The sequence below is a fragment of the Betta splendens genome, chromosome 9, assembly GCF_900634795.4.
Source record: "Betta splendens chromosome 9, fBetSpl5.4, whole genome shotgun sequence".
NCBI classification, from domain to species: Eukaryota; Metazoa; Chordata; class Actinopteri; order Anabantiformes; family Osphronemidae; genus Betta; species Betta splendens.
This window is the reverse complement of record NC_040889.2, coordinates 3,241,514-3,376,474: the sequence shown is the minus strand read 5'-3', so window position 1 is coordinate 3,376,474 and position 134,961 is coordinate 3,241,514. Positions and strand designations below refer to the sequence as shown.

General features: G+C 45.5%; 7 protein-coding genes across 36 annotated transcripts in view; 4 read left to right on the top strand and 3 right to left on the bottom strand.

The window, feature by feature from the left end:
* LOC114861305 (NACHT, LRR and PYD domains-containing protein 12-like) overlaps positions 1–364 on the bottom strand; it is a 24,468-nt gene extending 24,104 nt beyond the window's left edge. For 3 of the 5 annotated variants that reach the window (XM_029160372.3, XM_055511361.1, XM_055511363.1), the window contains exon 1: positions 99–363. The gene's annotated coding sequence lies outside the window, so the exon portion shown is untranslated. Of the gene's footprint in view, positions 1–98 lie in introns of all 5 variants that reach the window. The other 2 variants (XM_055511360.1, XM_055511359.1) reach the window with 1 other exon arrangement.
* A 19,564-nt stretch (positions 365–19,928) lies between these two features.
* On the top strand, positions 19,929–81,874 carry LOC114861294 (pleckstrin homology domain-containing family A member 5-like). 23 transcript variants are annotated; one of them, XM_055511344.1, is made up of 32 exons: positions 19,942–20,109; positions 20,232–20,308; positions 20,906–20,963; positions 55,955–56,038; positions 56,938–56,991; positions 59,381–59,555; positions 60,218–60,322; positions 61,258–61,330; positions 61,992–62,092; positions 62,522–62,637; positions 63,527–64,597; positions 67,302–67,588; positions 67,664–67,902; positions 68,992–69,072; positions 69,489–69,608; positions 70,060–70,113; positions 71,238–71,318; positions 72,143–72,205; positions 72,280–72,360; positions 72,450–72,602; positions 72,727–72,828; positions 72,953–73,061; positions 75,366–75,409; positions 75,945–76,127; positions 76,763–76,895; positions 77,065–77,186; positions 77,552–77,743; positions 77,813–77,917; positions 78,001–78,078; positions 78,821–78,966; positions 79,042–79,190; positions 80,005–81,874. In XM_055511344.1, exons 1-32 carry the CDS (start codon positions 20,018–20,020, stop codon positions 80,037–80,039), a joined length of 4,563 nt encoding a protein of 1,520 aa, XP_055367319.1. In that variant the 5' UTR covers positions 19,942–20,017; the 3' UTR covers positions 80,040–81,874. The 23 variants fall into 23 exon arrangements, with proteins under 23 accessions (XP_029016181.1, XP_055367325.1, XP_029016180.1 ...); XM_055511342.1 differs by having other exon boundaries at positions 76,763–76,907; XM_029160335.3 differs by having other exon boundaries at positions 19,943–20,109; positions 76,763–76,907; positions 77,062–77,186.
* Positions 81,875–82,198: 324 nt separating this feature from the next.
* Positions 82,199–86,076, top strand: aebp2 (AE binding protein 2). The gene is made up of 8 exons (XM_029160462.3): positions 82,199–83,263; positions 84,237–84,468; positions 84,556–84,663; positions 84,740–84,926; positions 84,994–85,118; positions 85,208–85,275; positions 85,564–85,677; positions 85,751–86,076. The coding sequence occupies exons 1-8, from the start codon at positions 82,773–82,775 to the stop codon at positions 85,761–85,763; spliced, it is 1,338 nt and encodes a 445-aa protein (XP_029016295.1). The 5' UTR covers positions 82,199–82,772; the 3' UTR covers positions 85,764–86,076.
* Positions 86,077–86,475: 399 nt separating this feature from the next.
* ndufa5 (NADH:ubiquinone oxidoreductase subunit A5) lies at positions 86,476–88,572 on the top strand. The gene is made up of 5 exons (XM_029160553.3): positions 86,476–86,584; positions 87,845–87,889; positions 87,980–88,096; positions 88,248–88,313; positions 88,388–88,572. Exons 1-5 carry the CDS (start codon positions 86,564–86,566, stop codon positions 88,487–88,489), a joined length of 351 nt encoding a protein of 116 aa, XP_029016386.1. The 5' UTR covers positions 86,476–86,563; the 3' UTR covers positions 88,490–88,572.
* On the bottom strand, positions 88,571–116,081 carry cog5 (component of oligomeric golgi complex 5). Its single transcript, XM_029160394.2, has 22 exons — positions 115,931–116,081; positions 115,384–115,523; positions 115,234–115,291; positions 114,748–114,802; positions 111,693–111,762; positions 110,117–110,237; positions 100,152–100,282; positions 96,530–96,689; positions 95,613–95,725; positions 95,445–95,522; positions 94,389–94,470; positions 92,363–92,555; positions 91,936–92,097; positions 91,389–91,488; positions 91,209–91,319; positions 90,627–90,689; positions 90,244–90,347; positions 89,801–90,038; positions 89,651–89,727; positions 89,197–89,323; positions 89,035–89,114; positions 88,571–88,893 (listed from the first exon to the last, which is right to left on the bottom strand). The coding sequence occupies exons 1-22, from the start codon at positions 115,974–115,976 to the stop codon at positions 88,767–88,769; spliced, it is 2,436 nt and encodes an 811-aa protein (XP_029016227.1). The 5' UTR covers positions 115,977–116,081; the 3' UTR covers positions 88,571–88,766.
* Positions 103,180–110,069, top strand: LOC129604556 (G-protein coupled receptor 22-like). 4 transcript variants are annotated; one of them, XM_055511401.1, is made up of 7 exons: positions 103,180–103,451; positions 103,861–103,984; positions 104,689–104,806; positions 104,947–105,405; positions 105,817–105,963; positions 106,032–106,178; positions 106,424–110,069. In XM_055511401.1, the coding sequence occupies exons 5-7, from the start codon at positions 105,838–105,840 to the stop codon at positions 107,471–107,473; spliced, it is 1,323 nt and encodes a 440-aa protein (XP_055367376.1). In that variant the 5' UTR covers positions 103,180–103,451; positions 103,861–103,984; positions 104,689–104,806; positions 104,947–105,405; positions 105,817–105,837; the 3' UTR covers positions 107,474–110,069. The 4 variants fall into 4 exon arrangements, with proteins under 4 accessions (XP_055367376.1, XP_055367375.1, XP_055367373.1 ...); XM_055511400.1 differs by lacking the exon at positions 103,861–103,984; XM_055511398.1 differs by lacking the exon at positions 103,861–103,984 and having other exon boundaries at positions 104,689–105,405.
* Positions 116,082–122,199: 6,118 nt separating the features above from the next.
* LOC114861354 (zinc finger protein 892-like) lies at positions 122,200–131,064 on the bottom strand. Its single transcript, XM_029160464.3, has 2 exons — positions 130,451–131,064; positions 122,200–125,523 (listed from the first exon to the last, which is right to left on the bottom strand). Exons 1-2 carry the CDS (start codon positions 131,015–131,017, stop codon positions 124,861–124,863), a joined length of 1,230 nt encoding a protein of 409 aa, XP_029016297.1. The 5' UTR covers positions 131,018–131,064; the 3' UTR covers positions 122,200–124,860.
* Between the last annotated feature and the right edge of the window lie 3,897 nt (positions 131,065–134,961).

The window sequence follows — 134,961 nt, the reverse complement described above, 5'->3', positions numbered from 1 at the left end:
TCTCATGTTTCTGTATATTAACAAACAGAATCAGTAACAGTATGTTGTTAACCCTCTAATGAATGTAAGAAATTAGGCTTTGGGGTCCATACACTCACCTCTTCAACTTTTCGTCCTATTCTTGGCAATAATTAACTTTTCCTCCTTCTGCTCTGTTCTCTCAAAATGGAGTCTGAACTCACTAAACACTTTCGGTTTTTGCTCCTGTACCTGGATCATGTGATCACTGAGCCCCATCCATCTCTGTTTACAGGAAACCAGGTAAGTTTACAGGAAATAATTCTTAATGTCTGACACAGCACATTAAGAAGGAACAGTTGTTCCTCGTACCCAGTTGCTTCAGTGTGTAGGCTAACAAGGAAACATCATCCTCCACCACCGCCCAAGACACACACAATGACATGGGTCTACAGCTCAGCTGGTGTGTTTGCGCTACAGCCAGTGACGACACAGAGGTGGATGTGAGGGAGCCGAGCCATTCTTCCCTTCAGCTCCTGTCTCTGACACAACAAACCTCATGGACTGTACCAAGCTCATTAGTATTGGGACGCAGTAGCACTGGCTGGAGGCACTTCCACCTAGCATTCATGCTCACACATGACTGTTCCACCTGTTGCTTTACTTCACTTCAGGGAGCCAGAACACATGGAACACATGGAGTAATGACTCACTGTGAAATTCCTCGTTCTGTATAGTGCGCTCTACAGGAAATAAAGCTTTTCTGATTCTGATTCTGATTTTGATTCTGATTCTAATGTGAAAACGTTCTACTACTCTGGGGATTTAAAATGTCGGTGGTTCAGACAGATCTCTGTCCGTCTTTTCAAAAGAAACAGGAGGAGGCTGGTCATTAAAGGGAGACTTTAATAGGTAATAGGTTACGAGTCGGGAGACAGTTTGGTCACAGACAGATTGTTTAAGATGCGTCTTTCCTCTATAAGCCGTGTCTTCGTTGTCATCCTGTTTTGCCACTAAATAGTCTGATGTCATACAGAAATGCTCACAGACACTCCACACTGTGGAGAGTAAGAGAGTGAGCAATCGATCAGCCAGAGCAGGCATATACAGATAAGATAGTTGTTTGACCAAAACCTGAGTGTGACTGGATGATGGAAACTCACATTTAAATAGAAATTTATTTATATTTTCAAATGCCAATAGGGGGAACTGTTTTTTTGTGTAAATATATTTATATATATATATTTTTATATTTTCAAATGCCAATAGGGGGAACTGTTTTTTTGTGTGTTTTCTGCTCTCTGTGTGCAGTTCCTGGGAGGAGTGACATCAGCCACTTGCTACTGTCCATAAAAGAAATCCACATGGATGCAGGAAGGGGAGAGGAGATGGGAGACCCAGAGGTTGAGAGCTGAGAAAACCAGCTGCCAAGCACAGGGAACGAGAGACGCGTCAGTCAAGAGAGTAGTAAATGGGGGGGAAGGTGACTGAAGGCATAGTCGGGGCCCCTTTACATTGCACCAGGTAGCGATACCCAATGTCAGGCACACTACTGTAGTCGTAGCGGCTGTGTCCCCTTTTGTGTTTTGGCTTTGTTTGTAGTGTTACTGTAGGAAGAACTTTACTTTACATTTTGTTGGCACTGTCTTGGTTAGATTTAGAGGTGATAGGCTTTGTTTTGTTGTATTAAGTTCTTTGATTAGGCACCACTGGGAGGTCATCCTTCCCCTGTGTATTTGTATGTGGAAAAGAAGGAGTGAATAAAACACCCTCTTCATCATTTTTCTGATTATTTTCTATCATTTTAACCTTTTGGGAGGAGGAGTATCTGTAAAGCAGTTTGTGCTGCATTTTTATGTATGAAAACTGCTATATGAATAAAGATTGATTGATTGATCGATATGATTCTGACAGAAAATTAATAGCGTGCCTTGAATTTTATTGTGATTTTTTTGTGACTTTTTTGTTTTTTGTTAGGTCACTGCCCTCAAAAATGTCTGTGCACAGCCCTGCGAGCAACCTTCAAACTACGTCCCATTATTCGTGTAAAACAGAAAAGACTTCCATCCATTTGTTTAGATTCCGTGTGCTGTGCGTTAAGATGCTTTCTATGGTACCCTTGTAAAATGTGATTAGGTGATGTGTAGGATAACAGCACCTGTCAACAAGATTAAGATAGGAGGACAACAGTCCTCCTGTTAATAATAAATTATTGGCCTTATTATTATCTTTATGGACAATAATAATGTTTGTGTTTAGACTACCTAAATGTGTGGCCTTAAGCTCTAAAGGTTCTAAGAGGATAAATAAACTCTTATAATCAGTGAAAGTCACATTGTAGGTGCATTCCCACTCTGAGAGACAAAATAAAAAAATTTCAGCAAATCAAATTGTATGATTTTTAAACCTTTTTTGTCTTGCACTGTGGAATATAGTATTTCAACACCTGAGAAATGGCAAGAATTCTGGCACTCAAAGACCTGTCCACCTCTACTCCACTCATTAAGCTAAATTAGTAGCACCTGTCTGAGCTCTTTAAAGACACCTGCCCACCCCACAGTCACTCAGACACCAGCTATTACCATGAGCAAGACCAAAAAGCTGTCAAAAGACACCAGAGACAAAACTGTGGACCTCCAAAAGGCTGAAAAGGGCTACGGGGAAAAAGCCAAGCAGCTTGGTGAAAACAGATCAGCTGTTGGAGCAATTGTTAGAAAATGGAACAGACTAAGGATGACTGTCAATCTCCTTCGAACTGGGGCACCATGTAAGATCTCATCACGTGGGGTATCACTGATAATAAGAATGGTGAAGAATCAGCCTAGCACTACAAGAGAGAGAGGAGCTGGTCAATGATATGAAGAGAGCTGGGACGACAGTTATGCCGTCATGGTTTTTAAATCATGCATGGCACGGAAGGTTCCCCTGCTCAAGTCCTCACATGTCCAGGCGCATCGGAAGTTTGACCATCCAGGTTCTAGATGATCCAGAGGGCGAAAGTCATGTGGTCAGATGAGACCAAAATAGAACTTTTTGGTCTAAAATTCACTCGTCGTGTTTGATGGAAAGAGAGGGATGAGTTGCTTCCCAAAAACACAATGCCTACTGTGAAGCATGGTTGGCTTTCTGCAAAGGGGACAGGATGTCTGTACTGTATTAAGGAGAGGATGAATGGGGCCATTTACTGTGAAATTCTGAACAACAACCTCCAGCCCTCAGTCAGAGCACTGAAGATGGGTTGTGGCTGGGTCTTCCAATGTGACAACAACCTGAAGAACACAGCCAGGATAACCATCGAGTGGCTCCATGAAGCATATTAAGGTTCTGGAATGACCTAGCCAGTGTCCAGACCTCAAACCAATTGAACATCTTTGGGGGGGAGCTTAAACTCTGCATTGCTCAGCGGCAACCCCGGACCCTGACTGATCTAAAGGAGATCTGTGTGGAGGAGTGGGACAAAATCCCTGTTGCAGTGTGTGCAAACCTGGTCAAGAACTATAGTAAACATTTGACCTCTGTAATTGTGTGTGTGTGTGTGTGTGGTGCCCTGCGATGGACTGGTGACCTGTCCAGGGTGTACCCCGCCCCTCCCCCAAAGACAGACATAGCAACAACACCCGCGACTCCGCATGGGAATAAGCGGTAGAAAATGGATGGATGGATGCAACGTTTCATTAGCTCACACATGAATGAACCACTCCTATAAACGCTGACAGATTTTATGCCGAGTAATGAAGACACAGTGGACTTTCCACTCCTACAGCTCACACGCCACTGTTGGGCTTGTTTCCTCTATTAGACAGTTACGTGCTGATTTCCACACAAACCACTAGACGGCGGTGTTTGACCACAGACAAATAATGAGACCATAACAATTAATGAAAGCAATACAATATGCGGAGAAAACAACATAGTAAAATAATATGGTCATTATAAGTAAACACATATGAGATTGGTAGGTACGTAAATATGTAATTCTTCATTACACCTGCAAAAGAATCATTTGTTTGTGACGAGCTCAGAGAAAAAGACGTTGGTGCTAAACCACAAAACAGGAGGATGAGGATGAAGATCAGAGCTGGAGACGAGATAGTAGAAGGGAAAACAGGCCTCAGAGGTCAACCTGAACCAAAGGAGGATTCAGGACACAGAGAAATAGATGGAATAAAAAAAGGGTTTGTGTCAATTAAAGGAGAAGCAATGTGAGGGAACATCCCAGGAATAAATCTCTCCAGCAGATAAATCAACATGGAAAAGCAGCAACACCTTCAGGTGATGGATGACAAAGATCTTCAGCCTGAGAGAGAAGTAGGAGGCCAGCTGGAAGTCACTCATGTCAGACTGATGGACACAAAGCAGGATGACGAGAAAGAGTAGGTGGAAACTGGATCAGAACACGGTTCTGAATTGGTGATTCAACTGGGTCAGAGGAAAGTGAATCATCAGGTGTGTCATCTGTGAACATCTGGAAGCTTCTCACCAATTCAGCTCAGTGATTCTTCTTTGATGTCACAGTTTGTTACATGTTGAACTTAAACATCCTGATATTCAGTGAAAAACAACTTCACAACAAGTCATCAACATTTTATCCTGGAATAATCACAGCTTCTATCTCTAATCACATAAATTAAATGAGATGTTAAATGATTTAAACTCTTTGTTTTACTGATTATTCACCAGGTTTGTCATTATCTGACCCCAGTTTCCAGACTCTCACGTTACTGATGATCAGATCACATCTCAAGCAGGAACCTATTAAAGGACGGAAGAGGAAGAAGTTCACAAGGAATCATTTAAGCTTGTTCAGAAAACAACTGAATTAATGCATGAATCTGAAAACGAGACAGAACTATGTTCAACATTGACAACGTTTCTCTGACAGGATCAAACTCTCACTATGACACATTACACAGAGGAACCTGACTTGGCCAGCAGATACAATCAGGTGCCTGTGGCTGTGAAAAAGCAAAAAACGCATTCTGTACCCCGTTTGGCTTGTTTGAATTCAATCGAATGCCATTTGGCCCATGTAACGCTCCAAGCACCTTTCTGATGGAACAACTCTTTGGATCTCAACATTGTCAGTCATTATTGTTATACTGTATTTGGATGATGTGATTGTCTTTGTTTAGATGAACATCTGAAATTCCTAGGGGCCGTGCTGAGTCAGCTACAGCGAGAGGGCCTTAAAGTGAAGTTGAGTAAGTGTGCCACTTAATTTGTTTCCAGGGATGGGGTTTTTACTGATGCAGAGAAGATTTCTGCGGTGGCTAATTGGCACCAACCAACAGCTACCTCAAAAATACGGTAATTCTTGGGCTTTGCCAGTTATTATAGGAGTTTGTGGAGGGATTAGCAAAGATAGTGGCCCCTCTTCACTGTTTGGTAACAGAAACACAACAAACACAAGAGCAACATAGGCCTGGCCTTGGGGACAGGTTGGACTGACCGGTGTGAACAAAGCTTTGGAGCTTCTGAAAGCAAAGCTGGTGAGTGCTCCTGTTTTGGCATATGCAACGTGGTAAAGTGCTACCTATAGCGTATGCCAGTCGTAGTCTGAGGCCTACAGAAAGAAACATGTCTAACTACAGCTACGTGAAGCTACAGTTTGTGGCATTAAAATGAGCAATGACTATAAAATTCAGGGACTACCTACTGTGTCAAAAATGTGTTGTTTGGGCCAACAACAACCCTCTGCGTCGTTTAACTACAGCTAAGTTAGGAGCCACAGAACAGTGGTGGGCATGCCGGACCAATGTAAATGCTGATGCACTGTCCAGAAGACACCCCATAACTTCTCCAGACATACAGTAAAGTAGTCTGCTATTGGAACACCCATTCCAAAGGCACTACAGGGGACCTTAAGGCAAGAGGCCCACCGTACAGTCACCCAAGTGGCTGTTTCTGCATTCCCTAACCACTAACCACACAGCTAAATTGTCACAATCTGTTCTCGAGTTGTGTCAACAGTGGGGTCTCATTGTGCGACTGAATGGTGTGCTGTATCGTTGCACTAAAAGACTGGATGGAGGAGAGGATGCCTACCACTTGTTGCTGCTGAAGGTACTCAGAGAAGAGGTGTGGCAACAATTGCACCAAGGTCATGGCCATCAAGGCTTAGAGAGGATTATGGAATTTGTAAGGCAGAGGTGCTGGCCGTCTATGACCAAGAGCATTAGAGACTGGTGCCAGGAGTGTCAACATTGCACTGTGGCCAATATGAACTTTCCACAGGCAAAGGTACCTGTGGGTCACTTTTTGGCTTCAAGGCCTAATCAGATACTAGCCATTGACACTGAGGAAAAGATGAAGAAACTCAAATCAACATCATACTTATGGTTAAATGTCTATTGGATTATGTGTTAATTTTGAAAGATGAATTTAACGTTGATCAAACTTTGTTTAAGAGTTACATCTGTATTCCATCAGCATTCAGCGTTCAACATAACTAACATTATTTCAACCATATTGAAGGTCAGTTGAAGGTCGGTGGTGTGCCTGCTGGGCAGCTTTATCCTCGTCACAAGCTGGATATCAACTGATCATCTGCTGACTCCAGAGTTTTACATAAGCAGTTTAGTGTTTGTGTGACAGACGCAGGGAAAGAATCCCACAGAGACAAACAGAGGTTTGACCTTTGATATTTTATTAATAACACATAAGTGTTATGAATTGTGGTTTCCTGTTACTGTTGTTCTCCATTTCCTGTTTTATTTTGTTAATTTCCTGTCTGTTCCTGCCTGTTCCTGATCCTGTTCCCCCTTACCGTTAGTCATGCGATTCACCACCTGTGTTCACTGGGTCATTTACTCTTGCATGTAAGTCTTGTGTTCGTCATTCCATCAGCCAGCATTCTAGCTTTTGTTCTGTAGTCTGGCTGCAAACCGGTGAGATCTCATGCCTGATTTTCTGAACTTGTTCCTGCCTTGTCCCCGTCGTAACTCAGCGTGTGTTTGGATTTCCCAGTTTTGAACTCTGCCTGACTGACTACCCTGCTACCTGTCGTTTCTCAGCTTAACAACGTTCATCCTTTCAAAGCTCAGTCCTGTTTTATTGCTGGGCGCTTGGGTCCATCACCTCGCAAGCCTCACAGAACAATCTGGCCACATTTGAAACCAGCCAGCTCCCAACCCGTCAGGTTTTTTGTTGGACTCCGTCTGGCCAGGCTTGTCCGAGGTCTTCCGGGTATGCTACGTGGAGTTTCTGCGGGACGCTACTGATGCGCCCTCCCTTGAAGCAGTTAGAGGTAATTTCATCCGTCATGCAGGCTTCTCATCCGTCTCCAGCCAAAGACCCCCATTTCAGTTCCTTATCAGACTCCAGTCCAGATCTCAGCTCCTGTTTCTTGTCGGGGCCCAATTCATGGCTCGCGGCCGTCTCTTGCTGTGTCTCGACTCCAGCTCCAGCTTCTCATCCGACTTTACCCGGCCCACCGGTCTGTGCATCTGCCACTGCCCCAATACTTCAGGTTTTATGTCTCACACAGCTGCCACATCAGCTCTAGTCGCTATGTCCTGTTTCTGCACCAACTCCTGGCTCTGCTGCTGTGGATCCTGGTTCCCATCCTGCTGCCATGGCTGCCTTTGACCCAATGCTGCTCACTTTTTCACCTGCATTGCTGGTGGAACTGGTTAACGTTGCCAAGGCAGCTTTCACAGACCGAGCTTCATGTTTATTATTCATGCTCATTGCTGCATGCTTATAATTATTTTGGTATTTCCTGCTTGTTTTCTGCCTGTCATTCTTTCTAGTTTTATTCCGGTCATGTGTTGTGCCAGCAGCAATAACTTAATCATTAGTCTTGTATTTAAGCACCAATATTCTCGCCACCACCTTATGTATTGTGGTGGAAATAAACAAGCAGATGAGAGAGTTGTCTTTTGTGTGATTTATTACAAAAATAAAGGATAATAAAAATAATAGGGAAAGCAAATCAAACACATGGATGTTGATTGCGCACATCAACAAACCAAAAACCAGCCGGGGAGATTAGAGTATACACCACAAAGGTGCGATGCAAAGAGCCCACAATCCTCAAGTTGCTTCTGCCTTTTAAACCCTCTATCCAACTACAGTGGAATGTCTGTCTAACCCAATCAAACTGCATGCACCATCTCATCCCTGTCGCCATGTGTGTGGAGATGTTTACAATCTCACACCTGCATCGCTGGCGTCTGACTGTCAGAGAGGAAGGAGCGCTAAGTCTCAACAGACAGAGAGACACGAGCTGAGGGAACATTTACTTCCTTCTCCAGAGACTGGAACAGGGGCATCTGGAACCTGTAGGCACACTGGAACAGCATGAGACCCATAGAGGCACAGGGTAAGATGTTGCAAATTCCACCCACAGCAGTTTCTAGACACAGCAGTTTCTAGACTCAAGTGGACGGACCTCTGGAGGCTCTCTCTGTCTGCCTCCTGGAGGAGGTGAGCAGCGATGGAACTGAACCTGCAATAAATCTGCAATAAAAGTTAGTGAATCCCAAGAAGTGCTGGACATCCTGTCAGTTCTGCGGAGTTGGCCAGTCCTCCACCGCTTGGGTCTTTGCGGGGTCTATAAGAATCCGTCCCTGGGAGATAATGAAACCGAGAAAAAAGACAGTGTTAACGTGAAACTCACACTTCTCGGCTTTCACAAGTAAAAGTGTATGGCAGGTGCTCAAACGATTCCTTGAGCACCTGGCGTACATAAGACTGGTGCTTACTTACCGCCTGGGGTGGGATCAATGAATCCCCCCCAGTCGGCGATGGTTGAATAAGGCCAGCGCCTAGGTCATTATTTAGGTACTCTTTTATCACCTCCCTCTCCTTAGAAGACAACTGGAATAATCTCCCCTTGGGGGGAACAATGTCAGGCTCCTGGGCTGGCTCTGCCAGCCATCCCGTTGTTTTTACCCTGTACCACACCTTCTCCCTCACCATGCCACGCCTCTGCTTTGGACCATGCCCACTCCCTCTCCTTCCCTCAGTAGACACTTGGCAATCAGCCCAACTTGCCACACTTGTGCTTCCCCTCTGCCTCTCTTTAAAGACTCCTGCAGCCCATTACCTGTGCTGAGTCATTGTCACATCATCTCTCCAAGCTGCTCACGTCAGGTCTGTTACTGCTTTGGACCTTTTGTCGTCATTTCGTCATTTCCACCACACATTCACGGCACTATGGACATGAACCATCGATGGGTACGATTGCCAGTTAGTCGCGTGTTGTGCGGCATGTAAGACATGGACAGGCACCTATAAATTGATTCATGCTTCGTAATAGCCTCTGGTTGTTCATGCCATGCATTAGCCTTGTTGTTTATGCCTTAGCCATGTTTCCTCATGCTGTGCCTTAGCCACATTGGTATCTTTGCCTGACCTCCTTGTGTTAATTTTGGTTTTGGTTATGTTGGTATGTGTTTTGCCTCCTGGTGTATTTTGTTTAGTTTAAAGGAGTGTTTTCCATGGATTCATGGCCCTCACTTGGCTGTGATTCGAATTGACCCCCACAGCCTCGATTAACCGTCTTGTGCGGTGGATCATGACAAACAGAGCCTGGTCGAAGGTTACTCACACAATCGTGTGGGCGAGGAGGCAGTGAAATGGCCTTCCTCTTGCTGAAAACCTCCTGACAGTCCCGGTACCACTCGGGGACTCCCTCCAAATCCACCACCTCTGGTTCTGGAGATCAAACAGTGTCTGCTTGTAAACCAGAATGAGCACATTCCAGACCCCAGTCGTCGATCCCTACACTTCTCCAGTTCAGTCAGGGGTTATGCAAGCGAAGCCAAGCATCCCCCAGCACCACTGGGTGGTGGCAAGCGGCAATGGCGAGGAAAGATATTTCCTCTGTGTGGTCACTTAAAAAGACAAGATAACCTGTTCGGTGTGATGCGAAATCCTCCAGAGCTGAATCCTGTCTAGGGCCGTGGTCTCTATAGCCGGGTCGAGGGGAAGCAAGCCCACCCCGAGTCTCTTGGCCAGTGTGGCATTGATGAAGACTGCCTGCTGGAGAGAGTTCGCCTGGGTCCAGAGGGCAACGATAGGTAAGGGCGGAGCGAAGGCGTTGTTGCAGTGAATTTGGCTGAGCACTAACCTCCGGGTTTGTGTTTTAAAGAGCTTGCGAAGCTTGTGAACATAGACATACACGCTGATTGATTCTGCCATTCGGCGGTCGTTGTGAACCAGTCCTGGAGATTAATTGATTTGCCTGCCCCTTGTCAGTACCGTTGCTTTCATTCAAATTTACTTGTGTACCAACCTCTGCCTGTTGACCGTGGATTTTGCATTTAATCGCCACAACTGAGAACTGTGTGCTATGAGTCTGGGTCCTTCGCCTTGCTGGTCCTGCCTAGCGTGACGTTCTTACCATAACGTGACTAAAAAAATGTAAAATAAACATTTATTTTTGTCTATTGGTCTGTTATACATTTTTTTTCCTAAAATTTCAATTATCTTAACATTTTCCTGAGTAAAAATTGTTAAATCTGCGCATTTCATGATCTAATATGCCGAGAAGTCAGCGAGGGGAGCCTCAGCCCTGATGCTGAAACTGTCAGTAAATGGGCTGATACAAGGCCCAATCTATTTCTGTTTTACGTTTTGTCACCAGTATATTGTTTGCAGCCTTCAGACGGATTGATTCTACACCAAGACTTTCTAAAACCTGCCATATGTTTTAATCAATGTTTTTGTGACACAATGACTTTTCTGATCACGCTAAAACCAACAGAGAAAACTCAAGAGGGGAGGCTGGACAGGTCTGCGCCTCATCCAGAAGGGGATGCTTTTAACGCAGGGTATCCCCAAAAGGGCTTTCAATTTTCTAAAAAGACTTACTGAATGACACTAAGTAAAACAATTCAAGAGCTTGAGGAGTAAATTTTAACCTTAAGTGAAGGTGGTTGGTTGATTTGATGTAGCATGGACAAGCTGATTAAAGATAGAACTTAAGTAAGTAATTTGGTTGAGACTGGGTATAAAAGACAAGTGGATGACGTGGAAGAGTTAATTATTGATGTTAACTGAATCTGAGGTATGGGGGAAAAGCTCTCTAAATAAGACAGAGGACTTGGTAAAATAAATAAAAGTTGTTGGATCTAGACAGTGATTTAGGTCATTTGGAGGAGGTCGCTGATAAATGTCTTCTCTAATAGTGATTTTATTAGTAAAGTAGTTCATAAAGTCATTGCTGCAGAGATTTAAGGGGATAGTAGGCTCGACACAGCTACGACTCTTATTCAGCCTGGCTACAGTGCTGAAAAGAAACCTGGGGTTGTCTTTGTTTTCCTCAATTAAGGAGAAATTATATGTTTTCCTAGCAGCACGGACTGTCCTTCCATGCAATGCAGTTTACTTTTGTTTTGTTGGAACGACACTGCCTTTATAGTTGTCGAGTCCTGTGCTTTACGCTGCAGATCTCTGAATTACACCATGGAGCCAATCTCCTCTGATTCATTGACCTTTTCTTCAAAGGAGCCACTGTGTCTAACATTGTACGTAGAGAAACTGCAGCATCATTTACAAGAGAGTCAACCTGTTCATAAGGATTAAGGTGACTGTTCTCCTCTGTGTAGCTACAAGACAATGAGGCAAATGTTGATGGAATCACCTGCTTGAATCTGGCAACAGCATTGCAGATGTCAAAATCTGATATAGTAAATCATTTATTAACAAGGATTTAGATGAGAGATCTGATATTTAATAAACCACACTTTATTAACTTACTGTTACTTTGTTTTGTAGGAGGAATCGTTTTAATGTTTACTAAGTTCTGGTAAGTCACTCCCCTTTGATTTGTTTGTGACTTGTATAGTTTACAGTAGGTGGTTGGGGAGCAGACACAGTCTCTATGTGATAACTAAGACTAAGAGTGGGTGGTGGCTGTATAGAACATGTAGAGAGGCGTGTAAGACTGCGACTCTGCGTCCTGGGCTCCACACTGAGTTGTCACGGAGTAAGGAGATTAAGCAACATGGCCATGTTACTAGAGAGCAGAGAGGCTCCATCCAACATGGGATGGGCGCCATCTCTTCTAATTAGCCCAGGTTTTCCCCAAAAAGTGCTCCAATTAGCCACAAAGCCCACATTGTTTGCAGGACACCACCTAGACAACCAGCGGTGGAGTGATGTCAGCTGGCTATACATGTCATCGCTGGTCACATTGGGGAGGGGTCCAGAGAAAACTACAGAGACGTTGTTTTGGCAAACGAACACACCGACTCAATGTTAGTTTTAGTGACTTAGTTTGGCGTAACCAGGCGTCATTAGCTCCTGCGTGTATTATGATCTTAGCATACTTACGCTCATCCTTAGACAGGAGCTTAAGAGAAGAGAGAGAGAAGACTCAATGTCGCCCGCTCCGACCCCAGGCAAATATGGGGTGCCGAATGTAAAAGGAGCACCTATAACTAGTTTTCTCACATTTAACTAAATGACACAACATGTTTTCTCACATTTAGTTAAATGTGCAAAAGTCTAAATGTAAATGTTAAATATAAATGTTAAATGATCGAACTGAATATTTAAGTAGACTCCACCCCCTATTATCCTAGATCAGTGACGCGGACTCAAACACGTCGAACAGTACACATAGCTCCGCCCACATCTGACTTTGGATTGGTGCACGAAAATACTGGAGAGAAGCCTGAAGTCGAAGCCATCGTGGCCGCCAGCTCCGACTCCCTCCCGTTGGGGGAGATTGAACGGGCTGTAACGGCAGGTATGCGGTCTGAGGCTCCGCTTCAAACTGCTGTTCTGTCGTAAACACCATTAATGTGGAGTTATGTAGGTTTAAATAGAATATTTCTGTGGCGCCGGTGGAGAATAACTTGGCTAACTATACTACCTAGCCGAAGTTACGTCCAGGCTAAAAGCAAAAGTTTCCAGATCAGATGTGGGCGGGGTTTGCGCACACTGTTTGAGTTTGTGTCTTTGATCCTAGACCAGCGCTGTTTGAGGGTAGGGGTGGAGTCTTGCACAGTCATGAATATTCAGTTTACACTTGCCGAACATTTTACATTTAACAGTTTACATTTAAAATTTACATTTAACATTTACATTTAGACTTTTGCACATTTAACTAAATGTGAGAAAACTAGTTATAGGTGCTCCTTTTACATTCGGCACCCCATAGGCAAACACTTAACTATGACCGCTGGATTCTCTAACTTCACGTTTCGGACTATGGTTTGAAATGTGAAGCGGTTGGTGATGAACCTTGGCTGCCTGTCTAAAGCTAAGTTTCTTACGAGCCATAACCCACTCATGACCCAGCTGCCTGCGGCCTGCTGGGGAACTGCTAGCAGCTAAGCTAGGAGGCTCCGCACTGGCTAAAGGGCCCTGGCTAACTGGCCTTTTTTCTAAAATGCAAAGCCAAGATTCTAAGTCTAACAGCCTCGCCTCCAAACCTGCAACTAGCGTACACTTATAACAGATACCATTACCATCACTAAAGGAGCCAGAGGATAAGCTAAACATAAGACACAAAGAGCACCAAACAGAGCAAGAGGGAGAGGAACGTAAACTAGCTGTTACGCTAGCAGAGAAAACACTTGATAACTGTGAAGATTAGCAGGATGTTTAATGAAAAGAAATGATGCTTAAGTAATACAAGCTTGATTTATGACTCTTAACAGTCAATACCAAACATAAATAATATTTAAAAGAACAGCGGAGAGTAACGCCATACACATGTAGCGGCAGCAAACCTCAGTCACCGGAAGTGATGCGATACGCTTACAGTCAGTCAGCCAATCTTTTGATTGGAAGATACATTGGACCATACACAAGTCAAACATCTGTCTTCTTGAAACTAAAACTAACTTTAACAGTTACAGTGTGTAGTGAAGAAGGTTTATCAGGAATTGATAGAGTTAAAGTAAAGTGCAGAAATGTTGGAGGCTTTGGTTTAAGGGCAGACATACTGTAAGGTAACTCACAGAAAGAGATGTGAAAAGGGAAAGGCTGAAAAAGAAATGGAAACGTGAGGACAGGAGCAGATGTAAAACAACAGACAACCTGGTAGGGTAAAACCTGGGACAAATGGGAAGGAATGATGGTCCTCGATTATCAGAGAATAAAGGAGAAACAGGAAGTCGATGTGAAGATGATAGAGGAGCGAGGCCGAGTGCAACATGAGCGTATGAACCCCTGACAACCATAAACAAGTCTCCTGGTCGGCAGAGAGGGGTGATGCTAAAACATCTGCAAGGCTGCTAGGATGGTAGGCTATTAGGAGTGAGTCTGTGCACAGTGACACACATGGAGTATATGATGCAGTTCTAGCCTCTATCTTCATCGCTGCCTCACAGCAAACATCTCCACATGTGACAACCAGTGTTCAAGGTCACACATGACTGTAGAAGGTTAAAGTGGAATTAAATCAAAGCTTCTGTGCTTTGTGGTCATTGACACCTAATGACTGATTGTGTAAACCACGGCATACTGATTGGACTTCATGCTCCATGTGAGTTCATGTGCTCCCACTGTAGCGATCCTTAGGGATGCAGTGACCCTATTTTCTCACCAGGTGGTGCTGTTGCTGGATAGGAGGATATTTGTGTTTTCTTCTTCAACCCTGTACCCATCGTTTACACGATGCAGGTTTAGTGTCTTGTCATTTCTGCCCCATGATGGAGCCGCTGAGTTTACAATGACTTCATTGTGTAGCACTCAGGTGTTTGTACATGTATTTAATGTCATTTGCTGGTTAGTCACATTCACAAATCCTGTTTCCTGACCTCCAGTCAGTCAGTGTTGTAGAAAACCTTAGTGAGAGTTGAATAGTGGTTGTTACTTTCTGTTTGTGCAGTGATTTTGTTTAGGTTTGGTTTTAAATCCCTGACTCTTTTATCTGTATCTTCAGATGTTTTCTGTTCTTAGCTGTTCAGGTTTTGTTTTGTAACTGTAGCTGTGTTTTTTCCTTCTATCTTCTAAATTGTAGTTTAGCGTTAAACCAACTGATTTTACTGAGCCTTAGCGGCCAGTCTGTGTTGGGTTAAATAAAGTTTGGAGTTTTGAATGGCCAATCCAGTGTTCCTTCCTGCATTAAGGTGCTCTGTAACAACCAGAGGCCTGATCTGATAGTCAGACTTGTTGCATCCTGAAAAAGCTCAGCTGTTTATCACAGTACAGCTTCTAGGCCTGAACATGCTGCAGGTTAAACTGCTGGATAAGACAAAAACCTTTGGAGACAAAGTGGATTCCAGGATGTGTTTGATGTTAACAGACAGAGAGACACACTGTTGATCACACACACTGAAGGACCATATGTGACTAAAGATTAATGGCTCTAACTTTTAAGGGTCTCACACTTTGGCCTTTGGGATTACAGTGGACCCCTGGTGGGGAACTAAGCCGTCTTCCCCACAGACGCATGTTTGTGTGTGGGGAGGGAAACAGATGCGCCTTTAGTCCTTGGGGATCCATCTAATGATATTTTATTCCTCAGACCTGCCTTATACAGTATGTGATGACTCAGACCTGCTGGGATCATGAGGTTGGAGCAGATCTGAGCTCTGAAAACTAGTAACTTAAAATGAACTGAATGAAAATGAGTTATGTTGACCTAGACGCATCATCAGTCATCTTCATCCCAGTCTGTATACCATGGGCCTGGCTTTAGAAATATTATTGAATATAATAACACATTTGATGTGTTTGACCTGAGGATTTCCCACAGAACAAGAACCTTGGTCATAACAGTGTTCAAACTTGCCTTTAAGCATTAAATATAAAAGCATGTTTTTTCCAGATTCTGTCTGTCTGAGCTTTGTATGAATGTAGAGTCACAGTGTAAATATGAAGCTGAACTGAGAACCACAGCAGAGGTCTTGATTAGCAGCTTTAGCTCAATGTGTGCATTTTATTCTAATTAGAAACTACGGGGTTCAGTCTTGACCTTCCTGACCTCTGCACTACTGCTCACTAGTGACTCATCTCAGTGAAGGAATGTAAAACGACTCCATCTCATGAACTCATGGTCGTCATTGAATGGGTTGATGATGCTTCCTGTAGGTTTACTGCATTACAACAATGTGCTCATACTGATCTTAGCCACTGGTATTGAGCCGACTGCAGCTTTGGTTTATTAGAATCCACTGTTTAGTAGACGCCAGGTGTAGAAGGAGGCAAAGAATGAGCATGTTAGTCCTTGACTAACACAAACTCATAACAGGAAGAATCCTTTCAAACCAAATGTATCTAAAATCGCTGACTAGAGCATAGGAAGCTTATACAGTATGAAGCTGTCAATCACTGCTTAAGACAGGAAACAAAGGCACAATCCACAAGAAAGATAGGAGCGCGGCTAACAGGAGCTAACATTTCACACACACAGTGAACACAAGTCACTGCTCAACCAGGAATTAAACATTTTTATGGACCAAATAAACTACGGAGCAGAACATTCAGAGCCACAATCAAAGGAGAGCTCAAACGACGTACAAACCAATTAGATGAGCAGGATGAAACAAGTGGACAATCAGGTACAGGAAGAGAAGGAAAGCAGGAACAGGAGCATCAGAGCAAGAACAGAAGCATCATAAGTAGAGCTGCTGAAGTCCTTTTACAGTTTATGACAAACCTGTTCCTATTTAGCTGTTATCAGTCGACAACATTTACACTGAGATGTCAAAGCTGGAGAATGAGCATCAGGGTTAACGTTGACATTCTGTACGCATCCACATGGTCACATACTTGTTTAAAATCAGTCCTGATGCTGTGCCCACTCTGATCACTGTACTAGAGCAAATGTACAGGACTCATCAGTAGAAAACTTCACATCCAACAGCAGCTCTGGCTTCACTTGTAGGACCCAGTTTTATACTCTCCAAAATACTGTTCTTAGTCAGCATCTCAACCTTTAACCCCTTGTCATCTGAAGATGACACAGGGTTCCCCTCCCCCATCTCAGCTTTGAGGGAGGGCTGTGTGTAGATTTTCCTCCCTGACATTCCACATCTGACACCAAATAAAGAGTTTCCTCTCAGTAATGAGTGAGACAGTCTTTGTAAAGGAGGATAACTACACAAACACTTCCAGGTTGGAGCTCTAGTCTTTTGGCCTAATTTTCATTCCTGATTAAAAAAGGAAGTATGAAATCCTTTTTGTCTTCCTGCCCACTAGCGTTCAACTGTTTGAGTTGTCAGTGAACAGCATTTCCTCTTTTCTCTAGATACAGTAATACCCATTATATGTTGCATGTCCAGTGACTTGTAGATGGGTATCTGCTCACTGGTATACACAGAAAACCACATGTATGATATTAGCACTGGTTTATTGGTTTGATCTATAGCAATAAACTAGTTGAAATTATCAAATATGTTTGTTGAAGAGGCTCAGAACCCATTGAATGACTTACACTACATGTCTTTATTGTCCTGTCTCCACTGTTGTGGACATAAATATTATTTATTTATATTCATTTATTTATGATGATTTAAACTCCATTTACAGTATTATTATGGGACTCAGCTCTTTGGCTTTTTTAGGTCCATGGTTCACACAGTGTTAGTCCTGAGCAGGTCTGTCAGACGGACTGTGTAATCCTCTAATTAGCTGCTTTAACTGCAGACCACATACAGACACTAATCTGCACTGACTGTCTAGTCAGGGGCCTAACGTTGTCTCTCACCACATGTTCCATGGTTTCCTCCCGCTTGATCTTTACATTCTGGTAGTTTGTTTGGTTCTTTGTTTACTTTGTTGTTCTGTTTTCAACATCTTCTTGTAAACTAGGTGTCATGATCAATTGATTAAATAACATGTGTAAAGGTGTTTCTCACCTTCACTATATAAGATGAGAACAACTCTTACATCTGACACACTGTGGTTTCCACTCTATATCCATAGTGGAATAAGACCAGCCTCCATGTCTCATGACCGGTGCAGCTGCCCGTCGTGGACATGTCTCCATGACGACGGACAGTAAACCATGTTTAATGTTAAATGAATGTACACAATGTTTTGTGAGGCCTAAGGTCTGTCTCATCCCTTACTGACTCCTAGAGTCTCCTCCAGCTTGGCCTCAGTAAAATAACTGGATCTCACTGCTTTTTGCTTCTGTGGGGAGACGCTGAGAACTGAATGTACAGTAGGTCAGGGCTGGAGATACATTTACATCTAGGATGTGGGCCTCCTCCCCACTGTGTGGTTAGGGAGTCTGTGTTACATGCAGTGGGCTTGGTACATGGTGGGGTGGGGCTTGTGGGATTTCCCCTCAGCTCAGAGTGAAGTGTGACCTGCAGCGATTGGATAGAAGGAGACACCAGCGGATCGGTTCCTTGTGCTCAGACTGGTTGCTCGGCATTAACTGTCAACAGCCGGAGTTTAAGGTTAAACCATCAGAGCTTATGTAGGTTATTAATTCCCAGTCTAAAGGTGCTTCATGTTGCTGTGCAAACATTCCTGCTGAATTACTTACTAAGCAGGTTCATAATCATTTTGTCATTAACAACTTCAGCTAAGAAACCTGAACATGAGCATTAGCGACTCCAGACAGAAACATGACGTGATAGTGAGACTTGTTGCATCCTAAAAAAGCTCAGCTGTCCATCATAAGAGAGGATGTTTGTGTGTAAAGTCCCCATCCAGCATCTATAGCTGCTACTGTTCACATCATACGTTGGTGGCTACGCCTCTATTGGAAGGCAAAGCCACAGAATCAGTTCCTCCTGCTCACAAAAAAAATGAACCGTTCACATACAGTATAACATGTCAGACTGTAGCTGTTGTTTTCCTCAGGTTATCGGGTAAAAGCTAAAACTAACTCAGTTACTCAGACAGATGTGAAGATGTGACAGCTGACATCATGAGGGACGGAGTAAAACGAAACACACCTAATTAAAATAATCTCATCTTGTTGAAAGTTAATTCAACCTATAATGAAAGTAATTTTCATATGGCTTCAGAACAAGCCTGACATCTTTACTGTTGAGGATTTTGCTGAATGAGAGTTTATTTCACTCTGACTGGTCTGATGTTCCAGATATATATGAGTCTCCTCTCCTATAGTTTTGGTTGATCAGTTTACATTCATGCCCTTTACTTTCTGTCATAAGTAAGTTTATACATTTGTTTGTGTTTCTTAATCAGTTTGTGATGAATTGTAGTTGTTACAACTCGTTGTTGTTCTGTTGTTTCTCCTGTATAAACAGTTTCAATTCAAAATTTGTTTTCAGAATTATTCTCCTGTCTCAGTGATTTTCATGCTTCATTTGTACCTATTGATTAATTTTGGACTTTGCCTTGTATTAATTCAAATAAACTGTTTCCCACTTGGGTGCTTTGGTCTTTGCTTTCGGGTCCAGCCCCCGGTTTGTTAGAAGAGCTCTAGTTAGTTGGTTACTGAATAGTTCAGTTTGTTAGGGACTTTGTAACACAGTCATCAACATATTATACTATACTATTTACACACCTTTGTGCTGTTGGCTGCTAATAATACGTACAGACATGAGCCTGTGTCTGCATGTTGAAACACTGAGGTTTCAGGCTGTGCTTATAGTTATTACTAGTTAATTATCTATCTTTAAATCCCACTTTACACTTAAAACAATTACTAAACAGACTGTGGGCATGTTGTAACATGCAGTATTCTACTGTATTGCTATGAATCATCAGACATTTAATGCCTTGGCTCAGATCACATGTTGGGGTCAACTCCAGCTCTGGAAACTGACTGGTACCATTAGAACCAGTTAAATTTGTTAGAGTTAGGCCATGATTGTCTAAAAGTGTTCATTTCAGTCCTAATGCCGCCTTTGGACCAACTCTGGTACTCAGCGATATCAACAGGTTCTATGCTCAGTTTTTTTATTTGCCTTATTAATGATCATGTTTCTTGTGAGTCAGATCTGATTCGTGGAGGTTTGTCCGTTTTATCATCCCGTCACACGCTCATAAAGTCGTCAGCCACAGAACGACCACACCGCCTCCCTCCGCTCGGCACAAAATCACTGCTTGTGTCTTTATTCCTCGGGCGCGCTCCCGACTCCCGCAAGCGGGCGCGCGCCGTTGGCCCGGCGCCGCGCACTCCAGCCCCCGTGTGTAGTAACCGGAGCAGTGGAGCTTTGAGCTAGACATGGCGGCGAACCCTCAGCCGGACTGGCTCTCCTGTCTTCCCTCTTCGTGGGCTTATGGGGTGACTCGGGATGGACGCACGTTCTTTATCAAGTAAATATGACGCGGATGCGTGGATTTACGGACACGCACCGTTCGTTGCTCCGGCGCATTTTCCCTGTTTGTGTCTCTTCGGCTTCTCTGTTCACCTTTCCCCCGTTTTCTTCCACTAACAGCGAAGAAGCGAAGAGTACAACCTGGCTGCACCCCGTTACCGGAGAAGCCGTGGTGACGGGCCACAGGAAGACTTCAGGTATATAATCGGAGGGCTTTTTTCCTCTTTCGTTGCCTGCGAACACGCGCGCACACGCACGCAGCGCTGGGAAAGGTTGTCCGCGCGCCACCGTGGTGGAGGGAAAAAGGGGGGCGACAAGTTGCGGAGAGCCGAGGAAGACGATGAGGGGAGATTAGTTCTCTGCAGCAGAGCGGCAGCCTCGGCCTCCCGCCTCCCGCCTCGCGCCGTGCTCGCTCCACCTGGACACTTTGCGACGCACTTTTTAAAAGTTCCGTCACGTAGCCGATGTCGGAGCCGATTCCCCGCAGTCACATCTGATCTGTGCGCTCGTGCAGTCCGAGCACGTCGGAGCCCAGCTGCTGCTTGGAGAGCGTTGCGTCAGGCTGAGGCGGTGTTGCTAAAATCATCACATTTTGTAGGGAGATGACGGATGGAGGCGCATCGCCGCATGCAGATTGAGCAACGCTGCAATATCTGCGGCTGAATCAGAGCAGGGGCGCGGACTGCGTAAAGAGGCGCAAACGGGGCGAACGTGCGGTCCAGACGCTGCGTGTGTGCAGGTGTGCGCGTTTCTACACAGCTGCTTATGGCTGTGCCTTGTTCTTCTCCTCGCAGATTTGCCTACAGGATGGGAGGAAGGATACACGTTCGAGGGCGCGCGCTGCTTCATCAAGTGAGTTGGAATGTGTCAGTGTGGGGGGGGGGGGGCAGCCTCCACCTCTGCTGCAGCTGGAGGAGCGAAGCTCACCTCTCACCTCCATCTCCCTGTCGTGAGTGAGTCAGAGGGGAACAGGCTCTACGAGTCGGCGCTGCGTGTGTGCTCACGCTCTCCTCCTTCCGTTTGTGGACGTTGTGCGAACCTGTTTGGCGACTGCTGCTCCTCTTACGCCCACTGTGACAGTAACACACACTCCCTGAGGTGGTGGCAGCGTTAGCGCTTCGCCTCCCTACTGGGCTCCCGTGGTTCTGAGCCAAAGCAGCAGCTGACGCGTATGGGCAGCTCTATATTAGCTGCCACGCTATAAATAGGCCAGAACCGCTGCTTAGTGGAATGTAAGAACACACACACATGTAAACATACAAACACAGGTGCTGGGAACCAATCGGCCAGTACAGCTGGGAGCACTGGTGTCAATGCAGTCAGAACAGCAAGGAGAAGTTTGGGTCAGAACACTGGCCTGCTGCTTCTGGTCTGTTTAATGGTTTCTGACTCCAGGTCAGGACTCGTCTTAACCTTCTCCAACGGTAAATGAGCGTCCAGCTGTGTCTCTGCTCCACCAGGGAACCAGCTGAAGGAAACACTTTGTGTCGGTGGAATCACAGCGGGAACAGAGAAATGACGTCTAGTCCAAGTTTCACTTCTTCTCTTGTTAAGTATGAGTGATTGGGGCTTTACTGAAATGCAGCTATGAAAACACGAGGCTTGCTGAAAGACAGGGACAGATATGCAGAGGTAATGAATGTAACCATGAAGGCTTGTTTATATGTTGCAGTGTGGATGTCTGAGGAACTGGGCCGGGTCTTTTTTTTTTTTTGAGGGGGCTCCCTGAGGTTCAGGAGGTTGAGGTGTTATACCATGATTGAACCTGTTTTCAGTTCATACATGACCATCATCCTGAGCTTCTAGAGGAGATGGAGAGGACGCATGTGGTTTGGGCATCAACCTAAGGCCCTTTGTGAATCCTGTGGGTTGGGTTCTGTTCTGTGTGCCGTCTTGCCTCTTGTGCAGACACCAACTCATAAACAACTGAATACTGTAGAAAAGCATGTATCTGGTGTTAGTTTGCTGAATGTCGATATGCGACTTAAAAAGCTGCGTCACCTCCTCAAATCTTAAACTAAAACCAGTGACGACCAGTAGCTTGTCATCGTGGGCTCAGCGACTTCGTTCTCTCTCCACCAACGTCTGCATCAGTACCAGTTGGTTGTGAGCTTTGTTTTACAGGTTCCGTTCTACATAGTGAGGTTTGTTTTAGTTGGAGGAGCCCGACAGACGACCCGAGGCCCAAACTCACGGCCACTGACTCAGGATTCACAGTGCCTCATTCAATGAGCTGCATTTGAATGGGAACAATCAGGCCCAGTCTCACATTCACTGAGTCATCAGCACTTCTTCACATTCCTCCAAAATTCCTGCTGGGTCACTTCTTTATCAGCCTGTTTTGGAGTGTGGCCCCTCTGAGTGCCTGCTTCAGGGTCGACCCTGCCTATAGCCTGGTATTCACGGCCTGCTGCTTCATGCCTGAGCAGACATGGAGGTCAGATGTCTCCTGCCATCACCTGGAAGGAGCTTAAACCAGACACATTTATTTACCGCTGTGGAAACAGTTACTGTAGGGTTTTACTTTTTCTGGTGGAAGCATTTAGAGCTTGCTTGTTTAGATTCAGGTCAGAGGTCAGAGCAGCTGCAGTGTCTTCCAGATAACTTTCAAACTGGCTGGGTGATGAATTCTGCAGGTGTTTACCTCTGCAGGTCCAAACCAGCAGCTCCTGATGGCGGCACATGTTTAGCTGGGAGGATGTGGGACTAACCTGATGGTGGAGACGCCAGCGTGTTGTTATTTATCGTGGATCAGCTGAGCAAACGGTTGGTTGGGGACTGAACGTATGCTGGAACCACGTGTTCACAGAGGTTAGACTAGAACCAGCTCAGATCAGCTGATGTTCTGAATATGCTGCTCCCACAACGGGTGTCTCCCATGTGTTTAACCGGTGACAAAACAGCTTTTGTTGCTGTTGCGTCTATGTGGCATCCGCAGCAGCCTGTCAGGTGACCTCAGGCGTGTGTGACATGGGTCAGATCAGTCTGAGCTGTGTGAATCGTGCTGATTCAGATGAGGATGTGAGTCCTGACTGTGGAACATGTGGACGGGTGGCCTCATACACATACAAATGCAAGCATGCTGACAGTGTTGTGTTAAAGTGCATTGTGATGGTTTGCTCTGAGATCAAATGATGGCGCTTGGCTTGGTCAATGTCCAGAGGTTGGTCCAGATGTGTGACCATGTGACCCAGAAGAAAATTTATAAAGTAGCTCTGCTCCATCAGTCATTCGTTGACTGCTTGGATACAAACAAGCTGTCCCTCCATTGTTCTGACCACAGGCTTGTCTTTCAGTTGTTCACAGTGGTTTTGCTTGTTGTTTTTAATCAGGTCTTTTGTTTTGTTTATCATGTTCCAGTTTGGTGGTGATTTGTTGGAGTGGGATGAGGTGGTGGAGACTCACCTGTTGACCGTGGTAGCTGGAGCTGTGTTCAGGGTTTAAATGCTCCCGGTTTGATGTGTGATGTGTGACCTGAGGCTGTTGTTTAACAGAGGTAATTACCTCATCCAGTGTACGTCAAACACCATGGCTTTTCCTCCACTGCACAGGAGTCTCAGCCATTCACATTTGTCCTTAGAACCTAAGCCCAAAAATCGATTTATGGAGTTTCAGGACAATATATTGTTGTTTATTCATACTGATTAAGCACAATATAACTCGTGTTTGCATGAATGCATGAGTGTTTGGACGCTGACGTTCCTGGTCACTGGCGGTAGGGAGGAGTTTTCTGCTAATAGTGGTATAAAGGTTCTAATTGTGGCTCACAGGACTAGTTCTACCACTAACTGCAGTTTGAATTAAACTTTGCATAAGCTGTGATGTCCTATCTGACCTATGTATCTCCAATGGTCAAGTCTCAGGCCTCTCTCATCGCATGAAGGATGTTAGATGGATGACGTTTGATTCCAATTGATCCTTTGTTGTCTCTCAGGCTTTTCCCTCTTTTGACACTATATGTTTCACCTCCTTGTCATCTCTGTAATAAGCTGCTGCTCTTTGGGTTTAGTCCGTGTTGAATCTGTGACTCTGTGATCTGTTAAACGACACCAGGTTGACTTCTCTTTGCTTGGCAAACGCGCAGCACAATAAAGCAGGATGAGTTTAGAACAGGTCAAACCAGGATGTTTCGCTGATCCTGGAGATCTTAACTTTGCTTTTGTGCCTCTGTCGTAATCTGGTATCTGCACATTTGATATGAGTTTTTACCAGAATGCGTAAACACGGGGCATGCCGTAGGTCCTGGTGCAGTAGGTTCTGGTGTGTCTGTGGGAGTAGAATGTATCAAACCCAAACAGACATTGGACATATCTGTTATTCATGCCTATTTATCACCTGTGCTCAGCACACAGCTTATGGCTGTTTGAAGCCGCTTGCAGGGCTCATCTCAGCACACAACTGGTTCTGTTTCATGTCAGTGAGTAGAACAATGTACCTGTAAAGACCTGTCTCCAGCTGAAGCGTGGCACAAATCAAATCCTAAAATTCACTGAGTAATGATCAAATGCACCAAACGTTTGAAAACATGCCTGAAATCATTTGTTGACTTCTATTGTTGTTCAGAGGTTTGAAGGTGCGGGTGTGTGTGTGTGTGTGTGTGTGTGTGTGTGTGTGTGTGTGTGTGTGTGTGTGTGTGTGTGTGTGTGTGTGTGTGTGTGTGTGTGTGTGTGTGTGTGTGTGTGTGTGTGTGTGTGTGTGTGTGTGTGTGTGTGTGTGTGATTTGTAGGACAGCTCTAACTCTGCAGCATCTTCGTGGGACATGTGTCCTAACTGGGTCGCTGGCCGGGTGACAACTGCTCATGAATAGTTTCCTGCTTAAAGCCACACAAATGTGAGCGGGCTGTTGTACAACACAGCCTAGATCTTTCTGCCATGAGTGATGCCAGTCCTGTGACCTATGACCCCTGCCATTAATCCATTCAGATGTTTTTCTGGACTAGGGTTCGATGGCCTGGTTTTAACATAGGCTTGTCTACATCTTTGATTTGACAAAGAAAACTATTTTTACTGTAGCTCCTGCTTCTGAAGGGCTCTTTATAATTATCACTTCATTTTATTATAACACTTGATTTACTGAATAATATTCATCATCAGTTAAGTGGACCAGATGCTGTTCTGGCTCTGTGGAGCCTCTGGAGTTATGTGTTCCTTTGGTCAGTAAGTGTATTCACTTGTTCATTGTTTGCCTGTTATTTTTCTGCTGCTTTGACCAACAGGGCTCCTGAACAAAACAAGTTTGTACGTTGACCAACTCAAGCTCTTCTGTCTCAACCACTATTAACTGTTGAGTATCGCAAACCACAGGCTGTTCCTCTACTTGCCTTTTTCTGTTCTGCGAGTAGAATGTGTCAGATGGAATGAGGAATCAATCTGGATCTGTGACTTCCACCGGTAAACAGCCATTGATCTGAGGCCTGGCTGTGAAACTGATGCAGCTGGAGGTTTGGCTTCCTGAGGGAATCTGTTCATCTTTTAGACTCTGGACTTTCTAAATTTGAGGACCTGCGCCTCTACTTTCTATCCTGACAGCTTGACCCCTGAAACAGAAACCACATCTACTCAGAGACCCACAGAAGTTGACCCTTTTTAACCCAGTGCTCTCCAGTTCCAGTTTGGGCTGGGCTTTTTGTTTGCTCCCCTGGAGTACCATCTCATGTAACGTGAACACAACCAATTCTGTTTGGTGGAACCCTCAGCAGGATCCATGTGGCTGATGTTCTGTTCCAGAGCTCATGGTGAGCTGAGGGTCTGGCTGCTGGTCAGCTCCTGTCATAAAGCAGCTTAGTGCTATTATTCCAAAATGCAGTTGGTTTATTAGCTCTGAAACCGAATAACAAAACGGTGCAGCTCCTGCATCAGAGTTATGGCAATGTTCAGACAGAGCCCATTAGTTGGTTGGTGTTAGGACTGCGTGGAGCCGTTGAGACGCTCTCATGCCTACAGTATAGTTTGTCTGCTGTGTGTTATGGTGCTAGTGTCAGGTTTTAGCTGCTGACATGCAGCACCAGGCTCAGGCCCTGTATGTTTAGCATGTATGGACACACGTGTGTGATTGAGTGTGATGCTTCAGCATTATGGCTCTGGTCACTGGTGGGTCAGCTTGTGTTTTTGTTCCGTGTACAAATGCGGATAAAAGCTCCTGCTTTCAAACAATCTGGCCTTGAAGGCATCACGGTGCTGCGCTTTGATGTGCACATGAAAGGTGATGAACAGGCATGTGGAGAATGAAAATCAGAGAGACGTTAACTCGAGCCGTGTCAGGACTCAGTGTTCTCCCCAAAGCCGCTGCTGTTGACCTGGACGCGTGTGTCATATATGTGATTTCAGTCTTGGGTCTCCTCTCTCTGCTGTTGTAGCATGAAGTCATTATAATGCTTGGTCCTGGTGCAGTCAGACATGATCATGTCATGGGTCCAGACCTGCGAGCATCACGTCAGACCTACAGGCTGCATGAATTAGTGCAGATGACGAGGTCCAACAGGATCTTCATCTGAGGGAAAGTTAGCACTGCCCAAGACTAATGATAAGGGCTTGTCTTAATGGGCCAGAGGGTTGCATCAAACACAGAACCACGTTTTAGCATGAAGCTATATCTCCTCTCATGTCAGGTGAACCACAAAACAATAATGTACTCATATCTGAGTAATTTTGAGAGTCATGATGCAGAAAATTAATCACATCAGTAACTAAAGAGCTGAGTTTCTTTTTTAACTGGATTAGCTCAAGAATCTGTGGTTTTCATGCAACCACATTTGTCCTCAGCAGCTGTGACGCTGAGAAGCGTGGTGCTGTGGTATGTTTGTAGGCTGATCCCCTGTTGGGACAAGTACGTGAATAGACATAGCGCAAATAAAATAGTTCCACTTACAGGTGCCTGTGTATGTGTGAGGGATCCCAGAGCAGACGTCAGACACATACCTGCTCTGGGTTAGGAACAGGCAGACAGCTAGACTGGACTGCTGATGTCCTTCACTGATGCATTCACTGATGAGCTGAGGAAATGCTGCAGGAGAGTGAGCTGTATCAGGTCGGTGCTGCCTGTCGCCGTTCTACTTGCGTGAGCCATGAAACAAAGCCACTGACATAATTTTAGGTTCATTTGGGCCATTTTATAGTAATAATAGAACATTTAAATGAGAACACAACCTCCAGATGTGATCTGCTTGTGTTGGTCAAGTTCCAACTACACACACAGCAAATGACCTTTACTTGAAGATTTTAATTAATGAAGGGAATACATGTACATGTACCTGACCTCCTACTTGACCAGTGCTTTAGCTAAACATTCATTCTACTGCGGTTCTTATTTAGGAGAACGTCTTTCCACCAATAGAACTAGTACCTGCTGCAATAGGTTTGACCCAGTCCAGACCCATCTGTTTCTGAACAAAGGAGCTAGTGGTCTCTCTACAGGTGGGATGTCACAGAATCCTCCGGTGTAAGAAGTGTGTCCTGAATGTAGAATCATGCTCCTCCTCCTCCTTCAGAAGAGCATGGAGGCATCCTTTGATGGATTCAGTCTGGGGACTAAAGGTGCAGCATCAGTGAAAGTGAATGTGCTGCAGCATCCTACCTTTGTGTCACGCATGGAGGAAGTTAACGTTAGGATGAACTGTAACAGCAGAGACATGTGATGGATACTGGATCATTGATCAGAGGGCTCTGCTCAACGTTTACCTGTGGTTCAGATTCTGACTCTATTAATGATTGTGGTGATGAAGGCTTTTATCTGATTTTTCACATATTGCCATTACAGAAATGTAATCTAAATGATCTACAATTATTTTTATTATATGAACTAAGGTTTATGGCCCGTTAACTCCCATTTGTAAAGATTTGACGTTGGTCATTTTTTTACCTAGTAGTACGCAAAGCTCTTTATTCACATTCACTTATTCACTCAGGCATTCAAACACCAGAGGCAACATAGGGTTCCCCACATGGACCAGGAATTGAACCAGCGATTCTATGATTGGTGGATCACAGCTCTACTGTACCTCCTAAACCACTGCCACCCCGTGGGACACGTTCACCTGTCCTATTTCTATATTTCTGTGTAGTGGTGCTTGTTGTAGCTGCACTGCGCTGTTCTGCTCCACATTTGGAGGCTCCATGCTGGTGATGGACACACTGGAAGGGAATTTTCACTTTTCTGCCTACTTTCCAGTTCTGTTGCTGTGTGGTGATCATGAAGGGAGCAGTGACGCCCTCAGACAGAGATTGGCTCCTGTTTCACCGTATCCCCACACGCTTCCTGGCTGTAGCAGCTCAAACCAGTCTTCTCCAGACAAAGGTATCAGAAAATCTGTAAAGCAAACTGAGATTGAAATCTCAAATATATAGGACAAAACTTGGAGAATAACGAGAGGACACGTGTAAGAGTGTTAACAGGAAAACTGACATTAGAGAAAATGTGTAGCAGTTGTAAAATTCTGCAGTGGTCTCACTATTTCTTGTGCAGTGTATTACATAGTTTCCAGCCAAACTACTGTAGTGGTGGACTGTTCTAACAAGCAATTCCCCCGTGTCCACCGCGTCCTCTCTGTTCTGTGTCCTCTGCATCTCAGGCTAGTAGGTAATCTATTACTGAGCTAACCATGGAATCTGAGCCTCTGCCAGCTTATGAAACTCCCTCACTGGCAGCGCTTGGCCCTCTCTGACCGCGCTAATGTTCCCAATCTGGGTTTGAAGAGCTCAGCTCAAAGCCACCAATCCCTCTTCATTGTGTGCCACTTTGTGGGACGTGTGCTGAACAGAAAGGGTTGAGATGAATAGGATTCTGGAGGTGAGCCTGCTGCTCTGGAGTCAACGGGAGGATTACGCTTGGTTTATGATTAGAAATTTAAAAGCAGGAGATAAATGTGTGTGTTCCCCCGGATGAAGCTTCACCCCCCCCCACCACCCGAGTAGGAAACGCAAGGTAAGCTGCCTGCAGTGGCCCAGGAAGCTGAGTGTGGCTGTTTGATGGGTAAATGCTGTGATTGGCAGGTTTGACAACCTGCTTCAGCTGCAGCTTAGAACTAACCGCTCGCAAGGGCAAATATTTATCCGTGTGTACAGTCAGTGGTGAAGGAGGGATGCTCTTCAGACATGGATGGTAGTCTTCTCTGTGTCCTGGTATAAATAGCTTTGTCCTTGTTAAAGGTCCTCATGTATACGGTGACACAATGTAACAGCTGTAGGTTCTGAAGCACAGTGAAGCGTTATCAGGCCCACCGAGACCCCAGAGAGCGAGGAAGGCACTATGGCTTCTCGAATCTCTGGTGAGGGGTTATATAGAAGGTAAAAATCTAAAAAAGGGTCCAAGAGGCTTAAAATGAAAAAAAAAACCTTCTGTCATCAATTTCATCAATTAATTTCAAACCCACTATACAAAGACAACATTCCAACACATCACCCCTTATAGCACAATGTGCCATAACACACTAGTGTCTCATCCTCCGTCACATAAAGGGGGCTCGTCTCTTCACAGCCTACCACTAGATGCCCCTGGGCTAACTTTCAGCTGTCTGCCTGTGTTGCAGTCCACAGGGAAACAGATCCGCCGCTAGCAGGTGGAACACTCGTACCCAGAACTGAGCAAACACAGCGTTAATAAGCAAAAAGCTCTGTGCGGTCCTCATGTCTTCCGTGTTCACCAGTGTGAAGCTGGCTCTAAGTCAGAGCTTGAACATGCGTGTGTGTCAGGCTTCATGTAGGAAGCAGCTCAGCCTACGCTCAGCAGCAGCGCTGGCTTATTGTTTGCATCCAGGATGCTGATTCGCATTCTGTAGAATAAAACAAAGATCTGAGGATGGAACTCGACTCAAACCGTCACCGGGATTTACACTGTTTGTTCGACTGTGTGTGTGTGTGTGTGTGGGTGGAGGTTTGTAAAGCCTGCGATAGAAGATTCATCAAATATCCATGTGTGTGGATTCAGCTGAAACCTCACTGTCCTCTGGGAGAAATGGAAAGCACATTATCAAACGGGCTCATTCATCCAACACACACACACACACACACACACACACACACACACACACACACACACACACACACACACACACACACACACACACACACACACACACAATGTTTAAGGTGCATGGGGGCTGATACTCATGTGTGGCTACATGGAGTCAACATATAACTAGGTTAGTGGTTAAGCACAATGTTTTACCAGTAGACAACTAACTCCAGGACATCTGAAGGTTCCAGTAGCAGTGAGCCTTTGTGGATTCAACTCAAAAGACAGTCATAAATCTGTCCACATGATTAACGATGGGCCAAATTGTTCTCACTCTGCTGTTTTAATTACATTTGACCTCTAAGACCTTAAAGTCTTATTAAAGTGAAGTTAGAGAAGTGTTGCTTGTTTTATTGTTCCTCCAGATAGGTTGAAACGAGGGGGGAGCAGAGGAAGATGATGTGATTCCTCCACAGATTGGGGTCGACGCCCTTCCTCTTCTATCACATTTCCCTATCTCTCTAATGCTAATCTGTGACTTCCCTCCTCTCGGCTGTAAATGTTGTGATTGGCCCCTCCCCGTAAATGAGACCATCGGAACGTATGCGTCCTGACCCATTTCATCTGTAATGCAAATTCATGTTAATTAATGTTTTCTAATTAGTTACTCATGCACATAAAGGAGTCATTTGTCATCCCCAGTGATTTAATGTGTGCACATCAATGAGCGTGTGCATCAGCTCATGCCGCACCAGGATCAGTGGTTAATGGTGAACCTCATGATCTCAGCAGGGGGTGGTCTTCAAGGAGCAGCTGATCATGATATTTATTATGTGAGTGAAACACTTCCATTCACATGCATGATCTGCATCTCCATCCTCCTCAGACTGTTGTCACACAAACGTTCCCTTATTCAGCCACAAGGGAAATGTTTGGCTCCGCGTTAACGAGCAGTCCCTTAAAATGGAGACGGACTAGAACACACGCTGTTACAAACCACAGAGAAAAGCGTTTGGTTCATTGGAGGCAGAGTTTGTGCTTCGTGGTGTCGTATAATTAGTAGTCCAACACATTTTATAGTGCGCTTTCTTTTACTCTGTTGTGAATTAGCAAACTAGCAGGCGAGGATACAAAGGCCAACGAGTGAACAAGGGGGAGTTTATCAACACAGAAAATAGTCATGTAGACCGGAACCAGGCAGGCAGGAGAAGATGACTCCAACAAGCCATGAACCTAGAGAGAAGTATCCTTGTGTAAAGGTGTATGACTGTAAAAATGTGTGGTCAAAGTGGGCGTGGTCATTGTGTGTGGGCGTGGCCAGTCCTTTGCAAACAAACAGGTTCGTAGATTCTGTTGATTCTGGAGGTTTCTTGGTTTCCCCTCACTCCTGAGTTCTGTGAGATGAATCAAAGTATGGAGGGAGGACTGGAAGAGGGCAGAGCGTCTGTGAGGAGAGAAGTGGAGGCTAGGACAGCAGACGTGCTTCTGAGCCTCTGAATAAGAAAAGCTGCCTGTGCTCTGCTCACTGCGTGCCTTAGCACACACACTGCTGCTGCACTTTGTGTATCATCCTGCTTCATTGTTTACAGTGGAGAAAATCAATCTTGGCTCAGCTGAAGCTCATCTCTGCCAAGCATCTCCTCTGAAGTACACAGTTGATGGACACTTCCCAGACTTGCAGCGAAGGTGCTGAGGATTTACTCTGCGTAGCAGGCAGCAGCACATTAGCTGCCATCGAGTCAGGAATTCAAGGGACAGTAGCTGCTGCTGTGGTGCTAAAAGTCTAAATGAAGCCAGCGACATGTGTGGGCGTCGATATGGCAGCATTCCAGTTGAACCTATATGCCAAGACGGGCAGTGGAGCAACCAGCTGTCTGACTGGGTCAAGTGTTAAACACAGGCCTTCCAGGAGATAGTTGAGCTGCTTGGTGGACTCATCCAGTAATGGTCCTTCTCTCTCTTGCCCCGTGCATCAGCTGTGATGTGATGTCTTCCACTGGCCGGTTGTCTGCTGCTTCTATGTGATGGTTGTCTGTGTGAGCAGGCCAGGCACGCTGGGGGAGAAACTGTGGCTTTGTTTGTAGTTGAGCTGTTGCTTGAAAGTCGAGTCACATCTGTGTAACAATCTACAGCAGGGTGGGCGGGATGCTCCCAGGGGATGGTGTGGGTCTATGTGTGCACTTTTATTTTGTTGTTGTTGATGTTGATTTTTAAAGGCCTGTTTTAGGGTTAAGATGTGATTTTTAGGGCTAAGGTTAGAAGGTTGGTTTGGTTTGAAGCAACGGTTAGACGTCTGCCTTTAGTTGTGATGGTTAGGGTTAGGGTAAGGGGCTAGGAAAGTCATCATATCAATGAAGGTCCTCACTTCCATGTAAGTACAAGGATGCCTGCGTGTGTGTAGCCTGCAACTATAGCCCCAATCTGAATGAGCTGAGCTGATGTGTTCTCACTATAACATTGGACACTTGGTTTTTCTGCTACAATCCAGTGAGGGCTTGCAGATGTGTTCCGCTCTAACATCTGGGTCCCCACGTGTGCGGCTGAGCAGCTACTGGCTGAACATGTGCAGAGTCTACAATGTCCCATTCAAAGACTCTGAGAGTGGTTGTTGTGCTGACTATGGGTGGAGGTGGGACCGAGCTTGATGGGTTCTCAGATGTGTAGTGAAAGGCATTTAGTAACCTGGACCCTGGAGGGAGGCAGGGTCCAGATGTGTCACAGTCGTTACACTGGATAAAACTTTCACCCAGCACACACTTTCACACACACAGCTATTAAACATTGGTTTTCTGTAGGTGAGGTCAAACAAGACAAAAAACAGGCTGAGCTAAAGAGAGAGAAACCTGCTGCTGAGCTACCCAACAAAGAAATTATATCTCTTATATGTCGATTATATCAGGACCAGAATAGAATGACCAATAAAAGAGATTAGATAGAGCAAACTATCTGTACTCAGTTCAAAGTAAACAGATGAATAGCTGATGTCATGACCAGAGACTGATGTGGACGCTACTAGATGAGGGGCTGCTAGAGTCAGGAAACACATTCAGACACTTAGGAAAACACACGGGAGGTAGAAAAGACGTCAGGAAACAGGAGGCTAAGATCTACATGAAGCAACAAACCCCAGAACATGGTCCTCAGAGAACAAACCTCCTCCACCTACAGCTGCATCGTTGTCAGGGTCAGATGAGTTATAAAATAATATGGAGCAAGATTAGCGGCGACTCCTGCGACTCCTCCTCCTAAGAGGGTTAAGGTGGGCTTTAACTGGTGGGCTTTAACTGGCAGGTGGGCTGGCAGGTGGGCTTTAACTGGCAGGTGGGCTGGTTTGGAGCCTGTTTCAGGAAACCCACTCATCTCCTCCAGTAGCTGGCAGAATGTCTTTGTTTGGACTAGAATCCTAAGCGATGACAAGCAGAGCAGCTTGTAAAATGCCACACGTGTCCAGCTGTTCCAGTGAAAACGTCTGTGTTGGGCTCGCTGGGGCGCAGAGAGGAGTGAACGCAGGCTGTCAGCGGGCGGCCATGATGAGGCTGCTAATTAGCTCGTTTCTGCTTCTCTCTCACTGGCGCTTCCTGCCTGGGGGACAAGTGGAGCAAAACTATGATTAGGGCTGTTTGTAAAGAAGAGTGGCCTCATGGGCAGAAGGTGAACCACGACACACCTGGCCTCCTGTGAAACCTGCGTCACCGCCTCTGACATGGAGACAGAAGTATCAGTCGGCAAAACAATCCTCATTTGACTCTGTTACTGGAAGCTTATACTAAGGTTGCATAGTTTGTGTTCACTGAAGCCTTGTCCTTCTTGGTGTAAGCGTGAACCAGCTCTACCTCGAGTCCAACAGGCAGAGCAGTCACCTACCAGTCATGTGTCCTGCGCTGGCATGTCAGGTTCTGATGCATGAGGTAGAACAGCAACATGATGGCTGAGGCATTGGGTGAAGGACCTCTGACCTGATGTGTGACCCGCTGGATCCATCATCCAGCACTTAGCCTGAACATGTACACGCCAACAGGAGCCGAAAGGAAGAAAAATTTTATTCCATGTTTGTCTTCTCTCTAAAACCGTCCTTAACCGGCCTTTGAGGTAAATGTCAGTCTCGATCCAGAGTGACATCTTTAACCATCCAGTAGCACAAAGAAGTCTGGAATTCACTGTAACTAGAGATCAGGAGTCAGGTTTGAAGAGATCAGAATGACAAAGGTTTAATGTCCCTTAAAGACGTCACATGAACAAACTGGGCTTAACCAACTGACTATGTTAAAGAGGATGGATCTCTCTACAAAGCATTCTTGGAAAAAACAAGACAGCGTGGCAGGTACAGATCCCTCAACTATCTGAAACTTCCCCATCCCTGCTGTCAATCAAGCGAGAGGTGGGTCAAACCCTTGTTTTTGAGTGTGACCACAGTATCATGTCTTTTTATTCTGTAATCAGCTGCAGAGATCCATAAGGCATGAGTATTTGTAGGAAGCAGCAGAGCGGCATTCCTCCTTGAGTCTGAATTCCTCAGTGTGTCTGTCCCTGCTGACGCAGGTCTCTGTTTAAACAGAGCTTGTGTTGTTGGTGACAGCTTCATCCTGGGTCAGAACGGCCTAAAGGTAAACGCACAATCACAGTGGTTCTGCTTCAGGCGTCCTGTGACGGTAGAGCAGCAGGTTTCCTCATTCTGCCAGTATTCATATTTGATAATACGATGAAACTAACAGCTGGTTTACACATACAGTACATGGTGCTAAGACGTACAGACATGCAGCTACGGCTGATTCTGATGTACTGGACCGTGGACTGTGCCTGGCGTCTGCATCAGGCTGCGACTGAAGCCTCAAAGTTTTACCTGAACATGCAGGAGTTAACATAACTAAACATCAGGATATGAACCTTACTGGACCAAACCCCAGCGTCCAGAGGACAAGAAAAGAAGTGTCCAGACACCATGGGTTGAAGGTCAGACCTCAGTGTGAAGGAATGTCAACAGTTTTACCAGCCTGTTGGTTCTGACCTGTTCTAGTACGATGCTTTCACTTACTGTATGATGATGACGAGTCATAGGAGTCTTCCTCCCACTACACAGCAATTCTGTCTGGTTCTAACTGAACATCAACTGTACGTCTGATGTTTTGAGACTAAACACAGACAGGATGAAGACATGGCCACATGTGTCTTGAGCCTTAATGAACACGCATCAGAACATGGGATATTCATCCAGGCCAATTCCAACTTTAATTGAATGACGTGATGACAAGTGAAAACATGATGCTGTATTTTGACTTTTAGATGATGCTGGGGCTCCACTTTCATCAGAACGTGCAGCTGCAGCAGTGTTTATCCTGCATGAACCTGCAAGCAGCCACTGGCTACTTCTGTAACGTTTGCCTGTAGAAAGTCATCGAGGCTGCTGCCTGACAGACAGAGAACGGGTTCCGATCAGCTGCTCAGAACTGCTGTCTGTAGTCTGAGGTTTACTCCTTTTATGGGCCTGCAGGCCCAGGATCAGGTCCAGACTCAGGGCGTACCTGTGTTTTCCCACTTAGCAGAGCGTGGCCAGTCCTTCCTGCAGGTGCTTGACTGAGCGGCTCAGGATCTGTGTTCTGTGCCACAGCCTGCAGTAGAAGCATTACTGTACATTCACGTGTGAGCTCGTTATATAGCGTTAAATTATGTATGTGTGATCTGGAGCAGACCTTTGACAATTTGCCTGACGAGCTGTAGACTGGACCAGCGGAACAGCTTCCCAGTCTTGTGTTCTGCAGATGAATTAGGCTTCAGTTTCATGTGGTCACTTCCAGCACATTGGGTGAGTAAAGCCCATGAAGCCTCTGAAGCATCCTGCAGCATGTATCTACTGGAAGCTGATCATTAGCTGCTCTTGGCTTAAAGCTGATGTGGTTCATCTGGTGGATCCATTCTCCTCCCTGGTTCATACTGACACAAACTGTTTGCTTCAGGCCCATCGTGTGTGACTAGTAACATGGGGAAGTTAGTTATAAGCTGCACAGGACTCAACCTCTTCACTGTGTGAGTGATAAATGTATTGGTAAAGTCCTATTTGATGCTGTGAACCTTGTCCTGTTGGTGCAGCAGCGACTGAACAGTGAGACTTTTCTCTCTTTCATTTGTCTATCCCACATCCTTTAAAGATGCAAATGGTCCTGTGGCCCCCTTCTTACCTTACAGGGATGGCACCTTGCCGTAGCATCCTGGGTCATACAGAGACAGCAGACAGTTAAAATGCTTTGTGGAAGCTCACTACACTGACAAGGCAGCCAGGGTTCATGGTCACAGCTTAACGCAGGTCAAAGAGGGTCATAGGTCGTAGGTCAGTTCCAGCGGGCCCTTCAAGGGGACAGGACTATAAACACACACACACACACATTGAGTCGATGTGAAGCAGTAGCTGTGGTTAAATGTTAAAGTGACTGTTCCCGTTTAAAACACTCTCATGACTAAACCAGTGGTTTGCTGAGCTGAGAACCGTGTTTTGTGTCCTAGAATCTCACAGGAGCAAAGTGACATAATTCTCCGAAGTGGTGTCTTTTTCATGTCTTTTCAGGGTATGTAGGCCAACAGGATGTGAGTGTGACCCAGTGACGTTAGACGACTGTCTCTCATCTCCAATTGTTACAGTATGAAACACTTCCCTGTTTTCACCTTGTTTACTGATGCTGAGTGTAGCGTAGGTCCCACCGAGCCACTGCTGAACCAAGCGGTAGCAAACACCAGCTGTTACAGGTCGGCTGAGCTTAAACAGTGTGTAGCCTTTAGCCTTGTCTCCTCCTCATTCTCCTTTCCTGCTGTATCGTGTTGAATCACAGCAACTGCAGCAGAACTTTCAGTCGAACAACATTTGCCAAACTCAGTAAATCAAGTTAATAATCAATTATTCCCGTGCAAACAACAGCTCAGTTGTTTGTTTGTGCATGCATGTGTGTGTGTGTGTGCATGTGCGTGTGTGTGTGCCTGTGTGTGTTTACCACAAACACAGGAGCAGCTCATCTGCTTCCACGTCTCATCAGCATCCCTTGAGAGTCAGCAGCCTGCTGAGGACACACACTCACTGACTTATGGGTAGGAGTATGTTTAGGTTGGGCTGACAGGCTGAGCGCCATAGCCTCAGGCACACTGCTGCCCGTAGGTGTGTGTGTGTGTGTGTGTCTGTGTCTGTGTACAGTGGCTTTGTGTTGATGGGCTCTCACATCCATCCTGTAAACACTCACATTAGACACGTGGCTCGGCTTCAGGAGGATAATTACAGGAAGGAGCCTTTCGACTCTGAATGCTGGTTGATTGCACTGCCTCTTCCTCCGCTGCAAGTCAAGAGAGGATGTTAAGTGTCTGCCTTAATGTGTGCGAGTGTTGCTATGGCAACGCTGGAGGAAGGGTTGTCACAGCGATGCAGATTTGTCTGAATGTTCAGCACTATGTAAACTAATAAATATCCCCAGTGTGGGATGGAGGCTTGGCCATCAAAGACATCTCCCTGCACAGTGGGCGTTGTTCTCTCACTAGAAAGACGTTAAGGACACATCTGTCAGCCTCAGACATCAGAGGTAGTTTAGTTATTTAAACATGTAGCCACTGAGCCAGTAACAGGCTAACCGTAGGCTGAAACAGTAGGTGGAGTCAGGATTTACGGCTTCTCTCTAGTGATGCCAGTCATAACTGATGGCATGCGGTTCACGTTACATCATCATGATGGACATCCGTCAGGCTGAGGGAGAAAATCTGCAGCTAACAATGTTCACAATACGCCTCATGAGACTAAAGCTTATCACCTCCATTGAAACGTGCTGTATCTATGTGTACTATGAATATTATGTGTTTGGGTTGGTACGGTCTTTATCATCATCTGGTCTAAGATAGTTTTGTTCACAGATGATTCTACTTCACCCTTGGGTGAGTAGCTGTGCAGTGTAATACTACGGAAAAGACTGCAATCTGTGTCTGTGTGTGCGTGCGTGCGTCACATGTTGTCATCATTAGGTGCTGTTTATCACTGGCTGACTGGGCTCTGGTGTCTCTCTGCACGAATTAGCAATTAGCTGCAGCTAATGTCAGTTGTAAACAAACATGCTAGTTCCGGCTCCAGCTTTCTCATTCCTCATTACTGTTTAAGAGACTCACTCTAATCACTGACTGGTTCATGTGGAACAGAAGCTGGATGCTGTCTGCAGCCTTGGGCGGCCTCCGCTCTTACAGTGTGTGCAGAAAAAGGCTGTGAAAGCATGGGAAAGGCAGGCGAGTCCATGAGTCCTCATCAGATGAAGCAGTATCGGTCTGGATTCACGGTTCTGAAAACCCATAAATCTCACCTGAGGAACAGAACACATCCTGATCAAGCTGCTCAACCCTTCGCTGCTCCACATCAAATGTTTTTTGTCGTCTCCCATAACCCTCAGCTGGATTTAACATGTGACCATTAACGAGTAACTCAAACATGGATGTGTTCATGAGAACCGGATGCTAGATTACAGTTGGTCCCAGCTGTAAACACTGTTACACTGGTTTGTTTACAGCAGGAAACAGAGGCTTCAGTGTGCTGCAGGTGTGGTCTATGCGTTGTAGAACCAAAGCTAAGTGTTGTTTGACAGCTCATCTCTCCTCCTGCCTTTTTCCTTCCTTGTGTCATCGCTGTGAATCTGCTTGGTCCTTCTAACTCTCCTGCTTGTTTTCTGTCTCTCACCTTAACGTTTAGCTGATCAGTCAGATTTGTTGGCGCCACTGAGGCCCTGTCCTCCCACTCAGCACAGTGTGAAGGTGTGGCCGTGTTGGGGTTGTTGTGTGCTTGTTTAGGATTTGCTCTAGGATGATTACATGTGAAAAGACGTGAGCCTCCTTTCTGTTCCTAATCGATTTGGGTTCACTTCAGTTTTTGCCGGTTGGTGGGATCCAGCTGTGCAGTGTGAAGCTGTATTCCCTCCCTCTTTGTGGCCTCTGCTACGTGTTGATCAGGTTTTTCAGGCCTTGCCTCCGCTGCCATGATGCTGCTTATCACAGCTTTAGGCTAGTAGCTTGTGGCTTTGTTTCCCTGCAAAGCATCTGGTCCACAGCCATAGATCTTAACATCTGGTAACGTGGTTGTGGTCCGTGACCAAATGAGTCCATGACGTCCACCTAGAACTGAACCAACTGAGAGGTGTTTGGTGGTTGTGTGGGTCCAGGGAGTGTGGACCACACATAGCTTCTTAAAGGTAACCCATCCTAGACAACAAGCAGAACCTCTGTAACTATTGGAGAGAAGCTTGTTGCCCACTGACATTCAGCAACATTCCACATTTAACAACCAACAGTCCCAGTCATGTAAATACGGTGTGTACACCCATGGGTGGTTCCCAGGATTGGCTGCCCACGGCCCAGGGCACCGATCTGCTCTAGGCTTACTCTGGGTCCTGCTTTGAGCTCCAGGTTGCAGCTCAGCAACGGTTCAGGCAGGGATCAGTTTCCTGTCACGGCACCCTGCTGTGATCGGAGCTGTTCTTAAATCAGCCCCAGTGGTTGACTGTTGGACATCTGAGCAGCTGCAGCACTAGGCCCATCCTTTATCCCTGTGGGTTTCTCTCATCTTTTCCTCTGTTAAGGATGTTCACCACCCTTTGTCGTGTGGTGGCACCTTCTGTGCCCAGTTGTCTTTGCACACATTTGATCGTTGCAGCCACCATCATTTGTAATACATTAAATAACCTATCTGATGCCGATGTGCAGGAATGTGTGGAAAGCAGCTCCAGTGCTGCATGGTCAGGCTTCTCTGGACTCAGAGGAGTTAGTAAAGTGCTTATTAGTATCACATCATGAGGCCATGGAATGATTGAAGCTTCCAGTAAAACCTGGCTACATCTTGTTATTACGCATTGCAGTCAGACCAGCGTTCTAACTGAGACAGACTGGACCAGAAGCCTCTGAGTCACATCCACACAGCGCAGCCTTCTCCTGCTGTAGGTTCTAAAGCCTGGTCCCAACCTGTGCTGTGTGGTTCTGAGTGTGCCTGAGGACAAGCTGAACACCAGCTGGCTGCTCCCTGAGCTCCGAGGTGAGGACGCTGACCTCACACATATGACTTCATCAGCAGCCAGTCGTCTGCTCCACCAGCGCTCCACGTGACCCCGAGTGTCCTCATGCTCGCTCACATGCTGATCCTCTGGGTCTGCTGCTGGTCAGACATGTAACAGGAGAACTGGCGTCTCCGCCCTCACTGACCTGCTTGTGTTTGTCTTTTGGAGCTCGAGAGGAGCCAGTCAGCAATGCAGGAGGAGTGTGGGGGTGAGGATAGACAAAGGAAGCTAGATCAGAAAGAAGACTAAAGGTGAATGGTGTCAGATGAGGAAGACACCAAATGAGATTTACTGCTCTGCTCCTGTAAAAGCGTTGAGCGGCAGAGTGGATGGAAACTCAATAAATTTATTACTGAAAGCTGAAACTCTTCTCTTCTATGTTTATTGTATTCACACGCTCATGAATTATAAATCTATCCCATTCTTTGTAGTTACAAATCTGTCCTCGACTTGTTCACACACATTTGATGTTGCGTTCAGAAACCTTTAGGAGTAGGAAATGTCATTCATTGACCTCAGTGTTATGTGCTGGAGTAGTATTGGCTTTCCTGTATTTTATTTCAGCTGTATTTTTAGAGAAACATGATTTAAACACTGAGCTTGTAGAATAAATTTGTCTTTGATGCCTCTTTTATTCACAACAACCACATAAGTAGATAGTTAACAATCTGAGAATCATAATTACCCCGGTTCCCACAGCCCCTGAAGGCATCGTGAGCGTAGATCGGTTTGGATGGGCCCCAGTTTGGCTCCATATATGGGCAGCTTCTTGCCTTTTCTGACTAAATGTGTAACCTCCACTGTGTTGCTGTGGCCTTGAACGCATCACTATAATACAATACCATGGGAATGCAAACAGCCACAGCCAGCGCTGATGGAAGCGTTTTCCCAGGACTCCCACCTGCACCGACCTTCCTGCACGCTGACCAGCAGGTGCTGGGGTGTGATGAGCAGGAGGAGCTGATGTGGTGCAAACGTGAGGCTGGAAATGCTGACAGGTCTGGAAGGTGCTACTTGACAGAGAGAGAGAGAGAGAGAGAGAGCAGAGTAGGCCAACACTTTAATTGAAACCTCTGCTAGCGGCTGAGCCACACATTTGTCAGCAGAGCCACCAGTTGAGCCACACATACAGAGAGTGTGTGGTTCCCCAGTGTCTCTCTTCCATTCTAACGAAGGTGCATGAAGATTTAACAGCTCGTCATGTGTGCTCACATAGAGGCAGTGTTGTCTGTAGTAGCAGGCTGCGTTCCACTTAGTGTGTGCACCGTGTGTGTGGGAGGCTCACACAGTTGATCAGCACTGAGAGGGTCCGTGCAGTCCTTCCATCGCTGGTGGAGCTGAAGTGGCCTTGTTAGCGTCCGTCTCTAGTGACTGTGCTTGTTTACATAGTGGAAGGACAAAGCACCAGTGAAGAGGCTAACACGTTTAAGCACAGAGGAGACGTTCAGGTGCATCACGTATGTCCAGCCTTTTGTAGAGGAGCTGGTATATCTGTGGTCTGGCTGTTTGTTTTTATCTACAATGAATAAAGCATGTTAGCTCCTGTCCTGATTGGACCAGCAGCCATCACCTGACTGAGGAGAGCCTGCTCTGCTGCTGCTGTGCCACAGCAGAGGAATGAGTGATTCAGCCTCCAGACTCCAAAGCCTTTCACCGCTACAAAGAGGGAATCTCTTCCCTTCATCTGCGCTGAAATATTGAACTGCTTGTCAAATGCGTGAAGCTTCTCCTTCTGTGGGATGTTCTAGGAGAACCACTGAAGGGCACTGAATGCATCAGCGTGTCTCATTAAGCATTCGAGGCTCCTTCGTGCATTGATGTATCCGCCACAGGCTGCAGCTGGGGCCTGTGCTGTAGAGCCTCTGTGAGCTGGTGAGATGGGTGTGATGCCTTTATGTCTGTAAAGGCCTTCTGCAGAGGGGAGCTGATGGCTGCAGACACAGAGGGACCTGCTACGAGGCAGCGTGCTTATTACCCTAATGATCGTAAGAGGCTGGGCCTCCTGAGATGGACTGGGGCCAGCTCTCATGGTTACTGGACCATAGTGGGGCTTATTAATTGTTTGATCCAACTGTGTCCATCTGGTGGCGTCTCAATCGGTGCATGTGTGTGTCAGACCCTGTAGCAGGGAGCTGGCACCTCGCTCGCTGCTCCGTTCCGCTTTACACAGTCACCTGCACCACGCAGCGTCCTGGACACGTTCCTCGCATTGAGCTGCTTGACTTCACACACACCGCCTGGTTTTCTCTCTTGTCATTCTGCCGCCTGGCCATTGGAGCACAATTTACTGTCTTGCAGCAGGATTCTCCTTGCTCACTCTGAGATTCTTTGTCCTGTCGATATGCAGTAAGATTCATTTAGTGCGCTCCTTCCATGAATATGAAGTGAAGCGCGTTGACCGTCCGTCCGACTCAGGATATAGCGTCTTCAAAGCAGATGTGATGAAACCTGGCGCCACCGGACATGAGCTGCTGCTTTGATGTGAGGAGCTGAATTTTCATCCTCCCTGCGCTGAGCTTAAAGCGTGACCAGTGCTTGGTGGAGAGGGAGGCTCTGGACAGAGGAAGGGCGGCCACCTGCTGTAAGGCTGCAATGAAGAGCGTCCACGGGTGCACAACCCAGCGTTAAGTTACTGGACAGATGAATGGATGAGGCCACCGAGTCAGTCGCTGTTTGTCAGTTATTTTTGTTAATCCGTGTGCGTACATCAGCGATGTTGTCGTTCATTATGGCTGTTCTTATTGGTTGGTCGGCTGTGGTACTGAGACCCTGTTGCGTGCCGAGCAAGCTGCTCCAGAGCACAAAAGATCTCACTGGAGGCCAGCTCCCGCAAAGGTCAGCAGGATGGAGGTACTTGAAGCAGCCCCTGTCCAGGGTTCAGACCGTGGTCCAGGACAGGATGATGTCATCCCTGTACGATGTGCAGGGTCCACGTGGTCAGTCTGCTGAATGAGAGACTCTGTCACAGTCTACAGACTGTGCTTGTTGCTTGCTAGCCTGGAGACATTGGAAGCTTCTGAGGGGGTCATGTCACCTGTGAATCAAAATGAACCTCCACAGGTGTGTTTGTGTCTACCAACCATAGCTAGCAGCTTTACTGTCGCTCACTATGATGTGCTGGGTGTAAACATTAGGTAAACAACTCATATCTGCCCTCTAGACACAAAGGAGAACTTACATTCAATCTGATCTCCATCTAAGCAGTTCATCTGTGATTCCAGTGCCAGGTGTCATAGTAACCCTCCTCACCATGTCATATCACATTCAGGGTGATGGATTTTATTGGTTCAAGGTCTTAGTCGTCTTGACCTTTGACCCTTACCCCAGTCAATAAGACACTGTATCCTTTGATACCTTTGTACTGAGGAGGAATCGCCTGATTTAGAACGTGTTACTTCTTGTGGTTGCTTGTTTGGGTGAAGGTGCAAAGGATCAGCTGATGGATGTGGGAAAGCTGGAGCTGCTCTGCCCTCAGGGAGCCTCACCCATTCACTGTACTTCCAATAAATGAGTGTTTGTTTGGATCAGAGCCACACAGCAGACAGCAAATCAGTGAAAACAGAGAAATGACAGAGCCGGTCTCTGTCATTTCTCTATTTTCACTGATTTCTTCTTGGGATTGACTGGAACGTGGGTCATGCAATGAACATGACATCATCATGAGCATGATGTTGAGTGTTTGATACTGTTCACACTCAAATACTCTACTGACCATACATGTCCATCAGTAGATCAGTAATATCAGCTGAAATGTTTATGTGATGTTTGGTTGGACCAGCATGGCTCAGCATTCATCAGCTGCTGGATGTGTGTCTGTTGGTGAAGGAGGCCATGTTTTGACGCTATCAGACATCACAGAACCAGAGAAGCCTCCAAACCTCAATAGCTGGGTTAAAAGGCATTTTCCACACAGTTGGAGTCAAGCTTTTTCCACCATGTCAGTGACATGTGATCCAGCCGCTGTAATTTATGCTACAGCTTGTGGTAAACTGGAAGCTTCACGTTCACGGCTTCCACTACAAAAACCTTTTCTCCCCCTCCTCTTCTCATTCTTATCCTTCTCCTCATGCTAATCGGGGTGTTAGGCCTTTCAGTCCAAAGGAAGGAAAATTAATACTTTGAGAAATGAGTTCATAAGTAGCGTTTGTGATAAAATCAGCTCAGGTATTGATTGTAAAGTAAGTAAGTGAGAGGTCCATTGAGTGGGGTGTGAAAGTGGTCGGCAGCAGAGTGAGCACTCTCCAAACTCTGCTCAATAGTAAATCTTTGATGAAGCTTGTTTTCATTGTGAACTGAGGTAAAAGCAGTTGTTGTGAATGTGAAGATGCCTGTTTTAGTATGAACATGGTGTCGAGGGGCCAGCTAGTTTGTGAGCATGTGAAGGAACATCTCCTGTTCTGCCAACGTCATGTCATGTGACTCATCCAACCGCCATCCGCCCGTTAAATCAGCTCTAGAGTCAGTGTTCACTGTGCTTCTTTGTTATGAACTGCAGTGGAAACATTGTCTGTCATCGTCTGTTTGCCACAAAGCTCATGTTTCCCTCCATTTCCTGTGTTTCCTATTCTGCAGAGGTTTAATGTCACCAGGCAGGAACCCCCTGACACTCATACTCTCCACCTTCCTCCTAGGAATGTGACACATGATCATAGTGATAGTAAAACAATGAGAACCACTGATGGCATGAAGCACAGTCACAGGGTTTATGTGTGACAGATGAGAGGTCTCAGCCTCATGTCCTGGATCCTACCTTCTAGACATCTGCTGTTCCTGGAATGATTCAAAGGTCTTGTCATCAGAGACCCCTCCATCACAAATCAGCTTCATCGTTCTGGATGGTCCCACATTTATTTTACCTTAACATCACAGGCATTGATTACAGCTTAGTATGGGAATGGATGAGATGATTCCACACACAGGCTAAGGCTTCATTACAAGTCAGTAAGTGCACAGTGAGCGTGTCTGGGTTTACCCTCAGAGCCTGCCTTTTAGTGCTCATGAAGCTATTTCAATAATAGTTTGAACATAAGAGGGTTTTATTGGGATTCTACAGCTAACAAATGGCCCCATCAGTTGGTGTCAGACCTTGGGTCAGGGCTGGGAGCATGTTTCCCTTGTGACTGAGGGAGGTGTCGTGTTATCGTGTGACCAGTAGAGGGGGACAAAGCTCCACAGCTCCACAAAGAGGCCAGTAAGTGTCCTCCAGGACCTTTGACTCATCCTCACACATTCATTACGTTCTTATGAGCCTTGTTCAGTTAATGCGCTTGTCTTGTTCACAGTACATCATCACTGACAGTTAAATAATGTTTGGCTTCAGCTGGAAAAACACTAAACATTTATTGGAATACATTAGCTCTTTGTCATGAGTGTTAAGCTCGTCCCCTCCTGCCTTCAGCAGCAATAGGACCTGATCAACGCTAAGCTGTAGAGAGTTCAAAGGTCAGAACCAGGGAGAACCCAGCTCCCAATAAGAAGGTGTGGGCAGGAACCAGCGACCAGGACTGGAATCTCAAGTAGCCATTGGTGAGAACACAACAGGAAGTTTCTTTTCAGTACCTGCAGCAGGGCAACCAAGACTGGTTAGAGTGGCTGAAAGGCTGCTGGGATGCTGAGTGGGTGTAAGATTGTTTGTCACAAAGCTCATGGGCTCAAAAAAAAAGAAGTTGTTGTGTGTTCAACCTCCCCACTCTTCATTGTGAATGCTGCTCGTGTCCTGCTGTTTATAGCGTCACGTGAATCTAAATCTGGAGCGATTCCACTCCTCGACTCCTCTGGAGGAGCCAAGGTCGCAGCACTGCCTTTGTATTGGAGCTGTCTCGTCTCATGCTCGTCTTGTTACTGTTGAGTGGAGCCAACTACAGCTGACACCTGTAATATTTGTCCAGACCTGCCTGTTGATGAGGGCAGAGAGGCTGCTGTTGTTTCCTTGGATTCACTGGATGCGCTTTGAAGCTGTGACTAACGGGATCTTCTCTCCAGCCTCCTTGCTGCCTCAGTCATGAACTCGAGCTGTCCCCACCTCCACTTGTGCATTGGTCTTGACAGCAGCATGCTGCTGTCATGTCTCAAGGCTCTTATCACTTATTTAAGTCAGCCAGAGCTACGTACGCTCAGATGTGTGTGTGTGTACGTTTGATGGACGATCTGGACATCTCCATCTCTGCCTCTTGCCTTCGTTTGGCTTCGGTGTGTGCATCGTCCTAGTTGTGCTTGTGTGGAGATGGGTAACCATGACAACAGCTGCCTGTGCACAGTGCCCTCTGCGTCTCTGCAGCTCTGTCTATGTAGATGTTGCATCTTGGCATCTGAGATTTGCTCAGTTGTTTAATATTTGATGACTAGCACAGGCGTGTCGACCTTTAACCTCTGTAGCTGTCGGTATAAAGACCAAAAGACATGACACAAGGTCTGCAGAAACTAAAAATCACTGCAAGGGCAAAAAAACTAAAGATCAAAGCCACCGTTAAGAGGAACTGAAACTCCAGGAAGGAACTAAATCACTAAACACGGAACAGTTATTGAACGAACGGCTACCAAGATGCACAGACGCTGAAGTTACTGTGTTACTATGAGACCTGAGGGAAATCAATGAATGCATGTCTCTGTTAATGAACCTACAGCATCATTAGTCACAGTCTAATTACACTCTGCCCATACCCCCCCCCCCCCCCCCCCCCCCCCCCCCCCCCCACACACACACACACACACACACACACACACACACAAAAGCATGAAGCATCCTGCTGTCAGTGAGTCACTGGAAGCAGCATCACATGAGACCAGCAGCTCAGTTTAACCACAGTCGTGACATAAAGCGTACAGGAACCAAACCAGTGGCTCCAGGTGATTAGTGCATGTACCGTCCTGTTTCCATCAGTATGCAGGCACCAGCATCAGCCTCGTCCTGCAGCACACGGTCCTGACACAGTTCAGTGTCCTGCTGCTGGTACAGTGTCTGAGAGGAGCCCATCTGCAACAGGAGTTAACATCCTCTTTTAGATCTGTCTTCATGCAGTCACATCATGGACAGGGCTGGTGGACGACCTTTTCTACGGTGTCTGTCCTGATCCCTGGTTCTGATCATTACATACATAATGAACCTCTGGGGGATTGCTGAATGTTTTCAATGTGTAAGGTTCATTACCTTGTTGCCAACAAGCAGTTTTTACCTGCAGCCTGATGGACCCGTCGTGGACATTCTGGCCTTATCAGCACCCCACCAGCCTGTTTATCAGGGGCTCTGCTGTCCACTCAGCTGCTGCACCCCTGTTTGCGGAGCTCATCTTGCAGTAGGACAGACTGAAACACAGCACAGTGATTCCTAGTGAGCATGAAGAAGCTAGGTTAGTCAGCCTGTCCTGCTGCAGCAGCACGGGCCTGTGTCTAGCGTTGTTTCCTACACAGCGTCCTGCTGCGCTGATGCGAAGTGAATTGCCTCAGCATTCAGACGTGAACACAGCTGCAGCCGTCGTGCTGCATGAGGTGGCTGATGGATGCGATGCTGTACAGGTCCGTCCTGAGGCTGATGTTAGAGCCAGGTTGGACACCAGTCACATGCAGTTCAGACTGTGGGAGCAGAAGCCAGGAGGCATTTCCTCTGACAGCTGACGAGAGCACAGACACGAGTCTAAATGCCTCCAATGAGCTGCTTGTAGATCGTCTGGTTGGTGGGTGCAGAGCCTCAGAATCCCCCATCGCCCTCCTCAGTTAGCCTTGTTCTCCTCTCTCTCCAGCAGAAGATCTGGAGCTCATGATCATTAAATGTGTGATAATCACATGAATAGGTCACATGTCCCACTGTGATCTCCAGGCTTAATTTAAAGGCATGAAACAGCCACCTCATATGGATTCACCTAGTAACACTGATCATCTGTTTAAACATGCTACAGCGCCGTGTTTGGACATTATGGGATGGCGTTAAAGCAGGAGATTAATGGGATTAATGGGTTCTTAACAGCAGCACCAGGCTCCTGCTTTAAGTGGGTGTGGGGTCTGCTTTTAGAGCCTTTGATCTTCTTCTAACATGGATGGTTCTGCAGAGCATTAATATATTATGAGTAGTAAGTACGAGACAAACTTCAGCTGAAGCAGTCCAGGCTGGAACACGTGACCCGCTGCCTTCATGCAGCAGTGTCTGGCAACACCTCGTTTCACTGAAACAACCAGCCAACAACCAGTTCTCTGCTCCAAACAAGTCAACCAGAACAGTCGGCTACATCATCACGTTCCAGCAGACATATATGACTACCCAGCATGCACTAGGACCCTCCCTGGCACTTTGCTGTACTGATTAATCCAAGCGATCCAACCTGCAGGCAACAACTCCTTCCATGTTGGTGATTCTGATCTAGAAGCTTGTCTTGACAATACTGTGCCTGCAGACCATGTCTCATGTTCTCGAAGATGCTACGCGTTGTTGCTAATTGAAGTAACAGTCAATATGTGCTTCTAGCGCTTCTTTACAGTCTTTACTGTTTGAATAACATAATAGATAGATTGAGCTCCTTTCATTCCAGGTACAGTTCTGGTCTGAAGCCGCATTCATTCACAAATACAAAGTGTCTGTCAAGACAAAGCCCGCATTCAATGATTAAGGTGCTCCTTTTATCAGATTAGAGCGGCAGTTCACTGTGGTGTTCCTGAAGTGCTGACCCAGCCCCAACTAGTATGCTGTGAAGCGCCACAGATGTGAGTCATGTCGGGCATTTACCGTTCCACACAGAGCTGCATCCCAGCAAACATCTTAATTTGCCCTCTGCAGAGATGGGAGGTGCTCTGAGTGGCTCCGCGGACCCAAACCAGTCTTGTTCAGACGGATGTGTGGCTCAGATCCTCCCGCTCGGGGAAAGCAGGCGGCGCTAAAAATACTGCTGTTCCAACGCAAACCCCCCAGGATGCCGCTGGAGAGCAGATGCTCAAAGACACACACACACACACACACACACACACACACACACACACACACACACACACACACACACACACACACACACACACACACACACCACAGCGGCAAGAAGAAGAGAAAACAGGGCAGGAGATGAGGAGGAGACGCTAAAAAGCTGCTTTTAAAGTACAAAGGCAGCAAAACGAGCAGGGATTTGATGGGTGAGGGAGATACCTGGAGACAGTCATGGCAAAGTCTATGGTCTGAGCTCAACCACACATTCACCGTGCAACACTAGACTAAGGGAACAGAGTGAGTGATCTGAGTCTTTACATACATGTAAGGTCAGATGTGTTGATGTGTTTAGTCCCTGAGGGCCGTTGCAGGGATGCCTGTATTTGGTATGTGGCCTCTCCTGCTAGAAAAGCACGTGAGCCCAAACACTCTCTTTGGAGTGTCTCATCAGTGACTATATGACATCACAAGTCTTCACAGACTGTGAGGCGTCAGAAGCAGCAGCATCCATGGTTTTCCTGCAGAGCTGCTCCCATGAACGCAGCAAAATGTGCTGGTGAACAGTTTTCTGCAGGAGAACAGATCCTGCCTCTGTTGCCAGGCAACAGGAAGGACGTGTCAGGGGTTGTTGTTGGTTCTGCACGCAGCTGTGAAGGCACGTTGGTATGATGTGAAGTCAACTGTAGGACTGACTGAGCAGCCAGCCAAGGACACGTGGCTGCTCCCATCATGCTTCATATGAACAGCTGACCAGCATTACAGGGAGGAGTTCACACGATCTGCCTGAACAGTTAGTGGGATGAGTAAAGGCAGGTTCCATTAGACCTGATGTTCCCCGGAGCTGCAGACATTAGTGCTGGTCTCTCTTTTTCCTCTGCAGACTTTTCAGCCGTCGATTGTCATTAGCTTTCAGTGCTTTATAAACTTCAGTCTTACAGCAGCACAACGCTTCGCGGTTACCAGGAGCTTTGATGTAGTCCAGGCTAACACTACGAGCTACAGCAGAGTATGAAAGTAGCAGTGATTTAGAGGCCAGTGATGAAGCTGACATGTAAACTGTTTGAATCCTTTGAGCGTCTGTGTCGTCAACCAGTGGCAGTAGCACCACTCACCTGAGGAACAACAGGTGGGACAGAACCGCCGAGTACCATGGGTCCTGATGCTGCAGCCTCAGCACACACATGACTTTCCTTTGCTGTTATACAAACACTTTGAATGTTTTCTGACTTTGTTTAGCAGATTCTCTCTGGGTCCAGCTCCAACAGTCCACAGTGAAGTCAGTGTTCATATGTCAGGATTGAAATCTTTGTGTAATCAGTCTATTCAATACCCTCCACACTCCTTTGGTCCAGCTCTACTGAGTCAGGTCACTCCTTTGGTTTGTAACTGGTGCTGATGACGTTGATGATGTTTTCATGATGCTGTTACATTTTAATAGAGGAGAGGGGAGGAGCATGTGCAGAGCTATGCATGCTGGGACTTTTACTTTGTGAATAGAGTAGACTGAGCTTCTCACTTCAGGTTAAAGGACAGAACATGTAGCATAATGACTAAATTTTTGTTCAACTGCTGACAATGACAGCAGTGCAAACATCTGGTATCCTGTGCTCCTCACCTGCAGGAGGCCGTACCACACTAGCCTGTACATAAAGTAGGATGGAGCCAAGCTTTAAAGATTTCATACAGTACAGTATTTTAATAGAAGGAGCCTCTGAAAGCAAAGCCAGCTAATGGGGCCATTAGCGTCAGCAGCGTCTCACCTCTGGGAAACGGACAGACAAATAAAAGCCTTACATCTAGTGTGTGTGTGTGTGTGTGTGTGTGTGTGTGTGTGTGTGTGTGTGTGTGTGTGTGTGTGTGTGTGTGTGTGTGTGTGTGTGTGTGTGTGTGAGAAACCACACGTTTCCTCTTTGAGCAATCTAACGCCTCAGCTGATGGCTTTTCACTCTGCAGCCCTCCTACCTGTCATTTCCTCTTGTTGGCCTTTTTCCTTAATGCACCGTGTTCTCCTAAGTGCATGGGCCCACACTCATTACGTTAGAGCAACCTCTGCAGATTTCATCGATTTAAAACGCTTCTCAGGAGCTTGGCTTTTACCAGCGACTGGAAGAAAAGGAAGCACTTGTCTATATATGGGCCTATTTTGGTCAGTGGGCGATGCAGAACATGCCTGGTGTTAACCTCAACTCGTCTTCAGTGCATGCATGTCATATGGCAGCGTAGCCTGTTAGTCTTCCAGGATCTTGTGTTGCCAGTTTTGTCTTTTTGGATTGTGTGTTGCCAGGTTTGTCCGTCCTAGAAGACAAACCTGGCAACACATGATTAGAGTGTTGTCTTGATAACGGATGAAGTGCTTTTGAACCTTTTAACTCCACACAGAGACTCTCCAGCCTCTAGTAACACTGTATTTCCTCCACTTGAGTCATCCATCCAGCCATCCATTTTCTACCAGTTAATCCAATGCGGGGTTATGGGGGTGCTGGAGCACATCCCAGGCGAGAGTCTGAGTACACCCTGGACAGGTCGCCATTCCATCACAGGGCCCACTTGAGGGCACATCACATTTCTTACTCATACCTCGAAAGCAAGCTGCCACTAAATCCAAGGCTTTAGAAGTTGTAGAATGAGGTAATACGTTCCCACTCAGATGGGCTGACAGACCGACAGTTGTTCATGTCTAGCTAGTGGGTGTGTGATCTAAAGCTTTATGTAAGGGAGGTGGGTTCCCCCTAACATTGGTGGACCGTACATGTTGAAAGCATTCACGCCCACACTGTCTTGTCCTGGAGAGCGTAGCATAGAGCATCCGCCTGCGAGAGCTGGAGGAAGTAGATGTTCATTTCACAGCTGAAAAGGATTTTCAGCTGCACATTCAGAGCCACACAACGTGTTTATCTCTGCTGGAGAGGTGAGGAGGATGTTTGAGCAAAGGAAAGCACATGCAGAGAGCTTCACAGCAGGCCTTCGTCTTCAGACAGCAGATGCTCTACAGCACCGAACCCTTCACACCTGAGCTGCCATCTCAGTCTTATGTAATGTGATGCTGTTATTCAGGAGATGATGCTGATCAGACCGGCAGCGGTCTGTGCTTTAATGGTAGCTGTGTGGTCGCGGTGTATGGTCCAGGTACAGCAGACCCCCTGCAGAGGAGGTGGTCCTGCTGCCTGCCCTCTGGCACCGTCAGCATCCAAAGCAGTGGGCCCAGGCTGATGTGTCCGGATGTTCACTAGGCAAAACATTCTGCTGCAGTGGGTTTCACTGACCGCTGGCTTAGAGTCACCAACATAGGCATGAGGAAGATTTGACAGCATGTTATGTCCATGTTCTTTACATTAACTCAGTGGTGTCATGAGATTTACTGATTTGCCTAAGTCACGCCCAGAGAGACGCTCCTCCCTGACATTCCTGCCTGGCTCAGCTGCCTCAGCGCACTGGGCTCGTGAGGCTGCTCCACGTTGACACATCTGAGTATGTGAGGCTGGAACAGTGGTGGTGCAGGCCTAGCAGGAGAGAGAGAGAGTGAGCGAGGGAGGGAGGGAGGGAGGCTGAGCAGCACTCACACAGCGGCGCTGAGCCAACGCTGAGCCAGTCGCTGTCCTGCTGCTGCTCTGCTCCACCTGCCTCCTGGACTCCTCACATCCTCCTGGTGAGTCCTTCCAGTGTGTGTGCGTGTGTGTGTGTGTGTGTGTGTGGCTGACGCTATGAGGGACGTGTTACACCGAGGCATATGCTCAACGTGTTGGCAGTGCCACGCTCACACATGCTGTTGCCAAGGCTTTTCTTTCACATAAAACGAGCTGCTCCACTGTTTGCTCCCGTCAAAGCTGATGCTGCTAATGATGGACACTGTACTGCACACACATACATACAGCAGCATTAGAAGCTTAGTTATATAGTAGAAGCACATGTTCAGTGTCTGTTGATTCCTCCTGGCCCAGTCCCTGCTTGGTCGTAGCTATAACAGGCGTCTGTAGGTGTGTTTATGTCTCATCCCGTTTCCACTTCGTTGGTTCAGCTTTGAGCCCCTCTCCTCCATCTCCCACCCACCACCGACTGCTCCTTTCACTCCTTTGGTGATTTTAAATTTCAGGTTTCTTTTTTTGAGTGGAGTGGGCCACATTCTCGCTGTGTTAACATGTTTTGCATCGTCTCCTTTCTTCACACCCATTCTACCTGTCTTCTAACCCTTCTCACACCTCATCCCCAGGTGGAAGTGGAGATCTGAAGGATGACAGATTAATTAGCTCGGTAATGGTGGTAAACCAGCAGCAACCTCAGGTCCTCGGGTCCTCAGGACCAGGTCAGAAACAGGTCAGACATCAGCTTTAGGTGGTTGTGAGTCCAGGAAACCCAGCCCAACCTTGGCTTTGTGTAACATAAACACATGTGGAGCCGAGCATTCATGAGGGTTGTGGGGACCAAAGGTTCATTGTGTTCATACTGCCATCAAGGTTCCTCTTGTGCATAAGGTACCATTACCATGCCATCACTGGTGAAGCTAGCATCACCGGATGCTGTGGGACCAGGCGCATGGTTCGGGATAACCAGACCTCTTTGCTCCCCTCGATGCAAGCACGGCATGAATAATGGATCAGCATCTATCACAGTTCTAGGACCTGCCTGCTCCCTTCATGCTTACAGTGTCACAGTAGCAATAGATGCAGGTTGACTGCTGCCTGTTCCTGTGCCTCTGTCTGGTAAAGCCTCGCCTGACTCAGCGCTCACCTCTAGGGACCTTCATCAAAATCAGCCATCTGTCACAGTTACCAGTAACAACGGAGAAGCCTTTAAGAGTGTGATTGTGAGTCATGTGGCTGTTTTTGTGTTGTTACATAACTCAAGGTTATTGGTGAGCAACACGAGAGGCTCAGCATCACTGCAGTGTTCACTGGTGCCAGTTTAAAGGGAGGCGTTGTTTTCATGAAGCCAACGTCAGTCTTGTTTAACACATAGGGTGATATCAGCTCATCGTTACACAGCTGAGGTGAAGCTTGTGCTGTGCTTCAGACTCTTCTTGGGTTAGTAGAGGTTTATGTGCTGAGACATGTTGTTAGAGATACCTTGCCCCGTAGAGACTGAACTCCACACGTGAATTTCTGCCCAGTTGGATCCAGGTTCTAATGAGACACGATGCTTATGTTCTGCTCTGCTGGACGAAGACACAGCTGCTTTTAATCAGATGTCAAAGTATCAGTGGTTTGTCTCTAATGATTTATTTCTATGAGTTGTAGAAGCATGTCTCCATTTGGTCTTCTTCATATTTTAACCAGACCCAGAGTTTCCCGAACAGCACCATAACAAATGAACAGGTCCACCACCTGTCTGTGGTTTGACCACTGGACTTCATCGTTCTGTGGTATATGTGTCTGGCAGTGCTGTCGGTGCTGGTGGCCTTTCCGAAAGGTCATCGGCCTGGACAGAGGGAGGGACAGTGAATGGCAGCCGATCTGGGAAACAGTGAACAATGCCTCAGCTAATGTTTAATGCCATGCGTGGACAAACAGGCTCTGCTTTAAATGCCATGTGAAAACCCTGAGCTTTGTGTGTGCGCGTGCGTGCGTGCGTGCGTGCGTGCGTGCGTGCGTGCGTGCGTGCGTGTGTGTGTGTGTGTATATGTGTGTGTGCGCGTGCGCGCGTGTTTGTGTCTCTTGTGTGTATGAGTGTGTGTGTATCAGTCCAGCCTCCCTCCTGTTGAGGGCATCTTACGCTCAGAGCTATGTCTCTGGGCTGCAGCAGACAGACTGTGACAAAGCTGTGGCAGCTTTTGATGCTGCTGTGGGTCGTAGCTGTGCTGGAACCTGGTTGGCCCCATTAGATAACCAGCTACGCTGTGATTGGCCAATAGTGTATACGTCCTGTCTTTGTTATTATTAAACCAAGAAACTATAAAAGCATCTCATCCTTTAAAACCCCCATTGGAGAGAAAGGAAATGGGAGCCAGGATCTTAATTTTCTGCTTCTGACTGGGATTTAAACATCATGGTGGCTCAGCCTCTCCTGTCTCACCAATGCTGCATCAGGCAGCAGACATCAGACTGGATGAGACACAGTCCACTCATTTGCTGATTTGTCTGATGCAGAGGATGATGTGGTTTGAAGCAGTTCTTCATGTTGAGCTAGGAGCTCGATGAAAGCATCACAGATGGTTGTGACATGCCGCTGCCTGGATGTGACGGTCTGTCGGCTGCTGCAGCGTGGGAGCAGGATGGGTAAAGTCACATACTTTCATGCCTCCGTCCATGTAGATCTATGTGAACTGTGCGACACGCAGTGGGTCAGAGTAGCCATGGATGATTTCACGTCTGCTGTTTAGTTCAAAAGGAACAAAGCAAAGACTGCATGGTTCGGGGGACAGCTGAAGCAGCCAAGCAGTTCTCTGAGCACGGCGCCGTATACGAGGCAGCGTTCAGCTTTCACCTGGTGATACCTGTTTAACGTCCACATTCTGTAACAGAGATGAGCAGACCGGGCGGTTTGAGTTTATATTTCACGTTCATTTTGTTTGTATTTCATGTGTATGTTCTGACAAACCTCCACAGTTCAGATTTAAATCATTGTCTAAAACCCAGACTCCAATTTGAGATGACCCGCTAACACCCCACTCATCACTGGGTCAACGGACTGCGAGCTCCTGGTGCAGGTCTCTGCTTTAGCATGCTAGCTAATCAACTAGCCTGAGTACCAGTCTTTTCCTGTTTCCGGGGCCCAAATACAATCTGGAGACCTAAAGCTAGTAGTAACAGCAACAACAGTCAGAGCTTGAGGGAGTCCGTTCCACCTTCTGAACAGTGCGGACAGAATGTTCCGTGGACATCGGCAGCTGTGTGGATCTGCTTGGTCCTCTGTTTCACGTGGCTTTGACAGAAATGTGTCTCCTTGTCAGATTTCGTGTTGTCAGCCTCTGATTTAACCCCTTTCTGTCTGTGTCTCCTTGCAGCCACAATGAACGGAAGGTGACGTGTAAGCACCCAGTGTCCGGCATCCCCTCCCAGGACAACTGCATCTTCGTGGTTAATGAACAGTAAGTGTCTCTGCGCTGTGACTCGCACAGCAGACAGTCTGCACCTAAACCCTGCTGGATGAGTGGGATGGTTGATGCCACAGGTGGTGGTGTATGGTGGTGTATTGTGAATGTAGTGCTTCGTACCATGATAAATGTTGGGAAACAGCTGTAACTGTTTGGGTTTGGCGACACAATAAGTCTTTGCTGCTGGAAGATGACGATGCTCTCCACCATCACTGTCCTGTGGGTCACACTAACACATAATGAAGGAGCTACTCTCTGCTCCCCAGGACACAGAATGTGAAGGTTGACCTTTGGGGCCTTGACAAACAAACTGCAGCATTTTCAGCTGCATCTCCAGACGGGTTGACCAAATGTTTGATCCCGTCCTTGTCTCTGTGCTGGCAAGATGCCAAACACCAAACCGCAGACGTAGCAGCATGCTAACAGGTTCACAGAAGCATCACCTTCACCCCCTTTATCTCTGTGGAAGACTGAGGTGTCTGTGTGTCTGTGTGTGAATGACGTGTGCGTGCTGTGTATTTTTAAACTTGTTGAGCAGAAGGTGAGAAAGTGGCAACATCTGCTCACATGCTGCTAATGCGATGTTTCACATCGGTCCGTGAAGATTACAGTTGAAAGCAAGTTTGCTTCCAATGCCATCGTGACTTTGTGGCAGCACAGTGGTGAATATACGATCTGTTAGAAGCTTCATCCAGTTACCATGGTTACACACATGACTTCATAGATGCCTGACCAGTAGATAGGCATACTCCATCCACTCATACTCGTCTGTGCTTCCTTTAACCTGGATTTGTGATGTCACCACCCACACGTCTGCTTTTACTGGACCATGACTGTCTCCTGTTGTTTCTCATTGAATTTTTCTTATGATTTTGTCCTTTGTTTGTTTCTAGTGTGAGTTGTGGAAAACTTGTCCACCCTGACAGGCCCATAGAGGCTCTCATCAGGTAACACCAGCAACATGGACTGCTGCTCTGACTCCAGCTTCTTTTAGTGCTCTAAAGGCCCAATGCATGCAGGTTGTTTCTCCAGCTCAGGCTGCGTTCTGCTGCTTCACTTCTTGGTTGTTGTCCGTCCATGTTAGGTTTAGAAGACAACAACACTGAGTGGGAGAAAGTGGGCTTAGCTTGGCAGGTGTCTGATGTGGTGAGCTTCCTGGCGTGTAGCCACATGGTAATGCAGTATCTCCAGCTCTGACCTGCAGCTTGTGTACAGTTCCACTCACCCCGCCTTCGTCTGCCTCCTGCTGACTGTTAAAACTGATGAGCTGCTGTGTTGCACTGATGTGCACATGCTTCACGTGTATGTCATGGCTTGTGTCTTCAGCAGCAAGTGATTAACCACCGCTTTCACTCACTCACTGACTCACTCACTTACTCACTCACTCACTCACTTACTCACTCACTCACTTGTTGTGGTCTTGCTCGAGCCCATCTCAGCTGACGGGTTCTGGACAGGTCTTCAGTTGTCACAGGCCACATATAGACAACCTGGCTGCAAGTCTTCACGGGGAATGTGCAAACTCCACAGGAAGTCACCCAGCCCACCCTGAAATGGAACCTAGGACCTGTAAATTTTATGACAATAATTTTAAAATGAAAGCAGGTGGTGCCTACCGGTGCACAGTCACTGTGGTGTAGAGCTCTAGTGGTCTCATAGCGACTCAGGGTTCTACTGTACGTGCTGTGATCAGCTTCCACACACAGCTTTAATTTAGAACTTCCTTGCATTGTATCATCTCTTCCTCTATGTGTCCTGGATATGCTGCTGCAGACTTTGTTCAAACACAACACTTGGCACTCAAAGGCAGAAAGATCTGTGTTGAGACAAGATTCCAGTGAAGGCTGATCACAGCCAAGACACTGATTAGTACGTCTCACCACATGAGCAAGCACGACAAACTGCAAACAGATGAGAGTGATGAGCTCTGGTGATTCACACATCCAGGTTTGCACGAAAATGTTCTCTGAGGAAGATGACACAGACTTTGATAGCGTTGTTAGGAGTCTTCTGATTATTTAACAGCAGCAGAGCAGAATCTGTTCCGCAGACAGTACAAACAGATGTTTGCTGTGGAGCTGAGTCATCGGTCAGCTTTAGAGGAACTCCACGGCAGAGCTCTGATGAGAGCTCTGTGATTCAGCTCAGATGAGGGAGGAACAGCCTGTTTGTTCAGCAGAGCAGCGATGGACAGGCTTCACGCAGGAGATGAGCGTGAGACGGCACAGAGGGGGAAACAGGTTGTGAACTGACTGACGGACATCTACAGCACCTGTCCAGGCACCAGCAGCGTCTGTCTGCAACTTACTGAATGCCATCACGCACGTTACTGACAGGGCTCGCCCTGTGTTCCTCCGGTTAGATCAGCTTGGGCAGTGGGCTGACCAGGCGGAGCACCGCATGCAACAGCTTGGATCAAAAGATCTCCATTAGATCATTCAGGAGGTACACACATAAAGCTGTGACCCTCCTCAGTACTGACTGTAACAGCTGCGGTTAGGGAGCCATCAGTTTAGGTCTGCTCCTCACATCACCTCTAATAGGACCTAGCTCCTTTTACGCCATCTCATTACATGTGAGCCACAGTCTGTGTTCCCCTCAGTCCTGGTGGCCTAGCCCATGTCCAGGTGAGCAGCTGTCGGTGTGTGAATGTTGAGGCTTTCAAATAGAGAAGTTAGAAATTTGGATGAGCTCCTGGTGCCTTTGAACATCTGGGCCAGGACGCCTGCACACAGCCTAGAAACATCACATTCAGTTGGTTGACTACATGGCTCTGATGCTCTGCAGCCGCTGAATGTGGCTCTTGTACTGTATTTGTGTGCAGTTAATAAACATCCCTCCCAGGAGTTCTAGGTGCTTTTTGACTGGATAAACTCAGACTCACACAAACGCACTAAATCAGGTCTATAAAGAGATCTGCTGGTTTGAAGAGGATGAGCATCATTGCTGTGTTACACTGACATTCAGTGATAGAATGAGCTGGACCCTGGCAGGGACCTACATGTAGATGTAGTAGAACCAGCTCTGCCTTTGTGCTGCTTCTGCTCCAAAGTTTTAATGCTTGTGGCAGTTTGGTGAATTTAAGTTAGCGTGACAATGCATTGCTACCTGGCGCAGTCAATCAAGTCAGATACAATATCAAATACGTACATACACATTATTGGAGTGAAAGGTACCTATAACGTCTGTGTGTCTTGAACATGCTGTATGTTTCTGTTACTTGCTCACGTGTTGACCTCCCGCTGAGCGCTGGACCTTGACCAGTGAGGGGAGCTCTGGGACATTCTGACGGACTCCCTCTGTTTTTGTGTCTCTATGTGTCTTGTTATGTGGCAGACCGGCTCCTAAGGCTTCGTCAGACCAGGGCAGCAGCGGCGACAAGAAGGAGCGTCCCATGAGCACCATGAGCGAGGCTTCCAACTACACGGGCGGCTCTGACTACAGCACCTTCCCCGGCAGCCCCGCCACCACCGTCACCACAGCTACCACCACCTCCACCTCATCCACGCGGGTCAGTAGCTGCACCCATGGACGAGTGTGTAGGGGTCTAATCTGATACAGGGAGCAGTGATGTGTGCAGGCTTTTTAATCAGATTCTGGATGTTTCTCATTGTATCAGTGCTTCCAATTCTTTCAGGGAACCACCAGAGCTCAAACTTCAGCATTACCTCCTGCACCACAGAGTGACCAGCATTTACAGATCCACCTGAAGCTGCTGTTCCTCATAGCAACCATCATTATTATTAGCTGACATTCAGGCCAGGCGGACGGCGCTGAGCAATGCCAGGCTACTTGTAACACTGACCTGGCACAGTCGCTGCTCCTCACTCTGCCCTTGTTGTGTCATCACCTGATTTCGTGCTAGTAAAGCTGTTAGACTGAAAAAACACTGATTAACAAGCCCAGCATGTCCTGATCGATTCATGAGAGAAGAACGAGGCGTCACAGCAGATAACTGTGTAATCATGGTTCTTAGACTCAACAACGTTGTGTTTAAAAAAAAGTCCTGCTGGCGTACTGTCCCTGACATTAGCTTTGTTAGCTTAATGTCAGGGATGTCCTGTTGACTACTGGGTAGAAACCTGTGCTGTACACCAGTAACCACAACATGCTGCTGCTTTTACTGATGTCTTGGCCCTTTGTGGAGCTAAGTGTCTTTATTTTCATCCACAGCCTTCTAGATCTTCCAAAAAAGTTCACAACTTTGGCAAAAGGTCCAACTCCATCAAGAGGAACCTCAATGCCCCCGTGGTCCGGAGCAACTGGCTTTACAAACAGGTACCACATATGTGCTTCCTATGCTGCTTGCCCCACTAGCTGTTAGGGAACATAGAAGTACAAAGTCTCAGATGTTTGCGGCATTGGTACAGAGTCATGGTCAGTCATAGGACAGGGTAGAGAAGACTTGACTAGACAAAATACATTTTGCCTAACAGTAGTAACTTTGGCTTCTCGGTTGCTATGGCCAAACGTCACACATCAGAGAACATACACATAGAATTCATAACAACTAACTAACTATATGCAAAACTATCCACAATTATTCATAATTACTAACCCCACTGCAAACTAGCTGACCAGTTGCAATACAACATATTAGCCTTCTTTTGCCAAACGCTGACAAGAAACAGGTAGAAAGAGAGCATCAGGTGCCAACGAATAACGGTAAGGAACCAGTGCTCATAAACCATTCTCTAGCTGCTGTACCAAAGGTCAGCTGATTGTGCTCTAACTCAGCTTTCAGACAGCGGACGGAGTCATGGTCTATAAAGTCCTTCCCAGCTGCTGCATCAATGCTCATCGTATTGACACCATGTCTCGTAGCCACAAAAGGCTCAGACATGTCGAAGAAAAGTGCTTGTTCACAGACGACAAGTCGATGTGCACTGAGATGCTTTTAACCTCTGGACCCGTGTCTGAACATAGTGCACAGCAAACAGGCCCAGGAGGACTGAGTGAAGGAACAAAAGAGAAAAGAGCTTCTCAGTAGCTGCCTAAAAACTAAACTCAGGTGGTTGCCTCGAGCATTGCACGGGGAAAATTGTCACCACGTTAAATAGAGATAAAACAGAGCAGACGCTGCTTAATATAAGCTGCCAGAGGCGGAGAAGCAGGGGGAGATCAAAGAGAGAGAGAGAGCTGTGTGGGTGGGCTGCTCCCTGTTATTACTGCACGCTGGCTGACTGACAATGTGTGACCTTTGACCCCTGCAGGACAGCACAGGCATGAAGCTGTGGAAGAAGAGGTGGTTCGTTCTGTCGGATATGTGCCTCTTCTATTACCGTGGTATGAACACACACAAGTTAAGAACACTCATCTCGCAATAGGGAGGACGACAGCATCACTTAGCAGCGTTTCAGATTTAGACAGATGTCAAAGCCCACCAGCAGCCACTGACTTTAGCTCAGTGCCTCCAACCAACAAGGCCTCTCATACTGATGCTGATACTGAAGGTTCACTATACCAAATACTTCATTAAATGCTCACTTTCACCCTTATTCTCAGTTGTGAAATGCCTCTGATCCTCTATGTGTAGATGCATTGATTGCAGTCATGGTCAGGCCCTCATCTAAATGAAGTGTGTGTGCAGCCTGTCTACTGTATTCTGTTTCTCAGTGATTCAGCAGAAGGAGCTGAAGCGCTGTCTGTAGCAGGAGGCTGTGACCGAACTGGGCTGATCTGTGGAGGACAGATGAGATGTGAACTGTCTATATGGGCTATGAAACAGATCTGCAATGATCCACATGATAAACATGTGTAAATAATACCTCACTCTGGTTACCTTGATAGGTGACTATATTAATGTAGTTATTGCATCACACCAGGTGTGGTTAAACCCCAGGACTGTGGCAGCTCATAGTTATAACATGCTGAAGAACAAGTGGAACTTTAAACTCTTTGAAATGGCCCCATATGGAGCTCACGACTGTGTGTTTCCTCTCTGCAGACGAGAAAGAAGACAGCATCCTGGGAAGTATCCTGCTGCCCAGCTTCCACATCTCAATGTTGTCTGTTGATGACCACATCAGCCGGAAGTATGCCTTCAAGGTAAAGGACGGCGCTCAGGACACGTACTGTTATTAAAGGCCCCGAGGCAAACCTTGGAGCGTGTTACCATGACAACCTGTAGGTGAACCGAGAGCAGGTCTGCACACCACGTGGCCACACGCATCAGTCAACAGCAGAGCTTTATACAAAGTGGTGGCAAGCTTGAGTTGTACGTCCAATGTCTCTGTTTGTCTGAGTGACTCTGGGTTTATGATTGTAGCTGTGTGTAAAGCTGCTAGGTCCTCTAGGATGAGCTGGGTCCTACGTGTAGGACAACGGGTTTATCATCTACGAGACTACAGCAATGTTTTTCTAGAACAGCACAGCCCTGGCCTCTCAGGGATTCATCTGACCCTCCTCTGTCTCTTTTTTCACATATCGATCTGCCTCTGACTGTCTGTCTCACTCCTACTCTGCTGACGTTTCCAGGCCACTCACCCCAACATGCGGACGTATTACTTCTGCTCTGACACGGCCAAAGACATGGAGGCCTGGATGAAAGTCATGACGGATGCTGCCCTGGTCCACACTGAGCCAGTCAGGAGGTTGGTGCCGCACACATTCATATTTCTTCCAGATAGAGTACCATAATGTCCCCAGGGCTGCATCCATGAAGTGTTTTACGGCGTCTCTGGAGGCCCCTAAATGCCTGGTTAAGGGCCTTTTGCTATTCATGAGCTCTTAAAATAGCTCCTGAACTAAAATATGTAGCATACTCACAGTTCATCTGTTGCAGTGAGGAACTGAAACAAGTTTTAACTTAATGACGTGAGGCATGAGAGCAGCTCAAGGGGGTTAAACACTAACCCAGCCCCTTTATGGGTCTACTTGAGGTTGACATCTTACTCAAAGACAGCTGGAGGCACGTTTCTCTCGGTCAAGGCTGAGCTGTGCCCTGTGGAAACTGCTGAGCTGCTGAACTACCAAGCAACCAGCTGCACTAAATAAAATGCAGCGACACTTTTGTGGGAAATGAATGGAACGTGACTTTTCTGCACCTTGTCAACTTTTTCAATAACACAGATTAGCTGCATTTTATTTATGGTTGCTTTATTGTGGTTGATGCGTTAAGCTTGCTTATAGTTATACATAATCTTCACAAAACGGGTTCATTTCAAAATGACTGTTCTTAAAATCAAGTTGCCCCAAATTTCCTAAACCTGATGCATATACATCAATTCTGTGCAGCAGGGTATTATAACTATTATGTTATAAGTGGTTAAACATCGGCTGAATATCAGGATGTTAAGTAGAGTGTAGACTTCAAGGAGTGGTCACCTACAGTAGCAACTTAAAACACAGAAGGATGCAGGTGGGCGGGATATCAGCTGTGAGTAAATGTGTCACAGCTAACATCAAGTCAAGTTGTCTTTCTGGCATAAACGACATGAGCCTAAAGGACCACCTTACTCAGAGTCGTTCTTCTCTCTCCAGACTGGACAAGTTGAAAGTGGACCAGCGGACTCCTCAGGAGCTAAACAACCTGCTGAATCACAGAGTCCTGACAAAGCCCGAGATCCAGAATAATGAACGCAACCGCGAGCCCATACGACAGCACTCCCTGTCTCGACTGGATGACAAGCGGAAGACCAACGGACAGAGGGAGCGGGAGTACTACACCCTACAGAGAGAGGGGGAGAGGTACTCTCTGAAGAAGGACGGGGTCAGCTACATGCTGCAGAAGGATGGGGACAAGTACCTGCTTCACAAGGATGGAGAGAAGTACCTGCTGCGAAAGGATGGAGAGAAGTACTCGCTGCAGAAGGATGCAGAGGTGTTGGCCATTCACAGGGACCTGGAGCAGTATGCACTTCAAAAAGCAGAAGAAAAGCACACGCTGACATCCACGGAGGAGAAGTATGCACCGTCCAAGGACGGAGAGAAGTATCTGCTCACCAAGGATGGAGAGAAGTATGCTCTGCAGAAGGTCGGAGACCGGCACCTGCTCCAGAAAGATGGACAGAAGTACGTTCCCCAAAAGGAAGTGAAGAGAGCTCTGTCGCTAAAGGAGACCGAGCGCTACGGCGCCGTGAGGGAGGTGGACCGGTACGGCACCATACAGGTGGTGGACAAGTATGGTGCCGTGAAGGAGGTGAAGAAGTACAGCACGCTGCGGGAAGGCAGCAGATACGCCGACAGATACAGCCTCCACAGAGATCCCAGCGCGGAGCGTACTCTGGGCAGGATCAGCAGCATCAAGCTGCAGCCGGCTCAGGCCGCCGCCATCGCGGCCGCTGTGTCTGCCTCTCGCCAGGGCCAGGCCGGCCTCGCAGTCCAGAAGCCCGCACAGCTCAGTGTCTCCAGCTCAGGGTCTGGGGCGGGGGAGCCCACGGGAGACTGCGGCTCCGTGGAGGTGGACAGCAGCCTGGCCAGAGTCACTGTGAAGTCCCCCGCTCCAGTGCAGGAGCCGGACAAGGGCCTGAGCAGGACTGGCTCCATGCAGCAGCTGGAGCACTGGGTCCGTGCTCAGAACAGGACCAGAGGAGGGGACGACGACAACAGGAGGTGAGAAAGCATCATGAATCAAAGAAGCTAGTCAGTGCAATGTGTTATTAACCAGTCAGTGGCAGGACGTATTGAACAAGTTCCCACATGAATAGAGTCAGGTACTGCCTGTTCTGGCATCAACCTCTTTTCTGTAGCAGGTGCTGCTTGCAGTGACCCAGAGCTTTACACTACTTTACAGAGTTTCACTGTTTGCTGTCTCTGTAGAAACGCTGGTTTGTCAACAAAGCAGCAGCCTTGTGTTTTGCCAAGAGGCTGGAGAAATTCAGATGCAAGTTGGTCACGCTTGGTGAAAGTTAGGCTCTGGATTCTAAGAACAGTGAAGCTTGTGTTGTGTGGATGGCACATATTTCCCCCGCACTCTTAGCGAGACTACAATTAGAGGGAACCTGTCGTAACCTCAACAGATGTGACCCCCTATTGCATTGTTCTTCTTCATCCTTCTTCGTCCTTCTGTGTCCTTCTCTGTCCTTCTTTGACCTTGTGTGAGACATGAATTGTAGCAGCAGCAGAACAGGAGAGCGGTCCCGCTTCACTCGCCCTCAGTGCTTCCTCTCTCTTTCTGCTGCCATAAATAAGTCATGCAAATGAGTCTGTAATGAGAGCAGAGGAATCCGAGCATGGCGGAGCCACATTTGTCATCTCTGTCAGCAGATAAGGGAGTTGGAGAAACTTTGTGGTTAGACTGATTGTTACTGTGACAACAATAGTGGGCTGTGATCCAGTCTGAAGCATCTCCCAGTACGACGCGTACATCACTGCCGTGTCCGGCTTCAGAGTGTGGTCCTTTACACCTGGGCCTGAAGCCCAGATCAGGCTTATTTAGTACTGAAACCTCCAGTTTCTGACTGACTTTACATGTATTACCCACACAAACATGGCTCAGGGTGAGTGACCGGGTCAGCTCAGCAGGGGGTCCGGGCAACATAGGAAGCCTTCACTTCCTCTTCTAGAGATGAGGAGGAACATTTCCATCCAAATGAGCCTTTAATATTTCATCACAGTCTTCTATAATCTCGCTAGCTCAGATACATTTCCACAGTCTTGGATCATTGATTGTTTTGATAGCAGCAGACTGGGAAAGTTATGAAGTCATGTATTTTTCAGTGGACGTTTTCTTCAAAGGTTTGAATTTAAACAACTGAATGTTTCTTAGCTGATAAAGACAACCAGCGATAGAGTCACATTCGGTCATTTAGTGAAACTGAGTAGACGATTGACGTGTAGTTTGTAGTCTGTTAGTAAACTTTAAGATGGTTTATCACATTGATGATCTCCAGTAGATTTCTTTATAAGAAGATTTCCATTAGTTTCAGACCATTAACATCATTAACCTTATGGCTCTCATTGCTGGTCATTTTGAATGTATTGCTAGATGTTGACGAACGACTGGATAAAGAACATCTAAAGTGTGAGAGGTTCACTGACACATGCTTCATTGCCCACAGTGGCTTCACAGCTCACAGTTTGTTACAGGCACAAAGCGATAGTGAACAGGGCTGCAGGTTTTGCTAATATAGAATAGAATAGAATAGAATAGAATAGAATAGAATAGAATAGAATAGAATAGAATAGAATAGAATAGAATAGAATAGAATAGAATAGAATGCTTTTATTAGTCCCACAGCGGGGAAATTCCCATCAGCAGCCAGCTTGACCGACAGTGGAAGCAATTTGCAGTACAAACAAAAAACACACGCACATACAGTGGCACACAGTACAAATGGAAACCTTGCTGGAATTTTTTCTGGGGTACATCAGGACAGATAGATAAGGTCGGAGAGCAGACAGTGAGACTGTAAGGTGGTGGGGGGGTGTATCTGAATCAGTGTAGTGAAGTGTTGTTTATAGAAGTATGACCGAGGCCGACCAAGATGTTTACATCTTGCCAGTCCAACAGTTGTCCTTGAAGAGAGCCACAATAAGGGAAAGAGGATAGATAGAGGCACAGCTGGTGAGCTAGATTGGGGAAGGGAGGGGTGGGAGAGAAGGGACAGATTAATACACAGCCAATTCTAATAAATTTTAACAATCCATGACTAATTTGTCTAGATCAATACTCCAATTGGTCAGAACTCAGGGCTTCATCGCCTCTTGTGGGACCATGGGTCACCCGTGACATCTCCTCAAGCCTGTCAGACAAGGCTGTCACCACATTCACCAAGTGTTCAGTCTGTCTGTAGATGTTATCCCTCAGTCTCTTGTCTTCCTCCGTACGGGCTGAGATCTTATTAGTCAGTCCTGTGATCCGGGCATCCGAAAGGGCTGAGATGTTACTAATCAGTCCCTCCATCCGGGTCATCCTCTGATGTAAATCATCCGAACGAGCTGAGATGTTACTTGTCAGCCCTTCAATCCGGGCCATCCTCTGGTGTAATTCCGTCAGCCGATTAACCATGGCCCCCATCGGCGTTTGCAGCTCCACGGCCGGTGGACACGCCAATGAGCCGGCCGCAGATTTTCCAATCTTTCCAATCTTCCGATAAAGCAGGGCACCACCAAAGCCAATCATGAGTAGCCCTGTTACCAAAGTCCAAAATATGGTCCAGTGTGCTTTAGTATATGAAACATGTATTGAGTCTCTGCTGTTTGTGCTGAGGTCCATTACAACGTGTGACTTTATGTTTTGTTACTGAATACTGTGACAGATTGACACACACATACACACGGCATATGATCTGACCTCTGACCTTTCCTCTCCCAGCGTTACGTCCTACCAGACCCTGCCCAGAAACATGCCCAGCCACCGAGCCCAGATCGTGCCCCGCTACCCGGAGGGTTACCGCACGATGCCCCGCAACAGCATGGTGCGACCAGAGAGCATATGCAGTGTGGCGGGATCCGCTTACGACCGCGCCCTCCGCCCCGCCTCCACCAGCACCATCACCACGGCCGAGAAGAGACGATCCATGAGGGACGACACCATGTGGCAGCTGTACGAGTGGCAGCAGAGGCAGGCGTATTCCAGGCAGAGTCTGGCCCAGCCAACAGGTGCACACTGCTCCAGTCGTAGCTTATGTCCTAATGATGCCAGGCTCCAGTCTGACTCCTCTTCTTATGCTTTAGCTGTGGGTCACTATGGAACCCTGCCCAGCACCAAGACTATGGGCAACATATCGGAACACGCCGTGGCCCACTCCATTCCCACCTCGCCGTCTCATGGCTCCCTGGCCCTCTACAGCTCCTTCTCCCCTCCGTGCCAGCAGATGGCCCACAACTCCAGCACCTCCCACTCAGAGGTGTCCTCTCCAGTCTTCAGGGGTGACGTAACGCTGGATCGGCGGCACAGGACACACCTTGCCAAGGTAGATGCGCTAGAGTCTGACTGATAGCTGATAGGCCGGAATGTTATGATCGGTATATTATCATAATACCTGGAAACATGGAAAACCTAGGACTGGAAAAGACCTAGGGAAACACTAAAAAACCAACAATGTCAGTGTTGCCTATGTTCAGTAGTTAGCAGACCTTTATGGCAGCCTTTCAAAATAATGCTATGTGTAACAAAAGACATCTTTATGTAATTTATGCTCTGCTCACTTCCTGCCTTATCCAACCCATAGGGAACACTCTGCTGGGTGTAGCTCTATAGACATCATTGGTTTGGTTCAGCTTTGATGCAGATCACTTGATCACACAGGAACTAAATCTAATGAAATCAGATTGAGCTAAAGTTAAATTCATTTACATTCATTTTAAAACCATTTACATTCCCTGTTTCTGCTGCAGTCACTGGATGCAGTGACTGCATCCATCATCTTAGGGTTCCTGCTAGATTTGACTCTCTCACTGCAGAGGTGACAAACTAGACACACTACAGCCCTCGCTGATAGAAAGGCCTGCTAATGAGCCAGGCATCCTATCCAGCTGCTTCTAAGGAGACCCAGTCATGATGGAAGCAGGCCTGAATGTGAGCGTCTCCACAGACATGAGCAGATGCTAACCTGAGTGTGCAGGAGACCCAACGGACAGTCATTCTAGGCTCAGGACAACAAAGGATCCAGTGAGAGCAGCACTGGGTAACTGGGTCTGTACTGGTTTAAATTGTCTGATGCTCAGTGTCTCGTTGGGTCACGTGAGCACAGACGACGACGTCGTCACTGAATTTGACCAGTGAACTGGACGCTGCTACCACTGCATTCATCCTTGTTCCATGATGCTCGTGGACTCTAAGCAGTTTATAAACTATAAATGTATTCACTAGGTGACAAACAAACGGTTGCAGGGCTTCCAACCACTCAGATGATTGGTCCCCATGAAGACTGTTCCTTTTATCAATGGTTGATGGTGTTGATACCATGTGGAGCTGTGTTTACTGGAAGCTTGTGTGTCACCTCCTGGTCCCAGAGGAGGAACATCTGACTGACCGTGGTGTTGTTGCCCCTCTGTCACAGTACGGCTACCCGCCCGACCGCCGCTCCATCGCAGCCATCCCTCCTCAGGCCATCACTCCTCAGTCCCTGCAGGGCAAGACGGTGAGTGTCTCCATCCCATAGGACTGAAGTCATATACTCACACGAGAAGCAGCCAGGCTGCCGTGTCCATGTCGGTCAGCCTCTTTGCTGTTGTTCCACTCATGGACAGTTTGTACCAGCGTGTTGGAGGCAGGCTGTGATTATGTTGCGATGCCTGATGGCAGCCCATGGCCTCTGCAGACCTTTACACAGTTTGCAGATTCATCATATTCCAGCTGATTATGTGTGTACTGGAAGGGATCAGAGTTGAATGTGTGACGACACAGTGGCATCAGAAGAAGTGTCCTGAAACTGAGTGTTTAGAGAGAGACTCCAGCTGCGTCCTGTCCTGGTTTAACCCATGAACTCACCGGTGGTGGCATTTGACCGTGTCAGTGTGCCGTCTCTTCTTCTCTCCTGTGTGTTGCTGTGTGCAGCCTGAGGAGCTGACCCTTCTGCTGATCAAGCTCCGCCGTCAGCAGGCGGAGCTCAACAGCCTGCGGGAGCACACAGCAGCGCAGCTAATGGCCCTGGGTATGGAGGGGCCCAACGCCAAGGTCAGCACGCATGTCAGTGCATGCACGTCAGTGTTTCCATGGTGACTGCACATCACGATAGCACAGGCACAAAGCGGTGACTCTGACACCTGCCCAACTTGTCATGATGTTGGTAGACCAAAGGAAGCATAGGTCACACGTTGAGAACAGGACTGATGTGGCGCTGATGCATGTGATGCTCCTCCTCGAGACCTCTGTCATGATGTGTGAGCTTGGGTGCATCACCTGCTGTGTTGGTGTCATTACTAGACGCATGCTTCAGAGTAATGTGGGAGTGTGAGGGATGTTTGATATGGAGGAATGTGTGCTGAGCAGCCACCCCTGACCACCTGCGTATTAAGATCTAGGATATAAACTGTTCTTTGCTTGACTTTTCCTACTTTCCTCCTGTCTGCGCCTCCTCTCTTCTCCTGTCTCCTCCTCTGTTTCTACTCGTCTTCCTCTGCTGCAGACTGATGTTCTCACACATCACCTACAGAGGAACCTTGTTTATCTGGAGGGCCAGGTGAGTGAGTGTGAGCGTGTGCACGTGCGTTCCAGCAGTTTGATATTCACCATCACATGGTTAAATTAACCCCTGCCCTGTTTATGGACTGTGGACATATTTAGGGGCGGTACTTGTGACAGGCTATTGGGCTAACAGGCTATCGGGCTAATGGCCTAACAGGCTAATGGGCTAACAGACTAACGGGCTGCCACGCTGAGAGGGACATCCTTACAAAGCTGTAGCAGAAACCATGCTGCCATTTACCATCACTTGAGCTTGATTCTGATCAACACGTACAAGAACCAGAACATTTACATTCTGCTACATGACAGTAAGAAAGACACGAACAGGCTTCAGGTTCTGAAGCTAACTTCACTCTGATCCCTCTGCATCCTGACAAACACGCTGCCAGGATTACTAGGTTCTTGGCGACAGGCCTCTATGTCTACAGGTCGTTATCAACTTCTAGGTTATTGACTGTTTTGACAAGGCCAAGTGCTTTAGGGAGGGAAAAGCCCTGGAAAAGCCATGGGCCGACACTAGCTAACTGTGTCTGCACCTCTAATACTGACCTTCTCTGGTATTATTAGAGGTGAAACCAATAGAAACAACTTATAAAAAGCTGATTTTGGAAATATTCTGTTGCACATGAAAACCTTCAGGGTCAAGATTGATCTAGACTCTGACTGGTGATTCTCTTTGACTGACTCATGATGGTGCTTGGGTTTCCTGACCCACATGATGTTACTGTGGCCAATATGAACTATTTGTAGCAGCATCAAACCAGACCAACATCCACTGAGGGAGTAAATGATCCGAACTTATATAGCGCATTAGCGGTTTGTTGAGCTCGGACAGTGTTTATCCTCCTCCTCTCTCCTCATCCTCTGTCCTGTGTCTCACTGATGAGACATGAAAACAACGATGAGGGGACCTTATTCAGTTGTCTGACGTCGTTTACAGCTGCAGGTCACTGACCACTGGTCTGTTTAATGGTTTCTGACTCCAGAGCAGGACTCGTCTTAACCTTCTCTGGTAGATGAGCGGCTCCACAGCGGTTAGTGGTGGTGGTTGGTCCACCAGCCAACATATGAAGCTGTGTAGTTAAACCCGTGTGTCCTCTTTCTCCAATGCTCCGCTAGACGAAGGAAAACGAGCCTCTAATCTTCATGATACACACTATGATCGAGAACTCGGCACCAAGGCCGCAGCTCTACCAGCAAGTAAGGTCTTTGGCTCTGAGTCATCATCATCGTCGTCGAGTCTGTGCGTGCTTCCACATTGTGTTTGTTCTATTCACCATCTACTCATCGGTGTATTTACTGGTACTGGCTGCATGTGCGTCATCGCTATGGACGTCTCTCCTAATCACCGTCCTCATACCATACTACATCATGATCTCTGGCAGTGGCATGAAACTGTCAGATTGTGTGACCAGACAAAAACGCTGGACGGAGCAGTTTAGATGGATTTATGCATAAAGATAGAGAGATGTATATTAACTTGGTTGGACATGTATTAACATTGTTAAGGTTATGAAGTCTCAAGACTAACGGACAGAACTCCTCCATGTAGTGTTCATCTACATCTATGCTAAGCTAGGCTAGGCTAAGCTAGGTTAGCCGAGCCGCACCCTGCGCACACATGAGGGAGTGTATTCATAGTCCAGCTGGAGCATGAGCTCAGCTCAGCCTTTGTTTAGTTCGCCTGCTACACAGAGCATCTAGCAAAGACAGACACTGCTCTGATGCATAGACCACATCCATCGCAGCTACTCAGAACAGACAGCTATGACTAAGGAAGTTTTCTGTCTCTGCTACAATGCAACATCTGCCTTAGCTGGATTTGCTGGACCACATTATGATGATACTACATCTTGTCACCACCTCTTCATGCCCTCATGGCCTCAGCAGCAGAAGGGAAGGTTATAAAGCGTTGCTTTGCACAATCTGAAGCATTTGAAATACATCCCTGTGTTGTGTTTGAGGGTAAGACCAGTGTATGAAGTCGAACACCTCATGATTGACACCTTGCCTTGTGTGTGCAGATCAGCCCAGATGACTACAAGGACAGTTCCTTCGCTCAACACACACCAGAGGCCGACACAGACGTAAGCTGGATGCAGCATGGGGCAGAGTATTCCTCAGTGTCGGTGTGTGTTTCATGTGTGTGTTTGTGTGTCAGACCAAGCTGAGCAGACTATGTGAGCAGGACAAGGCAGTGAGGATGCAGGAGGAGAAGCTACAGCAGCTGCACCGGGAGAAGGTATTGTATGGCTGCCTCGAACGACCCCACGTCTCTGACTGGCACACATATGTACAGTGACCTGTCTGTGTGTTTGTGTGTGTATACAGCATACGCTAGAGACCGCCCTGCTGTCGGCCAGTCAGGAGCTGAGTGAACAGAGTGGCTCCAACGCTGCCGCCACACAGAGCCTGGTCCAGCAGAGGGAGGTACTGCAGAACGGGCTGCTGAGCACCTGCAGGGAGCTGTCCAGAGTACACACAGTGAGTCAGCGCGTGCACACACACACACACACACACACACACACACACACACACACATATATATATATATATATACCTACACACACATCCACGCGCCTTGACCCTGCTGCCGTCCTGCTTCCAGGAACTGGAGCGCTCATGGAGAGAGTACGACAAGCTAGAGGCAGATGTGACTCAAGCCAAGTCCAACCTGCTGGAGCAGCTGGAGGCCCTCGGCAGTCCACAGGTGAGTCTCTCTCACACACACACACACACACACACACACACACACACACACACACACACACACACACACACACACACACACTGGGGAGATCCGGCTTCTAACAGCAGGTGTGTTGGGTTTTCAGACAGAGCCTCCCAGTCAGCGGCACATCCAGATCCAGAAAGAACTCTGGAGGATCCAGGATGTGATGGAGGCTCTCTCCAAGAACAAGCCTCAGCGAAGCACCGACAGCAGTGAGAGCCGTTTACAGAGTGACACAGTGTATCTCAGATGCGTGGCTCTATCACCAACAGCTAGTTTTCCTACTGATTAGCTACTTAAGTTTGTCTCACTTACTGTTAAGACCCTGGCTCGTGGGAAGCAACATAAAACAAAATGTCTGGTTTACACAATGAGGCATGAGGCATGGCTGCTGACAACATGGCTGCTCTGAAGGGCTGGGCTGTAGGGAGAGAGAGAGGGAGAAGCTTAGCAGGGCTTTTAAACACTGGTTTCCACATGGCATCAATCATACAAGAGTCCAGGGAGGAGTCAATCCAGGTCTCCTACAAAAACTCAGTAGAGACACTATCACATAACATCCCCCACCCATAAGCACTTTGGTCCAAGGCTAAATGTCCTGGAACAAATGCACAAAACACAAGAATGAGGACATTATAACCTTGAAAGGGTGTCCCCTAACACATTGTCCTTTCCACAAATATGCTGGATGCCCAGGTTGAACCCCTGCAGGAAGTGGCACTATCGCATTAACGGTGATTTGAGTTCTTCATCCTGCCCAGGAAATCTAGTGGATTGTGGTCTGTATAAACCACAATGACCTGCCCTGAAAAAACATAAACCTCAAAATGCTCCAAGGCCAGCTTAAGCGCTAGTGCCTCCTTCTCTATGGTGGAATACTGTTTCTGATGTAAAGTAAACATCTTAGAAAAGTAGCACACAGGATGTTTAATGCCTAATAGACCATCTTGGAGCAGAACAGCGCCAGCACCCACATCACTTGCATCCACAGTTTAAAGGGCTTGTTAAAATCAGAAACAGCAAGCACTGGAGTGTTACTCAACAAGGCCTTAAGATGTAAGAACGCAAGTCGGCACTGCTCTGACCACACGAAAGGAATTAAAGGAGCAGCCACAGTGGCAAAGATCTCACAAAAACTCCTGTAGTACCCTGCCATCCAAAGAACTCACGGCAAGATGTATGAGCACGAAAGTCGACGATTGCTTCCACCTTAGACAACAGACTTGACCCTGACCAACCTCTTTTCCTAAATAAGTTACAGTAGATTGTCCAAACTCGCATTTTTGTAGATTCAACGTCAAATTGGCATCAGCCAATCTAGCAAACACAACCGCCAACTGATTCACATGCTGGTCCCCAGTAGAACTATAAACTATTATGTCATCAAGGTAAGCTTCACAACCCACCAGTCCTTTCGTTACTTTATAAGACGTTGGAAAGTGGCAGGTGCATTCCGCATCCCAAATGCAATAACCATGTACTGACAGAAGTCAGGTATAACAAAGGTAGAGATCTCACGCCCTCTCCTAGTTAGCGGAACCTGCCAGTAGCCCTTGAATAGGTCTAACTTTCTAACAAACTCGGCAGACCCCACTGTGACAATACAATCGTTCCGAAAATCTGTAAAAAAAGGACTGTTTTATCCAACTTTCCCATCAGTAAATAAGGAGAGCTCCAGGGGCTAGCAGTGGGCTCAGCAGTACATATAATGTCAACATATAATCAACCTTGTTACTCATAAGCTGACGTGTATCAGGGCTCACTCTGTAGGGATGCTGCTTAATAGGAGTGGCATCACCAACATCAATGTCATGCTAAAGAACACCAGTACGCCCAGGCACATCTGAAAACAACTTATAATGTTTATGTATAGCTTCAGCTAAGTCGGATCGTTTTGGCAGTTACAAGTGACTTAAATGGGCGTCCAAGTTGCCCAGAATGACCGAGTTTGGTAACCTCCCAACACACATCGTTGCTGTGACCTCTACATCCTACGCCCCAGGGGCTTTTGTCAACATCACAAGTTTTTTTCAACAATTTAATATGACAAGCACATAATCACACTCATTAACCCGCCGCACAACCTAGTAAGGACCACTATAGCGAGCATTCAGGGTTGAACCAGAGAAAGGCAAAGCAAAGGAAGCAAAACCTTGTCGCCTGGTTGAAACACACGATGTCCTGCCTTCTTGTCAACGCTTCAATCGCCCTTGGGACTCCTAGCTCACACACCCTACTAAGCTTACACCAAAAGTCAGACAGTAGAAGTAGTAGAAGAAGGGTGGTCTGCTAACCATTTCTCCTTAAGTAGCTTCAGCGGGCCCCTTACAGTATGGCCAAACACGAGCGCCGCTCGGCTAAAGCCCAGTGACTCTTGGGTAACCTCCCTAGCTGCAAATCCTATCCCAGTCCTTCTCTTTCTCCCCACAGTACGTTCGCAACATGGTCTTAAGTTCGACCAAATGCTTTGACAGCTCAAGTGTCTTCTGTTATGGACCATTTTTCTCTGTTTCCAGGTGTGCCGGGATCCAAACCACTCTCCAGCATCCAGAAGAACGAGGTGAGGCACATTCACTAGTCTCAGTCCCACTGTGGGGTTGCTATGGTAACCATTGGCCGTGAACCAATCTCGGCATCCACCAGCACTGCTCTACAACTGACACTAAACTAGATTTAAACTGAATTTTAGAGCATTTTCTAAAGCACCTGAAGGCGTTTAGCATGGGTTTCTTGTTCAAGGTGACCATGGGAACAGGGGGATGATGTCACAGGAAGCACTGCTTAAACAGAGCGATGCCCATACTCGGTACTCATCATTTATGCTTAACACAGACATACAGATGTGGACAGTTAGATGTGGACAGTCAGTCAGTGGACAGTCAGTCAAAGCTCCGTTCTCCCCCTGCAGCTCAGTTTGGCAGCTGTACGGCACCAGTGTCTGGTCAAACCCATCCAAACCTAGAATGCAGGGTGTTTTGTACGTCTAACCCAGGAGGGAGCCTGACAGTTGAGTTCCTCATTCCTGAGAATCACCAAAAGGGTGGATCTACCTGAAAACAAGGTGCTTTCTCTCCTGACTGTGTTCGTGCCAACAGGCAGTGACGCTGCTCCCCCTCAGTCCTCCGAAGGACGGTGACAGTGTGCCCCCCCGCCCGCCCCTCCCTCAGTACTACGATTCATCAGTGCCCCCCCCCCACTCGCACCCGAGCAGCCGCCTGCCCCCCTACACGCACCGCCCCGAGGACCGCAAGGCTGGCTGCAGGAACGGAGCGCACAGCGTAAGACCCGCTGGTCCACATCCATCCACCCACCGAGCCATTCAGTGTGTCTGCATCCTGTTCAGTCCTCTACATCTTTGGTTCTGACCCGTTGTCCATGCTCCATTCAGACCTGCTGTGGTCCACACACACGCACGTGTGTTGTGTGAGTGATGCTTCATTGTGGGTTGTGTTCCACGGTCCACAGCTGTTACTGTGCTCCTATGAACAAATCCAACATGTCATGTGGTCTCACGAGTCTAATACAGCGTTGAAGGATCTTCTGTTTAGCAGAACACCCAGCTATCTGTGGCTTTACAGTGTTTCCTCCTAGAATGCCTCCATCTTTGTGGGTCTACGATGCCTTTTTATACCTGTGATAAGAAATCACAGGTATAAAATTAGAGCTGACTGTCGCTGAGCAGCGGTTCACAGATGAGTGTTGGCACTGGGGCCTGAACTGGCCTTTTGTGGTCAAAGTTCACATCAACAGCTGTTCATCCTGTCTGATTTGTTCATTTGTACATTTGCAGATGTAACAAGTCGGATTTCATTTAAGCAACTTTTTTTCTATAGTTTCTCTGAACTGAACCATCATGTTACATTTGTATCTTCCATGGTTCGAGTCTAACTTATCCTCCCTTCCCTCACAGCAGGCCCCGGACTATCGGCTGTATAAGAGTGAGCCTGAGCTCACCACGGTCAAGGAGGAAGTGGACGAGACAAGTGGCGAAGACAAGGACAAGACGGACGCGTCAAACGAGAGGAAAGAAATTGCACCACCCAAAGGTAACGTAAGAGGTAAGGTAAAGAGTCTCTGGACGAGTCCTGTGGTCCACACCACGCTGCTCATCTTTGGGTAGCACTCGATCGTAATGAGGCCCGATGAATGATGGGTGATGTGCCTGCGGGTGGCCTCATGTCTCAGTAAGTGGCTCTCCTGTGGTTTCTCCAGCAGCACCTCCTTACCCCGTGGGCATTGTCCCGCCCAGGACCAAATCTCCCATGAGCCCACCTGAGTCTTCCACCATTGCCTCCTACGTGACCCTGAGGAAGACCAAGAAGCCTGAATCCCGATCAGTACGTTTAGCTAAGTCAGAAAGCAGTTCCTGCCGTCGAATGGTCCAGAACTCACTCTGCTGTCACCTCGTCTGACACATCAGTTTAACGGAAAGGAACCTGTTTATCACATCACATCACTGCTTCTCCTTTCATCTCAAGTCTTTGTCTGCTCCTCTGGGTTCACAGGGCACGGTTCTTCAGTCAGGGCGTATAAACTATCTGTATTTGTCACAGTTGTTAAAGTGAAGGATTCTGCTCCTGGCATGAAACCTAAATCAACAGCAGCAGTTAGGATAAATGTGACACACAAAGCTCCACAGTAATACACACAAGAGCCTCCACCTGCAGACACACAACAGACATGCTGTCTCTTCCCTGTGCAGGACCGTCCCAGGAGCGCACTGGATCAGATCGGGTTTGGTGAGCGAGAGGTGGGTCGAACGAGGATGAGCGTGGAGGAGCAACTGGAGAGAATGAGGAGGAACCAGGAGGCGTCGTCGCTGCGAGAGAAGAGGCGGGAGACGCCGTCACGCTCCCCATCCTTCAGCAGAGACGGACCGCTGGCTGTGATGCAGGTGAACCGTCAGACCACACATACACACAGCTAGTGAATACAGACGGACTAACCCCAGCTCTGTGTGCAGACCCGGGCCCCAGCAGAGGGAGCCTGCGCTGACCCCCTGGAGCTGGAGGCAGCTCTGCAGCAGCTGAAGCTGGCTCACATGGAACAGCCACCGGCTGCAGAGCAGGTCCTCACCGTTAGACATCACACAAGCTTCAGTTTCACACACACACATAGCAACAACTCCTGTGGTTCCTTCTTAACCCTCAGGAGGATGTAAGGTGTGACGGGTGTGAGGATGTGCAGCAGGATGGAGCTGGGACCCAGACCACTGGCCCAGACTCAGAGGTACTGGTTCTGACTGGTGTTGGTGGAAGCAGCAGCACGTTGTGTTCCACAGCTCTTACTTTGTAATCCCAGCCCTGTCTGCCACAGGCTGCAATGTCTCTGGGTGTAATCTGGGAAAATAACAGGAGATTTGTGGGGATGCGGAGGAAGCCAGGTTGGCTTTAAGGGCTTTATCTCTGAGACTGGGCTGCTTTCCAGCGGGAGGCCGCCCTCCACGGCGTCTGCAGCACTCTCCGAATCATAAATAATGGTTTCATTGGCTTCATGTTTGTCCTGATTATTGATTGTTCTCACTTTATTGGTGAGTTGATATATTACTGGTTTACTGTAACCAGTTCGACAACACAGCAGGCGTGTTCTAGAGGCAGAGGTTGGTTCTAATAAACTTACAGCTTACGCTGAGGGGGGACATAGGCGCTACACGGGTGACAAAACCAGATACAGAAGAGAGAACAGGTGAAATAATGGAACCCCTGGTTAAAGAGCACAGCACTGAGACTCTCCACAAATCACATGAAAGACCCAAAATAACAAGGCAGAGCAACAACCAGGATGAGAACAAGAACATGGGGGGATATGCAGACTGAGCTGCAGGAGAGACTGGCTTTCAAACACCCAGCAGGGATGAAACCTGCACATACATTATTACCATGCGGAGACATGTTGGTGCTCTTTGCTTGTGGCTGTATATGCTGTAGTGACCGTCGCCCTGCTGCCGTCACTCAGCCAGTATGTGTTTCAGTTTGGTCAGAGCCAGCGGGTGGTGATCATGGACGTGGACCTGCAGACGCAGCACGTGCAGATAGTCAACCTGCAGCCGTTTGAGGACGACGACAGCAGAGAGCACGACCTCACCAGCTCCCCAACCAACACCACCACGGAGAACAGGTACGCACGCTGCAGCAGGAAATACGCATCCATCCACACAAGCCATGAGCTGACACCGGCAGATGCCTACTGCAGCTTCCAGACTCTGGAGCCGGAGACGCCGAGTCCAGAGCCGAAGGAGGACGAGACAGAGGAGACGCAGCAGAGCAGCACCAAGAGACTGGACCCATACCAGCTCACAGCTGACGACAAAAAATACAACAACAACAACAACATGATGGCTTGTAAGTGCTACAACGTATGTATACGTGTGTAGGATTCATATGAAGCACAGAGAATAGCTGTTAGCTGTTAGCCTCCTAGCGTTGGACTGAGGGTCAGACACCAGCTCAGTGTTTTCACATGTACTGCTGCGCCGTGTGAAGGCTGACCCTCCTGTAGGCAGTGTCAGATTAGATTACACTTCAGCCTCATTTCACTGCTACTGAGTCTCTACATGAAAGATGTTGCAGTGCTCTGCTATAGAATAGAGGTAGGCACTGAGTGATATCAATTAATGTGACACACACAAATCAGGTGGATCACAGATCTCATTCACCACATATGGTGGGAGTCTGACTGGGATGCATTTAGAAACAATCACATGTCAAACAGACAACTAGCCTCTAATCACATCATTGGGTGGACGCTGCAGTACGTTACTGTGAAGGTGATTAAACAAAATCACAGGAAAATCACCGCAAGTAAGGCAGAGCTGAAACGTCTCACTCTCAGGTTGTGTTTTAAATATGGCTGACAGTTACGTCACCCAGGCTTGGAAGCTAAGCTAAGCTAAGCTAAGCTCCTCCTTCATTTAGGAGGAACACTGATTGTCATGCATCACACAAACGGTCGAGCCAGAAATCGTTCCAGCATCACACATCTCAGTGTACAGTTGCTGAGCTTTTGGACCTCACACATCCACACGTACATGACTAGACAGCACACTCTAGTGGACAAAGACTCTCGAAGGACGGAGGCCTGTGACTGTGTGTGTGTGTTCCTTTGTCCACAGTTTGTTATAGTATGAACGGATCATGCTCCTTTTCCTCCCTGCAGCGCAGACACTTAGCATGGTGAGCGGCGACACGTGAGCGGCGCCGGGTTCCGGCCCGTAGAGCCCAGATGTAGCCAGCCTGCTCCACTTGGATACTACTGTTACATGAGCAGAGGACGACGGCTGACCAGCACGTGGACAAAGGCACATGTACTGTACTTCTACCATGTGTCCATCAGGTCATCTAGCGCGTGTAATGTATGTAGTTGTATTTGTCCCCAAACATTTCTCCAACTTCCAAGACTGTAAAATGGTTTAAGCTCTAAATAAGTCACTGTTTAATAATAATGTATTGGACTCAGCTGAATTAGGTGAGTAAAGGTGAGAAGCTTCCGTTCTACCCGTAACAGAAGCTGATTCAATACACGTCTTTCTCAGTAACCGGAGAACACCCGTGGCTTCTGTGAAGCAGCAGACTTGTCCAGTACAGATGTCTTACTTTAAAAAGAGACAAGGTCCTGTCTCTTCTGTACAACAACCAATAGCTTCCTTTGGCTACTAGTCCTACAACACAGGTTAGTCAGGCTCCAGACTGCACCGAACCGTTTCCTCAGTCATTCTGCAGCAGATGTAGTCCTGCTTGTTTTACCAGCTGTTGTTTAATGACTTTTTAGCAATGTAGCCTGGTAGATCATGGGTTGCAGCATTTTCCTGGAAAGGAGAACGTGCCAGGTTCAATCCCCACCACTGGCACCAGGTGTGCCCTTGAGCAAGACGCTTCATGCTAGCTCCTGGGCGCCCTCACGTGGCTGCCCACTGCTCCCCCAATGTGTCAAATGCAGAGAACATGCAACTTCCCCACTCTCACTATGGGACTATTGTAGGCATCCTTATTCAGCTAAAGTGCAGCTGGGCTTTAAGGCTCCACTCGCTTTGGAAGTCTAGGTCAAAAACATTTTTGCTTTGCTCTGTGTTCAGGTAAAGAGCAGGGGTCAAAAGGTCACTGCTGTTACTCCAGTAAACAAGGAGACTAGAGACGAGTAGCTTACATCCAGTAGAGTCAATCCCGACCTCAGCCTTTAGTGTTAAACCATTTCACCGTCTTGTTTGTATGTAGATGTGTTTAGTGGCTAATATAACTCCACAGAAACGTATTACCAAATACCTACACACATCAGTATACAGACCTTTTGATATCTTAGTATTAAAGTCATGTTAACGTCATCTTTAAATGACCTGGAGGACGGACGAGCTGTCACTGAGCCGGAGGAGGGTGGTCAGCTGGAGGAGATGAGCGACCGATGGGCTCACCGAGTCTCCACACACATGCAGTGCTTTACTTCCAGCCCAAAGTCACCACCGATGCTCTTCTATCTGAATGAATCCTTTGTGTTGCTTTAAGACAACAGGCTTCCTTTTTATTCTATTTTCACATCTTTACGAGTCAGATCGACATATAAAAATACACTTGTAAAGTATATATATATCTATATATATATATAAGCAAATTTCTACTCCAACAAGGTGCCACTTCATGCTGCTGTTTTTCTCTTCCTGAAGTTGTGATCATTCACGTTGAGCAGGTTTCTGTCTGCTTAGATTTCAGTTGTGTCGTTTTGTTTTACATTACATAAAAGAAAGAGCTCGACGCAGATTAGACACCATGAGTTTTTACCTGTCGTAGGCGGTGGAGAATCAGAAAATAGCACACGTATGAAGCAATAAGTGGGACGTTGGAGCTCCAGGACTCACAAGAAGTGAAAGATGTACAAACTGTAAAAAGAGAACTAAATAGCAGAAGATAGCATAATTTATGTACACACTGAAAAGAAGAGTGAATATTATCAGAGGTTATTATTAATAGGGTCAATATGCAAAAAGTTCATACCCATCTGTTTTATATCATGTGAAATAAATGTGATGTTCTTACGACATGCTTTTCATGTGTTACTTGAATATGACTTTAAACCTATTATTAGCTTCATGGCTTCATTTGTTCATTTTATTAATATTAATGCTGTATGTATGAAATGTAAAATGGCTTTAACAACCTGACTGTAACAAAATGATTATAATTACTACAATATGTGCAGAGTGGAAAACTTCATACTATCTGTACACACCAGCCGTGGTACCGCTGAGCAAGGCCTACCAGTCAGACACTTTCTAATGACTCCAGGAGAAACAAAACATTTGTTCTACTTGAGTACATGGCGCATTAGCGCATAACGGAGTGCGGACTTGAACGCAAGACGTCGGCCACTCCGTGAACACCGCGTGAACGCCCGACACGCGCGGACGTGGCTGGAGTTTAGCTCGTGTTTAATAAGACGGTAACCGTAAGCAATGTTCACTTTATTTAAAGAGGAACGAGCCGTTAACTTGGATAATTGTTCTGTTTGTCGGAACACGTGGAGCTGAGAGGCCACAATGACAAAGATCGTCTCCGTATAACAGCATGACTCGGTTCATAAACACTGAATCCGACGTGTATGCGTTCTGTGACGTTGATATTCATCCGAACAGCGACTAGTTCATTAAGGAAACAATTTCTTATTGGCCACGTGGATTGAGTTATCTTTGAAAGTTTTCCTATTACCCTGGCAAATATCTCTTGTAGATAACAGGCTCTTAATGGCCAGCGTCCCCTGTCCTCCGTCCCCCCTGTAACATAAACTTGTCCAGGCAGCGGAGTGAGAGGCCGTGCGTCTTAGCGAATAGACGAGCTTCGGTCCTACGTCACGCCAACCCCCCGCTGCGGAGGCTCGAAGCCGAGCGTGAGTGGAGGAAGAAGGGCAACATCACGAAAATACTTCTCCGTTCGTCGAAGATGGCGCAAATAACGAGCGAGGGGCCCGAGAAAGACTCTCAGCCGACGTCGAGCGAACACGGGGCCGGCGACGCGGCGGCAGCGGCCGGGAAACAGGGCCAGGCCGAGCTGGACCCCGAACAGGAACCGGGCGACAACAACGAGAGCGGAGCAGGAATGGACGTGAAGAGCTGCAGCGAGGCCGAGGAGCGCGGCTACGACCCGGCGGCGATGCCCGACGCCGACAAAGTAGCGGAGAGAGCCGAGAGCAGCGCGAGAGAGCCCGGCGGGGAGCTTTCCGAGGCGGGGAAGAGTCCGGTGCAGGGCAGCCTGGCGAGCAGCACCGACTCCGCGCAGGAGGGCTCCCGGGTCCTGAAGCAAGAACAAAGAGAGGGGGACGGCGTGTCCTCCGGACCCAGCGACCGCGCCAAGCCCGCCGCCAAGAGACGGGCCAGCGTCGAGGTGGCGTCGTCGGACGGGGAGCCGCTCAGTCGGATGGATTCGGAGGACAGGTGCGTCCACGAAGCGGGCCGAACGGAGAAAGCCGAACCGTCGTGCGGAGCCGGTTCCGGGATGCGGCTACCCGACTGGACCGCGGCTCTGGCTAAAGCAGCTCAGTGTTTAGTAGTGAGGCTCGTAGCGAACCTGGACCGGCACGGCTGACCCACAGGAACCGCTTCTTCCTGCGCCGGTTCCGATCGTTGTGTTTACGGGTCCGTAATGAGCTGTTGGGCTGGAGGTCCCAGGACGCAGCTGAGGCGGTGAATGCTTCCAGCTAACCAGGAAGTTCCGTGTTATTCCTTTTATTTTTGTTTTGGTGAGGCGGGTTAATTAGTCCCTGGGTGCGCTAGCGAGGGCTGCCTTGCTCAAAGGAGTATTACTGGGTTTTTAACAGATTGTAGGCTGTGATGCTAGTTGAGCCCAGGTTCTGTCTGAAGGCTCAGTTCTGTGCTGCAGACGGTTCCACAGGGATCCAGTCCTGAGGTCACTAGTAACTCCTGCTGGTGCTGATCAGCAGAGGGAAAAAGGAGTGAGCGGATCTACCACAGCAAACTGGAACATGCCACTAACCCTGAAGGTGAAGCGTGTGGGACGCTCCCACTTGGAGCAGGAGCTCCAGCATCACTGGAATCCCCTTTTGTTCCACGCTTCCTGTCTGTGAAGTACTCCTCTGCCTCCACCAAAGTAGAACCCCAGTAGAACCCGAACTGACTCACTGTGTTGTACCTGGTGAGAGTACACAGGTTTGTGGTTGGTTGGTTCTGAGGGTTGTTTCTACCATTGGTTGCTTATCGGATGAGGGTGAAGCTGGAAGTGTTAACTTTGTGTCTCCAGGTGCTGCAGCTCCAGTCTTCAGATTCACTTCCCTCAGCTTTAGCAACATGTTAGTGGGCACAGCAGGAGACATCAGTCAAGTGAGGTTTTGCTCTGCTACAGCCCTCACCTCTGATCTCACCCTGTTGAACTGGACCTCTGTGTTTCCAGTATCAGCAGCACCCTGATGGACATGGAGAGCACGGCGTCCAGCGGGCGCTCCACTCCGGCCATGCTCAACGGTCACGGTGGGGGGGCAGCGGCGGGGAGCGGCGCGGCACCGGCGGGGGGCAAATCTCTGAGCTACACCTGCTGCTGGGATCACTGCCAGCTGCAGTTCACCTGCAGCCCGGACCTGGCTGAACACATCCGGGCCACACATGTGGACGCGCAGAGAGGAGGGGTGAGCTTCAACGTCAAGTCTGTCTGAGGCGAGGTGGGGGAACTGACTGTGGACCCCCTAAAGTGTACCTGTTTGTGTGCTTCCTAGGTGTTTGTGTGTCTGTGGAAAGGCTGCAAAGTGTACAACACTCCTTCCACCAGTCAGAGCTGGCTGCAGAGACACATGCTGACCCACAGCGGGGACAAGCCGTTTAAGGTGAGACCCAGCACACGGCCCGCTCCGCACTAACCACCCGTCACACCGACCTCATGAGGCTGTTGTGTTCCTGCAGTGTGTGGTCGGGGGCTGCAACGCCACGTTCGCCTCGCAGGGAGGCCTGGCTCGCCACGTGCCCACCCACTTCAGCTCCCAGGGCTCCTCCAAGATGTCCAGCCAGGGCCGAGTGAAGGAGGAGTCCCCGTCCAAGGCCGGCCTCAACAAGAGGAGGAAGCTGAGGAACAAATACAGGCGCTCGCTGCGTATGTCAGCACACGCGTGCGCGCACACAGACACCTTCACATCACTGACACTGTTCGTCCTTTTTAGCTCGACCTCATGACTTCTTTGACGCTCAGACCATGGACGCCATCCGCCATCGAGCCATCTGCCTCAACCTGGCAACACACATCGAGAGCCTGGGCAACGGACACAGTGTGGTGTTCCATAGCACGGTGGGCGTGTGCGCACACACACACACAGATGCAGGATGTGTCTAATTTTCTACCAGAGCTCACTAGCCAGTTCTGTGTGTGTGTTGCAGGTTATCGCCAGGAGGAAAGAGGACTCTGGCAAAGTGAAGGTGTTGTTGCACTGGACCCCTGAAGATATGTAAGACCTGCTGGAGTACACTAACGCGTTACATGTGTGAGATTAGTAGCTTTGTGTGCTCAGACTGTTGGTGGGTCTAAAACAGATGGTCTCCATCTGTGTCTGCTGGGCCAGTTAGCTTTTCCAGCTGTTGACTGGTTGAACCCACTGATAGAGGTGAACGGTAGAGGCCTGAGTTTGACCCCTCTGGTCCAGACTCCCCTCTTGGTTCTGCTGCTGCTGTGGGATGCTCCCAGTTGTTGCTGATAGAGCTTGTGCATGTTGCTGACTGCTGTCTCCATGTGGCAGACTTCCAGACGTGTGGGTTAACGAGAGTGAGCGACCGCAGCAGAAGACCAAGGTGGTCCACCTGTCCCAGCTGCCCACAGACACAGCTGTGCTGCTGGACCCCACCATTTACAGGTGTGTTGGCTCGTGTGCTTTCATGTGGTCCGGCGTTGGTGCTCACTAACAGCATCCTGATCTTCCTCCACAGGATGTTCTTCTGATGCGTCTGCCTCTCCACTCTGCTTCTGTAGTGACCTTCTAGTGTCTCTCCACTTGGTGCTGCCTTTACAGTGGACTGTAGAGAATATGTTTGTCTTTTTATAGGTTAGACTGAAACTAACTGACGAGGCTGTAACCTCCACTGTAGACAGACGTGCATTGTAAATACCTGAGATTTGTAATATATTTTTATATTTTGAATTTTTTACTGTATTGTAGGTAGATGGCATTTCCACTAGAGGTTTTAAATTCATGTTCATGTTCAGATAGCTGCCATCGATACGGTTTGATGTCATTAAACGTCTCCAACCTCCACTTGTCCTGATGTGTGTAGTGTATAGCATCAACTGTTAGTGGACTCACAGCACAAACTAGCCCATCCTTCCCAGCATGCACTGGTGCGGGAGACAGGTTCAGGCCACCGGTCCAACACACACACACACAGGCTCATCAATGAACCCAGTTTTTCGACTGGGAGGAACCAGGGGGAAAACCTGCAGCCTTCACAAGGTCCATGACTTGCAGTCACACACTGAGCGTCAGTCTTTATCACGTGTTTTGTTTGTATTTTCATTTAGTGTTTCTGGGGGAAATGTGATTTTACCCCACTGTATTAACTTTTTAGCTGGTAGACAGTAAAGGTTGTCCTTCATTATAACACATCTAATTATTCTAGTGCTTTTTAAAAAAATCGGCGTCATCTCAAAGTGTGCGTACACCTGCCGGTCTAGTTGTGGTAGCAGCTCTGACGTCATATCCAGTGGCCGGAAATCGCAGGTCGGAGGTTCCGCTGCAGAGGAGGATGGCCGGGCTGCTGAAAAAGGTACGAGTAGAGGTCATGTTGTTAGTTGGATGCTGGAAAAGAATGATTCCTGCCTAATAGGTGGACATGATTGCACTGCCTTGTACTACTATCACTAGTGGAAGGAAGGAAAGAGCGAGGCGCCGTTATGTGCTAGCTAGCTAGCTGTGTGGCTAACGTAGCTCATGACTGGTTGCGTTGGAAGTTACAACCAAAGCGGTTTAATTCTACGCGCTAACCTGAGGACCGATTTAAAATAAATAGGATTATGTTGCTTGTCGACCAATAAAACGACCGAACCGGATCGTTTTCCGACCCTCCGCAAATACGTACGAGTCTTCGTGAGTGTTTGAGTGAGTGTGTATCACAAGCAGCACAGTAAAAACACTGGAACGAGGCTGAATGTAGCAACTCAAGGCTCTGTTCCCCTGTCGCTTCTCCAGCTATTAGAGAACTTGGATTTGAATAGGTTTAAACCTATAACAGGTGAGAAGGTCGAGCTCTAGTGACTGAGGAGAGACTATAAAGCGTTTAACGACACTACCACTACTCTGATCTCTGAAGCCCTCATTCTGTGTGTTAAAGGTCCGCTTTGCCACAATAAAACAGACCACACAAGGTTCCTCCTTAAACCAGCTCTAGTTTATCAAGAGGTGGTAATAAATAAGTTATAATTTGTGAAACCTTAAACTCTGTAAGGCTGATTAAAACCAGAATGGCCCTTTCATCTACTTTCCACAGCGTGTCTTTTTGGACAGTGTAGTAGAAGCTTTTGCTCTGCGGTGATTATGTGACGGTGTACACCTTTTTAAAACAGAGCATAAATAGAGCCTATTCCAGCATATAGATAATTTTTTTGTAGAGAATAACATTTTTATTCAGGATTTCGGTTCAGGCCAACAAAATCCTCAGTTATTAATTACTTGGTTTAAACTAACTGGAACATTTATTGTATTTAGAGGCCTAAACATCTGTTTTTTTCCAGGTTATCTACCTGTAGCTTGATTTGTTGAAATGCTAAGTTCTCAGCCAGTCACTTTGACAACTCAACAGAACCCATCTTTGTTTTAATTCACTTCAAATACCAATACCACTATAAATTAGAATCATTCGTGATTGCTCGTTTAAATTTGTGAGTGTTAGTCTTTATGACCACTGATCATACATGAGCTCTGTGGAAAGTCACATAAAAATGATCAACTGTACAGTGAATCAGCTTAGTGTCCCTTTTAAGAAGTGAGTAGGAGCTAAAGTGACTTGTCTTCTGCTGTTCTCTCCTAGACGACTGGCCTTGTCGGTTTGGCAGTGTCCCATACGCCACATGAGGTAAGCGGCTGAGGGGGATTTACAGCTCTCTGCTCCCTATGTCAGTCAATGTAAGGTAGCGTGCCGACTCTCTTTGCTTGTTCTTCTCAGCGTCTGAGGATTCTCTACTCCAAGATCCTGGCTTCGCTGCAGACTATGCCACAGGATGCCGCCTACAGGAAGTACACCGAGCAGCTGGTCAATGAGAGGTTAACCCATGTCGAAGAGGTCAGTGAGGCGTCAGCTAGTGGCAACACTTTAACATCTAACAGCTGGTTTACGTTACATGACATTGCTGCCTGTTTAGAGAAGTGGTCGATGCAAGTTCAGATGACGACTGACCCATCAGCTGCTTCACCGATTGCGTTTCTCTTTACAGGAACCTGACATCGAAAAGCTTGAGAAGAAAATCAGCTGTGGTCAGATAGAAGAGGTCATTTTCCAGGTAGGCCAGTGTTTTAGTGAATGGGTTTGTTTTTGTGCTGATGACATTGTTACTATAAATGTGTGTGCATGCAGGCAGAGTGTGAGCTCAATCTCTCGAGGAAGATGTCAGAGTGGAAACCCTGGGAACCACTGATTGAGGAGCCTCCTCCCAACCAGTGGAAATGGCCCGTCTGACTCCATGTTGGAAAGATACTCATGTCGTATTTTGTGTGTTTCGTGTTATGACAAAAGGTGCAAATAAAAGTTATACAAATATTTATTGCTCTACAGTTTATTTCACACAGTCAGATGCAGCAGATGTGAAACTGATCAGTAACAGCCACTCTGTAGTGTTGCATATAGAGGTTTAACATTCAGTTTTGGAATGTTTGCATCAGTAAAAAAAAAACACAAAGCCCCATGTACCTACGCAGTCAAAAACACACACCACCACTTCCAGCTGCAGCAAGCATCAGCCTCTGACCTCCTGAGGGCCACTTGTGGCTCTCTGTAACAGCTGAAGCATGATAGGATAGATGGGGGCAAACTCCTTTCCCTGCCGGGCCCTCACGGACTGCACGTACGCCTCCAGGGCGCCCCTACGAGGAAACATGGTGAATGCTCCAATCAGCAAAAACACTCCACTAGAGGCTGCTCTAGTGTCAGGACAAAGGCATCCACAATCACTGGCCACAGTTTATGTTCTACAGAAGCAGTCAATAGGCGACATGAACACATACCTGATGAGGGTCAGCCTGTCTCTCTCTGAGGGATGATCGTCGAGCCACTGGGAGTAACGGGCAATGGACCACTCTGACCTCTGTGGGGGGAGAGCTCCTTTCATTGGTCCAGAATAAGATCTGTGTGTGTGTGCGTGTGTGTGTGTGTGCGTGCGTGCAGACCTGGTGAGGTGACTTCAGCTCTGGTGGGGCTCTGGTGAAAAGGAAGTGCAGCAGGGTGCTGTAGGGGATCAGGTCTCCCACAATGGAGCTGTTTGCTATGAGCTCACTGGTCTGAAACAGCAGCGGCCTGCAACACAAGGACATACTGTTACAGAGCATCTGACTGGTGCAGGGGTTCAGAGCCCAGGAATAACTGTGGGACCTAGCTGGGCCTAGAACCCTGCACCACAGTTCTTTATAGAACAGACTAAACCACATGACAACTCTACTAACTGTACTGTAAGATCTGAGGTGTATAAACCACCCTAGTGTTTGCTGTTGGTCTTAGCCAGCATCATGTATCAAACTACTTTAAGTAGATCACAGGCTCCAGTGTCCTTGGGTTGAACTGAGTGTTGAGACAACACAGGGACAATTATCACACCTCATGGATGCAGCCCCAGCAATCACGCACCTGAAAGAGCGCAGCATCCTGTAGGCCTTCCCCAGGTCAGACACCCTTCTGCACAGAGGTGCTACTGCCATCTCCATCTGACATCAAACACACAGAGGTTAGAAGCAGCCAGACTGGACGTCAGCCTGAGCGTCAGCGGTATCACCGCACCTGAGCAAAGTCTGCGGCCAGCCTCATCTTGCCTCCCTCTCCCAGTGGGCGCAGCAGGCTGGCGTGGCGGACAAACAACTCCATGGCTCTCTGAGCAATGGCCTCTGTGCTGTCGTAGATGAAGTCAGCGCACTGGAAGTGTCTGAAGTAGTCTGCCATCACTCTGGAGATGAAGCCCTGCAGCTCCTTCATGTAAAGGGAGCAGGGAACGTCGGGTTTATCCGGGCTCGACAGGGGCCTGCGACAGGTGGGAGGAGTCTATGAGATCACCTGATGAAGTATGTAAACTACTCATGATAGCAGTGTAGAAAGAATGTATCCAACTATTTCTAATATGTAATGAGCCATCATGCATAGAAGAAAATAGCGCTCCATAATCCTTTGGAAGCTAAAGCTGTGGTACTAACACGTGATCAGTGCATAGCCTATGATGTGTGACCTACCCTGAGAAGTCTTCCTGGTGCAGCGTGATGATGATGGCCTCTATGGAGTCACCCACCGACTGGAGGAGAGGCTGCACCGCACTGCTCATCAGGGCTCGCACTCCCTGAATGGTCAAATGAGGCCATGCATACATGAACTACTGCTGGTTACCACTGTGGCAGAGGTCTTGATGAATGGCTAACAGGTAAATATGGGCATGGTGTCACCTGTATGGATCCATGTGGCATAACATTGGATCAACATGGATCCATGACAGTCTGCACTGTTGCTTCCTACTATTATTTTAGACATGTTTGTAGGTTTTAGGATTACCCAGCACAGTCCAGACTTTAATCATGATGCTGATGTGAGTCTAAATAATAGATAGATAAAACACTGTTACCTCCAAACACGAAGACAGAGAGTCTGCAGCAGCTGGTGGACCTATTCCTAATCCAGACATGATCTGTAAACACAAAGCCAGAAGTTGAGCAAGGCAGTGACTGGGAGACAGTGCCCCCTGTCCAAAAAGCCATGTAACTACAGTCAGACGTCTGCTCGTGTGTTTGTCTACACGTGTCCTAGCTGAGAGTCAGAACAGTGTTTGTTTTGTCACAGTAGGAATCTAAAGGTTTAATATTTAATGCTGAAGTAATGGGTTCCAGTGGCGCTGCTGCCATGCATGTTTAATGGAGGACACGCCGAATTTTATCCCATTGTTATTTCATACTTTCCGTACAAAGCGTGTGTGTTGTCATGTTGCTACTGTGTTTATGAGACGCTGGAAAGGAGAAACAGTACAAGACTTTTAAAAGGCAGCAGGCAAAGAGTCCTGGGAAATCAAAACCGTTACTATGTCTCTGTCCACATGATGAATGGAACTTCATTAGCAAAGGAATTAAATCGTTCACTCATATCTGACATGTCTGTACATTTCTCCATGTCATTTCTCCAGTCTCGCACTGGTCAGCCATTGTGTTGCTACCTTGGCTACAGCCTGCTGCAGACGGTGGAGGGAGTTGACCACTGCTACGTTCCTCCTCTGGCCCTCCGTTAGTGGACCGATCACCTGGCTGGCATCACCCTGAGTGCACAGCTGCAGACAGATGTTAGTACAATGCATCCCAGTATACGTATACAGACATATGTACAAGGTGACACCCACCAGCTGTTCAGATTTGACACAGAAGAGTTGCACAGTCTTAGCAGCATTTCTGGCTACAGCCAGGGAGAGGTTTGGGTCCACTGATGCTACGTTCAGCTCACTGAAGATCGACACAGGAACAAACAGACACGCTCTCCATTACAACAAGTAATGTATGACTCGGATGCATGTGTGCCTACCAACAGGTTATCAGTATTAACACAGAGCCCTTCTCCCAGGGGGTTTGCCATTTGGCTAATGAGCAGTAGCTTTCCACCATCCTCAGCCACTGGTGACATTTTAGCTGAGTGAACTTTACCACTGTCAGAGAGGAAAAACTAAAGCTAGAGCAGCTGTCACTTTCTCAGACTCAGGTGAATAATAAGCTATACATTAGATTTCATGGTTCATTCCTTCTGTTACTGGACGTCATTAAATCATGCTGCAAACACCATAACCTAACTGGAACAGTAAAGGCTTCAGCACTGTCACATCACAAATCCTACTCTCAACATGTCAGATGAAGCGTGTGCCATGTATCCAGGCTGAGCCTGGACACGGTACGTGCCTGCTGATGGTCTTAATGATGCTGTCCAGCTCGTCGTTGGACGGCGGGTTGCGGCCGCCCATGGGGAACACCAGGTTGATGGGATCAAAGAGGCGGGAGAGGGACTTGGATAGGTAGGCTGCCTCATACGACTGCAGGGAGTCCTTCAGAGCCTTCTCTGGGCTACGCAAGAAAAGACACATACTCTGTTATGGTGGCCCCACTCCATTCCCTTCTAACTGTCTCATGGGGTTTAACCTCCAAGCAGAAGCAATTTGAAGCTGCGTCTCATCAAATTATTATTAAATGTAGGCATGATGCCATTAGCTGCTCTGCTTGTGCCATTGTGAGCTCAGAAAAGGCATCAGCTCTGCTACATACTTATTACTACGAACATGTTCTAGAATATTTATTATTAGTATTCTGTGTCATCTGTGTGAGAACTCACTTGTAGTCTTGCTTGCCGTGCGTAAAGAGATCTTGGCTGTCCGTCTCCGCAGCACTGATGTCGTCCACGTTGCTACTCATCAGCGCCCCCTGCAGGCTGGCGCTGTACTGCTGCAGTCTGCGCCACAATTCGTTGTACAGTCGCAAGAGCTTGGGGTATTCTCCTTCAAATGCTTGCTTCAGGAAAGACGAGGCTGCGGAGAAGTAATGTGTATGTCAGGTCATCAGCAATTACATCTATCTGTGACATGTCACTGATAGATTAATATTATTATTGTAACAATTATAGTTACAGGAACCAAATGAAGACAAACAGTCTGAAACGTAAGTTATGAATGTCAACAATATAAACATCTAAATTAGTAACAACTGAAGGACACTAGCATGGTGAATTCACCCCATGCACCAATAACTGGATCAGTAAACAGTCTAACTACTAGAATTTGTAAGATGGTCACAGAATGTGCGGCTGTGTGAGTGAGAGGGATGAAGGTAGAAGAGATGGCTGATGACCACACGGAGCGAAGGAGTGACCCCCCGCCTGATGTGTGGGATGACTTGTGTTTAAATAGACACTGAGCCAGCATTCATTAACCATACAAGACTGGACTACCATTAAAATCAAACTGTGTTCTGTGTTTGGTTTCAATGGGCCATGAATCGATTGAACTCTGTGTCAACATGGAGTAAAATCCATGAGGAGCATGTGACATATCCAATTGGACTCAGTTATTGTATTTATCTCTTTAGTTCTGCCCTGTTCTGTGGAGTTCACTATGAACAAGCATTTTATTAAAAACAGTAATAATTAATAATCAACACTAAGACTTTTGCTTTCAAACTATATCATGTACATTATGTGTGTTGCAGGTGTTGCTCCAGAGGAAGCTGAAGCTGTCACTGAGCTTCAGCTGTGACTACAGCTCTGGAGCCACTTCCAAACCAAAGGAGCCCTGAGCTTGTACAGTACACCACCCAGTGCAGAGCTGTGGAGGGTGCTTCTATTAGTATCCAGCAGTATATGCAATGTTTGCTGACCACTGTGCTCCTGTGGTTACTCTCAAACACCTCCTAATAATAACTGAAGCCTTTATTTCCACACTTCCATGAGCTGTGGGTCAACTCACACTTCAGGCTGCTGTAGGCAGCACCATCAGTGACCCACAGCCAACCAAGCTGTACATCGGTCCAATACGCCGAGTCAGCGTGGGGCTGGCCGTTGGTTATCACCCATAGCTTTACTGATCTCCTGCTGTTACAGCTCTTGTTACAGACTGATGACCTGGGCTCATTAGATGAAGCCTTGCATGAGCCGGTGGTACAGCAGTGTAATGGGAAAAATTGTGCCTTTCTTATCCTATATGACTATCATGTGGTATATGACTTATGTTTAACACTGAGTGTTCTTATGTGTGCAATTCATCTCATTTTGTTCGTAATACATCAGGTTTAATGTATCTGATTGACTGCTCTCTGCCTGGCACTCCCGGGAACTGACTCCTATCTGACTCCCTGTCCCTTGTCCCCAAGGAGGGGTGTCTCCTGACAGTACTGCTCCTTCTCTCTGATAGCGAGACACTGGTGATACAGGTGGAAGAACGTAAACATCTCCACACACAGAGCCACAGAGATGACAGAGAAGGTGGTAATATGAAATTTGATTAGACCAGAGAGACATTCCACCCTGCCAGGGAAAGGAACAAAAGGCAGAAGCAATTTGAGGATTTTGGGATCTTTGCATCACACCTCCGTGGTGTATGTTCTAGTCTCCCCACCGCTGGTGTAGTTCAGCGTTGGTTGGGTTTTAATTTGGGTTAATGATTGTGCACATCAATATTTTGAATTGCTTTCCCCATTATTTTTACTTTCTTGTTATTACAATAAATTACAAAAATGGCAACTCTCTAATCTGCCTCTTTATGTAGAAAGTTTACAGGACAAGCAGCTACTTACTATGGATGGAGCTTTATGTTTACATCTGCTGTCCTCTATATAGTATAATAAGGGGGTGGGGATGAACAGTTCACCTTCAGTTGCTCTGTGAAACTCCTCACTGAGTGTGTTGGTCACATCTGTCCAGAAGACGTAGAGGATATCAGGCTGGCCATCCTGTCGCCAGGTATACAAAGAACAATGATTAGAGGAAGTCATGGAGAACATAATTCCAGGTTATCGTTCTGCTCAGACACTGCTGTTTACAGTGGTGCTGATGATGCTAAGTATTTGCTCTTCATCCTTGTTGCATTTATTTATGTTTGGTAAATCTTTCTCATTGTGAGAAAGGGCAACCTTTCAAGAATGAGCACTGTTAAATATCTGACGAAAATTAAGTAAAGTAAGTAAGTAAGTTAAGTAAAGGTGAAAAGAGTCCAGTCAATGAAGTGGAAAGGTTCTGTAATTCCTGTTCTGTAAAAAACAGGTGTCAAATCCCTGCCACTGTACTCAGACAGTTTAAACCAATGCATCAGTATAGATAGAACATTTGTCCAGGATTCATTGTGTAATCTTCTGCCATCCCAGCAGGCACAGTCTAGATTTTCAGGAGCTTGATCCCACCAGACAGATAAAAAAAAACAGGAGAAGCTGGAGTATCAACTATAAACCATCATGTGTATCTATGTTCAAATTAGCGGAGGTTGTTTTCTCTGCTCCACTATTAAGGGATGCATATGTGCGCAGGCATCTCTATTCCTGCCACTATGAAAACATCATCAGCATCTCCTGGCAGACACACAACAAAGAGGACCACAGTGCAGCTGCACCGCTGAGGAGCCCTGCATTTAGACATGTCATTAGGTCTCCAGCTCGCACTTCCATCTCTGGGTAATTGGTGAGAGCTTTGTTTCCATAGTAACACTCTCTGATTTGTACAACTGGGTCTTTGTGGAGGTGAGACAGCGAGACAGCAAAGATGATACGTTAATGACTCCCATGATTACTACTGATGGAGTACTATTGGAGTAAGCAGGCCCACGTTGCTGTTTATTGGCATCTGCTGTTACTTCAAGGTGGTGGGCAGGCCCTGCTATGTAAGGAGGGTTAAAGAAGGGTGTGTCACTTTGTCACGTTATGGCCAAACACACCTTAATGATCTCATCTATGAAGCACACATGAGTGACTGGGTCTCTCTTCTTCATGAGGACCTTCTGCAGATGCTGCACCTGTGGAAACACAACAAAGACTACTTCATCCATCCTGCTCGCTTACGTTCAGCCATCTGTGACTCAGGTCTGTGGACAGCAGAGTGGTACCTGTCTGCATGCAGCACATATCTGGTCCATCAGTTTCTCCAGGTTGGTCCAAAGGGCTGCGCGGAACGCGGCCGTGTTACCTGGTGTTGGCAGCACTGCTCTGCCTGGAGCACCTGGACAGTCAGGGATCAGGTCTGTTCACTGCTGGGGAATAGCTAGACATTCTACAGCCTGATTATTGCTAGTAAAAGACCCAAAGCCAATCTTATTTTAAAAAAGTTAGTGTCTGTGTGGCCTCCATTGCCTAGACTATGGTCCTGAAGCTAATATCAACCACTAAGAGATCACTCACTATCAGACACTCCACAAATACTCATTTCATGCATTACTTTTGTTGGTAGTGACTGTTTTTAAATTCACAACTTGTGAATTCAATTTACACTGGATAATTAACTTGATTTGTTATATAAAGTAACATCAAACAGTAGCTTATATTTATGCTACTTTTCAGACTCCTGTCTCTATAATGAGGAATTCATAAACATCTAAAGAACTGGCTCTTATCTGTTTTAACACAAACCACACAGCTGGACACTTACAATAACTACAGAACATCACCAGATTTAAGATATGAACTGCTGCTAATCGTTCATCATACAGAGAGGCTGAAAAACGCCAGTAAAGAAGCTTTGACCTAACAGAGGCTGTGCATTAATTAGACCAGTGATGTGGCAGCTGCATCAGAGCCAGGCCCCTCAGACAGATTTGACTATTCTCTGTGGCCACGTTATAATAATCTACTTTGGATCAATCCAACTTAAGAACTAGGTCAAATCATAAGAGTCCATTGTCTCTCATCTAGAAACGAGGCCAGTGGTGTGTGTGTGTGTGTGTGTGTGTGTGTGTGTGTGTGTGTGTGTGTGTGTGTGTGTGTGTGTGCTACATAGCTGATTAGATCTGGTCTCTCAGGGCTTCACCTTTGGGGTTGGCCGGCTGCGTGAGACCCTTGATGTCCAGAGCGCTGGTGATGCTCTCCTGTATGGTGCTGTGATAACCCCTCACCACGCTGCTTATGGTGTCTGTCAGGCTGCCCAGGTTGTAGAAGACCTGCAGGGCCGTGCCCACCTGGGTGGGGTTCTGAAAGACACAGATGGCTGATGGTCATGGGTGTAGTTTCACATGCAAAACCCCAGTTTATCAGGGAACACACAGAAATACAAATACAGTCTGCACGGATTTAATGAGAGTGAGCTGTGAATGCGCAGTACAAATGGAGGAGACGAAGGAAAAGGCTCTAATGAACCTCACAGGTGTTTTCACTGAAGGTACCAGATATGAAATAACGACTGGATGAGGACGTGTTTACTGCTTGGCGACGAGGCCTGGCCAGTTAGTGAAGTGAGGAGAGTGGTAATAGCGGTCCTCATCATCTGTGATCGTCTGTCTACTTTCTGAAGCCAACCAACAGCCCTGTTAGCAGTTCATTGATCATAAAGGAATAACTCAAAAGGGTAATTAAGTAGTAGTAAATCTGACAACTCACACTTCAAAGCTTTATTCATTTTCCTTCAGCTTCTCCCCTGTGAAGACATGTTGCCTCCTTAAACTGAATGTACCTCCTTGTGTTTATGTTTTTACTACTGTTTATTATTATAATAAACAGAGAGTGACTGACAGATCAGAGCTGCAGTCTTGTTATTCCAGTGGACCTTACCAGGCAGTGTGTGGGACTCCAGCTGAACCTGCCTGAGCCACAGAAGATGCTGGTCAGACATCTGCCTGCTTCAAAGGACAGCATTTTACTGTATGTGGTCAGCTCACAGGCAACAGATGGGCTACAGGGCTAGTGCTGGGCGTTGGAGTGAAACTAGCTCCCACACAACTCCTTACATAATATTCACAATAAACAGCTCCACTGTGTCTGCGTGGTGACACAGTACCTGTGTGTGTCTGGCAGGGGTCCACATGCACAGCACGGTGTCGGAGCTGGAAACGGTGGAAGCCACAAAGAGAGGATTTGTCCAAACCATGAAGACCAGCTCGGTGTCACTGCTACTGTTTTATTAACTGATTAACCGTGTTTTCTTCTTCACTGACTCCACAGTGGGGAACGCGTCATGTCACACCTGGTGGCTGGAAGCATCCCAGTCCAATGTCCTACCAGCCCGTCCCCTCCAGCCCTCGGCCCCTATACTCAGTACGGACTCCAAACTAAATATACACACCATTACCATTAGATAAAGCAGCATTCTACAGCTGAGGTACCACATTATGTAATCCTTTTCATTGGAGGGATGTTCTTTCTTAGACCCTGTCCATCACTTCTTCTATTTCTGTCCTCTCTCCTCAGGGACTCGTGTCATACTCCCAGAGAAGAAACATGCATCTTTTTGATGGTGGATTGAGCCTTGGTGCTCCCTCTGTTAAATGCTACTGTCCCATGTTTTGGGAAATACAAACACTGGTAGAAGCCTACGTTTTTAATTAATTTGTGCAAAATGTTAAAATGAAACACCCCTCCTTTGAGTTGTGCATGAAATATGAAACACACATTTGCCAAAGCGTTGATATGTTGACCTGAATTCTTTTTATGTGGCGTACAGCAGAGAACGAGCATCAGAGCAGAAGCTCTACTGTTTGGATGATGCTGGTTACAGTGAACACACACACACACACACACACACACACACACACACACACACACACACACACACACACACACACACACACACACACACACACACACACACACACACACACACACTTTCTTTAATGGGACGCTGTCCCCCTGAGAACCAAGCTTTCTGGGGCACATGAAGGTTAGCAGAGCTCACGTATTTTACAGCACACATGAATCTTGTACGTGACTTCCTCAGCTGTTAGACGCTTATTGTTTGCTACACATCGTCTTTTATTAAATATTCAAAGGCGATCTATGATTTACCCTGAGACATTCACCACATTCTGATAATATATAAAAAGGAACAAACACACAAACTAAACCCCTCAGACAGGGCCGTCGTATTAATGCCTCTGACCTACTTTGTGGCTTTTAAAAAAGTCATTACGCAATTTAATAAACGAGTAAGAGGAGCATCAGGGTGAAGTAACAGGACTGACGCGGAGATCTACTTGAATAGTGCATTTACCAGCAGCGAGCAGTTTGGAGGTAGAGCCTTAATGATCCATTGGTTTGGAGCTTATTTAAAGCCCTGATAAATGAATCTGGAGCATTTGAACATTGCAGATCACAAATAAAAACTCACTTATACTATAAAATAGGAGTCCCACATAAAAAGACTATAACGGACAGAGCATTATTTGGCTTATTTAGTCACACGCTATGAGAAAAGGATAAAATAATAATAATCTTGGTAGACAACCTAATCCTTTGGATGCACTAAATGCTGCTGTCTTTGATTCATATCGATCTATTTGACGTTTATTTAATTTATTTATGATTAAAAAAATGCTCAAATGGTATTTGTTGTTTTTATTAGTTATATTATATGTAGTTGTATTTTTCTAAAAGGTCTTAACGCTCACTTTGATGACATCTGTTGGTGCCATTTAAATAAACTGGATTCAAGTAAAAATGCTAATTGTCTATTATTGTTTCTAGTTCCTGCAAAGCTCGTTCCCTAGAATGATATGCATGGTCTATTATAACATAAGCATTGGCTGTGACGGGCTGTTGCTCTGATAGATTTAAATGAAATGACAGTAGAAATAAATTGCATCTTCACAGTTGTTTGGGCTGATCGGTGTGGCTGATCACTTTAAATTCACTTAGACTGTATATGATGTGACCTGGAGTTGAAGAGGGACTGACTCTCTCCCAGTCAAATTTGTTTTCAACCAATCAGCTGCACACATAAATCAAATGATAAGATGTGATAATGATGTGCTCTGCTTATGTTTAGATTTAGTTTTATAGCAACTCATAGGTGGGGGCTCATGCTAGTGCTACAGTAGCTCAGGTTTCATATGGTAACATTGGTAGCTACCAGAGAGGCCTGCTGGGATAAGAGAGCAAGAAATAGGACAGCATCAGAGATCATAGGTGGGATTGTGTGCAGAGTGTGGAGATTTAATAAGAGTAGATTATGGAAAAAAACACAAACGATTTACTATTATCAGGATTCAAGAGGTGAAACAAAAAGGAAAATAAACATTTGAACATGTTAAAACTGAAAAGCCTGTCGAGGCTGTGGCATGTCATTTAAAATGACAAATGACACCGACTGACCAGATGGAGCTGCTGCACGGCCCCATGGACGTCTCATTTAGTAACAGTAGCGGACCAATATCTTGACTGGCCCAAGAGGGAACAAAAAAGGCTGATGGATAAGCTTTCCCCCTTTAAAGGTATCATTGATAAATTAAACGTATACAAAGCAGTAACAAGTTTGTTCAAACACTGCATGTGTGAATTAATAACAAAACTGTCTGGAATGCATGTGTGAAAGAGGAAAAGAATTTTAGGCAGTCTTAGGCGTGCGTGTGTGTGTGTGTGTGTGTGTGTGTGTGTGTGTGTGTGTGTGTGTGTGTGTGTGTGTGTGTGTGTGTGTGTGTGTGTGTGTGTGTGTGTGTTTTTACCTGAATCTCCATGCCCTGCTCCAGAAGCCTCTTGGCTTGGTTCTCTACCTCCAGTCTGGCTCTGCTGATGAGGAGCAGGTCATTCTCTATCACCTCTATGCCGCTCAGGTCCACGCCTTGGGACAGGTAGTCTGTGAGAACATCAAAGCAGGAAAGCATTTTATTAAGGTTTGCACTTTTCAGCTTGGAATCCTAATACTTTTGTCTGAAGGACACATTACTTTAAGTCTTGTCGTTTTGGTGGATGTTAAAATGTTATTGATACTTTAAGAAGGTAAATGTTCACATCATCACTGTATTGGCCCTGCACTGCAACACGTTACGACAGTGAATACCCAGCAACACCTCAGCTATTGTTTTATTTCACGTGAAAGCCTGCAGAAGGACAAGACAAGGCAGCAAAAGAAACTCACAACCATGAATAGCAGGCTACTGTTCAATAATGAAAAAAGGTGTGAGAGAAAATACAGAGTGTGTGGAGAAATTAAAAAATGAAAAAAGCAACTCAGACGTTCTGATCAAATGTGATTGCTTTGACTTTACTACTATTAATATGTCTATATAAGGCAAACTGTCCAGGAATTAGAAAAGTTTCCTATTTACAGTGTAAGCTCACCAATAAAAAAAAAGGACCTCAAATGTTTAACCAGGCCCATATAGCCATACTCCAGCTAAAGTCTTAGCTGATGATGAAGGATCCCGACGTGATTCAGTCAGACTCAAACTTCATCAACACGTTGTGCTTGTGATTAAATTATCATCTGATTTACATGTTGTGGACAGAGAAGATGACAGCGGGACGACACAGCTTGACAGATTTCTCAGCAGCACGCGCTTCAAAGAAGCACATAGCACTTGTGACTGTGTGTCAAACATTTCCATTTTGTGTTACTTAGAGCATTGTTTGTCTGCCCATCTGCTTTAAAAAGCCTGGTGTGCACAAGAGGAAGAAGTATTGATTGGCCGTGCAACCAATTCCTGTTGTGGGTTAGTATAACAACTAAATCTGATGTCAGACGAGGATGAGCACCTTGAAGAGACACTGGGCTCTCCCGTGATGTTTGATGGATGCTGCCACAACATAAGTCTGGCCAATCAGTCACTGCTTGGTTCAGAAACTATGTCATATGCACACAGGCCATTCATAAGCACAATGATGCATTTTATTTGTAAAGATGGAACATAAAATTGCATGTCTAAGCATGTTGTGTGGCTTCTTCCATTGTTATCGAGTCTTTGATTCCAGCTCTAATTATTACTTTGCTGTGGATTAGCACCTTTCTATGAGCCATATGTGTTAAACCCAGGCGTGGAGGTATGGGAACTCATAGCATACCATTTTAGATGGTGTGTTTGTCTAGAGCTGCAGTGTGCTCGTCTTCCCAGAGAGACATGGAGAATATTATCAGGCAGGTGGCAAGGCTGAGGCACACAGGACCGGGAAGCCACATTCAATTCCAAAGCAATCTACAGGAAGCCTAAACCCAAGTAGAAGGCCTGCCAGGGACCACGATGGAACAGCTGAGCCCCTCTGTTCAGATACGTGTCTGTGAGAGCTGGGTCTTCACAGTGCGCCTACAGAGCTGTCTGATACGTAATGCCTGAAGTCACACAGCAGCACAGGCCATGGCTTCCCAGGGGAAATGCTCTGCTCTAGCACAGATGTGCCCTGTCGTCTGTGCTTAAAGCTGATTCACTTCTCCCATTAGAACAATTTAAGTTAACCATACGTAAAAATGAGCTTCATCACACACTGAAACGCTTCTATGGCAGCTATGAAAGAGGCAACAGCAGCTTGGGGACTGGAAAAGACAGAGCAGAAACACTACATATCGAAAAGGTTAACATTATATGATTACAATAATGGATATTTTACTGCCTCTCTTTGTCAATAAATGTTATTTAATCAGAAGTTTATGTTCAACCGCACTGTCTTGGCTTCTGGGTCATCTAAAATAAAAATATGAAAACTGTGGCAGATAGGCATCAACATTCACTGGCATGGCACTTATTCTTTAAGAACAAAGTCCATCAGTACTCTACAAATACAAGCAGGTATTTGGTTTGAATCACGCACACCTCAGCTCAGCTGGTGTTTTAAAATTAAAGAACAGCAGGACTGGTTGGACATCAAGTCTCCTTCATTGTATTTATTAAACTAAACCTTATTTTAGCACCTTAGAGCAGTTTCAGGTGTGAAACGAGGCTCACGCACATTTGTTTAGTCCACAGCTGCCTTTTCTTCAGCCTGATGCCTGCCACCATCTTTCTCCCTAACGACTTGTATCTGGACTTGCACGTCAGTAAAACACTGGAAACCATCATCTTTGCTTACACTCTGTGAATAAATAAACAGAGAGATCAAGAGGCAGGATACAATGTCCAGAAAGGAGGGATGTGAAAAAATTAAGAAATAATCTATAAGTGGAAAAAGGTATCCTGCTAGACAACAGATGAGCCCCGATTCAGATTGTGATCCATCAATCTGTGTTTGCTTTGGCCAGCAGCGCTGTTGTTGCCATGCCAATGCCAAGCAGTTGTAATTAGTCCACTCACCAGCTACCTTGCAGAACCGCTCGCCAGGCGATCTGGGTAACACAGCGACTGCTCCGATGCAAGCCAGAGTGGGACAATTAAGCACGTACCATCCGGCAGGTGTTGCAAACACATACAGTTAAGGCGTGGCCTGTGAGAAGGGATGCTATCAATATATGACCGCTGCCACCTCCTACCTGGAAACTACCCACCCCTTCAATGGAGGCAAACAAAGTTAAGGAAAGGCGGCTTATAGGAAAGCAGCAGAAAGCTTTATGATAAAGCATAAGATATATGCAGCACAAATGACAAGAAAGAGATCAAAGACATGACACCATAAGGAATTTGAGTAAAAAAGAAAGAGAGTGTTAAATCTGCTGTGTGAATCCAATTAGTCAAGTGCAGGGGTGTAAAAGCAAAACAAAGAGAAGACAGTTTCAGAGCGGGGAGAAGGCGGGGGAGGGAGCAATGGATGAGTAGGAAGGGCTAGTGAAGGCAGATATAGAGAGAGGTAGGAAGCAGACCGACACAAAACCAGAGGAGAGGAGGAGGAAGAGCACCAGTGTTAGTATTGCTCCCTGTGGCTGCACGCTTTTACCCACTCACATTACAATCCTGATTAAATGATGGAAGACCTAGCTAAGTCTCAGCCCCCCAGCTTTACCACCTGTGGGCACTGAACTACATTTGGGATTACAAAGCCCCACAGGGAAGATCAGCACTCCGGCAGACCAAGGACCACTGAGGACTGGTCTTTACGTGGAGGTACAGTAACACACAGCACAGTCAGACACCAGTGTATGACAACAGTTAGCTGTAGGTAAACATGGCATGCTGACACGCTTACACCACGACTCACGTCTATTTGGAGTGGGAAGGATATTAGCCTAAATGTTACCAAGCTGAGCTGAGTTCAGTGCCTCCAAGAACAAGCTGAGAACAGAGAACTAGATTAAGTGGGGATGGAACTTGGAGTTGAACATACAGCCAAATATAAAGATGAAGGTGCCTTCATTTAATCATGAAATTAATCAATGCTCTAAAACAATAACTGATTCATTTGGAATACACATTTAATCTGAACCATTTTAAAAGCAGTCCAGATGTTTCATGTATTTACTTAACACACAGTATTTAATAACCAATAGTTAGCTAGTTTATTTTCTGCTTTAAGGGAACTGCTCTGCTGCATCAAGCACCTTCCAAGGCAAACGCCAAGCTGTGCATGTCCAACAGCAGCCTCATCCACAGTTTTCCACCTGACCACCCTCCATGGAGCTTGTGCAGTGGTGTCTACAGTATGTGTTTGCCATCTTCCATAAGGCCATTCAAATTTATTCTATGCTTATTTTTTATATACTTAAAAAATCTACAATTGAAGTTTATACAGTTATAAACAAGAGCTACATGGGTAAAGGACAGCCCCCACAGGTTTCCAGTAACATTACTATGGTTACGTACATCTTAATTTAAACAGCACTGACGCGGTTTCATTATAGACACATGGACACAAGAGTGTACTGTCAACAGAAATTGTAATTTATCCCTTATTTATGGAGCATTCCTACCTTGGGCAGGATTTACCCTCAAGCTACACATCACACATGTTGTGTAAAAACACAGCCTTATACAGTATAATCTAGCCAGGATCTGACGATAAGTAAACATACACACACCAACACCCGATGCCAGCCTTAACCTAGCTGCTCTATATGCTGCCCTAACCACAATGACACATTGTGTGCTGATGGTCAGGCAGCGTATCGTTTAGATCTACAGTGTTCATCACTCATTTGATGGGAAGCATCAAAGAAGAAAGGCTAGGCATCAAAAAGTGATTGAACACACACGCAAACACTTAGAGACACAGGCACCCAATTAGCAGAGAAAGAGCATCTATGTGACAGGGGATGATAAACGAGCTGAAAGTGGGGGACATGTCAGAGGGAAGACGCTGGGTTGTTTTATTAAAATGTCCTTTGTTTATCCTTCTCCTCTGCAGGATCAAAGATGGAACGTGATAAGGGACAAACACAAACAAGGGTGGAGGAGAGAAGAACACAACATTGCCCTCTACTCTAATCAATTCCTATCTTGGAGTGTGTGAAGGATGAAAGAAGGTTGTGGGTGTCTGAAAATCAAGGGAGCAGTCTCTGAACTTTAGTGGGATTTAACTGGAAGAGATACAAACATGGTGTCTGTGTCTTTCGAAGGCCTCCATCCAACCTGCCAACTCAACTGTCTGCCTCCATCTTTTCAGCTAGTGAGAAATGATACATCTACATAAGGGTGGACGGACCATGATGAGGGTGAAGAGGGCACCTTAAAGTGAAGCCTTCTGGAGAAAAGAGGATTTTCACTGGCATCACTGAGGATGTCACTGGAGCCAGCATCCCAAGTACAACAGACAATGATGAGACAGAGCTCTGCATGAAAGACAGCATTGATCCTAGCGGGTCGCACTAACAGAGCCAACCACATGCCCCCTACAATGGGTGGGTGCTTTGCATTGTGTCCTTCCTCCACATGGCTGACAACAGTCAGCCACAGGGTCGAGGCTCACGGTTGTCTGTGTAAAATTTAAACATGCTGCGACTCAAACAATGAAGTGATATCTGAAGTCAGGATATGATGGACGGGTTGGACTTGCTCTAGCAACGTATCTGTGGCCACATCGTCTGCTAAGCTCCAGCAGAGAGGTCACCACTGAGAGGGAGCGGTGAGTCTCAGTGCACTGAGCAGTTCAAGGTTGAAAAACCGCACATTCTGGTAGAGCTGCACTGGCTTGTTTACAGCTAGCGAGCAAACCAGGCGACTCACAGCGGGTTCACTGGGAGGAGTAATAGTCATGACACCAGTGTGAACTGATTGGATGCTGGAAGCTGAAGTAGCATCTTTTAGGGTTTCAGTACCTCGAAGCAATGATTAGCATATAGAAGAAGAGTATATCGTAAACAATAACCACTGCAGTGTTGTCCCTCACAGGTGATAATGTTATTAGTCTGTTCTTCAATCTACCCCAATCTAAAATCACAGCTTCTCCACAGTGACTTCCTCACTAAAGCTTCAAGCTCAGATCTGGCACAGTCATCCAGATTCATCCACTGTTTCCTCTCTGTCCAAACTCCAGGCTCTTCCTCCGTCTGGAATAATGCGCATATCCCCATTGGTGATATCTGCAGCCACAATGAGCAACATGACAGTGCTTGACGCTGCTGCCTTTCCCTACGACATGGACATGTCTTCCTCTGAGGCTGTATACCCCATAGGCTTCCAGGTACCGCTGCACTCACATGTTATCTACGTCTAAAGGGATTATTTCTACAGTACTTTTTTTGCTGCTAGGTGTCGCTGACAGGTTTCCTGGTCTTGGAAATCGTTTTGGGCCTGAGCTCCAACCTTACTGTGCTGGTCCTCTACTGTATGAAGCAGAACCTCATCAGCTCTGTTTCCAACATCATCACAATGAACCTGCATGTGGTAGACGTGCTGGTGAGTTGGGACCTACCGTTAAAAAGAATTTGCAGTCAAGAGCCTCTAGCTTCTACTTAACTCATATTATTAGATAAAATAAATATGAAACTTATTCTGTTATATACATTTGGTTTGCTGGTGGCCAGTTCATTCAAACTAAGAAGTGATGTGAGCTGATGTACTTTTATGAATGTACTCTTATTCTTTCATATTTTACTGTAAATCTCTGCATATTTCACTTGTACCCTACATTCTGCTTGCAGGTGTGTGTATGCTGTATTCCACTGACAGCCGTGGTGGTGCTCCTTCCTCTGGAGGCAGAAACAGCTATAATAAGCTGTTTCCACGAGGCCTGTGTGTCCTTCGCGAGTGTAGCTACTGCTGCTAACGTCCTGGCCATTACTGTGGACCGCTACGACATCTCAGTGCGGCCAGCGAACCGTGTGCTCACCATGGGCCGAGCCGTGGCTCTGTTGGGATCTATTTGGGCTACGTCCTTCTTCAGTTTCCTTGTCCCCTTCATGGAAGTTGGCTTTTTCATGAAGCCTGACTCGGACCCTGTGAACAAGACTGTGGTCACCGTTGCTCACACAAAGGAGAACTACACAGAGCGGGGTTTGTACTATCACCTGCTTGCACAGATCCCTATTTTCTTTTTCACTGCTGTGGTAATGCTGGTGACGTACTACAAGATTCTGCAAGCCCTCAACATTCGGATTGGGACACGCTTTCAGCACAACCTGCCTAAGAAAAAGCAGAAGAGTAAGAATGCCATCTCTTTGAGCACTGCAACACACGCAGAATCCACTGAGGCGTCCCAGAGCAGCACAGGGGTCAGGACAGGTGGGAGTGCACCTTTGGGCATGCGGGCTTCTGTCTCTGTAATCATTGCCCTCAGGAGAGCAGTGAAGCGGCATCGTGAACGACGGGAGAGGCAGAAACGAGTCTTCAGGATGTCTCTGCTAATTATTTCCACATTTCTGCTTTGCTGGACTCCAATAACTGTGCTCAATACTATCATCCTCAGCACAGGGCCAAGCGATTTAACGGCACGCCTCCGTCTGGGCTTCCTCGTCATGGCCTACGGAACGACCATCTTTCACCCGCTTCTCTACGCATTCACGCGGCAGAAGTTTCAGAAGGTGCTGAAGAGCAAGATGAAGAAGAGGGTGGTGTCTGTGGTGGAAGCTGACCCCACACCTAACAATGTGGTTATCCACAACTCATGGATTGACCCCAGAAGAAACAAGAAGGTCACCTTTGAGGATGCAGAAGCCAGACAAAAATGCCTGTGCTCACAAGACGCAGAATAATGGGACTGTAAAGCAAATGTAAATATGTAACATATCTAGAGGAACTGTGTAGGAGAACCTGTGAGACTTAACTGTGACAGAAGAAAGAGTGAAAAGACTTGTAAACCTGACAACTGATCAAGGTAAACTCAAACGGAGTACAGCAATTTTGTGCAACTTACAAAATTTATTCTAAACAGCAAAAAGATCATCTGAAGAATTGATGAACAAAATGAAATTCAGCACAAGGGAAACTTTAGCAACTGAATGTTTGTGGGTTCAACACATTATTTACCCATAACACTTGACTAAACCTGCAGCATGTGGTTGTCTGGTTGCCACAGTCATAGAATACCTTTTATTGTCTCTAGTAAAAAAAACACAGCCCCCCTTTTTCCTGCAGACATTAAACACTGAAAGCCAAAACTCCAAACCGAATGCTTCTGCAGGTCCTATCAACAGATGACAAACTAAAACTGATGCGCAACATGATTTTGGTCACTTCAGGAACCAAGAACAGTAAACTGAGTTCAGCATTCCCAGGAAAGTAGAGTAAGATAATTTAACCCAGGTACACATGCAGCCAGACAAAGCATTCCCTTACACACAGCAAAGAAAACAACTTCTTTAGACAGATATTGACATGAGTCTTTTTTCTTTTAGTTCTACTTTATTTCAGTGTGTTGCATTGCACCGTATAGCGTTTCCACTCTTTGACAGTATCTGCAGGCGGGCTGCAGCCTTTGTCCTGTAAGTGCACTCTTATAAAAGGCGATTAGTAACCCAGCTATGCATTCTGAGAACCCAGCATCCTTGAGGACAAAACAACCCAGTGGCAAAAACCTACTTCTCTTTCTTTCCGTGACAATCCGCTTACTTTGGAAAGTCAACTGCAACCTGACTGACACAACATCTGCGTACAGAAATAGAAGGAAGAAAATATAGAAGACAAAAATAAGAGCAGCCATTAGAAACGCTAAACAACAAGATCCACCACATCAGCCAGGAGCTTGTCTCTCTACTGGACCCATATAAAGGCTGGGCAACCCATGCAATCTGTGTGAGCCAGTGTGTGGTATGACAAGTGGTCATGGGCTGCTGAAGAGCCTTGTCCTTGAGAGCCGACCCTATCAAGCCTGAGGCCTTGTGACAGCACGGTGCAGTATGGCACACAGATAACTGGTAGAGCTGATATTATTAACACTTCCCTCCGCTGACAGAGGAAGGTCACACAGATTCAGAAACCAATCCATCTATTGACAAAAACAGGACTAAAACATTGAGATAGTCAAATTGTTACATGGTCACATGTCTTCAGAACCACAGGACTTTAGCCCTGAATGGTTTAATTGATTTCTACATTTCATGTGTGGCAGTTTGACACATAAAACCTACACTCAGACATGCTACAGAGAAACTTTGTACAGATGTCCTCACAACATCTGGAAAAAATCTTGATTCCAGCAGAAAGAGAAAAGCACAAATATACAGGTGCCTATTGCTCAGGTCTGCTAGAAAAGACGTAGAGCTAGAAAAGATCATTTACAGTTCTCTACAACTGACAAGAGGTCTGACAAGTTCCTCAATCAGATTTCACAGCATTGGAAGTTTGCAGTTATGTTCTTTTGCATATCAAATGGGTCTTAATGTGCATAAAATTATTGCGTCCTCTTTTTCGGCGACAACCACAACATCATGTTTTACCACTTTTGAAATGAAGTTGAATTGAGGCCACACGTCCATTGAGTTGAGCCCCACTTATAGCTAACATCCATGGGACTCTTCTCTCTCCTGTAATCTTTTACAGGAGAGAGTTAAGAAGGCAAAATGTCACATGACGTGTGGTCGCTTGCTTTAAATTTCCTGCTCTGACTCCTCTCAGTTCTAATGAAACACAACCTCCCTCTGTTTCTTGTAAGTATTTTCATTTTGTGGTGATATTGCTTTAATCTGTGTTGTGTACACTTGCATACATTTAAGCAGTGACTATATTATTTAATTTAAGGTGCACTTAAAACTACAAAATATCAAGAAAAAGACTCTCTAGTCTGATGATGATACTAATAATAAAAATAATTATAATATTAACAATAATAATAATAAACTATGTTTTTCACTGCACATCAGCAACCCATTGCATAACAATGGGCTAAAGTCCTGCTAAAGCTCTAGATATCATCAGAGTTCCAGCCATCGCTCCGTAAAGATGGCACAACAGGTTAACAATGAAGCTGCAGTATGATCCTCTTGTATGAACCTACAGACCAAAGCAATCTGCAGTGTTGTCTACTCCCTCCTATCTACAGACCTGTTGGAAGTTGTGTAAAGTATATTGGAGCGTTCCACCCGTGAGAACTAAAATAAACCATGTTCTGTATTTTTGACTGTATATTTTTGTGTAAGTATAAAATTAGTTCAATATGTTTCTGGTTTCGCTGGGTTTAATGTGTCTGTGCTTTAAATTAAAACCTAAGCAATAATCCCAGCTCCTCTGTTCACAGTGTTTGTTAAGAGAATCCTTTGGTACACAATCCTGGCAGTATTGAAGGATGTACACCAGCATGAAAGGCATAAACCTGGATCAATAATAAACAGTAGTCATTTCTGCAGAAACAAATGGACGTTTGTTGATTACACATGAGCATAGAAGGGGTTAATTCTTACCCAGTTCATTGAGAGTCTGAGCTGCTTTGGTAATCTCCCTGCTGCCTCCCTGGAGCTGACCCTGAAGCCTCTTGCTCAGGTACAATATACGAATAATCCTTCGCAGAAGATCACAGGCCACCTGGAAGAGGAAAGGATGCTGGGGGTCAGCTGCTAACAAGGACTAAGGATGGTGACAGCCACTGCAGTGATATTAATAGTTTATTTTACTATTCAGTCTCACTCCATCTGACATGAACTGCAGATTAATGTTGAATTCCATCAGAAAAGTTTCAAAGTCCATGTGATCCACAAATTTAGACAGCAAATAAACTGTGTGCTATTCATATAAGAACAATATGAGCTTTCAAGGCAGATCTGAAGGACACATCACTGCGTGGCATCTTCTCCCGGCCTCTAGGCTGCCATTTCAAATCTGGATGACATGACACAGGTGTCAGCAGAACTTTCCCTGTTCTGTTCTCTGCATATAAAGACATCCATGCTTCAGACCAAACACAAATCCCTGCTCATGATATGTAGTAACATCACTGTTTAGGACTTTGATCTCAAAATCATGCAAGACGACATTTTATGCTTCCCGGTTGCTATGCCAACTCTTATGGTAACCATGGAGCTAGTCCTGCTTCTTCAATGTGTGTAACTATGGGCTGTGAGGAAGCATTACACAGTTTAGAAATGACTGAAGTCTTTATTGCAGTAACTTGTGTGTGCATCATTAAATACAGACAGCTTATACGAAGGTCAGTAATTAAGGGCACTAGTTTTAGCTGAAAACTCTGTGTATGGTTCCATGAGATAATTTAATTGAGGACTGCCTGTGCTGAGGCGACTGACCTGTAGACCAGCGCTGATAAATTTGTTGCGCTTTTAATTTGTGGAAGGTCAAGGAAAACCTACTAATATAAAGACTAGTATTAGTAAGTGGGTTAACATGCTTGTTTTTGTTCTGTTTTTGTTTTATTCAAACCAAGGCATTAAATGCATTTATTTAAATCCTCACATTTATTGATTGAATTTGAAACAAGATATTGTGCTGTTTACAAGTGACACATGACAAAGTGGAGATTTTGTTTCTCATGTTACTGGCTGATGCTTGAGTTACTTACAGCTCATACTGCGGGCTCATTGCAGAGACCAAGACTGGTGAAAGCCACACAAAATCTGAGCCATCCTCAGCCATCAGCCCAGGAGAGAGACCCCAGAACCACACTGACCTTTTTACAGCCACTGCTTCATATTTAATCATGATTTCCCTTTGCACAAACACGAGCACAGCAGCCCAGTGTTTCTCACTAAGCATGCGTGGTCACTTGGCCACACACAGTCTCACACACGCACACACAGAAAATATCTTGCCTACATACAGTATAGGCAAATGCTGAATCTCTCTCCTACACACAATCGATTTCACAGTGGGTTTGGGAATATAATAGCAATGTTGGCAAAGCTGTTGAGCAAGGAAATGTGTATTATTCCTGCCATTTAAGATGAGACCCTGTATGATTCACATAGAACCACAGTAATAAAAAAAAATAATAAAATCATTATTATCAAGTGTGAGATGATGACATACCTGCAGCCTGGCAAGCTGAGTAATCCTGGCTACAATCTTGTTGTAGGGATCAACAATCTTTGTCCTTATTCTGGAAAGGACAAATGTCAAAAATCAATGTGCAAAAAATGTGTGGATGAGAAACATTTACACTGACATCGTAGCCCTCTTAGCCATGGAGCAATTAATCTATCCTCAGTGGAAGGAAACCGGGACGACTGATATCTGATTTGGTTTCTTTGTTGGTGACCTTTGGGTTTTGAGATGAGAGTATAAAACACAAATAAGGAACAGCTTGGAGCAACTGAGAATCAGATCCTCGCAGCTTGATGCAGGAAGCTGTTGCCTGCAGGATTAAGCACTGAATAACCAGGAACTCCTGGCAGATGGTTAGAGTGTTAAAAGGCTGTGGCCGAAGTGTGATTAGTCTTCATGAATCATCAATAGTGCTTTAACTACTGAGGAAAAAGAGCAAAAATGTTTTCTTCCGTTTACCGTGCGGTTAATGCTGATCTGCTTTCTTGGCCAGAGCTGTCACACGAGAGCTCTCAGTAAAAGGTTCTTTAAGATTCACCTTTGAGGTACTTATGCTAGTTGCCATCTCTTTGTTCTTTCTTGAAGTTGATAAACACTTCTTTACTTGTGATCAGTGGCACTACGCTGTGTGCCGGTCCATATCTTCTTTATAAGCTATGATCAATTCTGAATGAAAGCTAAAGCTTAAGAATCATCATTTCACATCTACAGTCATGTGAAAAAATTAGGACACCCTTCTGTCACATTTTTTAATATATGTTTGATTTATCTGAATTTTACTAATACAGAGAGATTGAAGTAATATCACTAAACAATTAAAACTGAAGAAAGGTTCTTTCAAGGTCTTCTGTAAATGACATTTTACAAAACTTCATATTCCTACGGAGTAAAAAGTTAGGACACCCTAGTTCCTAATACCTAGTGTTATTCCTTTGGCTGATATAACTGCAGTGAGGTGCTTCTTGTAGCCATCTACCAGTCTCTGACATCGGTCTGTGGAAATTTTACCCCACTCCCCAATGCATTATTTTCTCAGCTGCAAGATAATTGAGGGGTTTCTCACCCCACAACATCTCAATGGGATTCAAAGCTGGACTTTGACTTGGCCATTCCAGGACTCTCCATTTCTTTGTTTTCAGCCAGTCCTTGGTTGCTTTACTGGTATGTTTTGGGTCATTGTCATTTTACATGGTCCAGTTCTATTTTATCCATTTAATTTCCTAACAGATGGTCTCACATTTTCTTCAAGCACATTTTGATAAACAATAGAATTTATGGTGCATTCTATGATGGGCAGCTGACCAGGTCCTGCTGCAGCAAAGCAGCCCCAAACCATGACACTTCCACCCCAATGCTTCACAGTTGGTATCAGGTTCTTTTCCTGGAATGCTGTCTTTGGTTTAGGCCTGCTCTGGTGTCTCTGCTCTGGTGTCCATATAATTCAATTTTTTACTCATCTGCCCAGAACATTATTCCAGAAGTCCTGGGCTTTGTCCACATTCTTTCTAGCAAATGTCAATCTGGTCTTGATGTTTTTCTTGAAGAGCAAGGGTTTCCTCCTTGCACACCTCCCATGCAGGTTAAACTTTTGCAGTCTCTTTCTGATCGTTGAGGAATGCACTTTTACATCAACAGAAGACAGTGCGAGCTGTATTTCCTGAGACGCTGTAGTTCCTGGGACGACATTTTAAGGTTTTTGGAGACCTCTTTCAGCATCTTGCAGTCTGCTCTTGGGGTGAACTTGCTGGGGCGAACAGACCTAGGCATGTTTGCAGTTGTTTTCAAAGCCCACCACTTGTAGACTATCTACCAGATAGTGAAATCTCTTTACCAGACTCATAGGACGCTACAATTCTTTTTTCTGAAGGCCTCTGACGGCTCTTTTGCTCTCACTATGGTGCTCACTCTCACTTCAACAGTCAGGAGCACACCAAACTAAATTTCTAAAAGGGCAAGCCTCATTCAGAATGCTGAGTAACAATGAACTAGTAGCACCTGGCGTGATTTACCTGTGTGTGATTTGAGACACTTTAAGAGGGAATAGATGTGAGGGTGTCCTGACCTTTGCCTCAGTTAGAAGTTATAAAGCAAAAATAAATGTTACAAACATACACAGACTTCTGTGTCCTATTTTTTTCACAAGACTGTATTTCAATAACAGCATAAGTAGTTGATGTTATAGTTGACATAAATCATTTGTAATTAGTTTATATCAGTTATTGAAACATCAACAGAAGTAGCTTGAGCCCGTTGGAGTACTTTGGTGTCCTAGTAATAGATGTGTAGTTGTTTGGCCTACAGCCAATGAGTGAGGATGTCCAGTTGCAGAGGAAGTGTTGACTTGTCTAATTTTCATTATAAGTTGTTAAAGCTGAAAATCTATAAATAGTGTCATGAGTGTTCCTACTTTCCCCTGGTGAGAGAGGGCAGATGTTAGCTTGTCCTTAAGGGAGCAGTGAGCTCACTGAAGGGGTGATGGGAGAGGTGTTCCTAAAACTGACCTGTGCCAAATGTCCATATGTTAATTAGAACTAAACCAGAGAGCTCCAGTCTGAGACGGGAGCAGAGGCCTTCCTAAGATTGAATGCATTAGAGTTAAAGTCTATGTAAGACACTGCAGAGGCAAGATGTACTATAAGGCAATTACATAAATGTGCCACAGTAGAATAGAGTAGTTGTGTATTGTTAGGAATGTGTTCCCAGTTTTGAGAGTCTTAAGGATCTAAAACAAAGTTTCAAAGAGAAATGTACTGAAACATTCTGCAGCTATGTGAGTGACTTCTGCTCAAAACCAATTCAATATCTAAACTATTTTTTGTTGTCTCATTGGGTAGAATCAGGGTATGACCATTTGTTGAACAAAAGTAATGAGTTACTGAGCTGAACTGTATCTCCAAAGTTCAAACTGTTCTGTGTTTAACAATAATTTTCCAACATGAAGGACTCAGCCTGTCACTGTAGATGTACACATGTGAATAAATGTGCAAAGTGTAAGATGTCTGTGGAAATACATATAAACCATACAGGGAAACACATTTACCTGTCGACAGCTGCCTGCAAAGCACTGATCCTAGTCTGCATCATTTGAAGGACCCCTGAAAGTAACATCAACACATATTTCAGTGCATGCTTATGGTTCCAGCAGCTAATTTGTTAGCAGAATTTATTTAAGAAACACTAGTGCTCTCTACTGGCGAAGCGTGAGAAAAATTTTACTCTTTACTTATCACATCTTAGAACCCTGTAGATTAGGCTGATTTATAGGGACTTTTCTTTTATATTTAACGTATAAAAGTTCTAAATATATTTGTCATGTAGTGTAGCTTATGGTGTGTGTATGGGTCGCTGTCACTCCACTATAATGTTAATAGACCATTTTTGGTCCAAATTTGGTCCATCCTAGAATTAATTTAAAAGAGTGGCAGCTTGGAGGAGTAAAGTATACTAAAACCCAAGACCATTAAGCTGCCAGGTTCCAGTTCACTTCTCAAGTTCAAATTAGGAGCATTTGAATAAGCAGTTTTACCTTCAAGAGACTCGATACCTGTCGCCTGTGCCAGCAAGTCCTCATGTCTGGCCACAACCTAAAAACAATAAACACAGCCTTAGATGAGGGTGTTCCTGGTGAGGTGGGAGGCGAACCACGTGGTTATAGACAGCCTGCTGCTGTTTGTACCTGACTGTGCAGCTCCTTGTCCAGCTGACTGATGCCCTGTGCCAGCTTCGCCAGTTGTTCAGCAATGACAGCATGGTGAATAGCCTGAGCGGTGTACGTCTTCACATCAAACTCCTCAGCCAGGAAGTCTGCGTAGCACTCTGCACACACAACAGCACCTCAGATACTGCTACACCTTCACTCATGTTCAGGATCTACAACTAAAAATCCGACAACTACTAAACAAGTGTCCTCTTCCAGTGAAGCCTCCATACTGTCTGCGTGTACACTGCTTTGCTTTCTGAAGTCACTTTCTCCAGTGCAGTTCACAGTAGTTAATTACTGTAGACCAACAACGTCAACCGAAATGCGTCTAATCATGTTTTAATGGATATACCGCCTATAGCGGAATAAACAAGGCATTTTACCAACATAGCCTGCTAGCTAGCTAATAAAGCCGTGTTTGCTGTAGCTAGCTGCTGGATGACTGGGATGCACAGAGAGGTCTGTACTGGACCTTAAAATCATCCATAGATACTTTGCTGCACTTTGTGAAGCTGTTTTTTACCATCTTTCAAAAGTGAATTCGTGGAAGCTTGTTTCGCGTCCTCCATGTTGACACTTCCGTGTGTGACGTTTAAACAGGGTGACGTCACACCAGCCTTAACGGGACACGAACCACAGTCAAGCACGAGCCGCCACCTCAGGGAACTAACTGTTGCAGCGTTATATAGGTTATAATTAGGGATTAGTAGTAATAAGGAAAAGTAAGTTAGTGACATTATGTTGGTCTATTTAGTTAATAAAGTCTTTATATGTATGTATGTATGTATGTATGTGTGTGTGTGTGTGTGTGTGTGTGTGTGTGTGTGTGTGTGTGTGTGTGTGTGTGTTGCACTACCACTACCAGGTAAAATGGTGTTTTTGTGAGTGACCCTTGGATGCAGCAGTATAGTCCAGTGTGTTTAAATATTGGCCATATGTGATTGTGAACCGACCGGGTCGGTCCGTGCATGAAGTGCAATTCATTATTCAATAAATAAGACATAAGGGAAAATGAGACAAAGGGAAACCGTGGGCGGGGCTAGTGGCCGGACTTTCACAATAAAACGCCCAACAGCATTTGAAGCGCAACATCGACAAATATTTGTAACTCTTGAAGGATTGTGGACGCGTTTTGATACACAATGAGACCCACATTGTTAACATTAATCAACGTAACAATTATTTATTTAGCCCGTCTCAGTGCTGACAACTGTCGATTACGTTACGACACATGGCATTTGCTGAAGGAATGACAGGTCAGTCAGCTCACCACCGTCGGGTCACTTACAGAATTACCTGCCAACAAAGCTAAGTTTTAGGGGCATCCCGTTTCATTAGGAGTGCAGCGATATCACGACCTTATCGATACCTGATGAGGGAGAATTTAGCGCATCTGCGGTGTTCCGGTGATTTTTCAGTTTATGATGAGACTGAAATCGCGTCCTCCTGCTTGGCCGGTTGATGCTCTTATGCCCAGGAAGACGCTCTAATGTTGTGGCGGTCTTTGCAAGTATTCTAAACAGTGATTTATTACAATTTGTTCTGGCTATTTAGACATGCTCCATCATTGGACCTCCTGTCTCAGAGCCTGCTTTGTCTGCGGGAGAATAACAGCCACTCATCCTGCCTCACAATAACTGAACTCATTGTGAGCCAGGACTACCCTAATGTGCATCGCATCATCTTTTTGAGGCAGATTCTGTGGCAAAGTGTGTGTGATCAGATGATCCGTCACGCAACATCAAGGTGTTACTGTATGTACAGAGCAGATGAATGCCTGCACAGGATCTTTTTATTTTCCACCACCTACCATCGGTATTGGTTTAGTAGTCATCATACCTGAGAGACTGGTTCTACATCAACTGCGCTGCATGGAGAGCTCAGCAATGGATCTGCTGCAGTTTGCCTACCAGCCTGGCATCGGAGTAGAGGACGCCATCATCTTCCTGATGCATCGTTCCCTGGCCTACTTTGAGAAGTCCAGCAGCACTGTGAGGATTCTGTTTTTTGACTTCTCCAGTGCCTTTAATACCATACAGCCGGCTCTTTTAAGGGAAAAATTTGAGTCAGCTGGTGTGGAAAATTACCTGACAGAGTGGACTACCTCATAAACCGTTCCCTTTTTGTGAGGATCCAGGACTGGTGTCAGCAGAACCACCTTCTAATCAATGCAGGGAAGACCAAGGAGATGGTGGTGGATTTCCACAGATGTCAGTCTACACCCCCTCCTCCAGTGAACATTCAGGGAATGAACATCCAGAGAGTGGACTCTTACAAGTATCTGGGTGTTCACCTTAACAACAAACTAGACTGGACTAACAACACAGACGCACTGTACAGGAAGGGTCAGAGCAGAAGAAGGCTGAGGTCATTTGAAGTGAAGGGGACACTCCTGAGGACTCTCTTTGACTCTCTGGTGTCATCAGCCATCCTGTACAGTGTGGTCTGCTGGAGCAGCAGCATCACAGAGAAGGAGAGGAAGAAGCTGGATAAGGTCATTAAGAAGTCCAGCTCTGTCCTTGGCTGCACACTGGAGTCAGTGAGAGAGGTGGGAGAGAGAAGGGTTCTGGCAAAATTCACATCTATGCTGGACCACGAGTCCCACCCTCTGCAGGACACACTGTCTGCCCTGGAGAGCAGATTCAGTGACAGACTGATCCACCCTCGCTGTGGGAAGGAGAGATTCCGCAGGTCTTTCCTTCCTGCTGCTGTCAGACGTTATAGAGAACAATTATTACATTGTGCACATTTCTACCACACTGCCACACACACACTACATCTCCAGAGCAATTGCACCAGTCACTTCAATATCTCACTCACTTTGTTTGGTGCAGTCACCTTACCTCATTGTTATATGTACATGATGTTGATATTCTGTGGAGTTCTAAATTCTAATTTCTTATAATTATTATTGTGTTATTTCTTCTGTATATATGTCTATATGTCCCTGTGCTGTTGCAACATGGTAATTTCCCCATCGAGGGACAATAAAGGTATTCTATCTATCTATCTACCTTGCATTGAACATCTTACGTGCATGTTCTTATGATATTAAAGCAGCAGTCTTTTTTTTCACAAAACATTTGTAGTCAGAACTGCCAATATGTTTTTTAACCAATGTTTATTTACCAAGTTTAAATCTGCCAACTCACAAAATCTTCAACATCTTCAAGGCTGAACTTTATAGAACATGTAAAATGTAATATTATCTATCAGCATAGAAACATATAAAACAATGGCTTAATTATTTGAAAGCAAGTTGCTAATAGAGCTACAGTTGCTAATGTTTTCCTCAGGTCAGGATGACAGATGAATCAGAATCTTTTACATTTGGCACCCCATAGAAAAGGAACAGTACGTATGTGTTGAATCCCATTTTGTGACATAAAGGCCTCAAACTCTGAACTAGTGAAGCATGTTCTATTATCTGAAACCATCATCCTTGGTATTACAAATATACTGAAACTCTGACGCAACTTCTCTATGGTGATCTGAGAAGTAGCCGACTTAGTAGGATAAATGTCCAACCACTTAGAGTGTGCATCCACCACAACTAGAAACATAGCATAGTCCACATGTACTCTGGACCATGGCGACTCAGGCCACTCCCAGGGATGTAATGGAGCTGTATGTTTTTGACACTCAACTTTCACTCCACATCCTGGTCCATCCCGGGCCACCCCACATATGACTAGCAACCCCTTTATTTGTGACATTTCTGCATGTGCCCGATGCAGCAAGTTTAACACATACTTCCTCCCTCTTTCACGAATCACCACATGTGAACCCCATAAGACGCAGCCATCTTTCACACTCAGTTCCATCCGACGCTGATGGTAGGGAATCAGTGGGGGTTCTGTCTTATGAGGCCAGCCTTGTAGCACATAATCCTGCACCTGCGACAATACAACATCTCGTGCTGTCCAACGTTTGATCCGTTTAGCGTCCACTGGCACGTCATCCATCACATTTATCATCACATCCATTCGTCCTGGTCTTTCACTTCCTCAGGAACAGGCAGTCTGCTTAAGGCGTCTTGATTTGCATGTTGCTTACCAGGTTTATATTCAATGCCATACTCATATGCACTAAAACGCACAGCCCATCTCTGTACTCTAGGAGAACCCATTTGCGAAACAGGCTTCTTTGAGTTAAGTAAGCTTATAAGTGGCTTATAATCTTTTTGGACGTGAACACATGTCCATATAAGTATTTGTGAAACCGCTCAATGCCAAACATGACAGATAGGCCTTCTTTATCAAGTTGTCAGTACCTTTTTTCTGGAGGTGACATTGTCCTTGAAACAAACCACAGCGGTCTCTCACTGCCATCTTCCATTTTGTGTGATAACAAAGCTCCTACCCCATAGTGAAACGCATCACATGACAAAATCAGTTTCTTATCAGCACTGTAGTGAACTAACATCTTCGCTGACTGCAACAGAGTCTTTGATTTTTTAAATGCTTCCTCCTGGCAGTTTCCCCATTTCCACTGAACATTTTGTCTCAAAAGCTCATGCAGGGGGGGCAACAATGTTGAAAGATTCACCAGGAACTTATTGTAGTAGTTCAGCATTCCCAAATATGATTTGAGCTCTGTTACATTTGTAGGACATGGAGCTTCATAAATAGCTTTCACTTTTTTTCAATAGGTCTCAAACCTTCCGCATCGACTTTGTGCCTAAAATACTCCACTTCCCTTTGCATAAAAGAGTACTTTGACCTCTTCAGTCTTAAACCAGCGTCCACCAGTCTTGCAAGCACTTCATAGAGATTTTTTTAAGTGAGACTGCTCATCTGCTCCACTCACAAGAATGTCATCCAAGTATACTGCTACCATGGGTATGTTTTGCAATAAACTCTCCATAGTCCTTTGAAATATAGCCGCTGCTGAAGCCACCCCAAATGGTAAGCGATTGTAAGTAAAGAGTCCTTGTTGGGTGGTAATTGTTAAATATTTCTTCGAGTGGTTATCCACTGAACCTTCAGGTTTAAAATTAGGAACTATTGGAGCTGCCCATTCAGAATCCAACCTCTGCCTAGCAAAGTAGGGCCATTCCCTTGTACAACCATTAGTGGTAACCTCTTTTTCTGCCCTTGGTATTTCACTTTTACCTTAGCTACCCCTACAACTGCAACTGGTTGTCCTGTATACGTCTCAAGTTTAAATTTCACTGTTTCCATTACAGGCCTCTCAGGTCTACCCCACTCTGTCTTTAGGTTCTTAATGGAAAGGCTGCACCCTGTGTCTATTTTCAATCTTTTTTTTCATCTACGTTCACCCCCACAGTATAAGAATCGACACTCCTCAGGTGTGTGTCACTCACCTTCCCCAATCTATATGTCAGACACCCTAACGTCTCACATTCTCTTCTGAGCTGGCACTAGTATCCTCCATTTTTTCCTGAACGTGATACGACCTGTGTCTTGAACCCTTCATCCATTTACGCTTTTTTTCTAGGCTTCTTTTATCTTTTTCTTGTTACAAAAGGCTCTAGCTATGTGGCCTACTTTTCTACATGCATGACACTTCTCATGTTTGAATTTACAGTCAGCCACATACAGCATCTGCTGTAGCATCCCTCCGTAATTGCAGTCCTGTGCAAGACACCTCAGTTCTGCCACAAACTCTGTTACTGTTTCATTTGTCTTCCTGGTGTGAGAATCAAACTGGATCAAAATGATCTTTCAGCAACTGCAGTTTCTGGGCTGAGGAGATTTCTCATTAAACTATAGGTTTGTGCTTCTACCACGCTGATTAAAATGTCTCTCTGCCTGTCTGCATCAGCAATGTCGCTAGCTGCAAAAAACTGCTCAAGAATTTCACAATACTCATCCCACGTTTGCAGCATCAAATGAAGTCACCGTTCCTATAGTTTTTAATTTTGCAGCACTCTCTTTGTCCTCCTTGAGCCTCCTTGATTGAACCTTAACCCGCCAAAATCCAGCAGACTTAATTTCCTTAACCAAAAACTGCATTATATTATTGTAAAATGCTAAAGACTGTAGCATCCGTTTAGATCATTTAGATTCATTTAGATCATGTTTAGGTCAAAGACAAGACATTGACGGGAAAGAAGGAGAAAGTGCAGAAGTTAACGTGATCACTCGTTAATATGGAACAACGGAACTACGCGCGATCACTGGGTCACCAGTTAACATGTGAATACATACATACGGATACTTCAGGCGGAGCTTTGAAATGTGGAAAGTGAGATTTGGAAAGCAGCAGGTCTGTTTTTAATGGACACTTTTAACAATTGTGGATTATATAGACCATGGGTGCTCAATCCGGGAACCCCTGCTGTAGTGCATTGGAGGCTTCTAATCAAAACAGCTCGCTGCAGGATTAAAGAACCTTAGTCAGCAATGCACCCGTTGCATCGTGGTGACGCAATGGTACTGCAGTGAAAATGCTAGTCACTTTGAACTGCTCCCACTGTATGTGTATGTTACAGGCTGGCTTACACAACATTGCTGGACCAGACAACATTCCTGTACGGGTACTCAAAGCATGTGCTGAGCACCTCACTGGGGTATTCACAGACATTTTTAACATGTCTCTTGCCCAAGCGGCTGTCCCAGCGTGCTTTAAATCCACCACCATTGTACCAGTGCCGAAACACTCTAGAGCTAGAGCTCCAGTTCTTGAGGGCCACTGTCCCAGCTGGTTTTTCCAACATCAGCCTTTGATGGCTGGCATCAGTTTGACACCCCTGCTGTAGCCCAACATGCCTGTGTAGCAGCACTAAGATGGTCACTGATGTCCCAAAGACAAAATCAGGCTTCTCTGTTTAACTTTCACAGGTTGTTTATTGCAACGGGAGGATCCATATTACAAAAACTCTCCATGCTCATGTTTACAACTTTCACAAAATAATTAACAAAATTAGAATAACACAAAATCCAGACAGTACAGACAAGCTGGCAGCAACATAGTTATACCACAAAACATTTATTTTATAATTTAAAACGGTGTGCATAGCTTCTACGCCCACTAGCTTACGAAGGGCCGGAGTAGCAGGGCACGTCTTACCTTTAACAGCAACCAGCTTCGAACACTGCCACCCTACGTGTGACAGGTATGTCACCAGGATTGAGGACCCCCAAAAACAAGTAAACTGGGAACTATTATAAAGAAAAACTCAACACCAGCGTTTCACAGGGCTGAGTGCTGAGCCCTTTCCTCTATTCCATCCTCAGCCACGTCTGCAGGCCCATGCACGCATCCAACACCATTATTAAGTTAGCAGGCGATACTACAGTGATTGGTCTCATAAGCAACAATGATGAGACGGTCTACAGGGAGAAGGTTCAGCATCTGGCCACTTGGTGTAAGGACAATAATCTGCTTCTGAACACCAACATGACCAAGGAGCTCATTGTGGACTTCAGGAAGGAGAAGAGAGGCTCACACAATGTGCAGGGAGGCCCAGCTGTAATATATCACCTAAGCATAGGCAGCATCTCGTCTTGGCAGCATGTCCGACAACATTACCATCTGCTTCCTTGCCGCTCACAGCGGGGCATTTAGATACGGGGATGCTAGCACTAGCACTAGCATTAAAGCCACTTGTTGGGGGACCTCATGTGCATAAACTGTTATTAACAGAATCATTGTTAATGTCCCATATTCTCAAACCAAGCAACTACTGTGGCCTGAATGTAAAGCCTTCAACCTGGTTGTAGTGAGTTGAGACAAAGAGATTCAAACTTGAGCGCCAAAACCAGGCGCTGGGCAGGGGAACCATACCTGGCTTCCCCACTGAGACTTTTAAACTCCCTTCTGTCACAAGCAACCAACAGAGGAGGAACTTGGATGTCAACTATTCTGATTGGACCACACAACGTGATGGGTGTTACCAACCAAGATTGTAAATGTAAATTATAAACATAATTGGTACTGTATCTCCACTCAGGAGCTATAATTCCACCTATTATAATTCGTGCTCCTTGCATATCCCCAACACAGTCCTCCAGCTTTGTCCTGGAAAACTCAAGTTCAACTCCCTACCTCGAAGTGTGGGTTATTCAGCAGCTCTCCTGCGACCTACTGGAGAAGCCAACAATTTTCCAGGCTTACCGAAATTAATTAATTAATTAATTAATTTTCTTCTTCTCCTCCCTTGTTCCCTTTTTTCCGGCTGTTTTCTTTCCTGTAGTATATTCAAAACATCATGAAATAATAGGAAATTTGATATATGTGGGGTTCTTTTTGTAAGCAAACAATAAACTCCTCCACATAGAAAAAACTTTTAACACTGCCAATGCATTTTTTTTACTTTTATAACAAAGCCTTGAAACCAATTATTATGGTTACACACAATGAATGCAACATCATGAAAAAAATTACACCCTTGTATATAAAAGAAAACAATATTCTGATAACTGAAGAATCAGATTATTACACTAATGAAACACCAGATTCCAATTTATTCCAACAACAGGAATTTATATTGCAAACACCAAATTAATCTTATGTCACAAATTATTTTATGGCTTAAGGGACCTCTGGCATTTCTTGAAGAATGGTGAACACAGAACCAGAGCGTTTTAACGTTTTATTATTCTACTACTACAGGACATAAGAAAATATGAATATATGCAGATACAAAACACAATAAACATATAGATAATAGATAACGAGCAATAAACCAACAGATTTGTTGTTACTGGAATGTTAATACCAGTGATGAGTTTGGGCAAGAAAAAGAGAGTAGTGGTTGTTAACCTCTAAGTAAAAGGCAAATCACGGCATATTTTTATACTGGATTCTCTTCCCCATCCTTAAAGTAATGTTTAAAATAACAAAAAACAAAAACTGGTGGAAGTCAGGAAGGCTCACTTTTTAGAGCTAGAGTGGACACCAAAATTCTCATTGAATTAATAGATGTTTGGCCTTGCCTGTGGTGTTGCTGCAAGTCAACAGGGTGACATGGGTGGAGTAGATGCATAGATGATTCACTGTGATATTGTAACAATGTGAGATATGATTAATATAGGTTTATTATGATTATTATTAAAACATCATCACACAATTATTAGAAAAATAGAAAATAGAAAAATTAAAATGATCAAGAACATTCTATAATAAGATAAAACCTTATTATAATGGTGTGTAAAAATCTGTATGGTTTTAGTGTAAAACACTAAAATATAGTGTACTACACTCTGTATGTCACTATTATGTTATACACTATATATGTGTACTATAATACATTGTATACAGTATATGTTAATCCATGATAACATGTAAAGATTATTCAGATCTTTTTTGCCTTTTTTCTGTCCTATAGTATGTACTCTATTCTTTTTTGCTATTGCAAAATGGCAATTTCCCAATTTCCCCAAGAAAGATTTTCTAATATAATAATATAATACTAACGACGTCATCATCTTCATATTTTTTGTTTCCTTGATTTCATTGACAGCTTTTCCAAAGTCCATATCAAAATCACTTGTCTTCGGTGTGAACAAATGTGTGCTTCAGTAAACATGTTCTGTGTGTAAATGCTTTCCCACACAGCTCACACAAATAAGGTTTCTCTCCAGTGTGAATGCGTTTGTGTGTCTGTAAAGAACTGCGCTGAGAGAAACCTTTTCCACACTTTTCACAGGAGTGAGGTTTTTCTCCAGTGTGAACGAGTTGATGTGTCAGCAAGTGGCTGACCCGAGAGAACGCTCTTCCACACTGTTCACACCGGTGAGGTTTCTCTCCACTGTGAACACGGTGATGTGTCCGCAAGCCACTCCTCTGAGAGAACACTTTTCCACACTGTTCACATAAGTAAGGTTTCTCTCCAGTGTGAACACGTTGGTGTGTCCGTAAAGTACTGAGCTCAGAGAATGCTTTTCCACACTGTTTACACGAGTAAGGTCTCTCTCCAGTGTGAATACGTTGGTGTGTCCGTAAAGAACTGAGCTGAGTGAATGCTTTTCCACACTGTTGACATGAGTGAGGTTTCTCATGAACATATGGGTGTCTCAGTAAAACATATGTGCTAAAAAATGCTTGTCCACACTGTTCATAAGAATGATGACTCTTTAACTCCGATGATGTGGGGAAGGCTTGGTCATGTTGCTGATAGAGATACAGCCTCCAGCTTCCTCTGTGTTTCTAAAGTGACAGATATAGAAAGGGAGAAAATTAAATCATTATGGCACAAATAACTACAATACCAAAAGACTGCAAGATCTCCCAGAACCTCCGCTGCAACCTGATTATGCTGCGATACGTTTATTATGTTGTGCTGCCCTGTCTTAATGTGACATAATCTCTGATCGGCTGTGACACTCTAGCCAACACAAACGCAAAGAGCAGGACAGGACGAAATATTTCCAAACAGCTAAAAAGCAAATAATTAATCTCATTATTTAAAGTGGGGCTGCTGCAGTCACACATAGCAGTATAAAGTACAGCTGCAGCTAGTGATTACTGTTTTACCAATTCATCTATTGATGACTTTTTGCTAGTTCAATGAACTGAGCACTTTGTTCACAACCACAATTTGTGTACCAAATTAAAAAGTAGCCATTTAATTGAATGTTTTCCTGTGTCTGAACAGCAGGACCAAAATGTGGTCTTTGCATTGTGTGTAACATGGAGGCGACACTAACCTGGCCTGTGTGATAAACTATAAATTCTAAAAGTCTAGAATACTTAATATCTAAACTAATGTGACTGTCATTTGGCAGAGAAGAAATGACACTCCGTAGACTAGATACCTGAAACAACTTGATGTCATAACTGTAAGGTTCATCAAGAATAATTAAAAACATTTATGTTATATAATAGTAGCTTTTAAAATCGACCCAATTGACTCATAATATTGGATATATCAATCATTACTAAAAGCAGTAAAAATACATTAGGTCAATATATAATTTTAACCAATGCTTTGTTTGTTCCCAGGTACATCATGTAGTGATTACTCTGAATATTAAAGAAAATTTCTAAATAAAATTATATTAGAGCAGCCGCACAAACAAGACAAAAACAGTGTAAAAGGTATTTATTTTTTTCAGCTGTGCTCTCAAACGTTTATTTATTTGTATAATGTAGGCTAAAGCAGTTTTCTCTATTAACCCGAGTTTTCCACGCAAATCGTGTTATGAATATTCAAGCTGCACAGGCCATTGAGCATTAGCAAACCGATGGTTGCTTTCCAAATTACATAAATCAAATAAATTGACATGAATGCTATATTACCATTGAAAGACATCTTGCACCACTCGAAGTGTAATTATTAAGTAGTATGAGATTATGTAAACCAACGCATGTGTATGTATATGATATACGTATGTTTGTATGAGTGTGTGCACAGACCTTAATACCACTATTTGGATTAATAAAAAGGTAGGTAGGTTCAAAGGTAAACCACAGTACAGCAGTTGTTTAGTTATGGATGTGTCAGCTTAATGTACATCCTTATTTATTTTGCACCAACTGTTTGCTTAAATGATTTGCTTGGTTTCAGCAGCTGGTTGCACCCCCCCACCAACCCCCTCCCGCACACACACCCCAAAGCAAAAACACAACCTGTCCACCAATACAACAACATCACACATATTTAGGATTGACTAAATAAAACATTAAATAAACAATTAATCAAGAAGAGTATACATATTTCTTATATACTTCTCTTGTAAAAGCAAAGCTGTCCATCACAATACGGCATTTAGCCTTATACATGCTGCTTGTTGAACTGCTGGACAGAACAAAAAAAAAAAAGTGTAATGACTTCAGTAGCCGCCTCCCCAGCTTCAGGGTCAGATTCTGGATGAAATAAATGTGCTTGGACACCACTACAGAAAGAACTGAGTGCTATTACTGCTCTCGAGGTCCATGTTGTGTTGTCTTCTTCTGTGGAGAATTACAGTGGCTTACAGGCTTATTTGCGCTTATTAGTTGCACTGTCGCCACCTATCATATAACCCCATAACAGGTCAAAACAAAATAAAATAAAAAAGGCATTTGCTTTGCACAAAGGTGTGGCCAGCAGCTTCACTTGCGACACGCCCCTAAACAGCTTGTTCACTGAGGGTGACTGAAAACCACACATTGTCAGGGGCTGTGTCTACGATCTACAGGGTTTTATAGAATGACAATTTACAGAAACTTTATGGAGACATTAAGGTCCAATATTTAGCCTCCTTTATTATTATTATTATTATTATTATGCCTCTTTTTTGGTCTCTTTTCACGTCTCAGCGCTTTGTCGTAGAATCATTGTTCAAAAGCAGCAAGCCAATAATTAGCTTTAATAGCAATACTTCTGTTTGACTGTTTAATGATAACTATTTAAAAAAAATAAAAGAACCAATGTAATTTATTAGTTTTAAAAGGAAAAATTCTGATTCTGACTGAATAATTACAAATCGTTGTATTGAGACTTATTTCCAGTTCAGCAAATAACCACACACACTTCCTTTGGTGCTTTTATTTTCAGGGCTTAATTTAAGTCTAATGTTTTAATGGCACTATTTTTGCTTTTGAATGATGAAAAATTGATTTATAGACTATTTTATACTTTACTAATCACCCACACATGCCCTCTAAATCCTTTCAAAATAAAAGTACCAAGGTAATTTATTGCCTTAAATGGCAAGATTTTTGGTTCTGACTGGTTAATTAAGACTCATTATATAACTATTGCTTACAGTTAAGCTATTAACCAAAAATACGCCCTTCAAATCCTTTCAAGTTAAAAGGCTAGTCAGCTTTTTCATGATGGCCAATGATGCACCTTGGTCACCCTTTTTAATCGGTCATCTTTTTATTCTTTGTCAATGTTTCGTTTTTTTCATGGTTTTGTCATAGTCAACGTCTTGACGTCAGCATCTTAATCAGAGGTTGGCATAGAAGAACTCAGTGTGAACAGCTGCAACTGGGAGGAGACGCATAGACTGGAGGTGTAAAGAGGGGGACCCTGTGCATGGAGACTGAGGGCTGGGCAGAATCAAGTCTATTAAAAAAACAGATTTAGTTCATCTGTCCAGACAACCATTTCCAGCCTCACTGTGACCTGAGGTGTGTTTGAGTCCTCTCCATACATCACGGACATTGTTTTTCTCCGGGCAATGCTCCAGCTCCTTCCTATAGCTGTTCGTGCACCTTCTAATTTTATATTTTAAGTCCCACTGCACTCTGGGGACAAGGAGAAGCTGCACAGAGATAAAAGCCGTCTTCTCATTTAGAAGGGCTTTAGCTCAGGGGTCACTCCGGGATTGTTATTGGAAAAACACTGTCTTTGTTGGCCCGATGTTTCCCACACAGAAATTTACGTAGTCCGTGATGCAGTGTGTGAGACTGTCAATGTCCTTCCCATGTGGACTGCAGAGAACGTCATAGTCTGTGGTTTTAAAAAAGTCCTTAAGTTGCTCTGTCGCCTCCTCTGTTCAGATCTTCGTTTTTACATAAATACTGGGTGAAGTTGGAGAGGGTGGCGGAGAGGGGGGTGCAGGCATGATTAAAGTCCCCAGAGATAAGAATCAGTCCACAGACACAGTGATGTGCACGCCCTCACATGTGACGTCGCCCAACGAACAGATGTAAGCGGTGACTATCAGCACCTGGGAGAACTCTCGTAGAAGGTAGTACGACCGAATGCTGACTGCCACCAGTTCAATGTTCCTGCTACAATATTGTTGTTGTTTAACGGTGATGTCGTACGGGTTACACCATCTGTTGTTCACGAACACCACCAGTCCGCCTCCTTTCTTCTTTCCGCTCTGCGCCACACCAGCGTAAATCCATTAAGGGAGACCACAGAGTCTGTGTCCTGATTGGTACATTTGGCTTGTACCACCGTCTTCTCCGGCTCTACAGTCTCGTCGCTTTCTCCGCATCTCTGGCTTCCCAGGGCAGAGAAACTCTCGCCTCGGCTAGGAGCTAACAGCTGGTCCCGAGTGTAAACAATGGGGCCGCATCCTAAAGGGTCCCCCGAGGTAGTTTGTTGTGGAAAAAATTACCATGGGGCTTCTGACTACTCAATGAAAATAAGTATCCCAAAGGTTGTCTTTGTCAATTTTATTGCTGCAGTTACACCTCGGCACCCCGGGGTGGACAGACACAGTCAATGCACATCCTTGATAAACACAAGGTGCACTTAACAGCTGATCCGAAATAATTTCATCAAACAACAAAAGTAATTAAAGATTACAGTTAATAAGATAACATTTGGAAGAAAAGTGACGTCTTGCATAATAGACTATAGAATAATGAAAAGCCCAGACCCTTAAAATATATGAAAGTTATTGTCTACTTAAAGCTTCAATAACAAATCGTTAGCTTTTTTTTTCAGAAGTAAGTGAATATATATATATATATATATATATAATACTAAGTGAATATTGGACTAGAATGTAATTTCAATTTCTTTCATTGTTTCCAGTCTGGCATCAAACTCTCCACATCAAATATAATAATGTTACAGTTATACAGGCGTCTATTCCAAAATCTATTATTTAAATTAGTAGAATCTCATTCCTCCACAATTCTACTGAGTACTTCTTCATAGAGTAACATTTAATTTTAGTGTATAGTTTTGGAGTAATCCTCAACTGTTGTACAGTAAACTAACTTGACATCAAATTTTGAATTTAAATATAAAACCTGTTTCTACAAATAGTAGAATGCCCCAAAGTACAATGTACACAGTTGACAGTCCATAGACAAGCTGTCAGGTTGACTGAAAATAGTAAAATGTGTAGGTGCCAAAATGTGTAATTTTAATATTTATGGGCTGGCGAGCGATCCAGGGTGAATCCTGCCTCTGGCCTGATTGGCAGCTGGAACAGGCTCCAGCAGCGCCAGCACTCACTTCAGAGCTGCTGTCAAGTCACTGTGCGCCACTTTATTTAACCCTCATGCCTCTCAAAAAAACTCACTTTTGAGACCCTCGTGGCTTTTCATGCCAGAATTTTTGTTTAAGAAAAATGCTATAAAATCTTGATACATATATTTTTTAACTATTTTTGGAAATCACTTAGACCACTTCAGACCTGCCCAAAACTAACAAACAAGTAATTACATCTGAACTGACCTGTTTGTCTTCGGGTCCAGGGGGGTCGTAGTTCCGATGGTCCTGTTTCCAGTTCTGCTCATTTATGTTGTGCTCGCTGCTATCCGGATGTTGGGTTTCTTCTTTAAATTCGGCCTTGATGTGGTTCTGGTCGCTGATATCCGGATGTTGAGCTTCTTCTTTAATGACACTATTAATATTATTCTGGTCGTTGATATCCAGATCTTGAGTTTCTTCTTTAATGTCGCTCTTAATATGGTTCTGGTCGCTGATATCCAGACCATGGCTTTCCTCTTTAATCTCGCTCTTGATGTGGTTCTGGTTTACAAAGTTCTGGTCATAGTTCATGACATTGGAGTCCTGATTATCCTGCTTCACACCAGCGCTCCAGTGCTGCTGGTATACGAAGTCCGGGTCCAACTTCTCCTCCTTTACCTCGTGCCTGTATCGATCCTGGTCGTTAAACTCGTGGTCGTGGTCCTGGTCCTCTTTAATCCTGGCATTTAACTGACTCGGGTCCATGAAAAACGAATCTTGTTTTTCTTTTTCTTTTTCTTTCTTGCTCGTGTCTTGGTCTGAAGCCGCCATATTGCGCTTTTATGTTTGTGTGAGTCTCGCGATAACCGGATGCTTGTTTTTTATTAAACTTTATTGAACGTAGCCCGATCGATCAGTGAACAGAGCAGAAAGATGACACGTTTCACTCTATTATTACAACACAGCAGCAGATTACATTACTTGTGTGTTATCTAATGTGTTGTGGATCCCTTGCTCATGAATACGTCTTTTACCCATTTAACCTATTTTGATGGTACTGTTGTTTTGTAGAAGCTACAGATATCTGTTCTACTTCTTCTATTCCTCAGTTAAACCAGACCCAATCAAACCAAACGCCAAACGCTACTGATGCTCTAGTGAAACCATTTCAGTATTTTGATGGGACCTTGTGGTTAGCAGGAGCATCTGCACTAACCATGCGTAACCAGGTGTTGAGCAAACCACGTTCCTAAAAATTACCAGTGATGACTTCCAATTTTCAGTGGCGTGCGGCAAGGGTCATGGTTGGTGAGGCACAAAGTCTTCTGGAGTCAGATTTTACAATCATAATACCTTAAAAGAGTGTACTTTTCATTATTTAAGTGTCAGAATGCATATTATTGCTGGCCACATTTCCCATTTTATCATCATTCCCATCTCACCTAAAGGAACATATTTTTTATAGCAGCAAAACACTTTGACTTATAGATCAAGGTTCAAAGGTCCAGCCTCCACTCGAGTTTTCTCTGTCGGTTTTAGAGCTATCAGAGTCAAGGATGTCACAAAAACATCGATAAACACATTAGGCAAATATATATATAATAACATGTATAACACAGATCAATGGACAGAAATGAATTTTTATTTTACGTTTTTTTAGTCACGTTATGGTACTGTCAGGCGACGTGAGGCCCCGCCCACCCTGCATACCCCGACTGCACTCATTGGCAATTTTACACAATTACACACACAATACACATAATGACACATAGCGCAATTTAGTTTCTGTAATGTAACAGCGTATTACAAACGTGGACCAACGAACGAGATGGACCATGGCACAACACCACAAAAGAAGTAACTTACATTCACAATAAACGAACCAAGAAAGACAGTACACAAACTAAACATAAGATGTGTAACTCCTCCCAATGCATCACTACTTCAGACACTTTTACCTTAACTTTTTCACATCTGATGAAGTAAATCATTGTTCTTTTCATCACATTAAAATGTCTTTTACACCAAAACTATGACTAAATGTTCATCTAAGGTCTGTTATCTCTTAAACCAGCAGGTGGGAGCAGGCAATCAGTTCAATTCAATCAATTGTAGTATCCTACAGTTATTAATGAGGAGCCTTTATTCTGACATCTTACTGTTGACCATGTCCCCTTGCTGTTTTGTACAGTAAAAAAAAATCATAAATCCTGGATAGTCATGGCTCTGACTCCATCAGGACATTACTGACCCTCAGAGCTGCTGCATAATGTTGCCTCTGTTAAATTAAAATATGATTTTAAACTTAAAATGAAAAAGTATTGATAAAATTCAATTCAATTCAAACTTATTTACATAGTGCCAAATCACAAAAAAGTTGTCTCAAGGCACTTTATAAGGTAAGGTTTAAGACCTTACACAACTAAACCCAACAAATCCCACATACATCAAGCCTTTAGTGGTAAAGGCTTTAAAAAATTACAATTTGACAGCATCAGTGGAGAGGAAAAACGTCCTCTCTAATGAGGAAGAATCCTCCAGCAGAACCAGGCTGAATGGGCAGCCATCTGCCTCGACTGATTGGGGTGAGGGGATAGAGAGAGAAAAGCACATCAACAACAAGCAATAACAGAGCACAGGCAGGAGGGTTGAATCCGCTGCCCATTACAGATACAAAGCTCTGAGTCCGATGATACCTGTAGTATCAGAAGATAGAGTGGGGGAGAAAGAGAGAGGGAGAAGCACAACTACTAGAGAGAAAGAGACAAGTGTAAGGTTCATGTGCCGCATCATGTATTGTTGTGTTTTCATTGGTTGTTTAATCAAGTGGGTTTTCCTTTTTTATTTAGCAGCACCTGTTTCCCTGCGTGACATGTGAGTGTTACCTGAGAACACCGGGGCGGGAGCTTTATTTCATTGTCGATGATGCATGGCCGGACAATATTACCTACAAAATGAATAGATAGATTCCTACATGCATTCCGGTATTGTTCACCTGTGCAACAATTTTGGTAAGGAGTATGTGAATAACTGTCAACCTGGTTGAGATGTCCAGACCCAGTATGCCCTGCACTGTCTCTTAAGAGATCTAATTTGGCTTAATCTGGAAAATAATACACCACACTTCTTTCTGTCTTCTGCGTCACAAAGAGAATCATCCTCATGAAGTGGAAAACTAAAAAGAATTACACATTACATAATCATAACACCCACCTCTCCCATAAATATGAAAGAAGAAGAAATAAAATGATGAGGAGAGGCTTCTTTTGTTACTATCGGGTATGAAAAGCTATACTTGTGTTACAACCAAATTTTAGGTAATTATAGCAAATAAAATATAACCCGGTTACACAAACATAGCCAAAACCAGAATCTTGAGATGACAGGACTCTGAGTTGTACCTAAAGTCGGAGGTGTACAGGGTGAAGTGTAAGGGAGACAGAACTGTCCCCTGTGGAGCACCTGTGCTGCAGACCACGGTGTGAGCAGCAGGTGGATGTACTGGGGGCAGTTGGTAAGGTAGTAAATTTTATTGAATAGTTCATATCCTGAATGTACTACACCAGCAAGGGAACTGTTCTTTTGGTTAAAAACTGTTAAGTTAGTTTTTTTTTCAGCTTTAGAAGCCATTTAGTTCATGTTCCTTCTGAGTAGAGATTTAGGAGCTGAGTGAGTTTTTTTTAAACATTTTTAAAATTTTGTGTAATGAAAAAGTCAAAAATGAGTAAAATAACTTTGTTTTAATTAATGTAAAAAATTTTTTATTTATACATGTATATATTTGGTGGAGGATATTGTTTTTAGTATGGGAATAAGCGGCTTGGAAAATGGATGGATGGATGGATATTGTTTTTAGATAGGTAAAGAAGAAATGAGATATGCACAGTAAGCTGAGTACTATAAGATCATCATACATCAAAATTCTCTTTGTTTTAGTAGAAAGTCAGGCCTGTCTGTTTGTTCTAGGCATATCATAACGTAGTGTGAATAAGGGCATCGGGGTAGGGAGAATATTACTGTGAAGAATGTTTTCAGACTCAAAATCCAATTTGCAATACATTTGTCAATTAACAATTCAATATGCAATATTGTTGTCAATTTGAATATGTATTGAACATTTGGCAATTCAATATGCAATTTTAAAAAATGTAATTTGAAAATACATTTTACATTTTGCAGTTTAATATTCAAAGTGATAATTTAATACCCAGTTTCATTAATTAAAAGTTTAAACAAAAACTTTAATTAATTAATTGCATTTCCTATTGTCATGTTCTTTTGCATTCTTTATTCAAATGGAAATGCATTTTGCAATTGACAATTCAATATAATATTTGGTCATTTAATTTAAAAATGCATTTTGCAAATGGCAATACAATAAGCATTTTGAAAATGCATTCTACAAATGGAAATACTATATGCATTTTGAAAATACATTCTGCAAATGGCCATGCCTTAATAAAAAGTGTTGACTCATTACCCAGTTTCATTAATTAAGTTTATATAAAGACTTAATCAATGTGGTGGAAATTTTCCATAAAGAAGTAGATGAGAGAGAGTTGTCCTTTTGTGCGATTTATTGAAATAATAAAGAAAATAAAAATAATGGGGAAAGCAAATAAAAAGCATGGATGTTGATTGTGCACATCAACAAACCAAAAACCAGCTGGGGAGATCAGTGCACACACCACAAAGGTGTGATGCAAAGAGCCCACGATCCTCAAGTTGCTTCTGCCTTTTAACCCCTTTCTCTGGCTCTGGTGGAATGTCTCTCT

Coding starts and splice junctions, on each gene's coding strand:
- aebp2 (XM_029160462.3), top strand. CDS start 82,773: ATGGCGCAAATAACGAGCGAGGGGCCCGAGAAAGACTCTCAGCCGACG. Junction 84,664..84,739: donor GCGGGGACAAGCCGTTTAAG/GTGAGACCCAGC, acceptor GTGTTCCTGCAG/TGTGTGGTCGGGGGCTGCAA. Junction 84,927..84,993: donor CAAATACAGGCGCTCGCTGC/GTATGTCAGCAC, acceptor CGTCCTTTTTAG/CTCGACCTCATGACTTCTTT.
- ndufa5 (XM_029160553.3), top strand. CDS start 86,564: ATGGCCGGGCTGCTGAAAAAG. Junction 88,097..88,247: donor GGTTAACCCATGTCGAAGAG/GTCAGTGAGGCG, acceptor TTCTCTTTACAG/GAACCTGACATCGAAAAGCT. Junction 88,314..88,387: donor TAGAAGAGGTCATTTTCCAG/GTAGGCCAGTGT, acceptor GTGTGCATGCAG/GCAGAGTGTGAGCTCAATCT.
- cog5 (XM_029160394.2), bottom strand. CDS start 115,976: ATGGAGGACGCGAAACAAGCTTCCACGAATTCACTTTTGAAAGATG. Junction 115,292..115,383: donor ACAAGGAGCTGCACAGTCAG/GTACAAACAGCA, acceptor TATTGTTTTTAG/GTTGTGGCCAGACATGAGGA. Junction 100,283..110,116: donor TCAGACTCTCAATGAACTGG/GTAAGAATTAAC, acceptor ATGTTCTCACAG/ACTACCTGTCCCAAGGCGTG.
- LOC114861354 (XM_029160464.3), bottom strand. CDS start 131,017: ATGGCGGCTTCAGACCAAGACACGAGCAAGAAAGAAAAAGAAAAAGAA. Junction 125,524..130,450: donor CTGGACCCGAAGACAAACAG/GTCAGTTCAGAT, acceptor CTGTCACTTTAG/AAACACAGAGGAAGCTGGAG.
- LOC129604556 (XM_055511400.1), top strand. CDS start 105,838: ATGCGCATATCCCCATTGGTGATATCTGCAGCCACAATGAGCAACATG. Junction 105,964..106,031: donor TATACCCCATAGGCTTCCAG/GTACCGCTGCAC, acceptor TTTTGCTGCTAG/GTGTCGCTGACAGGTTTCCT. Junction 106,179..106,423: donor TGCATGTGGTAGACGTGCTG/GTGAGTTGGGAC, acceptor TTCTGCTTGCAG/GTGTGTGTATGCTGTATTCC.
- LOC114861294 (XM_029160334.3), top strand. CDS start 20,018: ATGGCGGCGAACCCTCAGCCGGACTGGCTCTCCTGTCTTCCCTCTTCG. Junction 67,903..68,991: donor ACAGGACACACCTTGCCAAG/GTAGATGCGCTA, acceptor CCTCTGTCACAG/TACGGCTACCCGCCCGACCG. Junction 69,609..70,059: donor TGGAGGGGCCCAACGCCAAG/GTCAGCACGCAT, acceptor CCTCTGCTGCAG/ACTGATGTTCTCACACATCA.